Source organism: Ornithorhynchus anatinus, chromosome 5 (assembly GCF_004115215.2).
Source record: "Ornithorhynchus anatinus isolate Pmale09 chromosome 5, mOrnAna1.pri.v4, whole genome shotgun sequence".
Classification (NCBI taxonomy): Eukaryota; Metazoa; Chordata; class Mammalia; order Monotremata; family Ornithorhynchidae; genus Ornithorhynchus; species Ornithorhynchus anatinus.
The window spans coordinates 12,423,754-12,552,523 of record NC_041732.1 but is presented as its reverse complement, the minus strand read 5'-3'; the positions used below and the strand labels follow the sequence as shown (position 1 = coordinate 12,552,523).

The window sequence follows — 128,770 nt, the reverse complement described above, 5'->3', positions numbered from 1 at the left end:
TGAGGATTGGTTGGGAAACAAGCAGCCCTGGGCTGGGTGAGGATTTGTTGGGAAGCTCCCGGGAATATGGAAGTTCTGAGAAGAGTCCATCTGCCCTTGATAGGCCTATTTTTTTTCCTTGTGGCATTTGTTAAGTGCTTACTATTTGGGGTGGGCACTGTACTAAGCACTGGGGTAGGTGAAAGCAACTCAGGTTGGACACAGTCCATGTCCCACATAAGGCTCGCAGACTTAATCTCCATTTTACAGATGAGGTAACTGAGGCGCCGAGAAGTTAAGTCACTTGCCCAAGGTCACAGAGCAGATAAGTGATGGAGCCCGGAATACAGCCCAGGTCCTTCTAACCTCCAGGCCTATACTCATTCCACTAGCCCATCAAGGTTCTAGGGAACCTCTAGACTGTAAGCTCCTTGTGGGGAGGGAATACACCTACCAACTCTGCTATATTTCACTCTCACAAGTGCTTATTACAGTGCTATGCACATAGTAAGTGCTCAATAAATACGACTGATTGAATCCTGTATGATGCCACTAGAGGCAGGAGATGGAGAGTAGGGTAGTTTGAAGAAGGGAAGAATTCCCATTGATTTTAAATTCTGCCATCTCTTTTGGATAGCACTTGAGGGAGGTGGAAAATGTCCATTCCATCAATCAGTGATATTTATCGAGCGCTTACTGTGTACAGAGCACAGTAGTAAGCATCTGATCAGTCAACCAATCAATAACACTTATTGAGCATTAACTAAGTGCAGAGCATTGTACCTGAGGCTTGTCGGAGTACAAGTTTGGGAGAGTCCACCATCCCTGATCCCTCCCTCTGCCTGGAAATCCATCTCTCCTTTCTGTCACCCTTGCCCTTGGATTTGTACCCTTTAATAATAATAATAATAATGTTGGTATTCGTTAAGCGCTTACTATGTGCTATGTGCCGAGCACTGTTCTAAGCTGGGGGAGATATAGGATAATCAGGTTGTCCCACGTGAGGCTCACAGTTAATCCCCATTTTACAGATGAGGTAACACATCTGCACAGAGAAGTGAAGTGATTGCCCACAGTCACACAGCTGGCAAGTGGCAGAGCTGGGGGTCGAACCCATGACCTCTGACTCCAAAGCCCAGGCTCTTTCCACTAAGCCATGCTGCTTCCCCCCATCCTCAGTTCCACAGCATTTATGCCCACTTCCATAATTTATTTTAATGTCTGTCTCCCCTTCTAAATTCCTTGCAAGCAGGGAACATGTCTACCAACTTTGTTATATCATACTCTCCCAAGTACTTAATACAGTGCTCTGAACCCAGTAAGCACTCAATAGATACCATTGATCGATTGATCTCTGTATGACCACAGAGAGGTCATCCTACCTCCTCCAAACCACGTTTGTCCCTCCCCTCCAACAGCTGAGCAGGGCCTGGCAGTCGGGGCTCCAGGCCAAGGTGGGTTGCGGTGGGCCCGGCCAGCTGCCACTCTGATTTTTCTTCCTCTTCCTGGCGAGCAACAGGAAGCCCTTGTGCTCTGATGGCTTGTTTGCTGCTGCTGCTGCTGCTGCAGCTGCAGAGCCCCCAGGGAGATCCAATGTCCTGGGCCTGTGGAGATGCTAATGGGGTCACTTTGCAGACTTTGCATAAGCAGGCAGCAGAGGCCATGTCACACTCCTCCTGCCACATCCGGGACCGCGGGCTGCCTGATAGGCCTATTCAGAGGTGCTGGGATAGGGTTGCTGCAGTCAGGAGAAGAAGGAGGGAGACCCTGTTGGAAGGTGGCTGAAGAAGTGCGCTCTGAAACAGGGCAGCTCTTCTTCCCCCACTTTGGCCATGTGTCCTTAGGTGTCTTCATGTGCACCCCCAAGTCCAACCTGGCCCCACTGTCTTATCCCACCCCTCCACCCCATACTCATTGAGATTTTCCAAGTGCTTGATGAACTCCGAAAATAAGAACTGCCAGGCTCAGCTCAATTGACTGAATGATTTGACCTCCTGGGTGCTGGGGACCAGTTGGGAAGATTGAGGATGAGGAGGCAGAGGAGGAGGGGGAGGATGAGGATGAAGAGGGGAGGGAGAGAGGAGAAGGATGAGGATGAGGAGGGCAGGGAGGCAGACTGGCAAAGATCCTCAGTCCCCAACGCTACCTGCCCTGATATTTACAAGAGACAGGAACAGCTGTTCCCTGGGCCTCTGGAGACTGCTTAAAGGGACACACTGACAAGGTCGATTACCCCCAAGATTTGACCTCCCTTTCCCCGGGCTTTTGAGCTGCGACGATTTAACTGAGGGAGGGTGGAGGAGTGGGGAGGAAATGATGAATGAGACATTTAAATTTCTCATCGAAATGCAAGGCCAAACTCATCTTGAAGAGGAGCAGTGGCTTTCAGAAGCACCTTGGCACAGCGGCGGAGGGGCTGGGTCCTGAATCAGGATGGGAGGGGGGCTTGGCTAGGGCTGGAGCCCCTGGCTCCGATCTGCCTGCAAAGCCCGGGTAATTGTTTCTGGGTGTTTTTTGTTTTCCAAATAAACACGCCAGTGCTCTTTCCACAGGAAAAAAGAAAATCAATGTCAACGATGAGGTGACTGGTGACAGCCACCAGACACTGGCAAAGCTTTATTGATCTGGTAGACCCTATCCGTGGGGGACCACCTGCCTGCTGGAATGACCACCCTGCCCAGGTCATCTGGTGGGGTGACTAGGGCCTGCCTCCCCGATGGAACTACCACTCTGTTCAGAATACCTGTTGGGACAACAGAGCTTACTTGCCTTCTGGAAGTGCTACTACAAATAATAATAGCAGTATTTTTTTAGTACTTACTATGTACCAGGCACTGTTCTAAGCACTGGGGTAGATACAAGATAATCGGGTTGGACACAGCCCCCGTCCCACAAAGGGCTCACCATCTTAATCCCCATTTTACAGATGAGGAAAGTGAGACATTGAGAAGTGAAGTGACTTGCCCAAGGTCACACAGCAGACAAGTGGCAGAGCTGGGATTAGAACTCAGGTTCCTCTTGAATAGTCCCCCCAGCCCCCACCACCTTCCTGCTTTTCTTTTTCTTTCCCCACCCATTCATTCCCCCTCTCCTTTGCCTTTCCCTGAGGGCCAACCTTTCTCTGGACCTTTCCTAAACCACCACCCCTGCTTACCCTTCTTGAGACCCCATTCTTCTTTTCTTTGGTATTTGTTGAGTATTTACTATGTGCCAAACACTGCATTAAGCGCTGGGATAATCAGGTTGGACATTGTCCATGTCCCACATGGGATTCACAGTTTTAATCCCCATTTTACAGCTGAGGAAAGTGAGGCTAGGAGAAGTTAATTTACTGGCTGAAGGTTACACAACAGACAAATGGAGGAGTCAGAATTAGCACCCAGGTCATCTGACTCCCAAACCTGAGCTCTTTCCACCAAGCCATACTGCCTCTCCTTCCCTATCTTGAGGTCCCATCCTTTCCTGAGGCTCTGCCACCTCTTCTACTCCATCTTGAAGCCCCACGCTTCTCCTGCTCCTTTCTGAGGCTCCACCTCTCTCCCACCCTTTCCTGAGGCCCTGGCCTCATGCAAGTTTCATTCAGTCATTCAAACATATTTATTGGGCACTTACTGTGTGCTGTGCACTGTACTAAACACTTGGGAAAGTACAGTGGCTCAGTGGAAAGAGCCCGGGCTTGGGAGTCAGAGGTCATGGGTTCGAATCCCAGATCTGCCACTTGGCAGCTGTGTGACTGTGGGCAAGTCACTTAACTTCTCTGTGCCTCAGTTCCCTCATCTGGAAAATGGGGATTAACTGTGAGCCTCCCTTGGGACAACCTGATTACCCTGTATCTACCCCAGCACTTAGAACAGTGGTCTGCAAATAGTAAGCGCTTAACAAATACCAACATTATTATTATTATTACAGTACAACAGTAAACAGTGACATTCCCTGCCCACAGTGAGCTTACAGTCTAGTGGAGTTCCCACTTCTCTCCCTCCTCTTCTTGAGAGCAGCATGGCTTAGTGGATAGAGCACAGGCCTGGGAATCAGAAGGTCATGAGTTCTAATCCCTGCTCCACCACTTGTCTGCTATGTGACCTTGGGCAAGGCACTTAACTTCTCTGTGCCTCAGTTACCTCATCTGTAAAATGGGGATTGAGACTGTGAATCCCACGTGGGACAGGGATTGTGTCCAACCTGATTTCCTTGTATCCACCCCAGCTCTTAGTACAGTTCCTGACATAGAAAGTGCTTAACCAATATCATAATTATTGTTATTTTTTGAGGTCCTGCCCCTCTCCCCTCCCCTTCATGAAGACCCCCTCATTCTTCCTGAGGCCCTACCCTCTTCCCTCTTCCTGAAGCCCCCATTCTTACCCTCCCACCACATCTTCCTTTCCCACCTTCAACCTCCAAAGGAGCCTAGGGCTGGGAGCCAGAGCTGACTGGCCACTTGCCAATTCCTCAGCTTCCTGATTGGCAGATGGATGGAAGCTTCCCAACCAGTTCTGGGTCAATCAATAAGGATGGAGAAAAATAATCCTAACAGAAATATGAATGGGTTTGAAGACAGCCCAAGGCCAAGGAAAGTAGCCCATAGGCGGAGAAGAGCAGGAGGGGAGGGGAGGGAAAGGGAAGGAAGGAGAGAAAAAGGGAGGAAGAAGAAGAGAAGCGGAAGGAGAAAGGGAGGGATTTGTCTTGTTGGACCCGAGAAGAGGCACAGCTTAGTGGAAAGAACATGGGCTTGGGAGTCAGAGGTCATGGGTTCTAATCCTAGCTCGACCACTTGTCAACTGTGTGACTTTGGGCAAGTCACTTAACTTCTCTGTGCCTCAGTTACCTCATCTGTAAAATGGGGATTAAGTCTGAGCCCCACGTGGGACAACCCGATAACTTCGTATCTACCCCAGCACTTAGAAGAGTGCTTGGCACAGAGTAAGCACCTAACAAATATTATCATTATTACTATTAATAATAATAATAATTCCTCTCGAGGTCGCACCTGAAGAGTTTCTAGTGCTCTACCAGTCTCAACTACAGGAGAGAGAGTCAAGCAGAGGCATACCCATCCCATTTCCAGCTTAGTCAGTGACCAGTGAGTGGCAGGCAATCTGCTACAAGTCAAAACTCAACTGTGCAGGGCAGCAGTGGCACAGAACAGAGTTGAGGGCAAAAGGAGGCGATGGTAAACCGCTTCTGTATTTTTACCATGAAAACTCTATGGATCCATTACCAGAATGATTGTAGATGGAGGTGCGGCGTTCTGGGAGAGATGTGTTCATGGCGTCGCTAAGGGTGGGACACCACTCGAAAGCATAAAACATCAACAACAAGGAAACAGTCACCTTAAGGATCTCAATCTCATTCTCTCTGGCTACATTTTCAGCTCCCTCAGCACAGGGATTGTTTCTGCTTACTTTCTCAAGCGCTCCATAGGTGCTCTGGAAACATCAGTTGAAGCTGGTTCCAAACCCAGTGGGATGAGCAGCACTCCTCTCTTCCTAAGCTCAACTCCTCCCTGTACCCTGTTCTCATCTTTTCTATTTTTCTGCCCTCACTCACTATGATGCAGGGCCTGGAATGCTCTTCTTCCCTTAACTGCCAGACTTCAGCTCTTCCCTTCTTCAAAGCCCTACTAATCAATCAATCAGTGGTACTTGTTGAGTGTTTTCACTATGCAGAGCATTTTACTAAGCACTTGAGAGAATATCATGCAACAGAGTTGATAGAGACCTGTTCTCTGCTCACAGTGAACTCCTAAGAACCCCTTTCTTCCAACAAGTCTTCCCCTAGTCATCTCCTTGTGGGGAGAGATCAAGTCTTCTAACTCTATTGTATCATCCTCTCCTAAGCGCTTAGTACAGTGCTCTGCCCATAGTAAGTGCTCAGAAAGCCCCATTGATTGATTAATTAGCAGTTTCAACCCTTCATCCATCTCTTCCATTTGTGCATTTTTAAAATTTGTTCATGTCCATTTTCAGCCCCTGTGAATATATGCATTTTTGATATTTCTGTCTCCCCACTTAGACTCTAAGTTCCCTTTGGTCAGAGAAAATTTCTGTGATTCTATATGTTTAGTACAGGGCTCTTCTAATGTCTACCTTCTCACTGTACCTCGATCTCATCTATCTCACCATTGACCTCTCGGCCATGTCCTGCCTCTGGCCCGGAATGCCCTCCTTCTTCATATCTGACAGACAATTACTCTCCTCACCTTCAAAGCCTTATTGAAGGCACAATTGCTCCAAGAGGCCTTCTGTTAATTGTGGCATTTGTTAGGAGCTTACTATGTTCCAGGCATTGTACTAAGTGCTGGGGCAGATACAAGCATATTGGGTTGATCGCAGTCCCTATCCTACATGGAGCTCACAGTCTTCCCTGACTAGGCCCTCAATTCTTCTTCTCCCATTCCCTTCTGTGTTGCCCTTACTTGTTCCCTTAATTCATTACCCCCACCCCTTTGCCCCCAGTCCCACAGCACTTATGCATGTATCTGTAATTTTATTTATTTATACTAATGTCAGTCTCTCCCTCTAGACCGTGAGCTCGTTTTAGGCAGGGAATATGTCTGTCGTATTGTATTATTCATTCATTCATTCATTCAATTGTATTTATTGAGCGCTTACTGTGTGCAGGGCACTGTACTAAGCACTTGGAAAGTACAATTCAGCAATTAAGAGAAACAATCCCTGTCCACAGCGGGCTTACAGTCTAGAATGGGGGGGAGACAGACATCAAAACAAGTAAACAAATGTCAGTAGCATCAATATAAATAAATGGAATTATAGGTATATACATACCCAAACAAGTAAACAGGCATTAATATAAAAAAATAGAATTATAGATATGTACATATATCCACAAGTGCTTTGAGGCAGGGAAGGGGATAGAGAAAAGTGAGCGAGTAAGGGCAATGGGGAGGGGAGGGGAAGAGGAGAAAAAGGGGGCCTTACTCTGAGAATGCTCTCTGGGAACATTGTACTCTCCCAAGTGCTTAGTACAATGCTCTGCACACAGTAAGCACTCAATAAATACACCTACTGTCTGACTGGCTGCCTGAAGACAGGGGTGTCCATATGTATGCGAGTCGTATGAACTTTTTATTTATAGCAATGGTGAAATAAGACTGGTAGCTCTTCAAAACCTCGGTTTATTAGCACTAATGAAAATGTTTATTTAAAAAACACAGTTTAATCAACTAAAGTGGGTAGTTACAAGCCTGGTGGTAGGCACTGATCGGTTCCAATCAAGTCAATAAGAATACCGGTGTTTCACAGCAGAGCTAATATGGAGAGCTGTGGGGTGTACTGAGTCAGGGACCTGACTCAATTTTGAATAGGCCCTACTGGGCTAGTAGTTCATGTGGGCTAGCTAATTGGGTAATAAACATTTGGCTAAACATAGGCTGGCAGCATTCTAAATTCAAAGGGACCACATTCGTCCTTCAGGTCTCTCACAGCAGCTAAGTGGTTAGTATGTTGAACATCACTGGTATATTTCAGTGTATTTGGTATGTGCTCGATAAACACTACTAATATTGTTATCGTTACAACTACTGAGCTTAATACATACCACCTCTTTTATTATTATTATTTCTATTATTGTTATTGTTGCTGTTGTTGAATCTTCTCTCCCACCTCAGCTCTGCCAAAAGGGACTCGGTGGTGAGTTTAGAGAGATGTGAGTGTAACGTCTGCACAGAACCCAGCTATTCTGGCCTTCAGTCCCCCCACACCCCACCATGCTCTCAAAAATTGGTGGAAGCAGTGTGGCCTAGTGAAACCAACACAGGCCTCAGAGTCAGAGGGACCTGGGTTCTAATCCTATCTCTGCCACTTCCTTGCTGTGTGACCTGGGTAAAGTCATTTAACAACTTCTCTGTGACTCCTCAGTAAAATGGGGATCACAGTACCTATTCTCCCTCCCCCTTTGACTGTAAGCCCTATGTGGGACAGGGACTGTGTTCAATCTGCAAATATACTCTATTCCAGGATTTAGTACAATGTTGGCAAATAGTAAGTGCTTAGCAATTACCACAATTATAAAATCATTTCAAGGCCAGGCTCCCCGCAGGCATCTTGAAAGGGAAAACAAAGGCAGCAAGTCTCTCTCGCACTCCCAGCATAAATCTTGATTCATCCTGGCCATGGTAGCCTTCTGCGTCATCTGTGCACTAGGATCCGTACCCTTAGGGCACTTCGTGTTCACCCCACCCTCCCTCAATCCCAGAGGACTTATGTACATATCTGTAACTTTTTTATTTATATGAATTAGTCCTCCCCTCTGACTGTACGCTCAATGTTGGCAGGGAACAGGCCTACAATCAATCAATCAATCAATCAATCAATCATCATTATAGAATGCTTACTGTGTGCAGAGCACTTTACTAAATGTTTGGAAGAGTACTATATAATGATTTGTTGACATGTTCCCTGCCCACCAACTCTGTTGTTTTGTACTTTCCCAAGTACAATAAATACCTTTGATTGCTAAAGGGATCACAGTCCCAGGAGTCAGGAAACCTGAGTTCTAATCCCAGCTCTGCCACTTGCCTACTATATTACCTGGGACAAATCACTTAATGTCTCTGTGCCTCAGTTTCCTCATCTGTTCTTCCTCCCCCATAGACTGTGAGGATGGGACTCTATCTAGTCTGATTGTATAGTATCTACCCCAGGACTTAGTACAGTGTTCAGCATGTAGTAACTACTTAACAAATACCACAATGTTATTATTACTATTATTATTCTGCTAATGAGAGCTGGAACCAGATTGGACCTCTTTGGTTTGCTGGAAACCATGGCAAGTTCTGGGCCTGGACTCAAACAATCCATCAGTGGTATATATCAAGTACTTCTGTGTGCAGAGCATTGTACTAAGCACTTGGGAGAGTACAATAAAACAAAGTTGATAGACACATTGCCTGACTACACGGGGTTTAGGGCCTAGGGCCCCTCTCCTCCCCCTCCCTGGCCCCATGGAGAAGCTGGGACCTTTGTAACTAGTCATGGAGAAAGGAAAACAGAAGGCCGTTCACCCGGAGAGCACTTCACCTCACGTTCTCATTGAGTCACCTTCTAGGGGAAGAAGCAGAAGTGTGGGTCTCTCTCCAAAGCTGGAAGGGATAACAATAATGTTGGTATTTGTTAAGCACTTACTATGTGCAGAGCACTGTTCTAAGTGCTGGGGTAGATAGAGGGTAATCAGGTTGTCCCACCTGAGGCTCACAGTTAATCCCCATTTTACAGATGAGGTAACTGAGGCACAGAGAAGTGAAGTGACTTGCCCACACTCACAGAGCTGCCAAGTGGCGTAGCCAGGATTCGAACACATGACCTCTGACTCCCAAGCCTGGGCTCTTTCCACTGAGCCATGCTGGCCAGGGAGACCAAGAGCGGATTCGGTGATGGAGAGTTGGAAGAAGTTAGGACTGTGGGAGCATGAGGAGAGGCATTTTGTTCACTCTCAGAAAGAGCAGAGCCCCCCGCCCTCCTCCACCAGCCAGCTTGGGGCCTGGCTTTGGGAACCGGAGAGCTCTTGGGAGGCTCTTCAGCCAGAAAAGTGTCAGCAGATTGGAGGGGATTCAGAGAAAAGTCAAAAAAAAATAATTGGGAGCTTAGAGAGATTGACTTAAGAAGGAAGAAATGAGAAGAACTTGATCTCCATTGCTTTCCAAACCCTCTCTCCTGGGTGGGGGAGGCAGACGAACCCACATAGGAGATGAGTGAAAGTTCCAGGGAGGATGAGGGAGCTCTGGGGTTTATCTGGGTTGGGAGGGAAGGCAGAGACTGATTCACAGCAGAGATTCACACCACGGCAGAGTACAGATGGTCCTCTGGGGGGGGGTCACGTGGACCCTGGCAGAGCCAGTTAGTCCAGGCTTCCTGCCAGCCAGATCACCGAGGTACCACCAGCCATAAGAGGGAATAGCCGACCCTCACATCTTCATCCCATTCTCCTTCACCTCATTTCCCGGCCCCATTCTCGGTTTTCCAGGAATGGTCCCTGGCTTCTTGCTGCACATCCCTCTCCCCTCCACCCCCACAACTGCACGGGAATCAAACTGTGTCCAATTTCAGGATTGAATCCGACTCCCTACCCAGAGACCAGGCTCCATCTCACTGTGGCTGAAAGAGCCAGATGAAACTGTTTCATAGAGGCCAACTTGAGTGCTAAAGATGTCAAATGTCAGAAAGGATGAACGCACTTGGCTCTGGTTATGCATATGGAATATTTTCACCTCCAGAGTGTGAGGAGGAGAAGGTGTGTGGTGTATGTGAGCTCTTCTTTCCTTCTGATTGGACCAGGAGTCTGCCTGATTGACAGCAGCCACCCAGGGTTGCTGACTGTTTTGATTTGATTCCCAAAACTTCTGGGAGCTCCTCTGCAGAGTTAGGGACAAGGCTGTGAGCTGAAAAAACCTGAAATGCAGATGGCTGCCCTCATAGTGAGCCTCCCAGGAGGGGCCGGAATCTGCCCCAGTGGCTTGATATTTAAAACCATCAGTTTCGGCTGCTTGATACCGGCCCCAATCCACTCCACTCAGCTTCTAAAGGAAAATTCCATTCAAACAAACCCCTTGCCCCCTGAAGAGACAACCACTGTCATGCTGGGCTTCTCTCATCTTCTGCCCACACCCACCCAAACAACCCTCTCCCAGAATCTTCCACCCCTGTCCCTTACCCAAACTACATATCTCCTCCCACACTAGACTGGAAGCTCCTTGTGGGCAGGGAACATGTCTACCAACTCTATTACATTGTACTCTAAGACAGTGCTCTGAACACAGTAGAACTCAATAAGTACCACTGATTAGTTGATTGAGTCCCCACACCCTGAAGTAGAATCCCTTCCTTCACAAGTAATTCCTCATCTTGCATTTGACACCAGCCACTCACTCTACACACGCACACACCACATACACACAACATCCACTAAGCAAAACTCCACTTGCCTCTCTGCCAAGCTGCCTGGCAGCCTGACCAATGAAATTCCATCCCCAAGCTGTTTCCAAGGTGACCAATACACAGCCCCGAAGATGGGCTGTACAAACCTGAAGGAACCAAAAAAAGAAAAAAAAAATGCGGGGAAAAAAAAAGAAAGAAAGGGGGGCAAGGAGCCCAAACAAATAGCTGCAACATTTCCACTTTTCTCGAAAGCCTTTGAATTATTTAAAAGCAGTCCTGAAATGCCAGTTGGAAAAAAAGCACTTCCACACAAATGGCAGGGAAGATGTGGGGAGTTAGGGAGGCAAGAGATGTGTATGTTGACCTCTCCTCAGGGCCCATAAAGCAGTGAGTGTTTTCCTTGAAAAGGGTGTGGGGCAGCAAGGCAGGCTTTGAGGGTCTGCCTCCAGGATTTGCTCCTGAACGAGTCTCCAGGGAGTGAGAGTTACAGACCTTCCTGAAGACAGAGTCTACTGTAGTGGTAAACTAGAGTGGTTGGTTGTCTGGTTTTCCAGTGGACACTCTTGATTTTAGCTCTGTGTTTCCTGTTCTGAACCAATAATTAGTAATAATAATTGTGGTATTTGTTACTATGTGTCAAGCCCTATTCTGTTCACTGGGGAAGATACAGGATGACCAGGTTAGTCCCTGTCCCACAAGAGGCTCCCAGTCTAAATAGGAGGAAGAACAGGTATTGAATCCCCATTTTACAGATGAGATAACTGAGGCACAGAGAAGTTGAATGACTCGCCCAAGGTCACCAAGCAGACTCATGGAGCGGCCATGATTAGAACCACGGTCCTCTGACTCCCAGGTTTGAACTTTTTCCACTAAGTCACCAATTCAGAGCTGTACATTTCTATATTTGGTTTTTTACAGCATTGAGTCTTCTCTGCAGCTCCGACGTGTAGCCTGAGTTGATGATAATAATAATAATAATACCATGAGTTAAATGCTTACTATGTGCAAAGCACTGTGCCATGCTCTGGTGCAGATACAAGGTAATATAGTCGAAGGCAGAAGGAGAGCAAGTATTGACTCTCCAATTTACAGGCAAGCAAACTGAGGACTGGAGATATGAGGTGACTGACCCAAGGTCATACAGCAGGCAAGTGGTGGAGCCGGGAATAGATCTTGGTCTCCTGACTCCTAGCCCTGTGCCACACTATTCACTAGGCCACACTATTTCTCTGGAATTTGAGTTCAAAGGGACCCCGGAGGGGAGGGCACAGACCCTAGAGCTGGTGAGGTGTTTGAGGAATTCTGCCCCACCCCTGGAAACATATTCTACTGTACCACAAAATTAGTGTACTTCCACAAAATGGACTTAAAATGTCATCCTGTGATATTATGTGCCCAATGTCACGCACGCGGCATCCAGTGTGCTTCTTTGTCAGACTCTCTCAAGTGACTTGGGCCTCCACCCGGGGTTTACCCTCCCAGCCCAATCTCCAGAAAGGAGTGCAAAGGCTACTGAGAGTTCTGAGAAAAGGTTGCTTCATTCAGTCATTCAATAGTATTTATTGAGCTCTTACTATGTGCAGAGCACTGTACTGAGCACTTGGAATGTACAATTTGTCAACAGATAGAGACAATCCTTGCCCAGTGACGGGTCACAGTCTAAACAGAGGAGACAGACAGCAAAGCAAAACAGAACAAGACAAAACAAGACAACATCATCAAGATAAATAGAATCAAGGAGATAAACACCTCATTAACAAAATAAATAGGGTAATAAATAATATATACAAATGACCACAGTGCTGAGGGGAGGGGAAGGGGGAAGAGCAGAAGGTGGGAGGAGGGGAGTGGGGGGGGAGCAGAGGGAAAGGGGGGCTCAGTCTGGGAAGGCTAAAGAGAAGCAGCATGGCTCAGTGGAAAGAGCCCGGGCTTGGGAGTCAGAGGTCATGGCTTTGAATCTCGGCTCTGCCACTTGTCAGCTGTGTGTGGGTAAGTCACTTAACTTCTCTGTGCCTCAGTTACCTCATCTGGAAAATGGGGATTAAGACTGTGAGCCTCACGAGGGACAACCTGATGACCCTGCATCTACCCCAGCGCTTAGAACAGTGCTCCGCACATAGTAAGCGCTTAACAAATACCAACATTATTATTATTATGGTCATGCCGTCCACAATGACAGGGAAGTCAGGGAGAAGACAGTGTTTGGGAGGGAAGATAAGGAGCTCAGTTTTAGACATGTTGAGTTTTAGGTGGCGGGCAGACATCCAGGTGGAGACGTTGCGGAGGCAGGAGGAGATATGAGCCTGGAGGGAGGGGGAGAGAACAGGGGAGGAGATGTAGATTTGGGTGTCATCTGCATAGAGATGATAGTTGAAGCCATGGGAGCGAATGAGTTCACCAAGGGAGTGAGTATAGATGGAGAAGAGAAGAGGGACAAGAACTGACCCTTGAGGAACCCCTACAGTTAGTGGATGGGAGGAGGACTAGGAGCCCACGAAGGAAGCTGAGAACGAACGGCCAGAAAGATAAGAGGGGAACCAGGAGAGGATGGAGTCTGTGAAGCCAAGGTGAGATAAAGTGTGGAGGAGAAGGGGTTGGTTGACAGTGTCGAAGGCAGCTGAGCGGTGGAGGAGGATTAGAATAGAGTAGGAGCCATTGGATTTAGCAAGAAGTAGGTCATGGGTGACCTTTGAGAGGGCAGTTTCTTTTGGAGTGGAGGGGACGGAAGCCAGATTGGAGGGAGTCCAGGAGAGAGTTGGAGTTGAGGAATTCAAGGAAGCGAGTGTAGACGACTCGGTCTAGGAGTTTGGAAAGGAAGGCTAGGAGGGAGACGGAATGATAACTGGAAGGGGAAGTGGGGTCGAGAGAGGGTTTTTTTAGGATGGGGGAGACATGGGCATGTTTGAAGGCAGAGGGGAAGAAGCCATTGAAGAATGAGTGGTTAAAGATAGAAGTTAAAGAGGGGAGGGGGGAAGGGGCGATAGTTTTTGTAAGGCTTCCTCCAGAGGGTCTCCTTTGTGTAAGACACAGCTCCTTGTGCCCCTGCTTCTGGATGCTAAGGCCGTTATCATAGGGCTACTGGAAAATGGGGTCCACAGCCCCAGAGGATGCCAGGAGAGCTACTAGAGAGACACGACAGGCCCTGGGCCCATGAGCCCAAGGAATTAGGCAGAACTGAAGGTGAGGGATGTGTCTGCAAGATAGAGGGATAGAGGAGGGGAGCAATGGCCTTGAAGTCAGTGCATTTGGAAAAGCTGGGTGGCTTTATGGAAGGAGCATGGTGTGGCAGCCGGCAGCCAGGAGATCATATGTTCTAATCTGGATTCCTCCATTTGCCAGCTGAATGACCTAGGGCAAGTTATTTAACTTCTCTGGGCCTCAGTTTCCCCCTATGTAAAATGGGGATGAAATACCTGCTCTCCCTTCCCTTTTCGGTGAGCCCCTAATGGCCAGGGATTGGGTCTGATCTGATTATCTTGTATCTATCAAGCACTTGGCACATAGTAAATGCTTAACAAATACCCAAAATGTTTTTTATCATTATTCAGAAAGGTCCAAAGTCCATTCTGGCCTCCCCCAAGCCCAGAGTTTCCCAATTCCTCTGGCCGACGTGCAGGATCATCATCATCATTTTCATCGGTATTTACTGAGTGCTTACAATGTGCAGAGCACATAATAATAATAATTACAGTATTTGTTAAGCACTTACTATGTGTCAAGCACTGTTCTAAGGGCTGAGGTAGATTCAGGGTAATCAAGTTGTCCCAAGTGGGGCTCACACTTTTAATCCCCATTTTACAGATGAGGTACCTGAGGCACAAAGAAGTTAAGTGACTTGCCCAAGTTGACAGGCAGACAAGTGGTGGAGCTGGGATTAGAACCCACGATCTCTGACTCTCAAGCCTGGCCTCTTGCCACTGAGCCATGCTGCTCCACGTTTAACTCCCTCCTCAAACCCCCTGACTCCCACCTCCCCCACTTCTGGCTCCTGATGACCTGGCCAACTATTTTATTGAGAAAATTGAAACCATCTCCCTAAAATCTCCCTTGCCCCTCCCCAGTCCCTCCTCCCTCCTGCCCCTTCTTCAACTCTCTCATCTTTCTCAGTAGTATCAGTATCTCAAAAGAAGGTCTTTTGATTTCTCTCAAAATCCACCCCCTCCACCTGCACATCTAACCCCTATCCCTTCTCACCTTATCAAAACACTTGCCCTCTCCCTTCTTCCCTCCCTAATAGCCATCTTTAACTGTTTACTCTCCAATGGTCTCTTCCCCTCTGCTTTGAAACATTCTCATGCCTCCCTTATCCTAAAAAACCTCCCTTGACCCTCCAGTTGTTGCCATATCTCCCACCTACCATTCTCCAAACTCCTTGAGTGAGTTTTCTACACTTGCTGTCTTAAGTTCCTCTCCTCCAATTCTCTCCTTGACCTCATCCAATCTGGTTTCCATCCCATTCACTCCACTGAATCCACCCTCTCAAAGGTCAAAAATGATCTACTTCTTGTCAAATCCAGTGTCCTCTGTTTCATCCTAATTCTCCTCAACCTCTCAGCTGCCTTCAACACTGTTGACCAACCCTTCTCCTGGAAACATTATCCAACTTGGTTTCGCTGAAACTGTGCTACCATGGTTCTCCTATCTTTGACCTCTCATTCTCAGTCTCCTTGACAGGTTCCTCCTCTGCTTCCCACTCGCTAACTGTGGGTGACCCTCAAGGTTCCCTCCTCTTTTCCATCTACACCCACTACATTAGAGAACTGATTCTCTCCCGTGGCTTAAACTGCCTGCTCTATGCAGAGGATTCCCAAATCTGCATCTCGAGCCCTGATCTCTCTCCCTCTCTGCAGTCTCTCACTTCCTCCTGCCTTCAAGACATTTTTACTTGGATGTTCTGCCATCACCTCAAATTTACCATATCTAAAGCAGGACTTCTTATCACCCCACCCAAACCCTCTCCTCCCCTTGAATTTCCCATCACTGTACTTGACAGCGCCATCCTTCCTGTCTCACGAGCCCTTTACTTTGGCGTTATTCTTGACTCTTCTGTCTCATTCAAACCACCACTAAATTCTATCTGTTTGACCCTCACAGCATCACTAAAATCTGCCCTTTCCTCTCCATCTAAATTGCTACCAAATTAATCAAGCACTTATCCTACCCTGTCTTGATTACTATATCAGCCTCCTTGCTGACCACCCTGCTTCTTGTCTCTCTCCATCCAGTCCATACTTTACGCTGCTACCCAGAACATTTTTCTACAAAAACGTTCAGTCCATGTTTCACCACTCCTCAAGAACCTCTAGTGGTTGCCCATCCACCTCCATTTCAAACAGAAACTCCTTACAATTGATTTTAAAGCACTCAATCACCTTGCCCCTTTCCATGTCACCTCGCGACACTCCTACTACAACCCAGCCCACATACTTCTCTCTTCTAATGCCAACCTCTCACTGTAACTCAACCTCATCGATCATGCTGGTGACCTCTAGCCCATGTCCTGACTCTAACCTGGAACACCTTCTCTTTCATATTGGACAATTACTCTCCCCACCTTCAAAGGCTTATAGAAGACACATGGCTACCAAGAAGCTTTACCTGACTAAACTTTCCTTTCCTCTTCTCCCATGCCCTTTTGCGGCACCTTGACTTTTTCCTTTTATTCACCCCTCCTCCCAGCCCCACGGTACTTATGTACATATCTTCAATTTCATTTATTTATATTTTTGTCTGCTTCCCCTTCTAAGCTGTAAGCTCATTGTGAGCAGGGAATTCATTCCTTCATTCATTCCTTCAATCGTAGTTATTGAGCACTTACTGTGTGTAGAGCACTGTACTAAGTACTTGGAAAGTACATTTCAGCAACAAATAGAGACAATCCCTACCCAACAATGGGCTCACAATCTAGAAGAGGGAGACAGACAACAAAACAAAACAAAACAAGTAGACCAGCATCAATACCATCATAATAGAGAAATAGAATCATATGTGTCTGTTTTATCATTATATTGTCCTCTCACAGGTACTTAATATAGTGCTCTGTACACTGTAAGTGCTCAATAAATATAATTGAGTGACTGTATTGACTAACTGACATAACATTGCATTAAGTTACAGATACATTTCCCACCACAATGAGCTTACAATCTAGAGTGGGTTCTGCTGTGTGCACTTTTCCTCTCTCAACTGTGGACTAAGGGTCCAGTCTCTGGGCTCCCAGAACCTGCCCTGGGAAGGGGGCATTGGGCAGCCTATACACTCAATTAACCAGTGTAATTTACTGAGCACCTACTTAGAGTAGAGCGCTGAACTATATGCTGATGAGAGAACAATGGAAGCCAGAACAGGTTCCCTGCCCTCAGGGAGCTTTCAATCTAAAAATCCCGCTATTTCCCCCTTCTTGAGGAGTCCAGACACTTACTGGAGACTGTCTTTTCACCTGAGATATAACTTCAGCAGCGGCTGAGCCAGGCCCTGAGGTAAAGCTGGGACTGGGGACTGAGGTTTTGGGATTTTTGTCTTCCCCAAACCCCTGGGAGAACCAGCTGCTCTCTGCCAGCTCTGCATTCTGTCCAGATATTTCCAGTAAATAAACATTGACGCTTTCGATATCATGTTAATTTCACAGGCTGCTGCTCTGCTGACAGTTTTCACACTCTGCTATCGTGTCTTGTCAGTTTTATTCTCTCAGACTTACGCCAACTTGCCAGCTCCGATGTATATATGCATATATATATGCACACATATATATAAACAAATGACTCAGAAAACCCCAGAGAAGTGATAGACAACATATAGGGATTTGGCCTCTGGGGTCTCCCTTACTCCATATTTCTGCCGAGTGGCAGATCTCCCCTCTGGTCAGCCTGTAGCAGGTTGGGGAGACTCTCTCTTCCCTGGAAGTCTTTTGGGGTCTTTGGCTGTCAGTCATCACCAAGCATCCAGTTAAGTCCCCTTCCTGGCCCATGTGACTATCAGATTTCCAGGGAACCAGAACAGTGGGCCATGTCATCTGCAGCCTTCTCTGGTCTCCATAGCAACTGCTGCCCCCCTTCCCTCGGGATGCCATTCTCCTCTCCTGAATGTCATTGCTGCCGGGCCCTGCCTCACCTGGCCCCATTCAGGCAGAGAGTTCCCCTAACAAACTCCCTTTTCAACCAAAATGGCTCTCAGGTCAGTGAGCTGGTGATTCAGCCAACAGAGATGTGGATGCCAGACACCCAGACAACCTTGATGATGCGGGTACTACCTTTTAAAAAAAATGATATTTGTTAAGCATTTATTATTAATCAATCATATTTATTGAGCACTTTTTATATTTACTAAGCTCTAGGAGCCCCTCTCAGGGTCACACATGGAGAGTTTCCAGTACTCTACCAGTCTCGACTATGGGAGGAAGAGTAAAGCAAAGTCCTATCCATTCCATTTGTAGCTTGGGCAGTGTCTACCGAGTGGAAGGTAATCTGCTACAAGTCAAAACTCACCTGTACTGGGCAGCAGCAGCATGGGGGAGAGTTGAGGGTGGAGACTCAAGTTTACTGTGCAGGAGGAGGCAGTGGTAAACCATTTCAGGATTTTTACCAAGAACACTCTACCAGCATGATTGCATGTGGAGATGGGCTGTTCTAGGAGAGATGTGTCCATGGCATCGACAGCAAAAGACAGTACAACAACAAGCGCTTGGGAGAGTTCAGTCCAACAGAGTCGATAGAAACGTTCCCTGCCCCCTATGAGCTTAGAGTCTAGTGGACTGCCAGGCACTTTACTAAGAGCTGGGTTAGATACAAGCTAATCAGGTTAGACACAGTTCATATCCGCTATGGGGCTTACAGTCTTAATCCCCATTTTACAGATGAGGTAATTGAGGCACATTGAAGTGAAGGGACTTGCCCGAGGTCACAAAGCAGAGAGGTGGCCAAGTCCTGATTAGAACCCAGTTCATCTGACTCTCAGGCCCATGTTTTATTCCCTAGGCCATGTTGCTTCTATCTTGGGCTTACTGGTCATGCGCATAACCTGGTTCCTCTTTCTGTAATTTCTTTTATGGCACGACCATCCTTCCCGTCTCTCAGGCCCACAATCTCGGTGTCATCCTTGACTCGTCTCTCTCGTTCACCCCACACATCCTATCCGTTACCGAGACCTGCCAGTTTCACCTTTACAATATCGCCAAGATCCGCCCAAACGGCTACCTTACTATTACGGGCTCTCGTTATATCCCGGCTAGACTACTGTGTCAGCCTTCTCTCTGATCTCCCTTCCTCCTCTCTCGCCCTGCTCCAGTCTATTCTTCACTCCGCTGCCCGGCTCATCATCCTGCAGAAATGATCTGGGCATGTCACTCCCCTTCTTAAACAACTCCAGTGGTTGCCTATCGACCTCCGCTCCAAACAAAAACTCCTCACTCTAGGCTTCAAGGCTCTACGTCACCTTGCCCCTTCCTACCTCTCCTCCCTTCTCTCTTTCTACTGCCCACCCCGCACGCTCCACTCCTCTGCCTCCCACCTCCTCACCGTCCCCCGGTCTCGCCTATCCCGCCGTCGACCCCTGGCCCACGTCCTCCCGCGGTCCCGGAATGCCCTCCCTCCTCACCTCCGCCAAACTGATTCTCTTCCCCTCTTCAAAACCCTACTTAAAACTCACTTCCTCCAAGAGGCCTTCCCAGACTGAGCTCCCCTTCTCCCTCTACTCCCTCTACCACCCCCCCTTCACCTCTCCGCAGCTTAACCCTCTTTTCCCCCCATTTCCCTGCTCCTCCCCCTCTCCCTTCCCATCCCCTCAGCACCGTACTCGTCCGCTCAACTGTATATATTTTCATCACCCTATTTATTTTGTTAATGAAATGTACATCACCTTGATTCTATTTAGTTGCCATTGCTTTTACGAGATATTCTTCCCCTCGACTCTATTTATTGCCATTGTTCTTGTCTGTCCGTCTCCCCCGATTAGACCGTAAGCCCGTCAAACGGTAGGGACTGCCTCTGTTGCCGACTTGTTCATTCCAAGCGCTTAGTACAGTGCTCTGCACATAGTAAGCGCTCAATAAATACTATTGAATGAATGAATGAATTTTAATGTCTGTCTCCCCAGCTAGACTGAAGGCTCTTTGAAAGCAGAGATGTTGCTACCAATTATATTGTATTGTAGTCTCTTAGCACAGTGCTCTGCACACAGTAAGTGCCCAGTAAATATAGTTGATGGATTATTACAATAATGTTCTATATACCATTTTACAGAAGTTTGCCCATATCCAGAGCATTTCTCCAGTGGGATCCTTGACTGCCCAACACACGCTTTGCTCCAGGTTGACTGCGTTTATCTCCCAGATCTCCGCAAACACAGGCACCACTTCCAAGCTGTGAAACTCAGCAATGGGGGCCTAGGTAGAGGGAGGCTGGAGACTGAAAATAAATATACGGTGGACAGGAGACAGACAAGCTGCAAACAGTATTGCCAAGGATAAAACCAGATGACTGACTACCCTAGCAGACAAAGCAATGTACTCCCACTGTGTGACAAACCCTGTACCCACACACGCAAACACTCACACCCTTTACCTCCAACCCAATCCTGCCTGAAAATTAACAATCTAATCCTTCCAGCCACCTTTGTCTGAAACCTCTCCAGTTGATAACCACATCTCAAACTTGCAAACTAGTACAAAAACAACCCAGTCCACCCCTCCTCTGCCAAGATCCTGGCTGGCCTCCTCCTTCTGTGAGAAATCAATCAATCAATCAGTGGTATTTATTGAGTGCTTACTGGGTGCAGGGCACTGCACTCCAGAGAGTAAATTCAGCAGAGTTGGTAGAGACCTCTGTACACAACGAGCTTACAGTTTAGAGGGAGGAGACAGGTATTAATCTAACAAATAATTGATGAAAATGTACATGAGCTGGGAGCACAGCCGAGCCTCTTCCGTCCTGGGATTAGAATCTCTGAAGGAGGTGGAGCTGTTCTCTGGAGGGTCCAGGGATAGGGTTCCATTAGGGCAGTGGATCTGAGAGCAGCAAGCTCTCTTCTCCCAGAGATGAACAAGTGGCCTTGCTTTGTTCTGTGCCTGGGGAAGGAGAAAGCTGTTCACTCCAGGGGTCACTCCAGGGACTCTTGGTTTAGTTTTCTGCTCTCTCCCCTTTGGGCACATTTGATTGACTCTGGGCGCCAGCTCAGATCATCATCCATATTCATCAGGGCAGTGGGCTCAGACACTTGCTGGGCTGGCTGCAGCTCGAGCTGATCTTGGGAGTGGCCAGAACATCCAGTTAAAGCTGGACAGGTCAAGTCCAGTTCCCTCTTCTGACCATTTTCCCTTAGAATCAGCCATCATTTCAGCGCAGACACTTCAGAGGCTCCAAAACTCTGAGAGGCCTCATTTCCTCAGCCAGCCCTCCATCCCAGGGCTCTCCAGGACTGGAAAGAGAGAGCCTGGGGAGAGAGAGCCAGCAGCCTGACACTTCCTCTCTTAGCTTCCTCCCTTCCTCTACTCGCTAGTTCGGCCAACTTCCTGGCCTCTCCCGGCAGAGCCAGGGGATTCTGGGAAGGGTCGCAGAAGCATATGATCTGAAAAGTCTCTCCCATCTTTTGAGCTGCCCCTAAACTCTCCATCTTCTTGACACTGTGCAACTGGAGTCTTCTCGGGCAAGTCACGTAACTTCTCAGTGCCTCAGTTTCCTCATCTGTAAAATGAGGATTAATGCCTGTTCTTCCCCTTTAGACTGCGGGATGGGGTTTATATCTATTCTGAATATCTGGTATCTACTCCATTCATAGGACAGGCCTTGGTACATAATAAATGCTTAATGATGCCATAGTAACTATTTTTAAATTATTATCATTAGTAATAATAATTATAGTAGGATCAGCAATCTCTGAGAGTGCGTCTGGTTTTTTTGGTCACAGAGAGTTTTTTTTCTTTTGAGACAATGCAAGCCTCAGAAGCTTTCACACCTATGAGTTCATTTATCTGTCCAAAAGCAGCAGGGAGGTCAGGAGCGGCAGGGGTTATTCTCAGCATTTTATGGTTGAGGAAGCCCGAAACCCAAAGAGATTAAGGGCCTCGCCTAAGATCACTTAGCAAGGACAGAAACTCAGCTGGGATGAGAACCCATGTCGGGACAATTGCCAAAACTCATTCTTGTCCCAGCCAAGTGGAGTCCAATAAATTGACTCCATGCGTGGAGTCATGCGTAGACCCAATCTGACTCCGCTAAGTGGGAACCCCATTATCTACCCCAATGCTTAGTACAGTGTTTGGCACATCATAAGTGCTTAACAAATACCACAGTTATTATTATCATTACTAAATGGTAGGGTGGATTCAAGGAAATTGTGTTGGACACAGTTCCTGTCCCACATAGGGAACACAGTCTTAATCCCCATTTTACAGATGAGGTATCTGAGGCCCAGAGAAGTGAAATGTCTTGCCTAAGGTCACACAGCAGACAAGTGGCAGAGTTGGGATTAGAATCAAGGTCCTTCTGACTCCCAGGTCCATGCTCTAGCCACTAGGCCATGCTTTTATTGAGGACATACCTGTTGTAATGCACTATACTAGGTGCTTGGGAGGTACAACATAAGGAACCTGTAAACAATCAATTATATTTATTGAGGGCTTACCTTATGCAGAGCACCATACTAAGTTCTTTGGAGAGTACAATATAATAGATTTGGTAGACACATTCCCTGCCCACAAGGAGCTTACAGTTTAGAGGAGGGGTTGACAAAATAATGACAGATATTCCATTCTGGGACTGAATAGGACTCTGTATTCCCTCCCCTCCACACCTCAAACTACAAGACCTTGCTACCTCAAGAGGTGAAGGCCAAAGATGGTGAGAACTGGGGCAGGCTGGTGGGGAGGGGATAGGGCTACTTTCCTAGCAAGTTCTCAAAAGCAGAGTTTTAAACAGTATCCCCTTACTGTGAACACCTCCCAGGTCCCCATGAGTATGAGTGTAGCTTCTGATCCAGGGAACTCAGCAGCCAGAACTGAGGTGCACAGAGGCCGGGAACTGAAAATCAAAACAGAGAACTTTAAAGCTTCCAGTGATGTACAACTTACCAGATTGGAGACCATCCAGCTGAAAACCAGTCTGGTATGAAACCGGATGAATGGCCACCCTCAAGAAGACCTAGAAGTCAGATGGCACCTGGAAGAGTCCTTTGGAGAGGGGAATTATGGCCCAGTGAGTGACATTCAAAACCCTGTCCATCAACAATGAATCTTCCCAAAGAGCAGTCCTGCATCTCCTGATGTGGTTGCATTTCTCCATTGTCCCTCCAGTCAGTGTGGGAACTTTACTAGAAGCCTAGTCTTCCAAAAGTCCATCTCTTCCTAGCAGCCTTTGCTGCTTCTGGATTGCCTGCATAGGAAGTGAACAGCACTGGCCACGTAGACTCAGGAGGAAAACACTGTGCCTCATTCTCTTCTTTCTTGCCATCAACTTCTTGCTCACGTCCTCTCTCCTGACTGGAACTCCCCCCACTCCTTCACATCCCATCTACCAACTCTGTTGTACTATACTTTTCCCAAATGCCTAGTAAGGTTCTAAGCATAAAATAACTTCTCAATAAATACTGTCGATTGATTGATTTAGAAAATACTATCCTCTTCATCTTCAAAGCTCTTCTGAAAACCAAATCTCCTCCGAGGGGCCTTCCCTGATTAAACTCTCAATATCCTCACCCTATTTCCTCTTCTATTGTCACTTCAATACTTCTGGATGACTTAAGAACTTGAATCTCCACCCCTAAATGCAAGGGTATTCACCTCTCCATCCCCAGGTAGCATTTATATACACATCTTTTTTCCTTGGTTGTTCCCCCGTCTGTAATTTATTTTAGCGTTTTCCTTCCTCACTAGACTTTAAGCTCCTCGACTGTAAGCATCATGGTTACTTACTTTGTTGTACTCTCCCAAATGCTTAGTACAGTCCTCTGCCCACAGTAAGTGTTCATTCAGTACTACTAAGTGATTGATTGAACAACAGCATGGGGCGGCTCTCTCTGGGAGTTTTCAGGGAATTCCTTGATCAGCTTTCTGCCCTATGGGGAGAAGGGAATCAGGTTGTGTTTTGGGGGTGTTGGGGCTTTGGAAGTGTAGCTGCTGTCTGTTGTCATTGTTACACTGAATAATTAAAACTCTTTACCCAGGCAAACTCACAATGCTCCTTTTCTCTCAGAGGCTGGCGATGATAAATGTTGTCGTATCCTTGCTCCAATTCTGCCTCTCTCCCCTCCCCCAATGTATTGCCATTTTCAAAATCATTTTATTGTGTGTATTTTTCTTCTTTTAATTACAGCCACACAATTTAGACCAATTTTAATAAATAATAAAAAAGGAAGAGCGTAAAGGCTGCAAATCTAGTTCCTCCTTGTTTTTAGAAAGCTCTTTGAGGCATCACTGTGGCAGAGTGAAGGATGTTTTTATTATTAAGAATAGAGCTGGCTAGGGCTCTGTGATTATTCCTGGCTTGCACCTTATCTTTTTCCCAATATGACTCCTGCTTTAATTGAACCTTTCAGGTCCAGGGGAGACGTATAAAATAATGCCTTCTAAATGGGCACAGTCACTCTCTGGTTCTTTCCCCCTCCCCCACTTCTGGACTTTGTTACAAATTGGTTTTCCCATGGGTGATCTCAGGAGGATACCCAAATCCTGCAGAGTGTAAAGTTCATTGAGGCCAGGGAATGTGTCTACCTAGTCTATTGTAATCTCCCCAAGCATTTAGTACAGAGTTCTGCACACAGCAAATGCTCAATAAATACTATTAATTATTCAATTGACTGGAGTACAAGCCAGTGACTAGAAAAAAGGGGTTAGGCAGAGAGAAGTCAATTCCTGCCTCATCACCTCCTAACACTCTCCCCTGCCCTGTTTTCACTAGTTTACTCACCCATTTTATTCCTTATTTCCTAAACATTTCCAGGATCCTGTGGAATTTCCCCTCCAGCCACAACCAGCTGAATTCCAGCTGAAGAAACATTCTCCAAGGGTCATTACACCTATCTCCCCCCTCTCCCCGCAGACCCCTCCAGGCAGAACTGCAGTGAGGCTGATCTCAAATGGTCAGAAGCAATGTCCTCATGACTTGAGAAGGAAAGCAGAGAGGTAGGGATGAAAAGCAGTGTGGCCTAGTGGAAAGAGTGCTTTCCTGGAAGTCAGAAAACCCAAGTTCTTATCCCAGAACCTCTACTTGACAGGGGTTTGACCTTGAGTAAGCAGCTTGCCTTCTCTGTGCCTCTGTTTCTTCTTCTGTATAATGGAGACTAAATACACGTTCCCGCTCCCTTACAGACCATGACCCCCGTGTGGGACAGTGTCTGTGTATGACCTTATTATTCTCTACTGATCAAAGTGCTTGGCACAGAGTTAGAGCTTAACAAATATCACAGTTACTATTGTATTGTGCTTTCCCAAGCACTTCAAACAGTGCTATACACACAGCAGTGCTCAATAAATGCCAGTGATTGATGCAATGCCTGATGGGGGAGAGGAGACCATACAAAGAGTGTACTAAACCCCTAATGGATCCTTGTTCCAGTCCCACCCCATCTTATTCCCTCCTTAGGGGTCCATGCATTGAGGCTGAATCTCTCCTCCAAATTGGAGCCCAAACGAAGAGAAGCTGAGTCCCTGATCACCACCAAGCCACTGGAAGACTTCGTACCTTATCAAAAAACTTGCCCCCTCCCTTCTTCCCTCCCTAACCGCCATCTTCAACTACTCACACTCCAGTGGCCTCTTCCCTTCTGTTTTCCAGCATGCCCATGTTTCCCCTATCCTAAAAGAAACCCTTCCTCGCAGAAATCTAACAATAACTATGTTTTCTGTTAAATACTTACTGTAAACCAAGCAATATACTAAGTGCTGGGGTAGATATAAGATGATCAGGTCAGACACCATCCTTATCCCACATGGGGCTTATAGTCTGAGCATATGGGAGAACGGGTGTTGAATCCCCATGTCAGAGAAGAGGATCCCGAGGCAAAGAAGCAGCATGGCCTAGTGAAAGGTGCACCAAGTTGGGAGTCAGAGGACCTGGGTTCTAATGCTGGCTCAGCTACCTGTATGCTGTGAGAATTTGGGCAAGTCACTTCATTATCAAATTCAATTCAATTCAGAAATCGATCCTATTCCCCCACAAAGACCTCTGATCTTTTGACCCCACTCAATTTTTCTAAAGACATCGGGCCTCATTTACTCTCCATACCCAAGCTACCTTCCCTTGACCATCAAATTGATGATCTCAACACTGTCCTCTCTACTGAATTTAGTTCACTCTCTCCCCTATCCCTTCACCGGCATCATGCCACTAACTCTTCACAGTCTGTTTCCTTCACTCCGGTGCACAAGCCACTGAGTCCTGCTGGCAGAAATCCAATTATCAGGCTGTCCTCATCCACTTCGAGTTCATCCTTTCATGCATTAGTTCTGCCCTCTCCAATGCCTGGTAACATTATTTCTCCATCCTTATTGACTCCCATGCCTGTTGCCCTCACCAGTTGTTTCAAACATATAAACATATAATTCCCTTCTAAAACCCTCTGTCCCCCCATCTCTTGCCCCAACAACCTGGCCAAGACTTGACTGAGAAATTTGAAAACGTAAGGTGTGATTTCAATAAAATTTCCCCTACTCCATCCCAGTCTCTCCCCACTCCTGCCCCTTCTTCAATTCTCCCATCTTCCTCAGCAGTATCTGTAGAGGACATCTCCTGACTCCTCTTATGATCCACCTCCTCCACCTGTGTCTCCTATCCCTTCACACCTTATCAAAAAACTTGCCCCCTCCTTCCCTCCCTAACTACCATCTTCAACTGTTCACTCTCCCATGGCCTCTTCCTCTCTGCTTTCAGACATGCCCATGTTTCCCCTATCATAGAAGAAGCCCTTCCTCGAACCCATGTCTCCCTCCATCTCACTACTACTTTTCCTCTCCCAACTCCTTGAGCAAGTTTTCTGCACTTGCTGTCTCAACTTCCTCTCCTCCAGTTCTCTCCTTGACCTCCAATCTGGATTCCATCCCCTTCATTCCACAGAAACTTCCCTCTTAAAGGCCACTAGTGATCTCCTTCTTGACAAATCCAACTGCCTCTACTTCATCCTCATCCTCTTCTATCTCTCAGCTGCTTTTGACACTGTAAACCACATCCTTCTCCTGGAAACATTTTCCAATCATTCAATAGTATTCAATAGTATTTATTGAGCGCTTACTATGTGCAGAGCACTGTACTAAGCGCTTGAGATGAACAAGTCGGCAACAGATAGAGACAGTCCCTGACGTTTGACGGGCTTACAGTCTAATCGGGGGAGATGGACAGACAAGAACAATGGCAATAAACAGCGTCAAGGGGAAGAACATCTCATAAAAACAATGGCAACTAAATAGAATCAAGGCGATGTACAATTCATTAACAAAATAAATAGGGTAACGAAAATATATACAGTTGAGCGGACGAGCACAGTGCTGAGGGGATGGGAAGGGAGAGGTGGAGGAGCAGAGGGAAAAGGGGAAAATGAGGCTTTAGCTGCGGAGAGGTAAAGGGGGGATAGCAGAGGGAGTAGAGGGGGAAGAGGAGCTCAGTCTGGGAACGCCTCTTGGAGGAGGTGATTTTTAAGTAGGGTTTTGAAGAGGGAAAGAGAATCAGTTTGGCGGAGGTGAGGAAGGAGGGCGTTCCAGGACCGCGGGAGGATGTGACCCAGGGGTCGACGGCGGGATAGGCGAGACCGAGGGACGGTGAGGAGGTGGGCGGCAGAGGAGCGGAGCGTGCAGGGTGGGCGGTAGAGAGAAGGGAGGAGAGGTAGGAAGGGGCAAGGTGATGGAGATCCTTGAAGCCTAGAGTGAGGAGTTTTTGTTTGGAGCGGAGGTCGATAGGCAACCACTGGAGTTGTTTAAGAAGGGGAGTGACATGCCCAGATCGTTTCTGCAGGAAGATGAGCCGGGCAGCGGAGTGAAGAATAGACTGGAGCGGGGCGAGAGAGGAGGAAGGGAGGTCAGAGAGAAGGCTGACACAGTAGTCTAGCCGGGATATAACGAGAGCCCGTAATAGTAAGGTAGCCATTTGGGTGGAGAGGAAAGGGCGGATCTTGGCGATATTGTAGAGGTGAAACCGGCAGGTCTTGGTAACGGATAGGATGTGTGGGGTGAACGAGAGGGACGAGTCAAGGATGACACCGAGATTGTGGGCCCGAGAGACGGGAAGGATGGTCGTGCCATCCACGGTGATAGAGAAGTCTGGGAGCGGACCGGGTTTGGGAGGGAAGATGAGGAGCTCAGTCTTGCTCATGTTGAGTTTTAGGTGGCGGGCCGACATCCAGGTGGAGACGTCCCGGAGGCAGGAGGAGATGCGAGCCTGAAGGGAGGGGGAGAGGACAGGGGCGGAGATGTAGATCTGCGTGTCATCTGCGTAGAGATGGTAGTCAAAGCCGTGAGAGCGAATGAGTTCACCGAGGGAGTGAGTGTAAATGGAGAACAGAAGAGGGCCAAGAACTGACCCTTGAGGAACTCCAACAGTTAAAGGATGGGAGGGGGAGGAGGCTCCAGTGAAGGAGACCGAGAATGACCGGCCAGAGAGGTAAGAGGAGAACCAGGAGAGGACAGAGTCCGTGAAGCCAAGGTGAGATAAGGTATGGAGGAGGAGGGGATGGTCGACAGTGTCAAAGGCAGCAGAGAGGTCAAGGAGGATCAGAATGGAGTAGGAGCCATTGGATTTGGCAAGAAGGAGGTCATGGGTGACCTTAGAGAGAGCAATCATGACTTCACTGATACCATCCTCTCCTGGTTCTCCTCCTATCTCTCTCACCACTCCTTCTAAGTCTCAATCAATCAATGGTATGGATAAATCAAGGGCCTGGGAGTCAGAAGGACCTGGTTCTAATTCTGGCCCCACTATGTGAACTTGGGCAAGTCACTTAATTCCTCTATGCCTTAATTACCTCATCTGTAAAATGGGGAGTAAGACTGTGAGCCTCATGTGAGACAGGGCTTGTGTCCAACCTGATTAGCTTTTGCCTACCAGTGCTTAGAACAGTGTTTGACACATAGTAAGCACTTAAATACCATCATCATTGTCAAATTTGTTTCAGAGCATCCTCTTCTGCCTCCTACCCTCTGTATGTGGGAGTGTCTCAAGGTTCAGTTGAGAACGCCCTTCTATTTCCCATCTTCTACACCCATTCTCTTAGAGAACTCATTCACTTCTTTGGCTTCAACTACCTCCTCAATGAAGATGATTCCCAAATCTGTGTCTACAGCCCTGATCTCTCTCTCTCTCTCTCTCTCTGCAGTCTTGCATTTCCTGCCATCAAGACATCTCTACTTGGATGTCCTGCTGTCACCTCACACCTAACACATCTAAAGCAGAATTCCTTATCTTACCACACAAACTCTGTCCTTCCCCTGCCTTTCCCATCACTGTAGACAGCACCACCATCCTTCCTGTCTCACAAGTCCATAACCTCTAGGCTTCAAGGCTCTCCATCACCTTGCCCCTTCCTACCTCTCCTCCCTTCTCTCTTTCTACCGCCCACCCCGCACGCTCCGCTCCTCCGCCGCCCACCTCCTCACCGTCCCTCGGTCTCGCCTATCCCGCCGTCGACCCCTGGGTCACGTCCTCCCGCGGTCCTGGAACGCCCTCCCTCCTCACCTCCGCCAAACTGATTCTCTTTCCCTCTTCAAAACCCTACTTAAAAATCACCTCCTCCAAGAGGCGTTCCCAGACTGAGCTCCTCTTTCCCCTCTACTCCCTCTGCCATCCCCCCTTTACCTCTCCGCAGCTAAAGCCTCATTTTCCCCTTTTCCCTCTGCTCCTCCACCTCTCCCTTCCCATCCCCACAGCACTGTACTCGTCTGCTCAACTGTATATATTTTCATTACCCTTTTTATTTTGTTAATGAATTGTACATCGCCTTGATTCTATTTAGTTGCCATTGTTTTTACGAGATGTTCTTCCCCTTGACGCTGTTTATTGCCATTGTTCTTGTCTGTCCGTCTCCACCGATTAGACTGTAAGCCCGTCAAACGGCAGGGACTGTCTCTATCTGTTGCCGACTTGTTCATCCCAAGCGCTTAGTACAGTGCTCTGCACATAGTAAGCGCTCAATAAATACTATTGAATGAATGAATGAATGAACCTCAGAATCATTTATGACTCCTCTTTTTCATTCAACCCATGTACTCAATCCATTACTAAATCCTGTCAGTTCAACCTTCACAAGATGCTAAAAGCAGATGCTAAAAGCAGAGAAGCAGTGTGGCTTAATGGAAAGAGCACAGGCTTGGATGTCAGAGGTTGTGAGTTCTCATCCTTGCTCTGCCACTTGTGAGCTGTGTGACTTTGGACAAGTCTTTGAGCTTTTCTGTGTCTCAGTTCCCAGATCTATAAAATGGGGATTAAGCCCCACATGGGACAACCTGATTACCTTGCATCTATACAAGCGCTTAGAACAGTGCTTGACACATAATAAGCGCTTAACAAATACCGTCATTATTATTATTAATAATAATAAAATCTGCTCTATCCTCTCCATCCAAACAGCAACCATCTTAATCCAATCACTTATCCTATCCCACCTTGATTACTGTATCAGACTTCTTGCTGACTTCCTTGGCTCCTGTCTCTCCCCACTCCAGTCTATACATACTTCACTCTGCTGCCCAGACCATTTTTCTACAAAAACATTCAAGCGATGTTCTCCCACTCCTCAAGAACCTCTAGTGGTTGTCCATGCACCTCTGCATCACACAGAAGCTCCTTACCATCGACTTTAATGCACTCAATCACCTTGGCCCCTCCTTCCTCACCTCACTATTCTCCTACCACAACCCAGCCTGCACACTTTGCTCCTCTAATGCTAACCTTCTCACTCTAATAATAATAATAATAATGTTGGTATTTGTTAAGCGCTTACTATGTGCCGAGCACTGTTCTAAGCGCTGGGGTAGACATAGGGGAATCAGGTTGTCCCACGTGGGGCTCACAGTCTTAATCCCCATTTTACAGATGAGGGAACTGAGACACAGAGAAGTTAAGTGACTTGCCCACAGTCACACAGCCGACAAGTGGCAGAGCTGGGATTCGAACTCATGAGCCCTGACTCCAAAGCCCATGCTCTTTCTACCTCAGTGCCATCTATCTCACAGATAACCTCTTGCCCGCACCCTGCCTCTAGCCTGGAATGCCCTCTTTTCACATCCAACAAACAATTTCTCTCCTCCACTTCAAAGCCTTAGTGAAGGCATAACTTCTCCAAGAGGCCTTCCCAAATTAAGCCCTTTTTTCCTTGCTTTCCACTCTCTTCTGTGTCACCCTGACTTGCTCCCTTTATTCATTCAATCATATTTATTGAGCTCTTACTGCATTCAGAGCACTGAACTAAACACTTGGGAGAGTACAATAAAACAATGAGAAGACACATTCCCTGCCCACAGTGAGCTTACAATCTAGTCCTATTCCTTTAAAACTTACATATTATTCCCCTGTCCTTTACTCAGTCCCCCTCCCAGCCCTATGGCACTTATGAACTTATCTGTAATTTTATTTATTTATTTTAATGTCATCTTCCCCTTCTAGACTGTAAACTCATTGTGTGCAGGTAACATGTCTGTTATACTGTTATTTGGTACCTTCCCAAGCAGTTAGTATGGTACTCTGCACACAGTAAGCACTGAATAAATATGACTGACTGCCTGACTGACTGACTATCAACTATCATCTCTAGGTGGATGATTCCCAAATCTACATCTCCAGTCCTGATCTCTCTCCTTCTCTGCAGACTCATATTTCCTCCTGCCTTCAGGAAATCTCTCCTTGGATGTCACCCTGGAACCTCAAACTGAACATGTTCAAAACAGAACTCTTATCTTCCCACCCAAATCCTGTCTGCCCCCTGACTTTGCCATCACTGTAGACAGCACTACCATCCTCCCTATCTCACAAGTCTGTAAACTTGGCATTTTTCTTGACTCATCTCTCTCATTCAACCCACACATTCAGTCTGCCACCAGATACTGTTGGTTCAACCTTCTCACCATCACTAAAACCCACCCTTTCTTTTCCATCCCAACTGCTGCCACATTAATCCAAGCATTTATCCTATTTCACCTTGATCATTGCATCAGCCTCCTTGCTGACCCTCCTGCCTCCTATCCTCCTATCTCTTCCCACTCCAGTTCATACTTCACCTTGCTGGCCAGATCATTTTTCTACAAAACTCTTTCGTCCATGTTTCCCCACTTCTCAGGAACCTCTAGTAGTTGCCCATCCACCTCTGCCTCAAGCAGAAATTCCTTACCATCGGCTTTAAAGCACTCAATCACCTTGCCCCCTCATACCTTACCTCTCTGATTTCTTACTACAACTTAGCTCTTACATTTTCCTCCTCTATTACCAATCTATTCACTGTACCTCAAACTCATCTATCTTTTCACTGACCTCTTGCCCATGTCCTGCGTCTGGCCTGGAATTCCCACCCTCTTCATATCCAACAGATGATCACTCTCTTCACCTTCAAAATCTTATTAAAGCACATCTCCAAGAGGCCTTTTCTGACTAAGCCCTCATTTCCTCTTCTCCCACTCCCTTCTGCATTGACTTGCACTAGGATTTTCAGCATTTTTTCACCCCTCCCTCAACCCCACAACACTTACGTATATGTCCACATGTATTTATTTGTGTCAATGTCTGTCTTACTCTCTAGGCTGTAAGCCTGTAAGTGGGTAGGGAATGTGTCTATCAACTCTGCTGTATTGACATCTCCTAAGCTCTGCACACAGTAAATGTTCAATTAATCTGATTGATTAATTGATTCACTGGGCCTCAGTTACCTCATCTGTAAAATGGGGATTAAGAATGATCCCCATGTGGGACATGGACTGTGTCCAACCTGATTTTCTTGTATCTACTCTGACACTTAATACAATGACTGTCTTATAGTGAGCACTTCAAAATATCATTAAAATAAAAAGAGAGTGAGAAGAGAAGTGACTTTCTCAAGGTCACACAGGAGGCAAGTGGTGGAGTCAGAATTAGAACTCAGGTCCACTGAAGAGGACTCTATGTTGTTCTCTCCCTGTTCCCACCCAGAGACGCCCTCTTGTGCAGAGATGTGGGGAGAATCTGATTGGTTTCTGACTCCTAGAAGCACAGCCTGGTAGGTGAGGCGGGGGTTGGCACAACTACAAAGCCTTAAAGCATGAGGGCAGAGCCATGACGCCTGAACTCTTGTACGTTACCAAGATTTCTGACCACAGTATGGGGGAAGCAGAACGATCAAAGTTTCTGGAAATAGGTGGATAACTTCCTGAAGAAGGAAGAGGATTTAAATAGGATTTGGAGGGGATGGATGTGGTCTGGTCAATCACTCAGTCGATCATCTTTATTGAGCCCTTACTGTGTGCAGAACACTGAATTAAGCACTAGGGTCAAGAAAAGTGGGAAGGCATTTCAGCCCATTTTACTCTCCCAAGCCACATCTCTTCTCAGTCAACAGAGGTGAGTGGTGAGAGTGTCAATCAATCAATCAATCAATCAATGATATTCACTGATCACTGGACTAGCTTGTAGACGCTATTGGCAAACATGAATAGTGAACTCTTCCATTGCTACTGGGATCTGAGAGACAGCCTTTGCTGACAATGGGATTTCCAGGTAGGGCTAAATTTCTAGCTGCAAGGGTGGATGCCGATACATCAATCTATTAATCAAGTAAAGGTATTTATTGAGCACTTAGTCTGTGCAGAGCACTGAACTAAGCACTTGGGAGAATACAGTAGAGTAAGCAGACATAACCCCTGAACTCAAAGAGTTTACAGTCTAGGGGGAGAGGCAGACACTAAAACAAATTACACATAGGGGAAGCAGCAGAGTAGAAGAATATGGACATGAACTGTCATGGGGATAGGGTTGTAGGGTGAATACTCAGGTGCTTGGGCATCCGGACCCAAGTGTATGGATGACTCATTAAGGAGGGAAGTAGTGTGAGTAGATGAGAAATGACTTAGGGAAGGTTTCTTGGAGGAGATGGGATTTTAGTAGGACTTCAAAGATGGGGAGAGCCGTTGGCTGACAGATATGAAACAGAAGGGAGTTCCAGGCAGGATGAAGGACATGAACAAGAGATCAATGCTGTGAAAGATGATATCAAGTCCCAGTGAGTAGGTTGGTGACAGAGTAGCGAAGTGTGTGGGTTGGGTTTTAGTAGGAGATCAGCAAGGTTGGTGGAGGGAGGGGGGGAGAGAGGTGATTGAGTATCTTAAAGCCAAAGGTAAGGAGTTTCTGCTTAATAGGGAGATGGATGGACTGCCATGATATCTGGAGTAACCTCATCCTGAAACAGATGTGTGCACATATCAACTTCCCTGCCCATCTGTCTTTTGGAGAATCAGGCTCCTCTCTTCTTTTTCTCCAGAGCTGGCTCCAAGCCAGGCTCTCCAAAGAGTAGAATTGACCACTGGAGTCCAGTCAGGACAGGGAAATCAAGCTTTGACTAATTTATAGCAGAGATAGAATTGGCCCATCCACAATTGAGGGTCAGCTATTCCTAGGTTAGACTCATTTAGGCACGAGGTGTGGCTTCCTAAAGGAAGCATTGATCTGGGAATCTGGACACTAAAAAGCATCACATGTGGATAGAGTTGGTCTGAGCGTCAGAAGACCTAGGTTCTAATCCCGGCTCCGCCACTTGCCTGCTGGGTGACCTTGAACAAGTCACTTCACTTCTCTTTGTCTCAGTTCCTTCATCTGTAAAATGAGGGATTCAACGCCCATTTTCCCTCCCCCTTAGACTGTGAGTCCCGTGTGGGACAGGGACTGTGTCTGACCTGATTATCTTGCATTTACCTAGTACAGAGCTTGGCATTTAGTCAGTGCTTCAAAATACCACCATTGTTCTTGCTGTGTATCCTTGGGCAAACCACTTAACCTCTCTGGGCCTGTTTCCTAGATTATAGGCTCTGTTTCTAAAACATGTGGTGAGAGAAAATGAGATTATAGACGGGAAGAGAAAGGGTTTCTCAGAAGAAAAGTGTTCCTTGAAAGGAAGGCAGCATTGATATTGTCTCTTTTGAGCAATCACCTGCCAGGGTCTCAGCAGGAAGCCTGAAGTGGATGCCTTTGTCCTCACCAGCAGGGGTCACCGTGGTCCCAGGGGGTGGCAGGGATCCAGTTGCCCTTCCGGTGGTCTGCTGCCTTTGTGAAGTCTGCGGAACATTCCCAGCGCTCCTTGAGTGCCAGAACTTTCCAGCTCCTAACGTCAAGGAGCAGAAAGAAGTGGGGAAAAAGGAATTGGAATTCCATCAGATGCTAACAGAGGCAGTTCCTCTACTCCCCTGCTCCTTTGTTCCATTCAATCAATATGTAATTAAGCTTAAATCCCAGTTTAACAATTTCCAGGGTTGAAAAGAACGGCCTTGTGCAGGGGGCTTGGAGGGGGGCCTGCTTCACCCACCAGGGCCTCATTGGATCTTCGTTCCCATTCACTCCTGCTGCCAGGGTATGAAGAATTCACAGCCAGTCCCTCTGCTTGCGGGGGGGCGGTGGAGGTTCAAGGTTCCAGAAATTGGGCTTGCCAGGTGGGGAGAAAGCTGGGCCTAGCCACTGTGATTCCCAGGTCAGTGGATGGTAGACCCATGGGCCCATAGGAAGTTTTAACTCCCAGAGAACCAAGCCCTGGTAGGGATCTGGAGAAGCTGGAGAAAGGGAGAAGCCAGAGATGCCCTTCAGACTCAGGCTGAACCCCGAAGAAGTTGACACATAGGCGGCAGTTATGGACAGCCACACTGGAGTGCCACTGATGGCATGCAGTGGGAGGAAGAAGAACCATTGGCCCAAGGACTGCATTGTGGACCCCCAAATCCAGGGAATCCACCTCCTCCTCCCCACTCTCCTACCTCTGACTCCACCCCCATGGATTACCCACTGGGGGCAAGGGTAATCGCTAGGCAGGAGATCCTACTTCAGCCAAGAAGGATCCTAAATCTGGCCTAACCTCTCTTTCTACCAGGCCACCTTGTCTCCTAAGACTTCTTCCTAAGATGTTTTCCTGCATTATGGCACTGGTCTCAGAAGACTCTCATCCTGGACAGTTTTCTCCACAGCAGTAATAGAAAAAAGTAGTGGTAGAAAGCTCACTGTGGGCAGGGAATGTATCCGTTTCTTGTTATATTGCACTCTTCCAAATGCTTAGTTCAGTGTTCTGCACAAAGTAAGAGCTCAATAAATATGATTGAATGAATAGTAGTAGTAGCAGCAGCAGAAATAGCAATGTAGACGTACTACTAGTAATAGTAGTAATATAATAGGACTAGTAGCAGCAGCATCAGTATTAGTAGTGAAGTAATATTTATTCAGTCGTATTTATTTATTGAGCACTTCCTGGGTGCAGAGCCCTATACTAAGCGCTTGGAAAATACAATTCAGCAACAAATAGAGACAATTGCTACCCAACAGTGGGCTCACAGTTTAGAAGAGGGGAGACAGACAACAAAACAAAACAGGTACCACTGTATGTATCATGATGAAATCACTGAATGAGGTGAGTATACAGCTACTAGTCACAGCAGCAGCTGCGGTAGTAGTAATAGTAATAATAATATAGTAGTACTAACAGCAGCATTGGTAGTAGTAGTAGTAACTTAGTAGTCCTAGTAGCAGCAGCAGTAGTAATAGCAGTAGTAATAATAGTAGTACTGGCTCAGTGGAAAGAGCCTGGGTTTGGGAGCCAGAGGTCATGGGTTTGAATCCCGACTCTTCCCCTTGTCAGCTGTATGACTGTGGACAAGTCACTTCACTTCTCTGTGCCTCAATTCCCTCATATGTAAAAGAGGGATGAAGACTGTGAGCCTCACGTGGGACAAACTCATTCCCCTGTATCTACCCCAGCACTTAGAACAGTGCTCTGCACGTAGTAAGCACTTAACAAATACCAACATTATTATTAGTGCTAGTAGCAGCAGTAGTATTAGAAGTAATGTAGTAGTACTTGTAGCAGCTGCAGCAGGAGTATATTAATGTTATAGTACCTTGTGCAGAGTACTATAATAAATGTTTGGGAAAGTACAATATCACAGTAATAATAGTAGTACTAGTAGCAGCGGTAGTATTAGTAAAAATATAGTAGTTCTAGTAACAGCAGTAGCAGTAAAAATAGTAGTACTATTAGCAGCAGTAGTATTAGTAGTAATATAGTAGTACTAGTAGCAGTTGCAGTAGGAGTATAGTAGTGCTATATTACCTTGTGCAGAGTACTATATTAAATATTTGGGAAAGTACAATATAACAGTAATAATAGTAATACTGGTAGCCGCAGTAATATTAGTAGTAATATAGTAGCCCTAGTGGCAGTTACAGTAGTAATAATAAGAGTACTAGTAGCAGCAGTAGTATTAGTAGTAATATAGTAGTCCCAGTTGCAGCTGCAATAGTAATAGTAGTAGAAATAATAGTAGCACTAGCAGCAGCACTAATATTAGTAGTAATATAGTAATCCTGGTAGCAGCTGCAGCAGGAGTGTAGTAGTGTTATATAGCCGTGTGCAGAGTGCTCTACTAAATGTTTGGGAAAGTACAATATAACAGTAATAATAGTACTAGTAGCAGCAGTAATTTAGTAGTCCTAGTAGCAGCTGCAGTATAGTAGAATAGTATTCTTCCCCTTGACTCTATTTATTGCCATTGTTCTTGTCTGCCTGTCTCCCCCGATTAGACTGTAAGCCTGTCAAAGGGCAGGGACTGTCTCTATCTGTTGCCGATTTGTACATTCCAAGCGCTTAGTACAGTGCTCTGCACATAGTAAGTGCTCAATAAATACTATTGAATGAATGAATGAATGAATATAGTAGTGTTAGTAGCAGCAGCAGTACTATAGTAGTACTAGCAACATTACTAGTAGAAGAGGTAGTAATAATAATAACAGTACTAGCAGTAGCAGAAGCAGCAGCAGTAGTAGAAATAGTAGTAGTAATAGCCGAACTACTAGCAGCAGTATAAATCAATCAATCGATGTTATTTATTGCACTCTTACCGTGTGCAGAGTATTGCTCTAAATGTTAGGGAAGTACAATACAGCAGGAATAATAGTAGTACTAGTAGCAGCAGTAGTATTAGTAGTAATATAGTAGTCCTAGTAGCAGCTGCAGTAGGAGTACAGTAGTCCCAGCAGCAGCAGTACTCTAGGAGTAGTAGCAACAGTAGTAGTAGAAGTAGTAGTAATAACGGTACTAGTAGCAGCAGTAGTAGAAATAGTAGTAGTAATAGCAGTATAGTACTAGCAGCAGTATAAATCAAGCACTGTCATTTATTGAATGCTTACAGTGTACAGAGTACTATACTAAATGTTTGGGAAAGTACAATATAACAATAAGAATGGTACTACCTATAGCAGCAGTAGTATTAGTAGTAATATAGTAGTCCTAGTAGCAGGAGCAGCAGTACTCTAGGAATACTAGTACTAGCAACAGTAGTAGTAGAAGTAGTAGTAATAACAGGACTAGTAGTAGCAGAAGCAGCAGCAATAGTAGAAGTAGTAGTAGTAATTACCGAACTACTAGCAGCAGTATAAATCAATCAATCGTTGTTATTTATTGAATGCTTACCATGTGTACTGTGCTAAATGTGTGGGAAAGTATAATATAGTAATAATAGTAGTACTGCAGCAGTAGTATTAGTAGTAATATAGTAGTCCTAGTAGCAGCAGCAGCGGTACTCTAGGAGTACTAGCAACAGTGTGGCTTAGTGGAAAGAGCACGGGCTTTGGAGTCAGAGGTCATGAGTTCGAATCCCAGCTCTTTCACTTGTCAGCTGTGTGACTGTGGGCAGGTCACTTAACTTCTCTGTGCCTCAGTTACCTCATCTGTCAAATGGGGAATAAGACTGTGAGTCCCACGTGGGACAACCTGATTGCCCTGTGTCTACCCTAGCACTTAGAACAGTGCTCTGCACATAGTAAGCGCTTAACAAATACCAACATTATTATTATTAGAAATAGTAGTAATAACAGGACTAGTAGTAGCAGAAGCAGCAGCTTAGTAGAAGTAGTAGTAATAGCCAAACTACTAGCAGCAGTATAAATCAATCGATGTTATTTATTGAATGCTTACCGTGAGCAGAGTGCTTTAGTAAATGTTTGGAAAAGTATAATATAACAGAGTGGGTAGACATGTTCCCTGCCCCAAAGCAGCAGCAGCAGTAGTAATAATTTTAATAATTATGGTATTGCTTAAGCAATTACTACATACCGGGCACTGTACAAAGCGCTGGGGCAGATACAAGCAAATTGGACTGGACACAGTCCCTGTACTACATGGGACTCACAGTCTCAATCTCCATATTACAGATGAGGTAACTGAGGCACAGAGAAGTGAAATGACTTGCCCAAGGACACACAGCAAGTAATAGAGTCAGGATTAGAACCCAGGACCTTGACTCCCACGCCCATGCTCTATCCGCTACACCATGCTGCTTCTCTTATTACTAGTAGTAGTAGTAGAAAGGGTATTGCGTATCTGTTGGGTGTATTACTCAGAAAAGTCCAAGTAATGTTCCCTGCCCATAAAAAGTTTCCACTCATTAATGGGAGAGACAGAAATTCAGATGAATATGGTAGAGAGTAGGAAACAGCAGTATAGAACAGCAGCATGGCCTGATGAAGAGACCATAAGATTGAGAGTCAGAGGACCTGGGCTCCAACACACTTGCTTGCTGGGGGAACTTGGGCAAGTTGCTTCACTTCTCTGAACCTCAGTTTCCTCATCTGTAAAATGAAGATTCACTACCCATTCTTCCCCAATCTAAGGTTCTGAGCTGCACTGTGGGACAGGCACTGGTCCGACCTGCTTCCAATGTATCTACCCCAGTTCTTAGTAGTCTGCTTGGTTCATAGTAAGCCCTTATCAAATGCCACAGTTATCATTAATAGGTTCTGTGGCTTCCCGTATAAGGTTCTCATGATGTCTTCATGTTACGTGGCATAACGTGTAATGTACATAACGTCATGAATGTCTTTTGTTTCTGGCTCAGCGAATGGAAGACTGGTACCTCCGCACCCCATTAGTTTCTCCCCCGGCTCCTACATCTCCCCTTTCCTAATAAGAGCCCAGTTTTCCAGTCTCCCCTTTGACAGGCTGAGGGATAACAAAGGCCAAGTTGGGGCTGGGGGGCTGGGGGGGGGTGCTGGTGGTGGGCTCAGGGGAGGGAGAATGGGGGCCACTTTATTCTCCCAGTCAGACATTCTTCTCTGGCATCCCCAGTTACTCAAGGCTCTCCCTCACAAAATTCCCATCCCCTTTTCTTTCCCCCACAACCTTCCAAAAGGATCCCAGCACTGAATTTGAGAAACCCCAGAATGGGTCCCCACCCAATAACAGGGGCTGAGCTCCCCATCCTGGTCACTAGCCTCCAGCCCCGGGCTTCCTGGAAGGAGTTAGGAAGGGGGATTTTTTTTTCCCCTTGTTAAACGACAATTTAGAGAGATGATTTGAGCCATTTCTCATCTTAAGAGCATCTCGCTGCACTAAATCTGGATTAAAAAAGAAAATAAAGGAGGCCTGCTTTTAATAAGCCCCATCGTGGCAGGGCCGAAGCACACCCAGGCTGATTAAGCATCAAGGAGCCTCTCGCTGCCTTGGGGAAATCTGATTACTGCCTTCTCCTGGGCCCATATTTCCTAAACAAATCGGTGACTCGCAGTCGTGGATGCTGAACATTCAAAGCATTTTCCATAAATATTTTAAACATGCCTGGAGATACAAATCTCCAAGAACGACCGGTTGTGCTGGGGTGGGGGCTGAGTCGGTGTCCGTCAGACTTCCATCTGGACCCTCGAATGGAGGGACGCTCCAGAAGAGAAAGAGAAGACTTGTACTTCTCAGGGTACCAGAGGTCATTTTGTCCATCTCCCCGCTTGTAGGCAAGATCACACCTAAAGCAGACCAGCCTGGTGACTCTATGTGTCCTGCAAGAGAGAGGGGCAACTGGCTTCCCAGAGAGATCTGGGGAGGTAGATTCCAACCTCCTATTCATTCAATCATATTTATTGAGCATTTACTGTGTGTAGAGCACTGTACTAAGTGCTTGGAATGTACAATTTGGCAACAGATAGAGACAATCCCTTCCCAACAATAGGCTCACAGTCTAGTAACTGCTGTGGTGTTTGTTAAGCGCTACTATGGACCTTCACTTCTGTAAGCGCTGGGATAGATATAATATAAGCCTCTCTGCAGAAACTCAGTAAGTAGCAAAATGGGTGGGCATACACTTCTCTTCCTCTTCTGTTCCTCCTTGATTTTGAAAAGTAAAGTGCACGAAAGAAAGGAGTTGGCAGAGAGAAGTATTAATAATAATGATGATGATGATGATGATGATGAAGGTGATAATATTTGTTAAGCATTTCCTATGTGCCAAACACTGGGGTAGATACAGAGAAGCAGATTGGACCCAGTCCCTCTCGCACATAGGGTTCACAGTCAAAGGAAGAAGAATAATAAGTATTTAGCTCCCGTTGAGGAATCTGAGGCCCAGAGAAGTTAAATGACTTACCCAAGGCCACACAGCAAGAAAAGGGCAGACCAGGGATTAGAACCCAGGTCTCTGACGCTTAAACCCATGCTCGTTCCACTAGGTCACGCTGCTTCTCCAAAAGGACAACCTGATGAGCTTGAATCTACTCTGGTGCTTTGTATAATGCTTGTCTCATAGTAAGTATTTAACAGGTACCATCATCATCATCATCATCATCATCACAACCCAGAGAACCATCCAGCCCCTGGATGACTGAATGAACCTTGCCAGGCTGGGCTGGTGTCAGAGTCTGTGACCTGCAGTATAGCTCCTGATTAGAGAAGTCATTTGCCTCTGAACAAACTTAGTTCTCTCCAAACCAAACCTTTGCCCCTGAGTCATTTCTGGTCTATCATCTCCTGCCCAGATTGCACCAACCTCTCCTGATGATTTATGGGCCTGGGCAGTGGCCTTCTTTGGGAGAAAGGGAAGTTCAGAGTAAATTAGAAAGGAAGGACCACAAGCTGATACTGGGGTTGGAAGGAAGACCTTTTAAGGTCCATTTTCAGGCTGGGACTGGCCTGCCAAGCTTGGGTTGGGCCCCAGGACAGCTGGGCCAGTGACTCTAACAGTTTCCAGGTCAGCCTGGCAGACCGCACTTCCTCCCAGAGACTGTGGCTAGAGGTTCAGCTTTTGTGAATTCACCAGGGAAGCTGCCCCCTTCTCCCCATGGGGACCACTTTCTCCAAGGTCTCCAACAACACCCCTCCTTAGCAAATCAACAGACTCTATCTAGATCCCAATACCTCATGGATGCCTCTGACACTATGGCCTGCCCCCTTCTCCCGGAAACACTACCTTACTTTGGCTTCACTGACACTACCCTCTCCTGGTTCTCCTCCTACCTCTCTGGCCGCTCCTTCTCAGTCTCCTCTGTCAGGTTTTCCTCAGCCTCCAACTCTTGAACTCCCTCAAAGCTCACTTCTGGGTTCTTTTCCATTTTTCAATCTACACTCACTCCCTTGGTGAGCTCATCTGCTCCAATGGCTTCAACTACCACCACTATGCAGATAACTCCCAAATCTACATCTCCAGCCCTGTCCTCTCTCCTCTGCAGCCTCACAGCTCCTCTTGCCTCCAGGATGTGTCTTCATGGATATCCCACCGGCACCTCAAGCTCAACATGTTCAAAACTGAAGCCCTCATCTTCCCTCCTAAATCCTCTTCTCTACTAACTTTTCCCATTACACTGGAAAACACCACCATCCTCCCATTCTCTCAATCTCATAACCCTGGTGTTATCCTTGGCTCCAAATTTCCTTTCCACCTAAAAGGCTACCACACTGTTCCAGGCACTTACTGTATCCCACCTTGATTACATCAGCCTCCTCACTGAATTCCTTGCCTCCTATCTCTTCCCTTCTGCACACATCACTCTTCAAAAAAGTTATTATCCATCCAACTTCACATTATATCACACAGAACCTCTTGATAATTGGCTTCAAGGCATTCATTTAGCTTTCTCACTCTTAATTTATCCACTCTCTTCTCCCACTACACTCCAGGTTGCATTTTCCATTCCTCTTGAGCTAACCTACTCACTGGGCCTCATCCTCATCTCTCCCAGTATGGACCTCTTCCTCTCATCCTCCCCATTGCCCAGAACGCCCTCTTTTTTCATATCTGACAATACTCAGGTCTCTCCATCTCCAATCCCCTTCTGAAATCACACCTCCTCCAGGAGGTCTTCCCCCTCTAATTTCTAATCTCTCCACCTCTTATCCCAACTGCCACATGAGCACTTCTGGATCACCCAAGCACAAGCAAGTCACTGTAGAACTGATGTATATACTTTATATACTCTTTGGCTTCCTTCTATATATTACTTTATTGTCAGTCTCGCCGTGTAGATTGTAAGCTCTTTGAGGGCAGGGATCATATTTACCATTCTTATTGTACTTTCCAAGTGCTTTGAATGCTTGGACCACAGTAGACAGTCAATAATTGATGGATGGATTATTGATTTGTTGGTAAGTAATGCAGTCAACTCCTTGTTCCTTCCCAGCTGCCTGCAGACCCAGGCCCTTGGGTTTCCTGTCCCCTTGCTTTCCACCCTAATTTCACTCCCAGTTCCCCCACAACCATCTCCTCCTTCTCTTCCTCCTCCTCCTGCTCTTCCTCCACCTCCTTCTTCTCTGTCACTGCCTTTCATGCCCCTAACCCAACAGGAGTCAGGGTCATTTACATCCCAGAAGACAGGGACCTTTGGAGTCAGAAGTAGTTGGAGCAGCAGCAACAATAACAGTGAGATCCCTAGTGGAAACCAACAGCATTGAGCTGTTAAATATATTAGCTGAAAGGATAGAAATAGACTTCAGGGAAATAATGTTGAGAGAGCAGGGAGACAGGTTTGCAAGTTAGGGGTGCTAAGAAGGGGGCCATGAAAGCTGTGAGAACAGGGGAATGGGGAGGAAGGATAGAGTTGGTTGAGGCCAGCTTACATTACCCTGACAGAAAAATGGTTATGTAGGCAACTTCTGGACTTCCTAAGCACTAGGAGAGGAAAATAAAATTAGAAGACATGATCAACCAATAAGTGAGTGATATTTATTGATTATTTACTGTGTTCAGGGAACTGTACTAAGCACATGGGAGAGTACAGTGCAGATTAGTTGGTAGACACGTTCTCTGTCCACAAGGAGCTTTCAGGATTCCAGGCCTCAAGGAACTTCCAAGTAGTATTTATTAAATGCTTACTGCCTGCAGAGTGCTGGGGAAAAGTATACAAGTGGGAATTAGAGAATTCAAGTACAGCAAAATTTGCGGGTCTGGCAGGTAATTCTTTCAGATGGACTCAGGATAATTAGTTCAGTGCTGCCCTAACTGGAGTGATTGGCTACCTATAGCTTTCTAGGATCTCTGCTGAGGAAGTTGAAGGTCTGGCACACCTGACTTCTCATCCTGACTCTGTTATCAATTCTCCTGAGGGATGTTGGGTTCATCCCATAAGATTGCCTCTTGCCAGGGCTAGCAGGGTCCTCGGGGCGGGGCGAGGGGGTGGGGGAGGGAAGCTGGACAGCTGGGAAGAGCTGCCATGTTGGACGCTGAAGGAGGTGACTCTTTGTGTGGGGCGTAGGGGTGGGCGTTCATTCCATGATGACCCGAGACAAGGATCGGGGGAATAAAAGACAGCCCTAGGGGTTTAACCACAGCAACCAAATTCCCACTTCCTGGGATCTCATCTATCTCGATATCATCTATCTCATCACTGACCTCTCGCCCACATCTTGCCTCTAGTCTGGAATGCCTTCCCTCCTCATATCCGACAGACAATTACTCATCCCTGCTTCAAAGCCTTATTGAAGGCACATCTCCTCCAAGAGGCTTTTCCTAACAGCCCACTTTTCCTCTTCTCTCACTCCCTTAAGTGTTGCCCTGATGTGGTAGAGAGAGCATGGGCCTGGGAGTCAGGAGGTTATAGGTTCTAATTCCAGCTCTGCCACTTGTCTGCTGTGTAGCCTTGGGCAAGTCATTTAGTTCTCTGGGCCTCAGTTACCTCCTCTGTAAAATGAGGATTGATGCTGTGAACCCCATGTGGGACAGTGACTGTGTCCAACCTTATTTGCTTGCATCCACCCCAGCACTTAATACAGTGCCCCGCACATAGTAAGTGCTTAACAAATGCCATAATTATTATTATGTCTGCAATTTATTTATTTATTTATATTAATGTCTGTCTCCCTGCCTCTAGACTTTGTTGTGGGCAGACGATGTGTCTGTTTATTGTTGTATTCTCCCAAGCACTTAGTAAACTACTCTGCACACAGGAAGCACTCAGTAAATATGATTGACTGACTGACTAAGGCCTTCTTGTCAGACCAGGGCTACTCATTAGTAATTAATTAATTTTGGTATTTGTTAAGCACTATGTGCAAAGCATTAGAGTAATGGTACTTGAGTGCTTGCCTTCCACTGAGCACTGGACTAAATGCTGAGGTGCAGACAAAATAAGAGAATTCAGTCCTAGCCCCTAGCCCCTGAATGGGCTTCCAGTCTCAGAGGAGTAGATGCAGGGACAGACATTCACAGACCGGTCTGGGAGGGCACGTGAAAACTAGAATCAGAAGCAGAGGCCAAAGGAGGGTCACCCGACCAGGTCTCTGAGTCTCCTGTAGGGTTCAAAAAGATCCTAAATGGTGGCTCTTGGGCCTGTATGCTCTTTGAAGCCAGTCCCCTATTTATCCTAAAATCCCTATCTGCTTTCCAAGTTCATGAACAAAAGGAAAAGTCAGTCCTTCTGATCTGTGCAGCAACATTAACAAAAAGAGCAGTCCTTGGAAGGGTTGAAGGGGTGGTCCTGAGGATTGTCCCCTACCCGGAGCCAGGCCAGGAGGTCCCTGAAGTAGCAGGGTCCTGGCCCAGATGGGCTCCAGGTACACAAGACCTCTCATCCCTGCTGTCGTTACATCTTTCCCTGTCTGAGATACGTCAACTAGAACCTCGTGGTCCTGCCTCAGGGTCCTGCCCTGAAAGACCAGTTGTCTCTAGCTGAGCTCAGGGTTTCTCAGCCAATAACGACACCCCAGATTCTGGAGGGGCTTCATCTGCACAGCACAAGGCCTGCAGAACTACAGGATTCGTAGTTAGCATTTTACGAACTAATCACGCCCCGCCTCACTGGAGATGGCTAAAAAAAGATTGACCCTAAGAAACCCTCGGTCCCTGTCAGCCCTAGGATTCCATGGCTACCACTGCATCCTGCTAGAAAATTGCACTTGACTCTATGCAGGGAAAGGACCTGAGGAGGGGAAAAAAAGCCAACTCAGTGCTGGTTGCTGAATGGTCACCCAGGCAGGGGAAGACAGAGTATATGCAGACAGAGAGGTTGACAGATGCTTCAGGCTCACGGGTGAAGGGAAGTCCCCAACCATCCTGGGTTCCGTCCAGCCTTGGCTGTGCCACGGGGCACCCAGGACATAGGGAGTATGGCACCAGAAGCCTGGTAACAGAGCTGGGACTTCCACTTTCTCTTCTTGATGATGATGCAGTCTCCTAGCAGGAATGAGGGATGAGACTTGTCCCTGGTGACCTCAAGACTGAGAACCCATGGGGAAGAATTGGTTAATTTGCTGCTGGTCCTCACTAGCGTGGCCTAGTGGATGAAGAACGCATCTGGGAGTCAGAAGGTCCCAAGTTCTAATCCAAGCTCCACCACTTGTCTGCTATCTGACTAAACATTGCTGGGCCACAGTTCCTTCATCTGTAAAATGGGAACAGGAACTGTGTCCAACCTGATTATCTAGTACCTACTGCAGTGCCTGGCACATAGTAAGCACTTAATAAAAACCACAATTGTTATTATTATGCTGCCATCCTGGCCAGCGAGGTGCTCACTGGGTCTGGAGTGCAACAGGGATTAAGCAGGTCGGGGTAAGGCACATTTTGTTCCAGTGGTATTTATTGAATGCTTATGAAGCTCAGATCACCCTTCTAAGCACTTAGGAGAGTCCAATACAACAGAGTTGGCAGACATGTTCCCTGCTAGCAATGAGCTAAGAGTCCAGGGAACTACATGTTGCAAATTACACCCGAGGATTTTTTTTTTAGAGTGCCAAACTAACAGGTTAGTGACCACGATGTGACCTAACACCGGGACCTCACGAGTGGTATCGTTAGTTGCCACTGTGGTCTTCCCACCCGTGTAAGCCACTTTCTATCATTATTATTATTATTATTATTATCAACATTACTAGTATTATTGTTGTTTGCTATTTACTAATTTTCAATTAATTTGTTGTTAATGAATTATCATTTTATAATTTAAGCTTTTACCATGTACTTACACTATGGTAAGTGCTGGGGTAAATATTCAGTCCCCTTCTCAAACAGGGCTCTCTAAGCAGGAGGGAGGAGAGATATTGAATCCCCATTTTACAGAGGAGGAAACTGAGGCCCAGAGAAGTGTTAGCTCGTTGAGGGTAGGGAACATTTCTACCAACTCTGTTGTTTTTTTCTCACTGAAACACTTAGTAAAGTGTTCTGCACACAATTTGACTGATTTATTGATTGAAGCAACTTCCCCAAGGTCACACAACAAGCAAGCAATGGAGCTGGGATTAGAACCCAGGTCTCCTGGCTCCCAGGCCTCTACTCTTTGCAACTACAATTCTTACTGGCTCCACTCTGATGGCTTTTAGGATGTGGTCAGCGGGCCTGTGCCACGTTACATGGTTGGCATCCGAGTCCACCCTGTATTTCCCAAGCAGTCCCTCCTTAGAAGTCCATCAGGTCAGGTGTCAACCGACACATGTCCAGGACTCATTGTCCAGGCTCTGCCCAGAACAAAGTGGCTGCCACTTCTGTAAGAAATCTGTTCTGTTCTCTGAAGATTCCTCACCTAGGACTCTCTGTCAGCGAGGAGTGAGGATGAGCCCACATCTGCCTCAGGGAAAATGGTATGGATCAAAGCCCTTCCCTTCAGAAAATCACAAAGTCACGTCTGTCTGGGAGGGCTCTGGAAAGAGCTGCTGTCAGGCCCAGCTCCCCAGAGTCGCCTCTCTGCCCTTTCTGCCTTTGGACTTGCTGGGCAGTGCGATACTATTTTATTTTCTAGCTTGTCACTCAGGTGGCTGCCTCCTGGCCTTAGGCCGCTCCAACGGTGATTTTGCAGCCTGACAATGGGAGAGGAGGCGTAGACTGGCAGGATATGGGGAGGATGGGGAATTAGTGGGATGGGGGGAGGGACCTTGAAAGTGGGGAGGAGGGAAGAGGAGTAGATCAATCAGTCAGTCAATCAATGGCATTTACTGAGTGCTTACTATTTGCAGAACACTGTACTAAGTGCTTGGGAGAGAATTAGCAATCATGTTCCCCGCCCAATCTGAGTTTACAGACTAGAGGGGGAGACGGGCATAAGCATAAATAAATAATTTATAATATGCAGTTTAAAGATATGTACAGAGGGGAAATGGCAAAAGCAATGTGGCCTAGTGGAAGCATCTCAAGTCAGGGAATTGGGAAATCTGGGTTCTAATCCTATAGGTGGTACACTTGTTGTGGAAAGAGAATGTGTCTATCAACTTTCTTGTATTTGCAATTTCCCAAATGCTTAGTATAGTCCTCTGCACCTAGTAAGTGCTCAAAAAATGACATTGACTGATTGATTAATCCCAGCACAGCTACTTGCCTGTGGTGTGACCTTGGGCAAGTCACTTAATAACAATAACTGTGGCATTTGTTAAGTTCTTACTTTGTGTCAAGCTCTGTATTGAGGATCGGGGTAGGTACAAGACAATCAGGTTGGACACAATCTCATCCCATCCAGGGTTCATAGTCTAAGGGGAAGAGAGGAAAGGTATTTTACCCTCATTTTACAAATGAGGTAACTGTGACAGATAAGTTTTAAGTGATCTACCCAAGGTCACACAGCACCCAAGTGGCTGAGCCAGGATTATAACTCAGTTCCTCTGACTCCCAGGCCCATGTTCCTTCCATTAGGCCATGCAACTTCAAACTCTATCATTCTTCTAACACAATCTCTCTGTGCCTCATCTGTAAAAAATGGGGCTAAATCTCCTGTTCCTCTTGCTTATAATGGGAGTCCTATGTGGAGCAGACACTGTATCCAATCTGCTCATCTTGTATCTATCTCAGTGTTTAATTCTGCGCTTGCTCATAGTAAGTGTTAAACAAATGCCACACTTATCATTATTATTGTTATTATTTTGGAATCAGTCAGTCTTATTTACTGATTGCTCACTGTGTGCAGAAAACTGTACTATGCTTAGGAGAGTTCAATATCACAGAGTTGGGATATTGCCTTCTCACAAGAAGCTTACAATCTAGAGAAGTGGGAAGAGGAAATCGTTTGCAGAGGGATAAATGGAGGGGTTACTGCTGTCTCTCAGACACCTTCAACAAACCCTAAGCTCACATCTATGTCCACGCTATACACTGTAAGTGACCTGTATACTGCAAACTCCTCGTGGGTGAGGATCTTGGGGAAGCAGCTTGGCTCAGTGGAAAAAGCCTGGGCTTTGGAGTCAGAGGTCATGGGTTTGAATCCTGGCTCTGCCACTTGTCAGCTGTGTGACTGTGGGCAAGTCACTTAACTTCTCTGTGCCTCAGTTACCTCATCTGTAAAATGGGGATTAACTGTGAGCCTCACGTGGGACAACCTGATTACCCTGTATCTACCCTAGCACTTAGAACAGTGCTCTGCACATAGTAAGCGCTTAACAAATACCAACATTATTATTATTATCTTGTCAACTAATTCTATTGTTTTCTCCCTAGCACTTAGTACTGTGCTCTGCACATAATAAATGCTCAATAAATACAATTGATTGATTAATAAATCCCACTGTAATTAGGATGGCCCCAGCCGGGAGAGCTCCAGTGGGGCTGCCCTCTCCTCTACGGTGAATCCCTTCATACCCCTCTGCCTCCTCTCTCACTTAGGGGCTCTGAAGCGACTGAGAAAATTGCCTGCAACTTTGATTATTAAGTTCGCCTCCAGCTTTTGAAACCCTTCCCTCCTCTTCTATCTAGAAAAGACATTATCTATCTTCCCCTTTTCCCATCTCTTTGCAGCTTTCAGGAAGACTCAGTAACATCATGGTACAGTGGATGAAACAAAATATGCAAGCAGGACAGAGCGTCGATGCAAGTGTGCATGGGTGTATGGGTGTGTGTGTGTGTGTGTGTGTGTTTTTGTTTAAATGGGCACAAGTGATTATGAAGATGTCTGGTTCAGAATGTTTTGTATATTTGTGGTATTTGTTTTTTCCTTCTTTACATTTTTCTGCATCAGAGACGATCCGTCATTTTTCTTCCCGGTAATGATGTTGACCTGATTAAAATTTTTATTGGATTTTACAAAATAATTTCATACATAACATTCCCTGGAGCCCTGGAGGGAGAAGTAGATGGTGGAGGAGGGGGAGCAGAAATGGAGAGAAGAGTTTATTAAGAGTGAGGTGGAAAGAGAAAACCTTTTTATTTTCCACCAAACTGATTTCAAGATATGGAGGATAGAATTGGGATTCTGCCTTTTCAATACTGTTCTCACAGTAGGCTCAGGTTGTTGTTGTTTATGGTATTCGTTAAATGCTTTCTGTGTGCCAGGTGCTGTACTAAGCACTGAGGTAGATACAAGTTAATCAGGTCGGATAAAGTCCCTGTCCCACCTGAAGCTCATAGTCTTAATCCCCATTTTACAGATGAGGTAATTTAGGCACAGAAAAGTGAAGTGATTTGCCCAAGGTCAACCAGTAGACAAGTGGCAGACTGGGATTAGAACCCAGGTCCTCTGAATCTCAGTTCTGTGCTCTTTCCATTAGGCGACTGCTTCTCTTCTCACTTAACTGGAAGTGAGGAAACTAAGTCTTTATTTCCTACTGTGTCACCTATGCACTTGGATCGGTACTCTCTAATCACTTAATATCCACCCTGCTCTGAGTTCCACCACATTTCTGTACAAATCCATAATTTATTTCAGTGTCTGTCTTCCCCTCTAGACTCCAAATTTTTTGTGGGCAAAGGAACATATCTACCAACTCTTTTCTACTGTTCATTCCTGCGCATAATAAGCACTCAGTAACTACCACTGACTAATGGATTGAAACAGGCCTAGACTTTGTGACTTCTGCTGATGTCTTTTCCCTCTGAAAAGTGGAAGGGACTCTGGGGGAGGGGTCACCGGCAGTAAGATCTCCAGACCTGCTGGAGCCAGGCAGATGCCCTATCTTGCTCATTCCAGCTCTCTGACTAGGCTTGAGGGTTTCCAGTCAGTCACATCTCCTCCGGGAGGCCTTCTCTGATTAATCCTACGTCTTCCCCCCCATTTCCCTTCTTCTGCCACTTCAACACTTCCGCATCACCTAAGCACTTGGGGACTCATCCTGCCTCCCTGGTGCATATAGGTAAAGATCTTAATAATCATCATTATGGTCTTTTTAAAGAGCTTACTATGTGCCTAGTACTGTGATAAATGCTGAGGTAGATATAATCCAACCCAATCAATCGATCGTATTCATTGAGCATTACTGTGTGCAGAACACTGTACTAAGTGCTTGGGAGAGTACAATACAACAGAGTTGGTAGACACGTTCCCTCCTACAGTGAGCTTACAGTCTAGAAGGGGAGACAGAAATTATTATAAATAAATAATTTATAGATATGTTCATAAGTGCCGTGGGGCTAAGGCTGGGATGAATACCAAATGCCCCCAGGGGACAGATCCAATCAATCAATTAATGGTATTTATTGAGGCCTTACTATGTGTAAAATACTGTACTAATCCCTTGGGAGGGTCTGTCTGTTTCCTCCCATCACACTTTAGGCTCTTTGTAGATAGGGATGTTGCCTACTAACTCTATTGTATGTTCCACACAGCCAAACTCAATCAATGGTATTTACTGAGAGCTTACTATGTGCAGAACACTTCATTAAGTGCTTGGAAGAATACAGTACAACACAGCAGACACGTTTCCTGCCCATAAAGAGTTGCTCAGTAAATAATATTAATAGTAATAACAACTGTGGTATTTGTTAAAGTCTTATTATGAGCCAAGAACTGTACTAAGCTCTGAGGGAGTTGCAAAATAATCAAATCGGACACAGTCCCTCTGCTCATAGGGTTCCCAATCTAATTACTATTGATTGATTCATTCATTCAGGACTGAAAAGACCCAAAATAGAGGCCCTCAGGCCTGTTAGGACTTTAAAGATTGTCCCTTCCCCTTTCCTGTCCCCCACTGAGGTCGTTCCCTCACTCAAAAGGAAACATTGGCATCTCTTTGGAAGACCGTGCACTTCCCAGGAGGGAGACAGGTGTGCTCTCCCTGCTAGTCAGGTTGAAAGCCAAAGCTAAAATTTCTCTCTCCCTTCCCTGTGCTTCCCTCCACCCTGCCTGCCCCTTCGTCTTCTCAATCACGCCTACCTTGGGGATCATGAAAGCGAGGTGGGTTTCCCCTTATCCCATGCTATCCAATCAGGGGAACCCCCAACACTCACTACCACTAAACTTGCTTCCTCTACTGTTTGGAGATGTTCTGTGTACAACTTTAATTTATGTCCTTCCTGCAGGAACAGCTCCACATTCATTCAATAGTATTTATTGAGCACTTACTATGTGCAGGGCACTGTACTAAGCGCTTGGAATGTACAAATCGGCAACAGATAGAGACAGTCTCTGCCCATTGACGGGCTTACAGTCTAATTGGGGGAGACAGACAGTCAAAGATGCTCCTCAGGTCCAAACTGGAGCCTTCAAGACTGTCCGCCTTAGACTGGTACTTTGCGGAGAGCAGGATATGAGGCAGGCTCCGAGTTCCCTGCTAATCACTGCTACTTCACCCCTGCCCTTGGTTACATCCTCCATATTTGGGGAGGGAATGTTTGAGGGTCTTTTTTGAGAGCAGGCCCTGTGGTACAGGCACTGGGTCCAATCCAATTGGCACAGAGTTTGGCACATAGTAAGTGCTTATCATTATTATTACTCATAACCTTCCCAAGGAGTTGGTCCAGTTCTGCTGCCTCTTTCTCCTTCCTATCCTCTTAATTTGGTCATTCTTGAAGTCTTGTCTGGACAGATGTCGGGACTTTTCCTGCTTGTGCTTATGCTTACTCTTCTGACCTTCATTTTCTAGTAATAAATCCCCCCAGAGCCATCAGCTCCTTGTCCAGTCCCTCCCCAGGTAACTCCAAACCCACCGCGATCATAGATTGAAATGGAGTGTGGCGCTTGGAGTGTTTTTAGTGTGCCGAGCACTTTGCTAAGCACTAGGATAAATATAAAAGATGCAGATGACATGCAGTGATCCATCCCAGTCCACTTAAGGCTCCCAGGCTAAAGGGGAGGGAAAACTTGGTGACCTGGAGAGTATGCTGACCAGAAGATCAGTCAATCTATTATTGCTACCTATTAAACACTTACTGTGTGCAGAGCACTGTACTAAGCACTTGCGAGAGTACAATACAACAGAGTTGGGTGACACGATCCCTGGCTTACTGCTCCTCCCCCTCTCCCTTGCCATCCCCTCAGCACTGTACTCATCTGCTCAACTGATTAGACCGTAAGCCCGTCAAACGGCAGGGACTGTCTTTATCTGTTGCCGACTTGTTCATTCCAAGCGCTTAGTACAGTGCTCTGCACAAAGTAAGTGCTCAATAAATACTATTGAATGAATGAATGAATAAATGAATGAATGCCCACTGTATGCCCCTCAGGAGAGTGTCATAAGGAACTTTGAGAGCTCCCCCAGCCCCTCTCCTCTGAGGTTTTCAGTTTGGCTTTCCTGATGCTCTGATTTTCTGGCCATCTCCAGAGGAAGCAGGTCAGAAGGCTCTCTCAGGTGAAGGCCACAGGAGTGGGGCCGGGATTTCATTTTCAACCCCCCACCCCAGGTGTCCTGACCACTAGATCTGAGGGGGTACCAGTGGTCCAGCTTTGGTTACACCCTGTTTCTCAGCTGGTCTGTCTGCTGCTCAATCCAGACACAGCACCGAAAGCCCTTATGTCTGCTAGTTCTATTTTTAGGGGTTGGGCCTCCCTACACCTCAGTTCCTGTCCAGTTCCACAGATTGAAAGAGATGTCTGGTTTGAAAGAGACGTGAGAGAGGAGTACAAAGGAGTTTGGGCTAAAAGTGTGTGTGTATGTGTGTGTGTGTATGTGTGTGTGTGTGTTGGGGGTGGGAGTGGGGGTGGGAGGGGTCCCCTGGGAAGAACAGGCAAACTCAGCATAATCCCACAAAACTGTGTGAATGACATCATCATTCTCTGCCTCATGCTCAGCGTAACATATGTGACAACCTGGGTGCCTTGGTGTACAGCACCGAGAAGGCCCACTGGTGACCATCCTGAACCTACTCTTCCTCAGAGTCCATCACTAAATCCTGTTGATTCGACCTTCACAACATTGCTAAAATCCACCCTTTCTTCTCCATCCAAACTGCTATCACATTAATCCAAGCACTTATCCTACCCCAACCTGATAACCGTATTAGCCTCCTTGTTGACCTCCCTGCCTCCCGTCTCTCCTCACTCCAGACCATTCTTCACCCTCCCGACCGGATCATTTTTCTACAAAAACTTTGGGCCATGTTTCTCCACTCCTCAAGAAAATCCAGTGGTTGCCCATCCACCTCCACATCAAAAAGAAACTCTTCACCAGTGGCTTTAAAGCCATTTATCATCTTGCCCCCTCCTATCTCACCGCACAATTCTCCTACTGCAACCCAGCCTGCACACTTGGCTCCTCTAACACTAACCTTCTTAGTGTACCGCGATCTTGCCTATCTCGCCTCCGACCTTTCACGCATGTCCTGCCTCTGGCCTGGAACACCCTCCCTCCTCATATCTGACAATTACTCTCCCCACCATCAAAGCCTTATTGAAGGCACATCTCCTCTAAGAGGTCTTCCTTAACTAAACCCCCCTTTCCTCTTCTCCCACTCCCTTCTGTATAACCCTAACTTGCTCCCTTTATTCATCTCCCCTCCTATCCCTTCTACACTTATGTATATATCTATATTAATTCTGTCTCCCCCTCTAGACTGTAAGCTTGTTGTGGGTAGGGAACATGCCTGTCATATTGTTATACTGTGTTCTTCCAAGCACTTAGTACAGTGCTCGACACACAGTCAATCAATCATATTGAGTGCTTATTGACTGACTGACTGACAGGAAACCCAGGGATAGGAAAAGAAAATCAAGGAAATTTTCCTTTTCCCTGACCTGCCAGTGGCTCCCTTGGTAATCCACCAAGATGAATAGCAGAAGCAATATGGTCTAGTGGATAGAGCAAGGCTTGGGAGCCGGAGGATCTGGGTTCTAATCTCTGTTCTGCCACTTACTGGCTATGGGATCTTGGGCAAATCACTTAACTTCTCTATGCATCAGATACCTCACCTGTAAAATTAGGTTTAAAATTGTGAGCCCCAAGTAGGTCATGGACTATATCCAACCTTATTATCTTGTATCTACCCCAGTGTTCAGTTCAGTGCCTCTCACATATTAAGCACTTAAATACCACCAAAAAATTTATCTGTTCCTCCATTTCCTCAACTGCAAAATGGGGATTCAATACCTGTTCCCCCTCTTACTTAGAGTAGAACAGGGACTCTATCTGGACTGATTAATGCGTATCTACCCAGTACTTGGAACAGTGCTTGACACATAGTAAACACTTAACAAATACCGTGAGGAAAAAAAAAGCCCTTGCAGATTCCAGCACAAGGTTCCAGAACCTCGTGGGTGGAAGTTATTTTAGCCAAGCCAGTGGATATCAAAAATAAAATGAGAAACCAAGGAAGTTGCACCATTTCCAGAGAGTCCGATAAGCCAAGTCAAGTGTAAACAGCCTAGACCCATCCAAATATTTGTTAGGTTGCCAAGTAACCAAGCAAAATGTCCCCATCTAAACAGTATCCGCAGAGATGGGGACTTGAACGGGAATTTAAACAGACATTTACTGGCCAGAATCTGAGCGTCTTCGGGAAGCATCCAAAGGCCCTTTATGCTTTCACCTCAACCGTTAGCGCTCCCCACCCACTCCCTCTTCTCCCTCCCCAATCCTTTCTAATCTGCCGATTTAGAGGCAGGGGAAGCAGGAAATAGGCTCAGCTGATGCCCCATTTGAAATGTAGCCCGTGTCTAAGCTGAGCACATACCAGAGAAGAGAACTAGGACACATGTTTTCTTTATGTGCTATAATGGGGAGCGGACAATTCCCTTGACAGGCCTGATGGGGTGGTGGTGACTTCCACTATTAATAATAATGGCGATGATGATAATAGTAATAATTGTGGCATTTGTTAAGTCTTTAGTATGTCCTTCTATCTCCTCCAAGAGTCCTTCCTTGATTAAGCCCTCTTTCCCCTACTCCTTCTCCCTTCTGTGTCATCTATGCCCTTGGATCTGTACCCTTTGAGCACTTGGTGTTCACCCACCCTCAGCCCCTCAGCACTTATGTACCTATCCATAACTGATTTATTTATATTAATGTCTGTCTCCCCCCCAATACTATAATCTCACTATGGGTTCGGAATGCATCTACCAACTCTGTTATACCCTCCTAAGTACTTAGTACAGTTCTCTGCATGCAATAAGCTTTCAATAAATACCACTGATTGACTGATAGACTGATTGCTAACAACTGTGGTAGATGTGACACAATCAGATTAGGCACCGTCCCTGTCCCACATGGGGCTCACAGGCACAGACACTGTTCTAAACATGGGAGTAGATACAAGATAATAGTAATAACAATAATAATAATATGTGTTTAGCACTTACTATATGTGCTTATTGTGTGCACTGTACTAAGTGCTGGGGTGGATACAAGCAAATCGAGCAGGACACATTCCCTGTCCCATGAGGGGGTCACAGTATCAATCCCCATTTTATAGATGAGGAAACTGAGGCACAGAATTTGCCCAGGGTCACAGAGCAGGCAAGCTGTGGAGCCAGGACCAGAAGCCAGGTTCTTCTGACTCCCAGGCCTATGCTCTACCTACTGGGCCAAGCTGCTTCTCTGGCCTTGCCGACTTCTTGGGGTAAAAGACTGCATAACTTTGGCAGTTTATGCTTTGGCTTAGAACTTCCTAACACCAAACTTCAGTAGGGGCCCCTCCACCTGGAGTGGTGGGGTTTGGTGAACAATTTGCCCCGCTCTCTGATCAGTAGGTCAATCAATCAACAGGAATTCCTGAGCACCTTCTGTGCACAAAACCACGTGTTAAGAGTGTTAGGAGACATGACCCTGTCCTCAAGGAGTTTATAATCTAGTGGGAGGGAGGAGCTCCATGGCGATTTTGCCAATTCCAACCTGCTCCTTCTCATCCTTTGCCCACCTGACCTGCTTGACCAGGATGCTGGGGTTCTTGCAGCTGTGGATCGCCACTCCCCGCACCCCACCCTACCCAAACCTCAAAGCAGAAGTTGCTGGGTCCAAAATGATGGAAGGTAAAAGCTTCCCCTTTCTGCCCCTAGCAGAGCCCAAGAGCAGAAGCAAAGCCAGTTGGAAACAAATCTCCCACTCCCTTCTATATTGCCTGATTTGCTCCTTTTATTCATCGCTCCTCCCAGACCCACGGCACTTATGTACATGTCTGTCTTTCCCTCAGTTTATTGTTATATTGTACACTCCCAACTGCTTAGTACAGTGCTCTGCATACAGTAAGTGCTCAATAAATACGAATGAATGAATGAATGTTTGAATCCCTATTTTACAGATGAGGTAACCCAGGTACAGAGAATTTAAGAGACTTGCTCAAAGTCACATAGTAGATAAGTGGCAGAGTTGGGATGAGAGGACAGGTCCTCTGACTACCATTCCCATGCTCTTTCCATTAGCCCATAAAGGATTCACATCACTCCAGAGCAAAGGGTAGACAAAGATCATTGGGTCCAGCCCCCTGACTCAGGTTTCTCCAGGCAGTGGGAGGCTCTAGGTGATGGCGCCAGCAGAGGGGGTTCATACGACTAGCCTCAGAGCCCCAGGGAACAGGCCCAGTTGCTCCCCTTATTCCTTCATCTCCACATCTGCCTCTCCCATGAGCCCTTTGGAGTCGTCAGTCAGTCAATAATATTTATTGAGTGCTGACTGTGTGCAGAGCACTGTACTAAGGGTTTGGAAGAACACTTAGTTTCCCATGAACCTTTTGGAGTCTCTCCCGGATCCCTTAGTTTAGTGAAAAGAGCACAGGACTGGTTCTCGAGAAGTGCAGATTTGAGTCCTACATCTGTCATTGGCCTGCTGTGTGACCTTAGCCAAGTCAATTAGCTCTCTGAGCCTCAGTGTCCTCATCATAAAATGGGAATGAAATAGTCTGTGAGCCCCAAGTGGAGCCGGCACTGTGGGCAATCACATAACCTTGAATCTACTCTGACGCTTTGTACATTCTTGGCTCAGAGTAAGCGTTTAATAAATGCCACTGTTATCATTATTGTTATCGTTACTATTATTGTTATCTCACCGGGCCGGCCCAAAGAAGGGGAATTTGGGGGGCGGGGGTGGATGGGGCTCCAGAATCTGTCTTCTCTGCCCTGGAAGGAAGGCTGCAGGAGAGTAGCAGATCAGCCCCTCCAACCTCAGTTGGCACCAGAACCAGAGGAGCGAGCCGGGAAAGTGCTGAGTACTCACAACCGGGGAGACGGAAGAGCCCTGACTCAGCAGTTCCAGGGTGTCAGAGTGATGGGGAGTTGATGAGGGATTCTTTTTCTTGTTGTTTGGGGTTTTTTTTTTATAATTGTTATTGCTCTCTTTTTTCTTTTTTAAAGGGCCGGGGTTATTTCCTCACCGGTTGGGTCCTTCTGACCAGCAATCCACTTTATTTCTTCGTTTCTCAATTGAGTCTTCCCCACTTTGGATTTGAATGAGAACCACAGGATTGCATTCTTGTTTCCAACTTTGGAAAAGAAGGCCTGGTGTTTCTCAGGGAGCTGTCTGCCAACCTGCCACCCTCCTGCCTCCCGAGGGGTGGGCATGGGGGCCAATGCAGAGCTAAAGGCCTGGGGGAGACTGCCGGGACCACCAGGCACCTCATACCTTCCTTTCTCTCCTCCCCAGTGGAAGATTGGCTTATGCTTGGCGGGGTTGGCCAATTACCACTCCAACCCTTGTCTCAGTCTCATGGTCTTCATTGAAAAGGATCCCTCAGGTCACCACAGGGGACTCCCCACTCCTCACCCAAGGAATTCAGAGAGCCCCCAGGGGAGATAACATTCCCAAGCCCCCAGAGAGCTTCTCCTCCCTTCTTCATCCTCCCTCCTCCCCTCCCTTCACTTGTAGAAAGATACTAGTAGAAAGGATACACCAATGGACTTTGAGATGGCAGTGTGGCCTAATAGAAAGAGACCAGGATTGACAGTCAGGCAACCCGGCTTCTTGTCCCAGCTCTGCAATTTACCTGCTTGGTGATCTTGGGCCAGTCACTTAATCTCTCCAGCCTCATTTTCTTCAACTGCAAAATGGAGAGAAATCTGCTTCAAGGTATCGAAGGGATAAGATCATGATTCCAGTGTGGGACAGAGACTCAGTGTCTGACTTGATTATCTTGATTTTTAATTCCAAGCCTCAGCTCAATGCTTGACATTGTAAGGGCTTAAGAAACACCATTTCTCTTGGTCCCCTAACTCCTCTTGGTCTAATCTACTAGTCAACCAATCGATGGTATTTACTGAGCGCTTTGTGAGCATTGTACTAAACATTTGGGAGAGGACAATAGGGTTGTAGACTTGACCCCTGCCCTCTAGGCACTTACAGTCTAGTGTTCCAGGTTTCCTGGCCAAGGACCTAATTCCCAGCCAGTTCCCTGGAGGTGCCAACATAACTCTGATGAAAGTCTGAGAGACCCAGAGGACTGTCAGTATGGGAACTAAGTGTCCTCAGCTCTCCACTTTCCCTGGACCCTTTTCAAGGAGAAAAATGACATGGGAGGGAAGAATCTGTATGAAAGGGGGAAAGCAGGGAAAGAACCAAAGGCTATGTGCTTCTCCCACCCTCAGAGGAGCAGCAGATAGCACACTGCAATCAAAAAATCAAGCAATGGTATTTATTGAGCATTTACTGTGTGCAAAGCACTGTACTATGTATCTGGGAAAGTACAATCTATTAGAGTTGGTAGACATAATCCCTTCCCAAAAGGGGTTTACAGTCTTCAGAGGGAGACAGCCATTAAATTAAATTACAGATGAGGGAAGGAGGCAAGTAAAATGATATGCATATTAGTTCTATGGGGCTATGGCGGGTATCAGAATGCTTTAAGGGTGCACAGGCAAGTGCACAGGTGATGAAGAGGGGAGAAAGGGGAGGGGAAATGCATGTAATTATTCTTTTCATTGGAAAAAGACATCTCTGACAGTGAAGGCAATCTCTGATTGCAGGGGTCGAGGAAAAGGCTATTCCGGGATCTGCAGTCCTGCCTGGACACAGTGTGTACCCAAAAGGCTGTACCTTGTCGTATTGGGTGGGGAGAATACGGACAAGCCAGGACTGTGAGTGACGGTGCTCTAAGCCTGCACAGTGAAAATATTGACTTTCTAGCTAATAAAACTGAATTCCGTGTAAGCTACAACTTCGAACTTGGAAGACCTATCGATGTTTCATAAATATTTGAAAGCATCAAATCGATCGTCACCGTGGCCTGAGCAGAGTCAGAAGCTCAGTGGGATTGGACGAGCAGGCTCTACCTGGGGAGTTGGTCTTCCCCCAGAACTCAGAGTGCTTTAGGCTTCCTGGTGAGTGTATGGTGCATCTCTACTAAGGCATGCGGCATGTTGACTAGTTCTATTGTAATAATTAATCAATCGTATTTATTGAGGGCTTACAGTGTGCAGAACATTGTACCAAGCAATTGGGAGAGTGAAATACAATAATTTAATGGGCACATTCCCTGCCCCAAATGAGTGTACAATCTACTGAGGGAGACAGATGTTAAAATAAATGAATAATCACAGATATGTACATAAATGCTGTGGAGTTGGGAGGAGGGATGAATACAGGGAGCAGTCAGGATACTGTAAAAGGAAGTGGGAAAAGAGGAAACGAGGGCTTAGTCAGGGAAGGCCTCTTGGAAGAGTTTATTATCATTATGGTATCTGTTAAATACTTACTATGTACCAAGCACTGTTCTAAGCACTGGGGTAGATACAAAATAATCAGGTCTTCCCACATGGGGCTCATAGTCTTAATCCCCATTTTCCAGATGAAATAACTGAGGCCCAGAGAAGTGAAGTGGTTTGTCCAAGGCCACACAGCAGACAAGTGGCGGAGCCAGGATTAGAACTCACGTCCTCTGAATTCCAAGCCCATGCTCTTTCCACCGAGCCACGTTGCTTCTCTTACCTTCAGTAAAGGTTTGAAGGTGGTGAGAGCAATCATCTGTTGGATATGAAGAAGAAGGGCTTTCCAGGCCAAAAGCAGGGCGTGGGTGACAGATTGGTGGTGAGATAGATGAGACTGAGAAAGTTAGCATTAGAGTAGCAATTTGTGCAGGCTGGGTTGTAGTAGGAGAGCAGCAAGGTGAAGTGGGAGAAGGCAAGGTGATTGAATGCTTTAAAGCCGATGGTGAGGAGTCTCTGTTTGACAACCACAGGAGATTCTTGAGGAGTGGGGAAATATGGACCGAACATTTATGTAGAATAATGATCCAGGCAGCTGGAGTGGGGAAAGGCAAGAGGCAGGGAGTTCAGCAACGAAGCTGATACAGTAATCAAGGCGGGGTTGGATAAATGCTTGGATTAATGTGGTACAAGTTTGAATGGAAAGGAAAGGGCAGATTTTAGTGATGTTGTGAAGGCTGAATCGACAGGATTTAGAGATAGATTGAATATGTGGGTTGAATGAAAGAGAAGAATCAAGGATAATTCCAAGGTTTGGGGCTTGTGAGACAGAAAGGATGGTGGTACTGCCTACAGTGATGGGAAAATCGGGGGAGGACAGGGTTTGGGTGGGAAGATAAGGAGTTCTGTTTGGGACATGTTAAATTTGAGGTGGCGGGGAGGCAAGTAGAGATGCCTTGAAAGCAGGAGGAAATGTGACTGCAGAGAGAGAGAGATCGGGGAGGAGATATAGATTTGGGAAGTATCTTCAAATAGGTGGTAGTTGAAGCCATGGAAGTAAATGAGTTCTCCAAGAGAGTGGGTATAGAAGAAGAATAGAAATTGGCCCCAGCTCTGAGCCTTGAGGGACTCCTACAGTTAAAGGATGGGAGGGAGAGAAGGACCTCTAGAAAGAGACTGAGAATGAGCATCAGAGAGATAGGAGGGGAACAGGATAATAATAATAATGATATTTGTTAAGCTCTTACAATGTGCCAAGTACTGTACTAAGCTCTGGGTTGGATACAAGCAAATTGGGTTGGACACAGTCCCCGTCCCACATGGGGCTCTCAGTCTCAATCCCCATTTTACAGATGAGGTAACTGAGGCACAGAGAAGTAAAGTGATTTGCCCAAGGTCACACAGCAGACAAGTGGTGGAGCCGGGATTAGAACTCTATCCACTAGCTGACGTTGGATAACGCTTCCAGGAAAAGGAAGTGGTTGACAGTGTTGAAGACAGCTGAAAGGTCAAAGAGGATAAGGATGGAGTAGAGTCCATTGGATACGGCAAGAAGGAAATCACTTGTGACCTTTGGGAGGGGGCTTCTGTGGAGTGAAGGGAACGGAAGCTAGATTGGAGGGGGTCAAGGAGAGAGTTGGAGGAGGGGAACTTGAGACAGTGAGTGTAGAAAACCCTGTCAAGGAGTTTGGAGAGGAATGATAGCAAGGAGATGAGTCAATAACTAGAGGGAACTTTGAGTCAAGGGAGGGTTTTTTTAGGATAGGGGAGACTTGGGCATGTTTGAACCCAAGGGGGAAAAATCCACTGGAGAACGAACAGTTGAAGAGGGTGATCAGGGAGGGTAGGAGAGAGGGGGCAATCATTTTGACAAAGTGAGAAAAGATGTGGTCGGATGTGCAGGTGGAGAGGGTCGGATATTTGTTAAAGCACTTTGTATGTGCCAAACCCTATGCTAAGTGCTAAGGTGAACATTACAGTCAAGTTGGACATAGTCCCTGTCCCACAAAGGGCTCACAGTCTAATGGGGAGGGAGAACACATGAGGAAAATGAGGAACAAAGTGAAATGAGTAAGCTCCTTTTGGGCAGAGAATGTGTCTACTAACTCTGTTATATTTTACTCTTCCAAGTGCTTGTTACGGTGCTCCGCAAGCAGTGAACACTCACTAAATATGAATGATAGTCTAAGTTCACGCAACAGGCAAATAGCAGAGCTGGGATTAGAACCCCAGACTCCTGACTCTCAATCCTGTTCTTAAAAGATACATGAGAGCATAAAAGACAGAAACACATAAACATCACCATGGTTTATATTTGCCTCAAACCTCTGGAAGCAAGAGGCTAGACAGATGGGTTTACAAATTCTGCTATATAATACTCTCCCAAGGGCTTAGTACAGTGTTCTGCCCACAGTAAGCACTCAATAAATGCAATTGATTGATTGATTCCTTGAAACCCCATCCAGATCAAGACTTGAATCATTTCACTAAGATAGACAAATGGGCAAAGCGATTCAAAGAGAAGCAGTGTGTCCTGGTGGAAAGAGCACTGGTTTAGGACTCAGGAGACCCAGATTCTAATCCCCAGTTCTGCCACTGACCTACATGTAACCGTAGGCAAGTCAGTCAATCTCTCTGGGAATTGGTCTCCTCATCTGTAAAATGGCATAGGATAAAATTTTGAGCCTAGGATGGGACAGGGAGTGTGTCTGATCCGATTATATTGAATCCAGCCCAGGGGTTGGCATAGAGGAAGCAATTAACTATAACTGCTATTTATTATTTCATTCACTCATTCAATAGTATTTACTGAGGTCTTACTATGTGCAGAGCACTGTACTAAGCTCTTGGAATGTACAAATTGGCAACAGATAGAGACAGTCCCTGCCCATTGACCGGCTTACAGTCTAATCGGGGGAGACGGACAGACAAAAACAATAGCAATAAATAGATTCAGGGGGATGAACATCTCATTAAAACAATAGCAATAAATAGAATCAAGGTGATGTACATCTCATTAACAAAATAAATAGGGTAATGAAAATATATACAACTGAGCGAACGAGCACAGTGTCGAGGGGAGGGAAAAGGAGGGGGGAGGAGCAGAGGGAAAGGGGGGAAAAGAGGGCTTAGCTGAGGGGTGGTGAAGGGGGGTAGAGGGGGAGCAGAGGGAGCAGAGGGAAAAGGGGAAGCTCAGTCTGGGAAGGCCTCTTGGAGGAGGTGAGCTCTAAGTAGGGTTTTGAAGAGGGGAAGAGAATTAGTTTGGCGGAGGTGAGGAGGGAGGGCATTCCAGGACAGCAGAAGGACGTGGGCCAGGGGTCGACGGCGGGATAGGCGAGAATGGTGGATGGTGAGGAGGAGGGCGGCAGAGGAGCAGAGAGTGCGAGGTGGGCAGTAGAGAAAGAGAAGGGAGGAGAGGTAGGAGGGGGCAAGGGGATGGAGAGCCTTGAAGCCTAGAGTGAGAAGTTTTTGTTTTGTGCGGAGGTTTATAGGCAACCACTGGAGGATTTTAGGAAGGAGAGTGACATGCCCAGAGCGTTTCTGCAGGAAGATGAGCCGGGCAGCAGAATAAAGAATAGACTGGAGTGGAGAGAGAGAGGAGGAAGGGAGATCAGAGAGAAGGCTGACACAATAATCCAGCCAGGATATTATGAGAGCCCGTACCAGTAAGATAGCCGTTTGGGTGGAGAGAAAAGGGCAGATCTTGGCGATATTATAAAGGTGAGACTGGCAGGTTTTGGTGATGGATTGGGTATGTGGGGCGAATGAGAGAGCCGAGTCAAGGATGACACCGAGATTGCGGGCCTGAGAGACGGGAAGGATGATCGTGCCATCCACAGTGATAGGGAAGTCAGGAAGAGTACAGGGTTTGGGAGGGAAGATGAGGAGCTCAGTTTTGGCCATGTTGAGTTTTAGGTGGCGGGCAGACATCCAGGTAGAGATGTCCTGGAGGCAGGAGGAGATACGAGCCTGAAGGGAGGGGGAGAGGACAGGGGCAGAGATGTAGATCTGTGTGTCATCTGCATAGAGATGATAGTTGAAGCCGTGAGAGTGAATGAGTTCACCGAGGGAGTGAGTGTATATGGAGAACAGAAGAGGGCCAAGAACTGACCCTTGAGGAACCCAAATAATAATAATAATAATGTTGGTATTTGTTAAGCACTTACTATATGCAGAGCACTGTTCTAAGCACTGGGGTAGATACAGGGTAATCAGGTTGTCCCACGTGAGGCTCACAGTCTGCATCCCCATTTTACAGATGAGGTAACTGAGGCCCAGAGAAGTGAAGTGACTTGCCCAAAGTCACACCGTGGACAGGTGGCAGAGGTGGGATTCGAACCCATGACCTCTGACTCCTAAGCCTGGGCTCTTTCCACTGAGCCATGCTACGATATTATACTCCCCCAAGAATTAGTACAGTGCTCTGCACACAGTAGTGTTCAGTAAACACGATTGATTGATGGATTATCAAAGCTGAAGCTCCAACACTGTGCTTGGAGGAGAGCCAGGAGAAACACTCCATGAACTCCTGGACCCCATCAACCGATCAGTATTGATTGATAGCATTTATTGAGTGCTTACTGTGTGCAGAGCACTGTAGTCAGCACTTGGGAGAGTACAGTAGAGTAGATAGACACAATTCCTACCCTAAAGCAGCATGGCACAGTGGATAGTGCATAGAAGGTCTTGGCTTCTAATCCTGTTCTGCTACTTGTCTGCTGTGCGACCTCAGGTCAGTCACTTCACTTCTCTGGACCTCATTTATCTCATCTGTAAAATGGGGATTGATACTGTGAGCCCCATGTGGGACAGGGACTGTAACCAAACAGATATGCTTGTATCCACCCCACCGCTTAATATAGTACCTGGCACATAGGGCTTAACAAATACCACTATTATTAGTATCATTCAATGATCTTACAGTTGAGCAGTGAGAAATATCTCCTCTCTCTGCAGAAAGAAAGTTTCTCTGTGCCTGTCTGTGAATGACTGGTAGACCAGCAGACACCAGCCTCCAATCCTGGGCAGGAGGCTGAGGAGAAAAGAAGGGCAGCAGGGAGGAGCCAGAAAGCCCTGGGGGAGGTGGGTTGGGAAGGGTTAATAGAAGTGGGTGCCTGTGCTGAAGTTGGTGAAGGACGAACAAACCAGATGGAAGAGAATCACTTACAAGGGGCAGTGGCAGGCCCCGTTAGCCAGCCTTAACGAGGAGACTTGAGTGGCAGACGCCTCCTTGAGCTATATCTCTATCCATCACCATGTCCGGGGACAACTCTTGGCAACCCCAAGAAAAGACCCAATGGATGAATGGCCTGGTGTGAGAGCCAGCACTAGCTGCATTGTTTAGAGAGGAGGACTGACCACAGGGGAGAGAAATACAGGAAGGAATAGGACAGAGAAAGTCCTGGCAGAGTCCTCTGGGCCTCAATTTCCTCACCTGTAAAATAATGTTTGTGGTATCTGTTAAGCACTTACTATGTGCCAAGCACTGTACTAAGCACTAAGGTATATACAAGGTAATCACGACCCCACATGGAGCTCACAGTCTAAGTATGAGGATGAACAGGCATTGAATCCCCATTTTGCAGATGAGGGAACTGAGGTAGAGAAAATAATGATGATGATGATGATGGTATTTGTTAAGCAATGTCAAGCACTGTTCTAAGCACTAGGGTAGATACAGGCTAATCAGGTTGGACATAGTCCATTCCCCACATGGGACTCACAGTCTTTATCCCCATTTTACAGATGAGGCAACTGAGGCACATTGAAGTGAAACAACTTGCCCAAGGTCACACAGCAGACAAATAGCAGAGCTGGGATTAGAACCCAGGTACTTTTGACTCCCAGGCCCATGCTCTGTCCACAAGACCATGAAGTCACTTACCCAAAGTCACACAGCAAACTAGAAATGGAGCTGGGATTAGAACCCAGTCCTTCTGACTCCCAGGCTAGGGCTCTTTCCACTAGGCCATGCTACTTCTCCCACCTCCCTCAAAGTGGTCAAGAGCCAGAGAATCCCTTGCAGGTCACCCTTGGCCATGACCCAGGGATCAAACTGCTCCTCTCCTCTCTTTCTCAATCAGAAGCAGTGAGGCCTAGTGGAAAGAGCCTGGGCTAGGGAATCAGATGATGTAGGTTCTCATCCCAGCTCTGCCACTTAGTAGCAATACTAATAATAATTATGATTAGGGTTCCAGTTAAGTGCTTACTATGTGCCAAGCACTGTTCTAAAAACTGGGGTAGATACAAGTTAATCAGGTTAGGCACAGTCTCTGAGCCACCTGAGACTCACAATCTAAGTAGGAGGAAGTAGGATTTAATCTCCATTTTACAGATGAAGTAACCGAGGCAGAGAGAAGTTAAGTGACTTGCTCACCATCACACAGCAGACAAATGGTGGAGCTGGGATTAGAACCCAGATCCTCTGACTCAGACCCATGGTCTTTCCACTAGGCTATGCTGCTTCTCTAGCCAGTGACTTACCGTGGGCAAGTCACTTATCTTCTCTGGGTCTCAGTTTCCTCACTTGCAAAATAGGGGCTAAATAGCCTTTCCCCTCTAAAGTGGACTGTGTGCCCCATGTGGGACAGGGACTGTGTCCAAGATGATTATCTTGCATCTACCCTAAAGCTTAGTATAGTGCTTGGCACATAGTAAGCCCTTAATGATATTATTATTAGCATTGTTATTATTACTAGCGGGCCAAACAAGAGGAAATGGGTTTAAGAAAGAAATAGGCAAGAGAGAGTGAAATAAGGAAAGGAAGAATGTCTTGTCCAGCAGGACTATAGAGCAGTGGGCAAAAATCATGGGCTAGTGGGTAAAGCAGAGATCTGGGAGTCAGAGGACCCGCCTTCTAATCCCAGCTCAGCCACTTGTCTGCTGAGTGACCACAGGCCAGTTATTTCACTTCTCTGTGCCTAAATTTCCTCCACTACAAAATTACTCCTTGACTGTGAACTCCAAGTGGAAGAGAAATCGTATCCAGACAGATTAACTTGTATCTACCCCAGTGCTTAGAGCAGTGCTCGACAAATAACAGTAGCGGGGGATCGGGGTGCAGGAAGGAGAAGAGGTGGAGGGCTAGGGTGTGAAGAAGAGATGTGAGCCTGGGTGTTGGGGAGGAGAGGCAGGGGGCTGGGTGTGGAAAAGAGGATGGGGAGGTTGGGTATTGGGGAGAAGATTCAGGGGGCTTGGGGTGGAGAAGAGGTGGGAGGCTGGGTGTGGAGAAGACATAGGGTGCTGGGAGTTAGGGAGGAGAGGCTGGGGGCTAGGATGTGGAGAAGAGGCGTGAGGAATGGGTGTTGGGGAAAAGAGGATGGGGCTGGGTGTGGAGAAGGAATGTGGAGGCTGGATGTGGGGAAGAGGAGGTGGGGGGCTGGTTATTGGGGAGAAGAGGCAAGTGGATGGGGTGCTGAGGGGCTGGCATGCACAGGAGCAGGATGAGGTGGGAGAAGAGGTGGAGGGCTCAGGTATAGAGAGGAGATGGGGGCCTGGATACTGGGGAGGAGATGCAGGGGGCTGGGATGGAGAGAAGAGGTTGGGGATTAGGTAGTGGGGAGAAGAGGCAGGGGTGCTAAGGGGTGGGGTGCATGCTACCGGGGCATGGGAGAAGAAAAAATAAGTAAAATAAACGGTGGTATTTGTTAAGCACTTACTATGTGCAAAGCACTGTTCTAAGCGCTGGGGGATACAAGGTGATCAGGTTGTCCCACGCGGGGCTCACAGTTTTAATCCCCATTTTACAGATGAGGTAACTGAGGCACAGAGAAGTTAAGTAACTTGCCCAAAGTCACACAGCTGGCAAGCGTCAGAGCCGGAATTAGAACCCACGACCTCTGACTCCCAAGCCCAGGTTCTTTCCACTGAGCCAAGCTGCTTCTTTAGGCACGTGGGGCTGGGGTGTGGAGAAGAGATGGGGGCCTGGGTGTTGGGGAGATGAGGCAGGGGGCTGGGTATGGAGAACAGTTGGGGGGACTGGATTTTGGGGAGAAGAGGCAGAGGGCTGGGTTGAGGAGAAGAGGTGAGGGAGCTGGGTGTCGGGGAAAAGAGGCAGCGGGCTGGGATGCTGAGAGCTGGGGTGCACAGGTCCGGGGTCCAGGGGGAGAAGAGGCAGGGGGCTGGGGTTCAGGGAGATAAGGTCCAGGGGGCTGAGAGAGCCTAGCCGGGCGTGGAGAGGAAGAGGTACGTAGGGCTGGCAGGGAGGGAATCGGAATGCCTGAGGCGCCTGTTAGGAACAGTTTCCAAGTGGATGTATTTCTTTTCGTGGACGGGGCATATTTATCTGACCGCGTCACTGCTGCCTGAGCCAGTTTGCTTTGGGAGAGATGCAAATAGGACAGGGCAGCTGCTGTGTTTGCAGTGGGAAAATTGGGGGCAGCAGAGGGAGGACAGACAGAGAGAGATGAAGAAACAGAGAGAGAGAAAGAGAGAAATGCAGAGAGAAAAAGGCAGAGGGGGGAAGAGAGAGTCAGGGGGACAGACAGAGAGGAAAGAGATAAAGACAGAAAGACATATAGGGACAGACACAGAGGCCTAGAGATATAGACAGAGAGGAAGAGAGAGCGCTGGAGAAGAGAGAGTCAGAGTCATGGAGACAGAGAAAGAGAGACAGAGAGGGGAGAAGGAGATAGAAAGAAACTCAGAGGGTCATTCATTCATTCATTCAATAGTATTTATTGAGTGCTTACTATGTGCAGAGCACTGTACTAAGCGCTTGGAATGTACAAATCGGTACCAGATAGAGACAGTCCTTGCCCTTTGACGGGCTTACAGTCTAATAGGGGGAGACAGACAGACAAGAACAATAGCAATAAATAGAATCAAGGGGATGAACATCTCATTAAAACAGTAGCAAATAAATAGAATCAAGGTGATGTACATCTCATTAACAAAATAAATAGGGTAATGAAAATATGAGGCAGAGACAGAGAAGAAATAGAGAAAGAAATACAGAGGCATAGAGGCAGAGACAGAAAGATGAAAAGAGAGAGATGGGGAGAGAGGCAGGGAGATAGAGAGTCAGATGCGGAGAGACGGAGAGGAACGAGTGAGAGACAGAAACAGAAAGACAGAGCCATAGAGACAGAGACAAAGAGAGGAAGAGAAAAAACCAGCAGACAGAGACAGGAAGGGCTCCAACCAGAGAGAGGAATGAGGCTGAATAGAATGAGAGCCAGCCCCTTTCTGTGGAGTGGGACCAGGAGGAAGGCCAGGGAGAGTGGCCTTGCCATGGCATAGGCCAAAGGAAATTAAACCGTCAGCTACCCAAGGGCAGGGTTCACACCTATCAACTCTGGTTTTGTACTCTCCCAAGTGCCCAGTATAGAGCTCTGCATACAATGAGCACTCAATAAATACTACTGATGAAACAGGGTTTCAGATATTTTCCGTGAACTCTGTTGTCCTACACAAGGAGACTCTGACCCCCCTTGTTCGTTTGTCAAATGGCCACTGTGGCCAGAGAGTGGTCATTTATGCCATTCAGAGGAGTCAGCAGAGGGGTGAGGGAGGGAAGGAGCCACCAAGGCCACTGTGGGTCTGAAACCTCTCCATTCCCACTTCGAAGAAAGAATGGGCCTCTTTTACAGCGAAGGCCAGATGTAGCCGATTCACTTCCGGGAGTGAGGGGGAAGGTAGGAAGGGAAAACAATGAGGAAGAGGGGAGATGATGATCTCTCTGTACTCACCTCGTGCATGCTTGCGGGCCTCTCCGCACATGCTCAATGGCTAGGCTGATGTGTGGTCACAGCCAGACTGGGCTCCTCACCTCCTTTACCCCTGACCCTACCCCCAACAGGGCAGGAACTGGGCACCTGCGGCAGTGGAGGGGAAGCTCCTCTCCCAGGCCTGGGGACCTCAGGTCTGGGCCTCCGCCGCACTCTGTTGCCGCCTCTCCGCGGAGCTGAGACAGGCAGTGAAGTGGAACAGGGCTGCAATGAAGCACTTGCTGGAAATAGATTTTTGTTCTGCCAGTCCACGGTCTCCCGGAGGCGGGGGTCATTAGCTACGCACCGCTGGCCAGCAGCCGCTCTGTCCCTCCTCGAGGAGATTCCTCCATCCTCCCTCCGCATCACCTGGAGAATTAGAGGGGGTTGGAAATGGCGGGGTTCATTAGGGAACTGTCCTGGTTGGTCCCTCCCAGGTCCCGGGGTCAAATTAGAACGAGAGAGTTCCCTGTCGTGTTCCTGGGAGGACTGGCGTATGTGAGTCACATTGGCTGCGGGGAGCTTTCCTGTTGGAAGGGGAAAAGAGGATTCCTCTTCCAGGAAGCTTTCCTTGATTAACCCTACCTACTTTTTGGCACACTAAAACGTTCTTGTCTCACTCCACTCCTCATCTCATTTCTGTGAACAATAGCATTGCTATTTAGGATTCAGATATATGTTAACATTGTGATTGCCTGCTTTACCTCCCATCTTAGATTGTAAGCTCTTAAGAGGTAGGGATCAGATCTATTCTGTACCATGGATCCTGAGGGAGTAGTGCAATGCTATATATACACCTTGTGGACTCAATATAGCCTTGCTGACTGGATTAATGGATGTATGGATGGATGATGGTGGATGATGGATGGATGGATAGATGGGTGATTGTGTAGATGGATGGATGGATGATGGATGAATGATGGGTGAGTTCTGGGGGAGGGGGTGATGAAAGGATGGATGGGTGGGTGGGCAGGTGGATGGATGGGTGGGTGGGTGAGTGAGTGGATAGATGGATGGATGCATGGGTGAATGGATAGACTGACATGGATGGATGGATAGATGGATGGGTGGACTGATGAATGGATGGTTGGATGGACATGGGTGGGTGGCTGGCTGGCTGGCTGGCTGGCTGGCTGGCTGGCTGGATGGATGGATGGATGGATGGATGGTGGCCTGGTCCAAAGCCAATAGTAACCGAGGGTCATGGTCAATGTTTTCATAGCTCAAGTTCTTCCTGAGGAGGGAAATGGCTCATTTTATTTCCCCCAGGAGAAACCTCAAGGCTTCCCTATCTCTAACTGCACAGACATTCTTTTTCAGCCCTCCAGATGCCATCACCCCCAATCACTCTGGAGCCACAGTGAAATGACTAGTGAGGTCTGGATGGACTTCTGGGCCCCGAGACCCTACCTTTCCCCACCTCCTTGCATACTCACTCTCCCAGGTCTCCAGGATGAGGGGAGGGGCCAGGGGACTCAGCTTCCCCTTCCTCTGGGACCACCCCAGACTCCTCATGATGGAGGGAGGGTGTGGAGGGGGAGGCAGGTGGTGGCACCCTCCCTTTGCCTCAGGTTGAGACCTCTTGTCTTGCCTTGCTGAGGTGGCTGATCTCTCTTCACTCCGGAGCAATCTACTGACTTTAAGGCATTGACTTTAATCCATCAATTAGCTCAATCAATCAGCTCTCTCCCCACTAACTATCCTTGTATCACTTCTGCTACGACCCACCCTGCACACTTTGTCTCTCTCACTGTCGACCCCTGACTCCCATCCTCCCTCTTTCTTGGAACTCCCTCCCTCTTCATAGCCAACAGATCACAGAGCTCCCCATCTTCAAAGTCCTACTAAAATCACATCTCCTCCATAAATCCTTCGCAGACTAATCTCTCACCTCCCCACTCTTTTTCTCTTTCCTTCTGCATCACCTAGGCACTTGGGTCTTTACTTACTAAACACTTGGGTACCCCGCCTATCCCCATCACCAATGCACCTTAAGTCCATAGCCTAAAACTCAGTTTCCTACCCTACTTAGAATCTATTTTAATGACTGTCTCCCCTTCTGGATTGTAATCTTCTTGAGGGCTTGGACTAAGCACTTTATTGTATTCTCTCTAGTTCATTCAATAGTATTTACTGAGCACTTACTATGTGAAGAGCACTGTACTTAGCACTTGGAATGTGCAATTCGGCAACAGATAGAGACAATCCCTGCCCACTGAAGGACCTCCAGTCTAATCAGGGGAGACAGACGGACAAAAACAAGACAACTTAATCACGATAAGTAGAATCAAGGGGATGCACACCTCATTAACAAAACAAATAGGGTAATAAAAATATATACAAATGAACACAGTGCTGGTGTCCTGCCTACTGTGAACATCCAGTGAATATCGTGTCCTGCCTAAGGTGAACATTCAGTAAATACCAGGGTTGGATTGATTGATTGATGACTAACTTTAGTTGCAATATCCACCTCTTTTCTTTGTTTAGACTCAGGGGCCATAAAAGATCAGCTGATTCCCTTATCCACAGATACCTTAATTTCTCACCGTTTCACCATTTTTCACCATTTCCATCCCAAAAGACCTGACCCCTTTCCTTTTGGGCTCTAAGGCCCCTAACTTTGAAGTGCATTTGGACTACCCAGGGGATAGCTGGACATTTGCCCAGAGGCTGCAAGGTGAATGGTCCATTTTGCCTGAGCCAGGGAGGACTGGGCTACGGTGGGGGGACCGACAATCTTGGCAATTCCCAATCCCGCATACAATCAATCCATCATTCTGTCAATCAGTGATATTTATTAGTAATAACAATAACTGTGATTTTTGTTAAGAGTTTACTATGTGCCAGACACTGTACTAAGTGCTGGGGTGGATACAACCAAATTCGGTTGGTCACAGTCTCTGTCCCACATGGTGCTCACAGTTTCAATCTCCATTCTACAGATGAGGTAACTGAGGCCCAGAGAAGTGAAGTGACTTTCCCAAGGTCACACAGCAAACCAGGATAGGGGGAGGAACTGGGATTAGAAACCATGATTTTCTGACTCCCAGGCCCATGTTCTGTCCACTATGCCATGCTGATTCTCTTTATTTATTGAGCACTTACTGTCCATAGAATATTGGCAGCAACTGTGGTAACAGTTACTGTGGTCTAGGTTGTGACCCCGGATGCTCAGCCATGAGGAGTCTGTAATTCTGCACCTCAATTTACATCCCCCTACTGATTTTTGTTTTTATTTTTGCGTTGTCCAGCACTTAGGATAGTGCTTGGCACACAGTAAGTGCTTAACAAATACCATCATCATCATCATCTCTCCTTAGGCATCTGGGGCCAGCCCCTCTCCCCCTTTTCGTTTTTAGATTGGAACCCCCCTGAGAAGCAGGAACTGTGTCTAATTCCCTCCCAGCATGCAGTACAGTGCTCTGACACAGTAAGCGTTTAATAAATACTATTGATATCACTACCACTATTAAGCACTTTGAGGGAACAATTTAGCACTGAACTAAGCACTTGGAAAGTACAATTCAGCAAAAAGTAGAGACAATTCCTGCCCACGATGGGCTCACAGTCTAGAAGGGGGGAGGCAGGCATCAAAACAAATAAAAAGGCATCAATAGCATCAATATAAATAGAAATATAGATACATACACATCATTAACATAAATAAATAGAATTATAAATATGTACATATACACAAGTGTTGTGGCGGGGGTGGAAGGGGGTAGAACAAAGGGAGCGACTCGGGATGATGGGGAGGGGAGGAGGAGCAGAGCAAAAGCGGGGCTTAATCTGGGAAGGCCTCCTGGAGGAGGTGAGCCTTCAGTAGGGCTTTGAAGTGTGGATGTGTGATTGTTTGGAGGATTTGAAGAGGGAGAGCATTCCAGACCAAAGGTAGGACTTGGGCCAGGGGTCGACGGCGGGACAGGTGAGAACGAGGCACAGTGAGAAGTTGAGCAGCACCAGAGGAGCGGAGTGTGCGGGCTGGGCTGGAGAAGGAGAAAAGGGAGGTGAGGTAAGAAGGGGCAAGGTGATAGAGAGCTTTGAAGCCAAGAGGAGGAGTTTTTGCTTGATATAGAGGTTGATAGAAGAGAGGAGACATCAGCCAAGGCAACAGCCATTATAGCTGGAACAAAAGTGACCAACAGCTCCCTAGAGCCGAAAGAGGGGACGTGTGGAGTGGAGCAGATTTGTATTCATGTGGACTTTTATTTCAGGCCTTGTTTATTTCTCCTTAAAGTGCCGCGATGCCAAGAATCCTCACCAAATTAGCTGCGAGTATGTAATTTTACAGCTATTACCCGAGTGTTTCTGTGACTTGAGTTATAAAGAGGAAATATAAACAAACAGACGGCAAAGGAGCTCTAAAATGACAGTTTTTTGGGTTTGTTTGTTTAGCTTTCTCTTTTCTTTTCTTTTTTTTTTTAGGGATGAATTATGCTTCTCTCTTTTCTCCAAAGTATGAGTGGGATGAAGGATGAGTGACAAGAAAGGCTGTCAGGGGCTAGCGGCCGGTAAGGATGTAGAAACCATCTGAAGGAGAGCTCACGGAGTAATTTCAGAGCTGCAGCTGAGAGAAGGTAGTGGCGGAGAGAGACGAAGAGGAGATCTTCAAGATCAATCGTAATTTTATCTGGCCTATTCAAGTTTTCATTCCCTTTTATCCCAAACTCCCAGATAAAAATCTGTGCTTCAGAACGGGGCAGGGAAGATAGCGGCTTTATTATATTCTTCCAAAAGAGCCCACAGAGACCCCAGCTATACCCTTTATGACATCCCTGTGACGTTCCCTTGCCTCCTCTTCTTTTTTAATATTTCTCCCCCTCTTCAGAAGTGAACAACAGGCACCAAACTAATTAGGTGGTATTTCAGATCTATGTTGGGTTAATGGCACCAGATCATGTGTGACATTTCCTTTTTGTTCATCTATTATTCTTGCTTATTGTTATCTCGGCGGCTCTGAATGCCGTCCCGGGGATTTTCAAGGTGCTTCCGCCTCCCTCTCCCTGTCGCTCGTCCCTCTCCTCTCCCGGCTCCGCTCTGCTTCTCCATCTCTCGGGACGAATCAGTGGAATATTAAGCAGGGAGCCACAGGGGATGCTCTTGCTGGGGACAGTAACAGATTTGGGTGGGGAGGTGGGCCAGGGCAATAGGGAGACAGTATTAGGGTGGGCGCTGACTGCTCTGGACCGAGCCAGACAAGGAGGGGAGGGCAAATCCCAAGGTGGGCAGCAGAAGGAGAGCACTTGAGGCAGCGGGTCAGGAGTGCCCAGTCATAAGAACCCCCAAGCTCGGCAGCAGGGCCACAGACAAACCCCAATGAATCAATAATATTTATTGAGTGCTGACTCTGTGCAGAGCTAAGCATCTGGGAGAGTACAATACAAGAATTGGTAGACACGCTCCCTGGCCACAAGGAGCTCACAGTCTAGAGGGTGAGACAGACATGAATATAAACAATTTACATATATGAACATAAGTGTCACGGGGCTGAGGGTGGGATGAAAAAAAGATAAAAGGACATACGTCCTTTGATACCAAGGTCAAAAGGCTTGTGCCTGGATGGAATCACTGCTAAAATGAATGCAAGTCAATGGCTAAACAATCTCCTTCCACTCCACTTAATACAGAAATACACAACTGACAGTGTAAGAAGAATATGTACTATTATAATGATGGTATTCATTAAGTACTTACTATCAATTAGTGGTATTTATTAAAAGCTTACTGTGAGCAGAGCATGTACTAAAACACTTGCCACAGTACAATACCAAAGAGTAGGTATAGACAGTCCCTGCCCAAGAGGAGCTTACAGACTAAGCTTACTATATCACCCAACCTCCTGTCTCTCCCTACATCAGTCTGTACTTCACTCTGCTGCCTGGATTATCTTTCTACAGAAACACTCTGGGCATGTCACCCCCCTCCTCAAAAATCTCCAGTGATTGCTTATCAACTTTTGTATGAAGCAAAAACTCCTCACTATTGACTTCAAAGCTCTCCATCACCTTGCCTCCTCCTACCTCACCTCCCTTCTCTCTTTCTCCAGCCCAGCCCGCACACTCTGCTCCTCTGCCACTAACGTTCTCACTGTGCCTAGTTCTCACCTGTCTCACCGTTGACCCCTGGCCCACGTCCTAACTCTGGCCTGGAATGCCCTCCCTCCTCACATCTGCCAAGCTAGCTCTCTTCTCCTCTTCAAAGCCCTACTGAGAGCTCACCTCCTCCAGGAGGCCTTCCCAGACTGAGCCCCCCTTTTCCTCCGTTCCTCCTCCCCTCCCCATCACCCCTATTCCCTCCCTCTGCTCTATCCCTTCCCTGCCCCACAGCACTTCTGGATATTTGTACATATTTATTATTCTATTTATTTTATTTATGATGTTAATATATCTATAATTCTATTTATCTATTTTGATGCTACTGATGCCTGTCTACTTGTTTTGTTTTGTTGTCTGTCTCCCCCTTCTAGACTGTTGGGTAGGAATTGTCTCTATCTGTTGCCGAAAAGTGTACTTTCCAAGAGCTTAGTACAGTGCTCTGCGCATAGTAAGCGCTCAATAAATAAGATTGAATGAATGAATGAATGTGCAGAGTACTGCACTAGGGAAGCAGCATGGTCTAGCGGATAAAGCACGGGTCTGAGAGTCAGAAGGACCTGGATTCTAATCCTGCCTCTGCCACAGGGTAAAACTGGAGTTGGGGGGAGGGAGGCAGGGGGAAATGTGTGTGTGTGTGTGTGTGTGTGTAAGTTATTGTCCAATCTGCTCTGGCATCCTCAGCCACATTTGCACAAGTCAATTAACATGGAACTGGAGCAGAGGTGCACTCCATTCTGAGTGTAAGAGCCTGCCAGTGAACTTTCTGTGGGCAGGGAAAGTGTCTGTTTATTGTTATATTGTACTCTCCAAAGTGCTTAGCACAGTAAATGCTCAATAAATACGATTGAATCAAATTGAATTGTCTGCTCTGTGACCCTCTCCCTCTAAACTGTAAACTCGTAGGCAGGGAATGTGTCTGTTATATTGTTCTCTCCCAAGTGCTTAGTTCTGTGCTCTGCACACAGTAAACACTCAATAAATACAATTGAATGAATGAATAAATGAATATATGAATGAACTTTGATCAAGTCACTTAACTTCTCTGTGCCTCAGTTCAAAAACTTCTCTGTGCCCCATCTTTAAAATGGGGATTAATACTTCGAGCCCTATGTGGGACAGGGATTGTGCTCAAACTAATTAGTTTGTATCTATCCCAGAGCTTAGAAGAGTGCTTGACACAGTAAGTACTTTACAGATACCCTAGCTAAGTGCTTGGGAGAGTACAATAGAGTTGATAGACGTGATCACTACCATCGAGGAGCTTACAGTCTAGTGGAATCTGGTTCTTTCCAGTTCTCGTACCCTCCTGAAATCCCTGCTTTGCTCTTTGTGCCAAATGCTCCAAATGACTAAAATGATTACAACCCAGTACCGACGTGCCAACGTGTTGCCATAGCACCATGGCCCGGTAGACGGTACCCTCAGTTCATTCATTTTTTTCAATCGTATTTATTGAGCACTTTCTGTGTTCAGACCACTGTAGTAAGTACTTGGAAAGTACGAATGGGTAACAGAGACAATCCCTACCCAACAACGGGCTCACAGTCTAGAAGGGGGAGACAGACAGCAAAACAAAATAAGTAGGCAGTTGCCAGTGCAGCTTTCTTTGCCCATGATAGCCAGGGAATTTTCCATGGTTCCTGCTGTCCAGATACAGGACAGTCAGGTCAGACACAGTCCCTATCCCACATGGGACCCACATTCTAAGGGGAGGAAGAACAGCTATCAAATCCTCAATTTACAGATGAGGAAACTGAGGCCCAGAGAAGTGAAGTGACCCACACAAGGTCACCCAGCAGGCAATGGTGGTGGAGGAGCAAGGAGCCCTACTGCTCACAGACTAGAGCTTCGGCCCTGGATGATCACAAGTGGCCTATGGTATTCCCCATGGGGAGCAGGATGGTGTCAACGTGGGACGGGAGCCTAAGGGCGGCCTGGTACCTGCTCTGAATTTCCCAGGGAGAATGCTCCTCGGGTCCTAGCTGGGGCCTGCTTCCTAACCCGGCAGTCCTTTGGGAACCATAATTCCAGGCTTCCTCCACCTTCCGGACCCGAGCCTTGGTGCTGTGTCTGCCAGCACCAATAGCAGCTGCCGACTAGCAGCAGTGGGGAGGATTGGGGGCAGCTGCACTGAAAGTGTCACCTTGCTACTCTCCTACTACGATCCAGCCCACACGGTTCATATCTCTAATGCTAACCTTCTCACTGTGCCTCGATCCCATCTATCTCTCAGCGACCTCTCACCCACATTCTGCCTCTGGCCTTGAAGTTCCTCCCTCCTCAGATCTGACAGACAATTACTCTCCCCCATTTCAAAACCTTATTAAAGGCACATCTACTCCAAGAGACCTTCTCTGGCTAAGCCCTCCGTTCCTCTTTCTCTACTAACTGCATCGCCCTGACTGGCTCCCTTTATTCATCCCCGATTCCAGCCCTGCAGCTCCTATGTACATATCTGTAATTTATTTCTTTATATTAATGTATATCTCCCTCTCTAGACTGTTAGCTCATTGTGGGCAGGGAATATGTCGGTTTATGGTTATATTGTACTCTTCCAAGCACTTAGTACAGCGTTCTGTACACAGTAAGCACTCAATAAATACAACTGACTGAATTGACTGACTGTCTGCAAATCAAGGATAGTTCCAACCCAGCATGTGGTCTTTTCCTGGCACTTCTCACCCCAGAAGCCCAGCAGGCCGGAAGCTTCTGGGCTGGGAGACAGAGGAATGGAAAGAAAGAGTCCTATTACACAGATGGTGCAGTAACACTGGAGAAGCAGCATGGCTTTAAAGAAAGAACAAAGGCTCAGGAGTCAGAGAACCTGGGTTCTAATCCTGACTCTGCAATTTGCCTGCCTTATAACCTGGGAAAAGTCTTTGTGCCTCAGTTTTCTCAATTGTAAAATGGGAATTCAATACCCTCCTATTTAGACTGTGAGCCCCATGTGGGACAGGGACTGTGTATAACCTGATGATCTTGTATCTACCTCAGCTCTTAGAATGGGGTTGACACATAATGAGCACCTAACAGATACTATTAAAAAAATAGAAGAGGGAGGATTGCCCAAGGTCACTCAGAAGGTCAGAGTTCCGGGCTGAGATCGGACCCTGAGCTTCTGCCCCTTCCCATTCCTCATCCCCTGCTCTGCAATCCCCACCTCCAACTACAGCTCCCTTCTTTCCTGGAAGGCAGAAGGCAAAAAACATCTGACCTATCTGGAATTGCTAGCTAGAAAGTTTGTCCTTGAAAAATTTTTAAAGACTCTGTGCTACAGCCCAAGGACTGAACCAGATGACCTCCAGAGTCTTCTTCCAGCTTGACCTCCTCCCAGGGCTGGTTCCACCAGCTGGGGTGAGGTCAACTGAGCCCCAGCCCCCTGGCTTATGGAGTAGGGAGCACAGGCTCAATCTTTATGAACTGGGTCAAGATGGTTATATTAGACTATTCTCCTCCTGCCAAGGCATCTCGAGACTTCATCCATCTCTAGTCCTAGTTTTGAAGGGGTTGAGAAATGTGGGGTTCCATAGAACTGCAGAGCCCTGATCTCTCTCTCAGTGTGCTAACATTTCAAGGGGAAAGATGGACAAGTCTAGATAAGCCACTTTTGCTTCCCCAGAAAGTGTTAAGAATCACCTTCCTCCTTAGGACTTGCATTTCATAGTGGTAGTAATAATTATAGCAATAATAATAAAAAAGGCATTTTTAAGCATTAATATATGCCAAGCACTGTGCTAATCACTGGGGTAGAATCAAGATAATCAGGCCAGATACAGTCCTTGTCTTGCATGGGGGTCACAGCCCAGGTATTGAATCCCCAGTTTACAGAGGAAGAACCGGGTACAGAGCAGTTAAGTGACTTGCAGGTATGTGGGAGAGCCTGGATTAGAACGCAGTTCTCCTGAGGTCCCCATCTTATGTTCATGCTGGGAATGATGAGACCTCACTGATAGCATCAACCCCTTTAGATTTCCGGAGACACCCCCACAAACTTGGCAAAAATCTCCCACAGCAAAAGCCGGCTGTCTTGCAGGAACAGCAGGAAGCCAAAGCCCTTGTTCTATTTCTGACTCCTGGCCGGGGATGTCTTGGGTGGCAATGAGAATCTGGCCCTGGTATTCACACTTTGTTCAGAGTTGGATTTTGCCAGTGGTCATCTGTGCTCCTGACTGTCATAGCCTCAACCCTGAAAGTGACCTCCAGGCACTCCAAACTTTCACTGTGGAGGGGCATTATTAAAATAACTAGACACCCATCCTTGGCAGGACAGTCCCAAGACCAACCAAATAATGGTTTCTGCCATATTTCCCAACAAAAATATCCCACTTTCATGAGAGCAGCCCTTAGTTGGCCCTGCACACAGCAATGTAAATGAACATTAAAACCCCTCTGAGCCTCTCTCTGCACATGCCGGAAAGCAGGGATTGTGAGGGGCCTGGAGAGTTGCCATTGTGTAGGCTGACACAGATCCCACTGTCAGGCAGGCAGGTCACGGGGGGGCCACTGTGTGAGGCTGTAGGGGGACAATGGAGGCAGGGGGTGCACTCCTCAAAATTGTCCCCCTTTCAGGCCCTGTCCTGTTCAGAGAAAGAACAAGGAGGTAAGAAGAGGCAGGGCCAAAACTCAAGGTAAGTGGAGAAGCAGCATGGTCTAGGGGATAGAGTATGGGCCTGGAAGTCAGAAGGATCTGAGTTCTAATCCTGGCTCCACCACTTGCCTGCTGTGTGACCTTGGGTAAGTCACTTAACTTTCTCTGTGCCTCAGTTACTTCATCTGTAAAATGGGGATTAAGATTGTGAGCCACATGTGGGGCAGAGACTGGATCCAACCTGACTCGTTTATATCCACCCCAGCACTTAGAATGGTGTCTGACACATAGTAAGCACTTAACAAATACCACAATTATTATTATGGAGATGGGGATGGGGTGAGGCTGAACTGAAAAAAAGCAAGGGCTTACTCAAGCCCACTTACACTTGCCCACTCAAATCCACCCACACTGACCCACTCAAACCCAACCACTCTGACCCACTCAAGCCCACCCACATTGACCCACTCAAACCCACACGCACTTACATACACACACGCTCACTGATCCAGACAACCCACCCTCCCTGAAGCAGGCAATTCCATTCACTCTGAGCCAGGTTTGACCACCAGAAAATCTGGTCACTTTAGGTTTCATGAGATTTCCCCCAGGCCAGCTCTGTAGCCCAGCCCAACCCCATTCCTTCTCTTTTTGCCTCCCAGATATTTGTGGAAATTTTCACGTGGGAGAGAGGGAGAGCAGAATGTCAACTGGCCCCAGCAGCACCCATCCCAGAAGAAGCCCCATCTGACATGGTGGCCTAGGGGTCCCCTAAACTGCTCCCCAGACTAACCATCCAAGCTGAGAGGTGGCTAAGGAATGCTACTGGGCTTCCAGCCCTCTGCTCCGCAGGAAATAGCCCCTCAGATTGACGAAGCCTGACAATCCACCCTTCCCACTCCAAGAACTGCCGACCAGAAAGCCAAGGAGCTGAGCGGTACCTTAAGGCCACCCCCAGAACCAACACGAAGTCTGAGATAAAAACACTAGTAATGGCAATAACTAGTAACCAAGCCCCATGCTAAACACTGGGGCCAGATATAGGTCATTAGGTCAGATATAGACCCTGCCCTAAGCGGGGCTCCCAACCTCTTAGGGTGGAGGGTGTTCCAGCCACCCTGGATTCCGCCCCTTGATCCCCAGATCCCGGGCATGAGGAAGTCTATCTCGGGCCTCTGTGGGGGCTCAGCTCTGGGGACTAATGGCCGTTTGTAATCTCCTCCTCGCTAGTGTGACTGCAGAGGCTATAAATACACGCACGGACCAGAAACGTGAGCATTTTTCCAAATCACTCAGGAAGCAACCAGCTTCCCGGGCCCAGGCCCTGAGCCTGAGACTTTGTTCCTAAAACTTGGGGGTCTTGACCCAGGCCCCTCCCTCCCACAAGGGGCGAGGCCCCCGTCTTGTGTCCAGCGGCCAGGATGGAGGTGAATGATGGTTTGGAGGAGGGGGTAGATTGCAGGGAAGCTTAAGCAGAGAGTTATCTGGCTGGCAAGGGGACGCTCGTAAAATTTGCCCTTCCGTGGTGTGAACCGTCTGCCGAGTGAGTCATCTCCTCTTGGATGATTTAACACAGCCGCTGGCACCTCCCCAGCACCCTCCCTGGGGCCGGTTGGGATTAGAAGAAGAATCTACCAGCCCCTAGACTCACAGCCCACTCAGGAAATGCCCTGCCTCCTCCTCATCTTGCCCCATCCCCAGACTCTTCCCTTAGCCCAACCTCTGGCTATCTCTGCCCCTGGCTGGAGACAGAAGGCAGAGGGTGTCAAGCCCCTAAGGGGAGACGTGGGGCAAGGGGTGACAGATCCTTTGGGAGAGACCTGGGTCAGGTGGTGTCAGAACCCTGGGGGGAGACCTGGGGCTGGGGGTGTCAGAACCCTCGTGGGGAAGCAAAGGGCATGGGTGGGGGGATGTCAGACCCCTCAGGGGAGGTAGAAGGCAGGAAGTGCCAGTCTCCTGGGGGAAGACTTGGGGCAGGGGGTATCAGACCCCTTGGAGAGGCAGAGGGCAGGGAATATCAGACTCCTTAGGGGAAACCTAGAGCAGAGAGTGTCAGACCCCTGGAGGGAGGCATGAGACAAGGTGCCTCTGGTGGCTTCTCTCTTCTCCTCCGATCCCCACTCCACAGGGCTTCGGGCCTGAAGCAGGCCCCTGTGTGAGTGGCATCCGGGAGTGTTATCTCTCCTCACAGCTCTTAATCTCTTCATGACATCGGCCGCCCTTTCTAACAGCTATTGATTTTTGAACTACCCTTTGCTGCGACTCTTCAAATCCATTTGGTCTAAATTACTAAACACCACTGCCCCCCGGCCAAAACATGAGAAAAATAAAAAACAAGTCTCCAATCTGGGTCATAATTGCCCTGCCTCCAGGGCTCTCCTGGCCCCTCCCTGTCAATCTAAATCTCCTCCCACCCACAGGTACATTTGCCCTCCTCCTGCTCCTACCCCCTTCTCCCTACTTTTCCCCATCTCCCCTCTCCTTCACTATCCTCCTGCTCTTCCCCCCTCCACCCTAACCTCCTCCTATGCCCCTCTTCCTCCCCACCTTCCTTCTGCTCCCCTCTTCCTCCCTCTTTTCCTTTGCACCTACTCTTCCTCCTCCACCTTCTTCCTCCCCACTTCCACCCACTCCTCCCCACCTCACCAGCTCTTCTGGTATCCTGAGCCCTGCATCAGCAGCTCCTTCACTGCTCCCTCAGTGACTCCCTGGACCAGGCCTGTCCTGGAGCAGCCTCTCCATTCCACTCACCCCTGGGGCTCTACAGGCACCCGCCCCACCCAGAGCTCTGCTCCCCCCTGACTCAGCTGGATCGACACCCTTCTATCCTCTCTGGGAGACCTGGACCACCGGCTCTCTGCCCCACCTTGGCCCCTGGGCGGGTGAGCCCCATGACCCCATCCTGGCTTGCTTTCACCTCTCTCTTCCAGGAGAGGGGCTGCCCAGTTAACAAGGGCCAGGGGAGGCCTCTGTCTCCAATCCTTCTGGGTCCAGGCTTCAGGCAAGCAGTATGGCCTTGTGGTTAGAGCATGGGCCTGGGAGTCAGAATGACCTTCATTCTAATCTGAGCTCCACCATGTGTCTACTGAATGACCTGGGGTCACTTAGCTTCTCTGTGCCTCAGTTATCTCATCTGTAAAATAGGGATTAAGATTGTGAGCCCTATGTGGGACAAGGACTGTGTCTACCCTGATTAATGTGTATCTAGCTCAGGGCTTAGGTCAGTTCCTGGCACATAGTAAGCACTTAACACATACCACAGAAAAAAGTGTGTGGCATAGAAGCCCCCTCTATGCGAGTCAAGGTTGGGACTCACCACACCATCCTTAGAGCCAGACTCTGACCTCTCCCATCCTAGGCCTCTGAACAGGCCTCCACCAGGGCTGAAGAAAGACCCAAAAAGGTGTCTCTCTCACCTTTTTCCATTTTGAAGTCTGCCCCCTCCTAGGCTCCTCCCTGCCGCCTTCTCTTCCCCAAGCTCCAAATGCAGAGTTGACATTTATGGCAAACATCTCTTTCTGGGTGTCTCTTTGGTCAGTCCCTCGCTCCCTTGGCTGAGACAGGCAAGCCATAAACCTTCTTTCCCTTTGGCAAAGGCTGAATTCCAGACAAGTTTCCTCCGTGGCCACCCAGGGAGGAATAAAATAAAAAATAAAAAAAAAAGCGACTAATAAGACAGACGACAACCCAAGAAAAGGTTAGACCGCTGCCGGTAATTTATTCAAGCCATGGCATTCTCTCCAGATTAATATATTTTAATTTATTTCTGTTTTTCTGAGTACGCCCCGTGTCCACTGGACGCTAACTCTAGACCTCTCTGGTCCCATGTGTGCCCAAATGAAATAGTGGATGTGATTGTTTAGGATTATGTTAAAATCCATGATAGATCACAATGATGCATTCTGTGAGTGTGGCATAAAAATGACTAATAAGCTCTGGCCAAACATTTAAATGTATTCATCCTGCATTAGTGCAAAATGAATATTAATACGCTGGAAAATGGCTCATGTGATGAGGTTTTCATGTTGTATTAGTGCAGATGCTTCAGTCAGGATCATTTCCAGACAGGGCTAGGATCCTAAGGAGGAGCTTGTACACATACCAAGTTGGGGGGAAGGGGAGGCGGACTTGGTGGAGGAAGAAGGAAGGGACAAGGACAGGACTGGAAACTCCAGAAGAGGAGCACAGGGAAGAGGAGAGGAAGAAAAAAGGGAAAAAGAGAAGGATGAAGAGAAGGAGAAGGAGGAGAAGGAGGAGGAGGAGGAGGAAGGAGGGGAGGAGAAAGAGAAGGAGGAAGAGGAGGAAAAGATGGAAGGGAAGGAGGAGCCAAGGAGGAGGAGCAGGCCTAGTGGAGTGAGTATGGACCCGGGAGTCAGAAGGACTTGGTTTCTAATCCCAACTTTGCCAATTGCTTGATGTGCATCCTTGGGCTAGTCACTTAATTTCTCTGCACCTCAATTCACCTGTTCTCCCACCTACTTAGACTGTGAGACCCATGAGGGACAGGAACAGTGTCAGAACTTGTACTTACCCCAGAACTTAAAATAGTGCTTGACACATAGTAAGCACTTAACAAATACAATTAAAAAAGAGAGAAGAAGGGAAAGAAGGGAACAAGGCAGATGGAAGAGAAGGGAAGAAGAGGAGGAGGAAGAGAAGGAGGAGAGGGAGAGAGGGAGAGAGAGCAGGAGAAAGAGAGGAGGATGAGAAGGAGTGAAAGAAAAGGAGGAGGAAGAGGAAGAAGGAGCAGGCAGAAGAGGTAGGATCATCAAGAGGACAGGGCCCTGAGGCCCACTTCTGGACCAGGCAAAGGATCCAGGGGCCAAAGTTGAGGGCAGGCAACCCAGGAATTAGGCTTTGGAGATCGATCAAACAATTGATCAATTGGGGGTATTTACTGAGCACTTGCTGTGTGACCTTGGGACAAAGTGGTTGAGAAAGGACAATGCAACAGAGTTGGCAGACTTGATCCCTGCCACAAGACTAGAGGAGGAGGCAGATAATAAAATTAATCACCCTTCTGTACTTTCACTATAAACGGCATATGTGAATGGCTTGGGGCTGCCACAGATAGCTTGCTTCCTCCCATTAGATTCTAAGCCCTCTGAGGGCAGTGACTATTATCTCTTAAATGATTGTTCCCTTATAAGCCCTCAGTGAAGTGTCCTGCACACAGATGATGCTCAGAAAATACTGCCAAGTGATCGATTCTGGTGCTGGAGAGGGCGTGTTTGCCCAGGATCTCTGCCATCTTTTCTATCCTGCTCCTTTCCTTCTGATTTCCTTCCCTTCCCACTGGTCTCTGATGCTCTTCAGAGTCCAGTCACTAGGGTTCTGCTCCCCAGACAAGAAGAGAGGATGGAGACTGACTTAGGGATGGAAGATGCCTCACTGGGCCTTCCCAGATTCGGCCCTCACTTCCTCTTCCCCCATTCTCTTCTGTGTCACCCTTGTACTTGAATTTACATCCTTTATTCACTCCTCCCTCAGCCCCACCGCACTTACTGACATATCTATAATTTATGTAGTTATCAATCAATCAATCAATCAATGATATTTATTGAGCACTTGTTATGTTCTGGGGGCTGAACTAAGTACTTGGGAGAGCACAGTACTATAGAATCAGCAGACATGTTCCCTGCCCATAATGACCTTGCTGACTAAAGGGACATTTATATTTATGTCTGTCTCCCTCTCTAGACTGATTTCTTGTTAAGGGCAGGGAAGATGTCTATCAACTCTGTTAATAACAATAATAGTAATAATTATGGTATTTATTAAGCACTTACTATGTGCCAGGCACTGTACTAAGCGTTGTGATGGATATGAGCAAGTTGGGTTAGACACGGTCCCTGTCCCCGTGGGGCTCACAGTTTCAATCCCCATTTTACAGATGAAGTAACAGAGGCACAGAAAAATGAAGTGACTGGCCCAAGGTCACACAGCAGACAGGTGGTGGAGCCAGGATTAGAGCCCACGACCTCTTTATTGCCAGGCCCATGCTCTATCCACTATACCATGCTGCTTCCCTACTCTCCCAAGCACTTACTACAGTGCTCTGCATTCAGTAAGCACTCAATAATTATGATTGATTGATTGATTGTTTAACTGGGTAAACACCTGTCCTTGTATGGGACTCTGGCCTACCTGTCACCCTGTTCTGTCCTGTAACCCACTCTTCCCTCTGTGCAGCTCCAGAGAAAGGGCTCTCTCTACCCTGGTCTGGAGCACCATCAGAAACACCTACTTGGAGGCTCTTATCTTGTCTTCTGCCATCAAGTCACCTCCAACCCATAGTGATTCCATGGGCACATCTCTCTCAGAATGTCCCACTTCCATTTGAAATCATTCTGGTAGTGTATCCTTGGAGTTTTCTTGGTAAAAATAAGGAAGTGGTTTACCACTGCCTTCTTCCACCCAGCAAACTTGAGTCTCCACCCTCGACTCTCTTTCATGCCACTGCTGCCCAGCTCAGGTGAGTTTTGACTTGTAGCAGATTGCCTTCCATTTGCTAGCCACTGCTCAGCTAGGAATGGAATGGGTATGCCTCTGCTTGACTCTCCCTCCCATAGCTGAGATTGGTAAAGTACTGGAAACTCTCCAGGTAACATCCTAAGAGGGGTTTTAGAGGCTCAGATCTGGCCAATACCATGGCTAGGCTGCCTGGAGCAACATCCTCCTCTCCCCGCCGCCCACCCTCCCTCACCCCCTTTCTTCACAAAACCATTCCCAACCTGGCCCCGGATAGGAAGCCTTCCCAGAGAGAGTGGATTGGGGGAGGACTATCTGGGTCTAACAAGAGTCTTTTCCATGTGATGGCCACATCGGAAATGGAAAGTAAAAATGGAAACATTGAAAGTAAAACAAATAGCTCGAAGAAACAGTGATCTCATTTCAAACAATTCCCTCCTCCATCAGTGTAGCCCACTTAAGGCAAGTGTGTGGAATTTTTCCCCCCATTCCACAACCCCTCACCCCCACCCCAGGTAACTAATTCTAATCAATCAATCAATCAATTAATAGTATTTACTGAGCCCCTTCTGAGTATTAGGCATGGTCCTAAACTCTCAGGAGACAACAACCATAGCAAGGCATTGATTCCCTGCCATCAGGAAGGTTACAATTTAATAGGAGAGGCAGAACAAAATTATTTACAGATAGTTAAAGCCAGAGGAAGAGCAGGAATAAAACAGATTAAGACACAACAGCTGAATAAATAACTGAATTCATTTATCCTTATACTGATTAATATTTAATTATACATGAATAACTACAACAATACATGAGTACTGAGCATAGGAATAAAGTATACAAGCACTGAGACAGCATAAGGTGTTGGGAATTAATTGGGGAAGGCTTCCTGGAGGAGATAGGGTTTGAGGAGGATTTCAAAGATGGGGAGGGTTGTACTCTGGTGGATTTGATGGGGAGGCCGTTCCAGGCCTGGGGACCAACATGAGTGAGGGCTCAGAGGTGGGAGATTTGAGAACGAAGTACAGTTAAGAAAGCTGGCTTGGCAGGAGCAAAGAATCCAAGCTTTGTGGGGAAGTAGAGGGTGAAGAGAGCCCATATTTATTCCCATTTTCAGAAGTTCTTCGTTTTGTGAAATCTAAATCTTTCTCACTACCTCTCGATGGTTTTCAATCATTTTCAACCTGTGTCACTCCCTGGACTCTGACACCCCTCCACTAAAAAAAGTCATCAGTTTATCTCCCCCTTGTATTCACAATGGTTTATGCAGGGAGTGAGGAGAACGCACTTCTAATCATCCAGTCTCATCAAAGATCACTCAATAGTATTAACTGTGTGCAGAGGACTATACTAAGGGCTTAGAAGACTTAGTAGAAGTAGTTGATCCCTGCCCTCAAGTAGTCTACAGTCTAGCAAGAGAAGTGGGGAGACAGATACTAAAATAAATTACAACTAGCAGGAAGTAAAAGCATAATAATAATCATAATGATTGTGGCATTTGTTAAGTGCTTACTATGTGCCAAGCACTGTTCTAAGCCTTGGGATAGATACAAGGTAATCATATTGGACATGGAGTTCACATGGTGTTCACAGTGGTAATCCCCATTTTACAGATGAGGTAACTGAGACACAGAGAAGTGAAATAACTTGCCCAAGGTCATAGAGCAGACATGTGGCAGACCCGGGATTAGAACCCACAACCTCTGACTCCCAAGCCTGTGCGCTTTCCCTTAGGTCACGCTGCTTCTCTTATACAGATGTTCAGTGCATCAGCGGCATGAAAAATTGAAGTGCCAGTTGGGAAGTTATAAACTGCGTAGATCAGCAATGATCGATTCATGGAATTACTGAATACAGAGCACTACTACGTGCTTGGGAGAGAACCATTCAACAGAGTTGGTAGACACGTTCCCTGCCCACAGTGAACTTTCATTTTAGAGAGGGAGACAAACATAAATATAAATAAATAACTTTTAGCTATGTGCATAAGTGCTGAGGGGCTGAGGTTAAGGCTAGTATCAAATGCCCAAAGGGCACAGATCTAAGTATATTGATAACACAAAAGGGAGAGGGAGCCAGGGTGAAGAGAGCTTCATTGGGGAAGGCCTCTTGAATTAGTTGGGAAAGGTCTCCTAGCGGAGTTGTGAATTCAGAAAGGTCTTGAAGAGGGGAGAGATGTGGCCAGTCAGATATCAAGGGGAGGGAAGTTCAGGCAGGGAGGAGGGGGTGAGCAAGAGGTCAGTAGCAGGAGAAACTAGAACAAGGCACAGTGAGTAGGCTAGCTTGAGAGGAATGAAGAGTGCAAGCTAGGGTGTAGTGTGAGAAGAGAGTAGATAAATAGAAGGGAGAGATCTGATTGGGTGCCTTAAAGCCAGTGGTCAGGACTTACAGAGAGGAATGGGTAACAATTTTAGCAAATAGGGAGAAGAATGCAGAATTAAGCTTTAGAAAAATGATCTGGGCAACAGGATGAAGTAAGGCAGAGTGAAGGCAGAGTGATCTGTGAAGAAGGTACAATAATCAAACTGAAATACGTGTCTGGATCAGTGTGATAGAGGAAGGGGCGGGTCCTGGAGTTTGTATCTACCTAATCAATCAATCAATCAACTAATAAACAGTATTTATTGTGCCCTGTATGAAGAACACTGTACTAAACACTTGGAAGAGTACAATATAACAGAATTGGTTGACAAGTTCCCTTATTTGTTTTTCAGTATTTGTTAAGCTCTTACTATGTACCAGGCACCGTTCGCTGTCCACAAGGAGCTTATGGTCTAGAGGGTGAGACAGGCATTGAACCAAATTATGGATTTGTACATAAGAGCTATGGGGCTGGGGTGGGTGAATAAAAGGTATAGATACAAGTGCAAAGGCAACCCAGAAGGGAAAGGGAGTAGATGAAATGAGGGCCTAGTTGAGGAAGGCCTCTTAAAGGAGATTTAATTTTAATGAGGCTTTGAAGAGGACGAGAGTGATGTTCTGTCAGATATGAATAGGGAAGGGAGTTTCTGGCAAGAGGGAGGACATCAGCAAGGGGTCAGCTTTGAGACAGAAGAGATTGAGGAACAGAGAGTAGGTTGGCATTAGAGGAGCAAAGTGAGTGGGATGGGTTGTAGTAGGGGAGCACTGAGGTAAGGTAGGAGGGGAAAAGGTGATTGAGTGCTTTAAAGCTGTCGGTAAAGAGGTTTTGTTTGATTCAGAGGTGGATGGGCAACCACCAGAGGTTCTTGAAGAGTGGAGAAACATGGACTGAATGGATTTTAAGAAAAATGATCCAGGCAGCAGAATAAAGTATGGACTGGAGTTGGGAGAGACAGGAGGCAGAAAGGTCAGCAAGGAGGCTGATGTAGTAGTCAAGATGAGATAGGATAAATGCTTGAATCAGCAAAGTAGCAATTTGGATGAAGGGGAAAGGGCAGACTTTAGCGATGTTGTGAAGGTTGAACCGACAGGATTTGGTGACAGATCAAATATGCGGTTGGAATGAGAGAAACGAGTCGAGGATAATGCCAAGGTTATGGGCTTGTGAGACTGGGAGGATGGTAGTGCTGTCTATAGTGATGTAAGATTCAGGGGAAGAATATGGGAAGATGAGTTCTGGGAGGATGGTAGTGCTGTCTACAGTGATGTAAGATTCAGGGGAAGAATATGGGAAGATGAGTTCTGTTTTGGAAATATTTAGTTTAAAATGTCAGTGGAACATTCAAGTAGAGCTATCCAGAAGACAGGAGGAATTACGAGACTGCGAAGAAGGAGAAAGATCAAGGCTAAAGATGTAGATTTGGGAATCACCTGCATAAAGATGGTAGTTGAAGCTTTGGGAGCAAATGAGTTCTCCAAGGGAGTGGGTGCAAATGAGATTAGAAGGGAACCCAGCACTGATCCTTGAGGGAGTCCCACAGTTACGGGGTGGAAGGCAGAAGAGGATCACATGAAAGAGACTGAGAATGAGTAGCCAGAGAGATAGGAGGAAAATCTGGAGAGGATGGTGTCGGTGAAGCTTACTATGTGTCAAGAACTGTTCTAAACTCTGGGGTAGATACAATTTAATTAGGTAAGACACAGTCCCTGCCCCATATGGGGGTCACAGCCTAAGTAGGGGGTGGAAATAGGCACTGAATCCCCATTTTACATATGAGGAAATTGAGGCCCAGAGAAGTTGTGACTTGCCCAAAGTCACACAGCTATCAAGTGGCAGAGTATGATTAGAACCCAGATCCTCTGACTTCCAAGCCCATTCTCTTTCCACTGGGCCCCACTGCATCTCATTACAAACATTATCAAGTTACACTGAAAGGATTCAAATAGTGAGTATCCTACCCAATCCCTAAACACTAAATAATGAATCCAACAGGAAAGGTACATACCGATACTCAAATCCTATTCCTAACCTATAGATAGCATTACCGACTTTCCTGTCTCACAAGCCTGAAACCTTGGCATTATCCTTGACTCCTCTCTCTAATTCAACCCACATATTCAATCCATCACTAAATCCTGCCAGTTCGACCTTCACCACATTACTGAAATCCACCCTTTCCTCTCCATTCAAACTGCTCCAGTGTTACTCCAAGCACTTATCCTATCCCACCTTGATTACTGTATTTGCCTCCTTGCTGACCTTTCTGCCTCCTGTCTCTCTTCACTCCAGTCCATACTTCACTCTGCTGCCTGGATCATTTTTCTACAAAACTGCTTGGTCCATGTTTCCCCACTCCTCAAGAACCTCCAGGGGTTGCCCCCCACCTCCGCATCAAACAGAAACTCCTTACCATTGGATCCATCACCTTTCCCCTTTCTACCTTACCTCTTGGCTTTCCTATAAATCCAGCCAGCTCATTTTGCTCCTCAAATGCCAACTTACTCACTGTAATTCAGTCTCATCTATCTCGTCACCAACCTCTCTCCCACCTCCTGCCTCTGACCTGGAACGCCCTCCCTCTTCATATTCGACAGACTATCAGTCTCCCCACCTTCAAAAACCTTACTGAAAGCACATCTCCACCAAGAGGTCTGCCCTGACTAAGATCTCATTTCCTCTTCTACCACTCTCTTCTACACCACTCTTGCACTTGAATTTGAACCCTCCATTCACTCCTCCCTCAGCTCCACAGTACTTATGTACATAAATATAATTTATTTATTTATGTTAATGTCTGTCTCTCCCTCTAGACTGTAGGCCGTTGTGGGCAGGGGACGTGGCTATCAACTCTGTTACGTTGTACTCTCCCAAGTGCTTTATACAGTGCTCTTCATACAGTCACTGCTCAATAAATATTATCGATTGATTGATTGATTGACTGAACCTAATTCTTACCATTAACCTGAATACTCACCTCGGCCCTAAATCTGGCTGGATTCAGAGGAAGGAGAATGGTACAGTTCTTTGGAGATCACATAGAACTGAACTTCCAGTTTTGAGGAGGTTGATTCTTTATCCTTGGTCATGTTGGCTGTGGTGCCTTTAAATTTAAATTTGTCATCATGCAGAGGAGAATAGAGGGCAGATGAGGATGTAGAGAAATCCCTTTCCATCCTCACAACAGCCCATAAGGTTGACATTCTGCCATTCTGGTCCCCTCTGCCAGGCTGTGCCACCGTCCTGAAGGACAGGAACCATAGAAGGATGCCCGGGACCACCCAAGCTCTGTCCATGGACACTTCCAACATGCCCAGTTCTCAGCTCTGCTGCTACCCCGTTTTAATGACATGCTAAGACTGAACTGTGGGGGTGAATTTCCCAGTCCCAATCAACAGATTCCTCCAAAGACGATTTAGCCAAATGCTTTGAATAGGGCTCTTTACACAGTAAGCACACAACTTCACAGCACTTAGGTACACACTTTTAAATCATATTTAAATCATTTATTTATATTAATGTTCATCTCCCTGAAGACTCTAAGCTCACTCTGTCAGCTCAGTTGCACTTTCCCAGGTGCTTAGTACAGTGCTCTACACATAGTAAGTGCTCAATAAATATCATTGTGGAAGATGATGACAATGAGTAAAAGCTATTGATTGATAGTTGATTGAAATTTCAGCCAATGTGTAAAAGCTTAGTTAGCATGTCAATCAATCAGTGGTATTTATTGTGCATTAACTACGCAGAGTACTATTCTAAGTGCTTGAGAGAGTACAGTACAATGGAGTTGGTAGACAAGATTCCTGTACTCAAGAAGCTTACAGTCATGGGTGAGACAGTATTAAAACCCTTTCTCTTTTTCCCTCTATTTCCTTCTCTTTGGGTATCTTTCAAAGTGTAGCTTTTTCATTTTTTCTGTCTTTCCCTCTTAATCTTTTTCTCCCTCTCATTTTCTGTCTCTCCATTTCTCCCCTTCCTGTTTTTTTCTCTTTCTCTTTATCAATTCCACTCCCGCCTCTCTCCATTTCTATTTCTCTCTTTCCCTTTCTGTTTCTCTGTCTGTTCCCCTCTTTCTTCTTTCTCCTTCCTTTCCTGTCTTTATCTTCTGCTCCTTCCATCTCTGTTTCTTCCTACCACCTTGTCTCCTTCTCTGTCTCTGCCTCCCTCTCTGTGTCTGCCCCCCCGCTTTTCTCTCTCACCATTTCATCTCTGGATATAGCTCTGTCTATTCATTCCATCAGCAGGGGATCAGTCTAATTTGCTCTGAGATCGGGGCTGACTTCCTCCCTGCATTTAGCTAGCACCTTCAGAGGACTGCCTTTTCTGCAGTTTTCTGTGAGGAAACATCCCAGCCCTCCCAGCTGGCTGAAGGGAGTGGGCAAGGGGAAGGTGGAGGTCCAGAGACAGGACACAATGCGGCTCAAGGAGCAAGCTGGGACTAGAACCCGGGCGTTCGCGTTCTCCTGTTTCTACCTTGTTGGATGTGCCGATCCAGACCAGACTTGAGGCCAGCTGGAGCTCTCTGATGAGTCACAAACAGGATCTGAGCCAGGCGTTAGATGGAGCTCAGTCAAACTCTCTCTTCCTCGAGTTTGTTGGACTATTTCTCTCAGAGCTAAATGGCCAGGAGACCAGCCTGGACAATTCTTTTCATAAACCCACTGAACAGATAACAAAGCCTGCTGCCTAGAAATTTCCAGTTTGGAGCAGTCCAGGAAATTGGCTGGAGTGTCTTATATGGCAGATAGCCACTGTCCCCATCTTATATTGTACTCTCCCAAGCATTTAGTACAGTCCTCAGTGTTCGATAAATACGAGTAATTGATTGACCAATCTTCAAAGCCCTACTAAAATCATATCTCTTCCAAGAAGTCTTCTGTCAATCAATCAGTGATATTGAGTACTTACTATGCTCAGAGCACTGTACTAAGCACTTGGGAGAGTACAATACAACAGAATTAGCAGACACTTTCTCTGCCTGTAATGAGCTTACAGTCTGGAGGGGGAGACAAACATTAATATAAATAAATAACTTCTCATTTCTCTCACTAATTTCTCATTTCCCTACCCTCTTCACCCTTCCTTCTGTGTCACCTATGAACTTGGGCCTGTACCCCTGAAGCACTTTGGTGCTCACCCCACTCCCATCCCCACAACACTTTTGTACATCTCCTCATACTCTGCTGCTTCCCCTACCTGTAATTTCTTTCAGTGTCTGTCTCCCTCTTCAGACTGTAAGCTCCTTATGGGGAAGGAACATGTCTACCAATTCTTTTGTATTCTCCCAAGTGCTTAGTTCAGTGCTCTGCACACAGTAAGAACTCAGTAAGTACCACTGATTAAGTGACTGAGATGGAGGAGAAATACTTGGCTCTAAGAACTCTGACTCCATTATGGACTGCGCCCTCTGGCCATCCCCATTTCCACCCCTGGAAAGAAGGAGCCGTGGCTTAGGGGAGTGACCTAGTGAAAAGAGCACTGACCTGGAAGTCAGAGGGCCTGGGTTCTATTCCTGCCTCTGCCACTTGTCAGCTGTGTGATCTTGGGCAAGTCATTTGTGTCTCCCTGTACCTCAGTTTCTTCATCTGTAACATGGGGATTCCCTGCCTGTTCTCCCGCCTGCTTAGATTGTGAGCACCATGAGGGAGAGGGATTATGTCAACTTGATTAACTTGTAACTACCACAGTGCTGAGAACAATGCTAAGCACATAATAAGTGCTTAACAAATACCACAGTTATTATTATCCTTATTATTATTGAACAACTGACCATTTGTCCAGGTGTCAGAATGGAGAGCCTGCTGGGCGGGTGGACCAGGAGCTGGAAAGCATCACCTGAGATGTCTGTGTGATCAGATAATGTCAGCCTTTAACCTTGCATTCATTCATTCATTCATTCATTCAATAGTATTTATTGAGTGCTTACTATGTGCAGAGCACTGTACTAAGCGCTTGGAATGTACAAGTCGGCAACAGATACAGTCCCTGCCCTTTGACGGGCTTACAGTCTAATCGGGGGAGACAGGCAGACATGAACAAACCTTCCTCCAATGCAACTCAGAGGCCCCAGCCTGCTCCACTGAGGGACAAGAGAGACTTTAATAAATGGCTAGTTAAGCACTTATTATATGCCAAGCATTGTGATAAGCACTGGGGGAGATAAAGACAATTAGATCAGACACATTCTCTGTCCAACATGAGACTCGCCATCTGGTAAAGGGAAGGCAGAACAGATATTTTAGCCCCATTTTTCAGAATGGCTGAGGAATGGAGATGTGAAATGTCTTGCCCAAGGTCATGCAACAGACAAGTGGCAAAGCTGGGAATAGGTGACCTGACTCCCAGGCCTGTGTTTCTTCTGCTAGGCCACACTGCTATTCGTGGCCTAGAGGCAATGATTTGATTATTCTTTATCTATCCCAGTGATTAATACAGTGCTTGGCATGTAGTAAGCATTTAAAAATACCACAATTACCATTAGGGTAGTAATATATTATGGCAATATTAATAATAATAATAATAATGGTATTTGTTAAGCGCTTCCTATGTGCTAAGCACCGTTCTAAGCACTGGGGTAGACACAAGGTAATCAGGTTGTCCCACTTGGGGCTCACAGTCTTAATCCCCATGAGACAGATGAGGTAACTGAGGCACAGAGAAGTTAAATGACTTGCCCAAAGTCACACAGATGACAGGTGGTGTAGCCAGGATTAGAACCCATGACCTCCGACTCCCAAGCCTGGGCTCTTTCCACTAAGCCACGTTGCTTCTCATATTGCTATATAATTATATAATTATAACAATAATAATAATGATACTTGTTAAACACTTATTGTGTGCTAAGCACTGTACCAAGTGCTAAAGTAGATACAAGATAATTAAATTGGGCACAATCTCTTTTCCAGATGGGGCTCAGAGTTAAAGTAGGATTTAATCTCCATTTTATAGATGAGGAAACTGAGGCCCAGAGAAATTATGTAGCTTGCCCAAGATCAAACAGTAGTCAAGTAGCCTATCCAAGATTAGAACCCAGGTTCTCTGACTACCAGCCCCATGCTCTTTCCACTAGACTTTCCACTCTGCTTATTCGTTGTTACTATATTCATGATGATGCTGATGATGATGACGATGACGATGATGACAAAATATAGCTCATCCCAGGGCCTCCAGAGCCAGAGAAAACAAGCCAACCTTCAGTGTGCAGGTCTTCTGGTGCCCCAATCACCAGGTCAGACCCAGCAGAAATGAATACTTTGCCCCCTTTTAGGGCAGCCATTGAAGGCGCCCAAAAACAGAGGACACAGAGACATACTTGACATCACATAGGTGGGCCGGGCACACAGCATGACACGATGAATGTAACAATAATAATAATAATAATAATGTTGGTATTTGTTAAGTGCTTACTATGTGCCGAGCACTGTTCTAAGCGCTGGGGTAGACACAGGGAAATCAGGTTGTCCCACGTGGGGCTCACAGTCTTAATTCCCATTTTACAGATGAGGGAACTGAGGCACCGAGAAGTTAAGTGACTTGCCCAAAGTCACACAGCTGGCAAGTGGCTGAGCTGTGCCAGATGCACCATTTCAGGGAAGAATGCCAAGTTTTCTAGACATAGACTGTGTTTTCAGGGGGACCCCGGCCCCCAGTTTCTCTGGAGCTTTCGTGTTTGCCACCCAGGTCCCTCTAGATGAGGGCATAGATCAAGGCTGCCGGCCCCGAGGCTGAGGGAGGGCACCTGGTGCCCCAACTTTATCGGACAGGAGACAGCACAGCTGAAAACTGGACAGTTCAGCTTAAAACTGGACTATTCATTTTAAAACTGGACCACTGGTCCCTCTTCCATACTCGTGCTAAAGAGGCAAGGACAGAATCAATGGAGTGAGTTACCTGACACTGACGTTTCTGAGGACCAAGGGGCTTTTAAAACCCATGCTGTCTGATGGAAGACGTTAAATGTTTTTAATAACCTTTTTTAATCAATGCTTTAACCTTGTTCCCATTTTCACAGTATGTGCTTGATAAATACCATTGATGGATTGACTCCATTGATTTTCAAAGAGCCCTTTTTGGTTCTGTAGGGGGTAACTTGGGGTTGGGGGCACGGGCAGTGAATGACCTAAACCTGCCTCAAATGTATCCCTGCATCGCTCAAGATGACCTTTCAGAGGGTAAGCGTGGGAGGGAAAAAAAGAGAAGGAAAAAAGTTTTAAAGCCTAATATCTGCTAGTGGCATTTGAACAGCTGCTGTTGCAGCTGAAAAACAAAACTTCCCCCAAAATGATTGGACGTTTTATTTTTCTCCATCCAAACTCTATATACCCAGTTAATGGCAGAATAATAAAAAAATTATCTGACACAGCATGTGAGAGAGAGGCTTGAATCAGGAGAGAAAGAGAGGATGAAAGGGGAAGGAAAGAAAAGGTTATTATAAATGTGTCAGTCTTGTTTATGGCCCCTTATCAGTGAGGGAGAGAAAGAGAGAAGGAGAGAGAGAGAAATGCCGTTAAGGGGCACTTAAAAACTGTTTGGCAGCTTCACTCAGGAATGTAAATAATCTTTATATTCAGTCGCATTTATATTTTTAAAAATACACAGATGCCACCCACACTGCTAGGTTTTGAGGAACTTACTAAAGTCTGTTAGGGTTTTGTTACCTTTAATTGGGCTTTGTAAGGCAATTAGGGCTTCTTCAAGCAATATTTACCTATAAAGCCCTAACCAAAAATTTTAAAAGATACCCCGGTAAATCTTGGTTTCTGCCCAAAAGAGAATGGCAGCATAAATCTTCCCAGAACACTGACTTTTGGGCTAATCTACTGGATGGGATTCAGCAATTCAAACGTGTATTTAAATTCTCCTCACAGAATCTCGGCACAGGCATTGGCCACCACCTTCCTCTGCCTGCTTCCTCCCCACCAAAATGGATTAATCCCCTATTAGTTTGACCTAATGTCGGGGCAGGAAAGAAGTTAAAGGCACAAGGATGAAAATGACTGGGAGTCCTTCAACAGCCCAGATCACAGATGGTGACCAGGCAGCGGGGCTTATGGGTTATTGCTCCCTCAGGAAGTTCTTTTGGGATTATTTCTTGCCTCTTCTTGGTGGGAGGGGTGGGAAGAGGTTGGCCCTGAATGTTCTATTCACATTAGCATTTTCCAGTGTTTTTAATTCCACCCTCTCTATCCCCAGACTTACGGGAATAGAGTGGGAGGAAGTGAAGGGAGACGAAAATCGAGTAGGACTGGAGAGGTTAAGGGAAGCAGTGTGGCCCAGGGGAAAGAGCTTGGGCCAGGGAGTCAGAGAACCCGAGTATTAATTCCAGCTCCACCACTTGTCTGCCATGAGAACTGGAGGAAATCACTTAAATTCTCTTTGACTCAGCTCCTCCTCGGCAAAATGGGGATTTGATAACTTGTTCGCCCTCCTAAGCAGCATGACTTAGTGGATAGAGCACGGGCCTGGGAGTCAAAAGGTCATGGGTTCTAATCCCAGCTCCACCCCTTGTCTGCTGTGTGACATTGGGCAAGTCACTTTATTTCTCCGTATCTCAGTTACCTCATCTGTAAAATGGGGATTAAGAGTTTGAGTCCCATATGAGACAGGGACAATTGTTCCTAACTTGTATCCACCTCAGTGCTTAGAACAGTGTTTAACACATAATAAGCACTTTAGCAGTACCATTATTATTATGATTATTGCTTGGGCTGTGAGCCCAAGTGTGGGAACTGATTATCTTCTATCTATCTACCCCAACTCTTAGTGCAGTGTTTGACACATAGTACGTGCCTAACAAATATCACTATTATTCTTAGTAGTAGTAGGATTTGGAAGAAGCCCATGGCTCAGAAAGAGTTCGGAAACCCCCAAGAGAGCTGGAGAGGTGAGGAGGTGACATAGAACTCTCACCCTACCACCCGCGTTCAGTCAAGCTGAGCAGGCTGAAACAGGGAGCTCGAGAAGTGATTAGGTACCTGTCCTGCTAAATAAGAAAACCTCCCTCTAGTGAAGGTCTCCACAGATTTTGTTCTGTGGCCTGGTTCTCTACGCCCTTTGTGGCAGAAACCCAGAACCCTCTGCAAACTCTAATCTGGTCATCAGCATGCCTTCTCCCTAGACCCCTTCAGGACTTGTGCTTTCTTTTAGTGCCTGCCACCCAAAGCCCAGAGAAGCTGAGTGACTCTCCCAAAGCCACAGAGCAATATGAACGGGCCCGTGGACTAATTGGACGGCAGAGTAATGTCGCCGACTCCAGGGTGGCCGTCCGTCTCGTGTCTAGAAAGCGGGGTTTCCGGGAAGGACTGCCGTCACTTTCCCGCGTCCAACTGCACACGCTTTAACCTGTCCCCAGTCGCTGAATAAATAGGGAACCCAAAATACCACTTGTTTTATTGAAATAATGCCATGGCTGTGACACCACTCTCCCGGGGCGGAGAACGCAAGGCACCCCGTCTGAGGAAAATCTACATTTAAATGGGTTTAAGTGTAGATTTTTGTGTTCCCTCCAAAGAGCGGGCAAGTCAGCCAGCACGGGGAGGGGGAGGCAGGCAATTGCAAGCGGAATAAATGGCAATTGCGGGTAGAAAACCCTCTGCAATTCATGCATCACACAAATGGTTGTGTATATTAAAGCAATGACGACAAGCACTATTGATTTAGCACAAGTGGCGGGTGTCCCAGGTGCTGAAAACTGAAGGAACGCAGACTGCGCGGGCCAGAGCAACAATACAAAGAATGATAAAAGGATATGAGTGTTTGAAAAGACGCACTGGACGAGCTATAAATTCTAATAATCCATATTTCTCGAAAGCAATAGCTATTGACTCAAAAACAAAAGAGCAGGCGTTCGAATGTAACAAATGTCAGACGGGATAGCAGCTGGAATTCAATTTGCTCCAGTTATATATCAACTTGAAACTTAATGGAATGGCATGTAGTTAAGGTCGCACCCTCACTTAATAGCTATTACCAGTCTAGGGTGGGTTTCGAGCCAGTCTAAAGCTGTGAGTAATTGGCATCACACCGCCTGCCTCTCCTCTAATGAACGGGAGCTTCTGGAAGGGCTTTGGAAGGGGAGAAGCCAAGGAGGAGACGTTCGGAGCCATTGCTGAGGTCGACCAGCTGGCCGTTTGACTCTGGGGGTGACCGGGAGGTCTGGTTGGAGAGGATGTAGAGGTGGGCATCGGAGAGGTTAGGGACCAAACAGGATTCGATAACCTCGGCTAGCTCACTGGAGACGTTCCCCTCCCAGCTCTGCTTCACCTCTCTTGGTTGACTGGTTCAGGCCTGAGAGGAGGAGGATGAAGAGCAAGGGAAAGATGGGGGGAAGAAGGAAAGGAGGAAGTGGAGGAGGGGAAAGATGTGGGGGGAGGAAGCTGCTCAGGACCGTAACATCTAATCCTGCTCCTAAGTGTGCAATATTTATTACTAAATGGGCCATAGGACTGCAGACAGCCAATTAAGGTCATGGTAATTACTCCCCTTCAGTGATTACAAACAGCCCAGGGTAGGGACAGGTTCTCTGCTCAGCTGTTCTCCTGGTTGCTTGCCATCTGTTGTATGAAGGAGTCCTGAGCCCTGACCAGGGTGAGGAGAAAGGATGGTGGGGCAGGGAGGGGAAGAGGGAGAGAAGAAGAGGGACAGAGGGTTTTACGGTTGGGTAAGCACATCCTCCAGACACAAGGACAACCAGTTTTCTCCACCAACCAGAGCTCATTCAATAGTATTTATTCAATAGTATTTATTGAGCGCTTACTATGTGCAGAGCACTGTACTAAGCGCTTGGGATGAACAAGTCGGCAACAGATAGAGACAGTCCCTGCCGTTTGACGGGCTTACAGTCTAATCGGGGACATTTCATTCTTCCTTCTCTAATCCTCCAGGGTGCCTAGTATAATACTGTGCTTGCAGAGGATGCTCCCTACCTACTGCTGATTGGCCGAGCCTCAGTTTCCCCTCCTGTACAAAAGGGACAATAATATAGGCTGATCCCAGCTGGAAAGCAATTACTTTATTCTATCACCAGCGATCCCTTGCTCAGACTCTCCCCACTGCCTGGAACTCCCTCCATAGCAGAACAAAACAACCCTCTCCCATTTTCAAAGCCCCATTGAAATGACATCTTCCTTGACTAATCTCTCATCTCCCTATCCTATCATCCTTCCCACTGCAATCACCCGTGTATTTGAGTCTGTACCCCCCAAAGCACTTAGGTTTTAACTCCTTTCTCCAACCTCTTAGCACTTATGTTCAAGCTTCTGTAGTTGGTTTCTTCTCCTACCTATAATTCATTTTCATGTCTTTCTTCCCCACTGGATTTTTAGCTCCTTCAGGGCAGAGATAATTACTACTAACTCTATAGAGATTGTGAGCCCCACGTAGGACAGGAACTTTGTCCACCCCGATTTGCTTGTATCCACCCTTGGGCTTGGTACAGTGACTGGCACAATGCAAGGGCTCAATAAATATGACTGTTATTATCATTATTATTACTACTATTATACTCTCCCAAGCACTTAGTACAGTGCTCTGCACACAGTGAGTGCTCAGTAAAAACTTTTTTTTTTTGAGTGTCTATCTACTGTGTACAGAGCACTTGGGAGAATACAGTGGATGGAAAAGGAGTCTTGGAAGAATATACTAGCTAATGGCCCAAGCATGACTGCAATGGGAATCTTCCACCTATTTCCACCTATTTCATGAAATCACCATCTTGTCCTCAACCAGCACTGGACCATTCCATCAGAGCACCAGAAAAACAACCATGAGCAGAACTGGAGGGGAAAGGGAGGGGTCGTAGGAGAGAAAAACCTCAAGGCTCTTTACTGGGTCATAAGGATTTGATGCATCGCAGGTACCCCACACTCTCTGGGTTCATCCATGTCAGGCATGGCCTAGCAGTAGCATGCCCTAGTGAAAAGAGTATGGGAGTCAGAAGACCTGGGTTCTAATCTCAGCTCCACCATGTTTCTTTTTTTAATTGCCTACATTTGCCAGGTTCTGTACTAAGTGCTGGGTTAGATGCAAGATAATTGGGTTGAACTCAGTCCCTGGCAGATAGTAAGCACATAGATTCACTAGACTCATAGAATGAATACCCATTTTACAGAGGAGGTAACTGAAGTGACTTGTCTAAAGTCATGCAGCAGACAAGAGGTGAAACTGGGATTAGAACCCAGGTCCTCTGACTCTCAGACCCAGGCTTTTTGCTCTAGACCACACTGTTTCGCATGTGCTTGCTGGGTGACCTTGGGCAAGTCCCTCAATTTCTCTATGCCTCTGTTCCTCAACTGTACAATGGGTATTCATTACCTGTTCTCCCTTCTAGCTAGAGATGGGACAGAGACTGTGTCCTAACATTGATTTGTATCTATCCCAGTGCTTAGGACAGTGCTTGACATATAGTAGGTGCTGAACAAATATCATAATTATCATAATTATTATTACTATTATTATTATTTTGGCCTAGTGAAAAAAGCACAGACCTGGGCTTCAGAGGACTTGGATTCTAATCCTGGCTCTGCCATTGGCCTGCTGTGTCACCTTGGACAATTCACTTCACTTCTCTGTGCCTCAGATGCCTTATCTGTAAAATGGAGATTCAATCCTTGTTCTCCCTCCTACTTAGGCTGTGGTCCCATATGGGATAGGGACTGAGTCCAACCTGATTATCTTGTATCTACTCTCCCACTTACTTCAGTGCTTGGCACACAGTAAGTGCTTAACAAATACTATTATCAGCATCATATGGCATTTGACTTCAGTGCCCATGGGGCTGTGAATGGGCAGGTTTGATTCCAATAAGCGATGCAAAATGACTGATTCCTAGGGCAGAGAAGAGAGACACGAAGCGTCTGTGCCCCGGGATTTCCTGCTGCTGCTACCGTCTGAGGCTGATATGGCCGTTCCCAGCTGGCTCGCCCCCCTTCTGGAATGCCTCCAGAGGAAATAAATGCATCGATAATGAAGAACACACATTCCCATAATTGAGAAGTTGGGCAGTCGCCTGGTCACATCACCTCATGCCTGAGGTCCCCGAGCCCAAGCGAAAGTGTCCCTGTCATCGGTTTTGAACCAATAAATGCTTCAGCCACAGGGCTTCCTGGGTCACAAACCCCCTCCCTTCCCTGTCAGCTCTCCCCACTTGAAGGAAGAGGATTTCCAAAATTCACTCTCAAATTATTTTTAGCTCTGATCATCCATCTCCAGTCTTCATCTGTGTCCTCTGGGTCCAGGGCTGAAGGTCACCATTCTAAATGATCCTGTGGCAGAGGTGAGATGGAAGCTGCCAGAATCCTTTGGGCCAGGAGCAGAAGGAGGAAGAGGGTGGGCTTCAGGAGGAGGAAAGAGAGGGAAAGAGCCCTGGAATACAGCTTGCAAGATTACCTCTGGACTGTTCCATCCTGAAAATTATGGCTGGTACCCGATAGTCTTCCCTAAGCTCACAGATCAGGCCCCAGGCTCTGAATAATAACAGCAATTAATGTTGTGCCAAGCACCGGAGTTGATACGATAAAATCAGAACAACACAATCCCTGTCCCATAGGGGGCTTACGGTCTTAAAGGCATGGGTAAGAGCTATTTAATACACATTTTACAGCTAGAGAACAGGCCTTTTTTGGAATGGTATTTATTAAGTGCTTACTATATGCCAGGCACTGCACTAAGCCCTGGGGTATATACAAGCTAATCAGGTTGGAGCCAAATTGTACTTTCCAAGCACTTAGTACAGTGCTCTGCACACAGTAAGCGCTCAATAAATATGACTGAATGAATGCAGTCCATTTCCCACATAGGTCTCGCAGTCTTAATCCCCATTTTACAGATGACATAACTGAAGCACAGAGAAATTAAGTGACTTGCCCCCAGCCAAACAGAGGACAAGTGGCAGAGCCAGGATTAGAAGCCAGGTCTCCATGATATAAGTCCTGTACCCTTTCCACTAGGCCACGATGCTTCTCAGATTCTTCCCAACCTAAGCACAGTGGCTGGCTGCCATCAGCATTCCAGGATGATGTGTGGATTTCCAATGAACGAGTCGAGGGTAGCTTCACCGGTTGTTTAGTAGTGAACATGGAGGTTGTGAAGGAGGTTCAAGTCTAACAGGCAGAACTTCCCAGGCTGATAAGTTCCTGTCCCCCATGGAGCTATGAGGATGCCTTAGGCCCCAAAAGGGCTGGCCTCCCCACTTTCTACACTGGACCCAGACCCTTCTGTGAACACCCCATAAGCTGATCCAGACCCTGCGCGAAGAATAGGAAATGCCCCACCCTCCAGATTCCACCCCCCAATAAAAAACCTAGACCGTGCCCAGCTGGACCTGACTCCCTAGGGGGTTGAAGCCACCCCGGACCTCAGGATGCTGCCAGAGCCCCCAATGGCCAATTGACTCCCTGTCCACTAGGTTTCTGCCCTCAGAAGAGGCTAAGAGAGTATGCATTCCTTCCACCTGGGTCAGGGAGCTGAGGGAATGCTTGGGGCAGCTAGTAGACCCAATAAAGTGGGCATTTTGTCTTGTCTCTGAAGTGGGAGAAGATGGGGAAGGAGCTTGAAGCTGTGAAGGCAGAATAAATAATCCAAAACCTCAGGTTTAGCAGGGGTAACCCAACCAGGGGTAACCCAACTAGTCCAGAGAAAGCATTCCCAGCTGAATTTGGAAACTGTGAGTGGGACAAGAGAGATACCTCTGGAGCCCACTGATCTGCTAAGCTCTAAATCAGTCAGTCAATCCACCAGTGGTATTTATTGAGCACTTACTAGGGGTAAAACACTGTCCTAAGAACCTGGTAGTGTACGACACAACAGAGTTGGTAGACACATTCCCTACCTACAGTGACCTTACAGGGGGAGACTGACATTAATATAAATAATGTATAACATATAATTTATAGATATACACCTAAGTGCACCTGGGAGAGTACAATATAACAATTGTGCTCTCCCAAGCATTCAGAATAGTGCTCTGCCCTCAGTGGTGCTCAATAAACTTAGAGAAGTAGTGTGGCTCAGTGGAAAGAGCCCGGGCTTGGGAGTCAGAGGTCATGGGTTCGATTCCCAGCTCTGCCACTTGTCAGCTGGGTGACTGTGGGCAAGTCACTTAACTTCTCTGTGCCTCAGTGATCTCATCTGTAAAATGGGGATTAGCTGTGAGCCTCATGTGGGACAACCTGATTGCCCTGTATCTACCCCAGCGCTTAGAACAGTGCTCTGCACATAGTAAGCGCTTAACAAATACCAACATTATGGTTATTATTATAAGCACCACTGATCGATTAATGAAAATCTCCCAGATCAGCCTCGAAGATTTGAGAACCTCAAAACTTCTTCCCTCCCCTTCCCTAAATAGATCTGGGTTTAGTTAGGGTCAAACTATGCCTCTGGTTGGGGTTTGTTGTTGGGTATTTCCTTGGTGCACACAGTAAGGGCTCAAGAAATACTACTGATGGATTATTGGATCAATTTCATTATTCCCCCTTTTCCAGGGAGGAGCTGAGCTGGGGTGGTGAGCAGAGACTCTGTCCTGCCTCTAACCCCAACCTCTAAGACATCAAATAGAATGTCACCAAGCCCTAGAAGCCACAGTCTCGGCACCTCAGGAATTGCCCAGCGGACCAGGTCGAAGCCAGGCCTCGGTTCACATGAACTGCAGAAGAGAGAACCAAGGGCAGCCACTACTTCAAGCCCTCTCTCCACCCTTTCTCTCAATCAATCGGTGGTTTTTGTTGAGTGATGACTATGTGCATAGCACTGTACTGAGCACTTGGGAGAGTACAATACAACAGAATTAGGAGGCACATTCCCAGCCCTTAATGAGCTTCCAGATTAGAGACTGAACTCTGCCTGATAGTCTTTAAAGAGGGTAGCTGTCAGCAAAGATAGGGTTTAGGTGAGGGCTATCCCCCGTCAAAGGGGATAAGGAAAAGGTAGGGTAAGGGCTGATTACACTCCACTGATCCCTGCTGTTCTTAGCCTCATCCCTTTTCCTCCTTTTCCCACTCCTCTTCCTTTCAGTCCTCCAAGGATGGGAGGACTCCAGACCTGCCCCATCTCCACCGATTCCAGAGCTTCCCTTCCCAGGTTCCCGTGAGCACAGGTGCCGCTTCCGAGCCACGGCACTTGGCAGCAAGAGCTAAAACAGAGGGAGGCTGGGTGCTAAGAATCAAAAAACACATCTGCCATGAAAAGTACCCGATGCCAAGGTGTCCATGCTAAGGACAGGGGGCAGACCAGCTCAAAAATGGAAAAATAGTTCCTCTAATAATGTTATTTGTTAAATGCTTGCTTTGAGTCAAAGACCAGCATAGGCACAAGATACAAGGGTTGGACAGAGCCCCTGACCCACACAGGGCTTACAGTCTAAGCAGAAAAGCAAGCAGTTATTTCACTTCTATGTGCCTCAGCTTCCTCATTTGTAAAATGGGGGTTCAGTACTTGTTCTCTTTCCCACTTAGACTGTGAGTCCCATGTGGGACAGGGACCAATTTAATGTGTATCTACTCCAGCATTTAGAACAATATGTGACACAGTAAGTGCTTAACAAATGGAGAAGCGTGTGGCCTACTGGAAAGAACAGGGGCCTGGCTCCACTGGGCAAGTGACTTCACTTCTCAGTGCCTCCAGTTACCTCATCTGTAAAAGGGGAATTCAGACTGTAAGCCCGATATGGAACAGGGACTATGCCCAACCCAGTTATCTTGCATCTACCCTAATGTTTAGTACAGTGCCTGGCTTATAGTAAGTGCTTAACAAATACCATTAAAAATGACTATTATTTTTCAACAGGTATTGAAGCCCCATTTTACAGAGGAGAAAACTGAGGCTCGGAGCACTGAAGTCACATTCAAAAGATCACACAGCAGGCCAGTGACAGAGCCAGGATTAAAACCTAGGGCATGCCTTTTTCCACCAGGCTCCACTTGTCCCCGCTCCATTACTAGTCTCTGTTCCCTCATCCCGCCTCTGTACCAAGCAGGAGTCTCTGCGGCTCTTTGAATCTTCAGAGTCACAGCTTAGCCAACCCAGAGAGGCTGGGTTTCATGTCGACTGCAGGGAGCAGAGGGCAGTCACCCAGAGCTTTGCACAGCAGGTTTGCATAACGTAGCCCAGAATGCTTTGCCCTTCTTCTGAGGCTATTGACAGCCACTCTGACCTGATTACTGTAAGCAAGTGGCTGCAGTTGTACCTCTGTTATAACCCGGCAATACCAGGGGGAATGAATATATTAGTATTTATCATATTAATGCGGATCAAACTGACTATTTGTTCTGACATTTCAATAATAGCTTTTCCCATTTTTTTTTCCAAGCACAAGGTTACTTTTTCTTCCCCCTTAAATAATTCATTATTCCATTCTAACTTACTTTACACTGGCTTTCTCTGCCTTATTTCCTTTAAACCCCCAAATATTATTTGGATGGCCAAAGGTAGGCACGCTGGAAAATGAACAACCCTCTCTCATGCTCTCCTTTCTCTCTTGTCCCAATCTCTTAATCAAAGTGTCAATCTGTCTTTTCCAGGAAGAAGACTGATGGGGGGGGGGGCTTTGAACACTCTGCTTTGATGCTGGATTTAACTTGTGCCAGTAGCAATCTCCAGGGTTGCGGGTTTGCTGTTCTTCAATCGCCCGTGCACCCATCCGGCTTCCCCAACGCCCTCCCAAAGAAGGAGTCTTTGCTTTTTCTGGGAAAGGGATCGTTTTGGGAAGACTCGAGGTGGGAGGTATGTGATTGGTGTTTTCTCTTTCTTAACAGTAACAGTATTGGCAGTGGAAGTAATAGTACTAGTAATGGTAGTAGTAATAGTAGACTGTGAGCCCGTTGTTGGGCAGGGATTGTCTCTATCTGTTGCCCAACTGTACATTCCAAGCACTTAGCACAGTGCTCTGCACAAAGTAAGCGCTCAATAATTACTATTAAATGAATGAATACAAGGTAATCAGGTTGACCCACTTGGGGCTCACAGTCTTAATCCCCATTTTACAGGAGGCAACTGAGGCACTGAGAAGTTAAGTGACTTGCCCAAAGTCATACAGCGGACGAGTGGTGGAGCCGGGATTAGAACCCAAGACCTCTGACTCCCAAGCCCGGGCTCTTTCCACTAAGCCATGCTGCTTCTCAGTAGTGACAGTAGTAGTAGCTAGGTCTTGTGGCATGGAGAAGCAGCATGGCCTATTGGAAAGAGGACAGACCTGGGAGTCAGAGGACTTGGGTTCATTCATTCATTCAACTCAATCGCATTTATTGAGCACTTACTGTGTGCGGAGCACAGTACTAAGCGCTCGGAAAGTACGATTCAGCAACAAATAGACAATCCCTGCCCACACTAGGCTCACAGCCTAGAACAGGGGAGACAGACATCAAAACAAGTAAACGGGTTCTAATCCTAACTCCACCACCTGTCCGCTGTGTGACCCTGGGTGAGTCACTTAACTCCTCTCTGCCTCAGGTGCCTCATCTGTAAAATGGGGATTAAATCTTCCACCCTCTTAGACTGTGAGCCCCATGTGGGACAGGGCTGATTATCTTGTGTCTATCCTAGCACTTAGAATGGTGCATAGTAAGCACTTAACAAATACCATAAAAAATAGCAGTAACAGCATTATATGTGCAGAGCACTGAACTAGGAAATAAACCACTGAGGTAGAGACAGGGTCCTTGAGCCCCAAAGAGTTCACAATTTAAGGATAAGGTGGGTGTGGGTGTTTCATGACAGAACCAAGAAAAAGAGGAGAAAAATATGAGAAACAGGGTGGTCTAGTAGAAAGAGCATGGGCCTGGGGGTCAGAGGACCAGGGTTCATTCATTCATTCAATAGTATTTATTGAGCGCTTACTATGTGCAGAGCACTGTACTAAGCGCTTGGGATGAACAAGTCGGCAACAGTTAGAGACAGTCCCTGCCGTTTGACGGGCTTACAGTCTAATCGGGGGAGATGGACAGACAAGAACAATGGCAATAAATAGAGTCAAGGGGAAGAACATCTCGTAAAAACAATGGCAACTAAATAGAATCAAGGCGATGTACAATTCATTAACAAAATAAATAGGGTAATGACAATATATACAGTTGAGTGGACGAGTACAGTGCTGTTTCTAATCCTAGCTCCACCATTTGTCTTCTGGGTGACCTTGGGCAAATAATTTAACTTCTCTGTGCGTCAGTTACCTCAAAGAGAAAATGAGGATTAAGACAGGAACTTGATGTGGGTTTTGGACTTTGTCCAACCTGATTGTCTTGTAGCAGCCCAGCGCTTAGTACAGTGCCAGTCACATAGTATGCATTTAACAAGTGCCATTTTTAAAGAAGGATGCTGTTAAACATGAAAGGAGCAGCAGGATTTCATTTAATTAACAGTCTCAGAAGTCATGGCTGCTGTTCTAATAGTGACCTTCTCAATGTTCTAAAAGTTGTGACGACCTTACACGGCTGCTGTGTGAGTCCTTCCCAGGCGGGAGCAGAGGCCTTCTATATAATAATAATAATAATGATGATAATAATGGTACTTGTTAAATGCCTATGTGACAGGCTATGTTCTAAGCACTGGTATAAATACAAATTAATCAGGTTGGACAGAGTCCCGTCCCACATGGGCCTCACACTCTTAATCCCCATTTTACAGGTGAGGTAACTGAGGCCCAGAGAAGTTAAGTGACTTGCCCAAGGTCACACAGCAGACATGTGATGGAGCCGGGAATAGAATCCAGGTCCTTTTGACTTCCAGGGCCATACTCTAACCACAGAACCAAGCACTTAGTACACACTGTGCACAGAATAGATTGTCAGTTCCTTGTGGGCAGGTAGTATGTCTACTAACTCTATTCTATCAAATGTTTAGTACAGTGCTCTGCACAGAAGAGATTGTCAGCTCCTAGAGGGCAAGGACTATTACTACTACTACTAATTATTATTATGGTATCTGTTAAGCACTTTCTCTGTGCCAGGCACTGTTCTAAGCGCGGGGGTGAATACACGAGAATTGGTTTGGAGAGAGTCCCTGTCACACGTGGGGCTCACAGTCTCAATCCTCATTTTACAGATGAGGTAACTGAGGTACAGAGAAGTGAAGTGATTTGCCCAAAGTCACACAGGAGACGGGTGACGGAGTCGGGATTAGAATTTATGACCTTCTGACTCCCAGGCCCATGCTCTAACAACTAAGCCATGCTACTTCTCTAACTCTACTAATTCTATTGTAATTAATATTTATTAATTGTTATTGTAGTTAACTCTACTAACTCTATTGTACTCTCTCCAAGCACTCAGTTCAATGATCTGCACACAGTAAGTTCTCAATAAATGCTATTAACTGATTGATTGATTGATTGTCCTTTCTTCCTCTCCACACACCCCTAACCCGCCAACACTGAAAAAAAAAAAGTCTAGCTCTTCTCAAATGTTGGTTTCCCTGAACACTGAATGCATGATAACACACAGAGAAAGGAAGACTTTTTTCCCCTTTACAGAGATTGGAGTGACACACTGAAGAGAAGGAGGGAGGGAGGGGTACTCGCCATTCATCCCCTCCAAACAGCTCCCACTGACTGAAGATTTATTCCACAACATTGATAAGCTCCAGGAGGCTGGCAGAAAACTGGGAGCCAGCTAGTCTGTAAGATGATTATTATTATTATTATATTTGTTAAGCATTTACTATGTGCCAAGGACTCTTCTAAGCCCTGGAGTAGATACAAGTTAATTAGATCAGACATAATCCTTATCCCACATGGGGCTCACAGTCTAAATAAGAGGGAGTGGGCCAGAATTTATCTACCAACTCTGTTTTACTGTACTCTCCCATGCGCTTAGTACACTGTCCTGCCCACGGTAGGTGCTAAATAAATACCACTGATTTTTTGATTGGTTCATAAGCCCTGCCAATAGGTTCTGGGTGTGTATGTATGGGGGACACTTAGGGGACAGTACCTTGTGGACCAAGACCAGAGGTCAGCCCCTCTTAGACTGAAAACTTGTTGTGGGCAGGGAATGTGTCTACCAACTGTTAAAATATTCTCTCCCAAGTGCTTAATACAGTGCTCGGCATACTGTAGGTGCTTAATAAATACGATCAATCGATGGATTGATTGTTGACTACCAGGCTTTAAGGCCACGTGATGCAAGTCTACCAGTATGGGTTTGGCATGCTAGATTCACCTGGGTAAACTGGGTCCTGGCTATAAGGCCCCAGCCGGGGTAAAGGCCCACCCATCCATCTCTGTCTTTCAACCTCAGGGATGATTTCATAATGGTCCCTTCCCTTGGATAGGAAACTGGCCTGAGGCCTGGCATCCTTCATGGTCCCCAGACTCCAGGAACAAGAGGAAGTCACAGTCACCTAGAGTTGGCCCAGAACCATGATTTCCAGCCTTAGTCCAGGTCGGATGGGGGCTGAATTCGCTGGCCTAACTCTGCTTGGGCTGCGCTGGCCCAAGATTTGCAGGCCCCCAGTTGCAGATCCCCTGGGCTGAGACCCTCTGAAATGGGAACATCTGAACCAGGCTGAGCCCAACAGGCTTCCATTTTGTGCCAGCCTGACATGGCCCCACATCTTGGGACCTGTGATCCTGGGCCAGACCCAGCATCACAAGAGGGGAGCCTAGTGGAAAAATCACCAGACTGGTTTCTAATCCTGGATCCCCTCTAGACAAGCTCATTGTGGACAGGGTATGTGTCAGTTTATTGTTGCACTGTACTCTCCCAAGCGCTTAGTACAGTGTTCTGCACAAAGTAAATGCTCAATAAGTACAATTGAATGACTAACTGACTCTGCCACTTATCTGCTGTTTAGCCTTGGACTTGTCCCTTAACTTCTCTCTGTCTCAGCTTTCGCATCTGTAAAAAGGGGATTCAAAACCTGTCATCCCTCCCCCTTAAACTGCGAGCCCCTTGTAGGGAATAAACTGTGTCTGATATGATTGCTCACTGCTTAGCACAGTGCTTGACACATAGTAAGCACTTAACGATTCTAGACTGTAAGCACGAGGTGGTCTGGGAACAGGTCGGCCAACCCAGTTAACAGGATACTCTTCCAAGCGCTTGGTACCACGCTCTGCACACAGAAAGTGCTCAATAAATGCAATTGATTGATTAATTGACTACAATTATTGTTAGTAGCTGGCAGGCATGGGCAGGGGAGAACAGAAAGGGAAGAAGCAGCTGAAGCCTGGGGACAGGATGATGATGATGTTGGTATTTGTTAAGCGCTTACTATGTGCCGAGCACTGTTCTAAGCACCGGGATAGATACAGGGTGATCAGGTTGTCCCATGTGAGGCTCACAGTCTTAATCCCCATTTTACAGATGAGGTAACTGAGGTACCGAGAAGTTAAGTGACTTAGCCAAAGTCACAAAAATGACAGGTGGTGGAGCCGGGATTAGAACCCATGACCTCTGACTCCTAAGCCCATGAGGCTAAGGAGATCACTGTGCAACATCTACCTGCACCTGAGTGCCACTTAAATCCAACTTGGGATACCAGGAGGTAGCGTGGGAGGGTGGAGAGAAGGGCCAGAGGGGGAGGAATGACAAAAACTTGGATCAGGATCTCCCTCTCACCTGCCGCCCCTTCAAGTCACGGCTGAAGGAAGCCCGTTTCTCCCCGTCTCCCCTCAAGGGGCCGTGCTCATGTATCAAGGTTGACTTGTGGCAATTGCATAGGGCAGGAAGGTCCCAGTGACACCGCCCGCTGCTTGCAAAGCCCCGAGCAATGCTTCAAACTAGGGGAGCAGCCCCGACGCTGCCACAAGCTCATCCCAGTATAATCAAATCCTGTCCAACTTGGGCTGACATTCTGCCTTCGGCTAATTCATCATTTCCAGCTGTCTGCAGCGGGGCCCAGCCCATCAGAGAGAATGAATTTTAACTCACAAGACAACTAATTCCAAAGGTTCCAGGAGATATAGAGGGAAAGCTGAAAGTTTAGCTCAAGGCAGCCCGGCTGCCCATGTTCCAACAAAGCCCCAGCCCACAATCCCTCTTCCACCTCAATGGGAGGGGTTTCCACCACAAGGTTCAAGGGTAGTCCTATCCAGTGGAGGGCTTAGCCAGGCAACCTCCAGCTCAATCATTATTATTATTGTAGTATTTGATAAGCACTCACTATGTGTCTGTTAACCACTCAATCTCCAATGGCTCCTTCCCCTCTGCCTTCAAACATGCCCACGTCTCCCCCATCCTAAAAAAACCCGCTCTTGACCCCACTTCCTCCTCCAGTTATCGCCCTATCTCCCTACTACCCTTCCTTTCCAAAATCCTAGAACGAGTCGTCTACAATCGATGCTTAGAATTCCTTAACTCCCATTCTCTCCTAGACCCCCTCCAATCTGGCTTCCGTCCCCTCCACTCTACCGAGACTGCTCTCTCTAAGGTTACCCGTGACCTCCTTCTTGCCAAATCCAATGGCTCCTACTCCATTCTGATCCTCCTTGACCTCTCTTCTGCCTTTGACACTGTCAACCATCCCCTCCTCCTCCATACCTTATCTCACCTTGGCTTCACGGACTCTGTCCTCTCCTGGTTCTCCTCTTACCTCTCTGGCCAGTCATTCTCGGTCTCCTTCGCCGGAGCCTCCTCCCCCTCCCATCCTTTAACTGTTGGAGTTCCTCAAGGGTCAGTTCTTGGCCCTCTTCTGTTCTCCATTTACACTCACTCCCTCGGTGAACTCATTCGCTCTCACGGCTTTGACTACCATCTCTACGCAGATGACACGCAGATCTACAACTCCGCCCCGTCCTCTCCCCCTCCCTTCAGGCTCGCATCTCCTCCTGCCTCCGGGACGTCTCCACCTGGATGTCGGCCCGCCACCTAAAACTCAACATGAGCAAGACTGAGCTCCTCATCTTCCCTCCCAAACCCGGTCCTCTCCCAGACTTCTCTATCACCGTGGATGGCACGACCATCCTTCCCGTCTCTCGGGCCCGCAATCTCGGTGTCATCCTTGACTCGTCCCTCTCGTTCACCCCACACATCCTATCCGTTACCAAGACCTGCTGGTTTCACCTCTACAATATCGCCAAGATCCGCCCTTTCCTCTCCACCCAGACGGCTACCTTACTATTACGGGCTCTCGTTATATCCCGGCTAGACTACTGTGTCAGCCTTCTCTCTGACCTCCCTTCCTCCTCTCTCGCCCCACTCCGGTCTATTCTTCACTCCGCTGCCCGGCTCATCTTCCTGCAGAAACGATCTGGGCATGTCACTCCCCTTCTTAAACAACTCCAGTGGTTGCCTATCGACCTCCGCTCCAAACAAAAACTCCTCACTCTAGGCTTCGAGGCTCTCCATCACCTTGCCCCTTCCTACCTCTCCTCCCTTCTCTCTTTCTACCGCCCACCCCGCACGCTCCGCTCCTCTGCCGCCCACCTCCTCACCGTCCCTCGGTCTCGCCTATCCCTCCGTCGACCCCTGGGTCACGTCCTCCCGCGGTCCTGGAACGCCCTCCCTCCTCACCTCCACCAAACTGATTCTCTTTCCCTCTTCAAAACCCTACTTAAAACTCACCTCCTCCAAGAGGCGTTCCCAGACTGAGCTCCTCTTCTCCCTCTACTCCCTCTGCCACCCCCCCTTTACCTCTCCGCAGCTAAACCCTCTTTTTCCCCTTTTCCCTCTGCTCCTCCACCTCTCCCTTCCCATCCCCACAGCACTGTACTCGTCCGCTCAACTGTATATATTTTCATTACCCTATTTATTTTGTTAATGAATTGTACATCGCCTTGATTCTATTTAGTTGCCATTGTTTTTACGAGATGTTCTTCCCCTTGACGCTGTTTACTGCCATTGTTCTTGTCTGTCCGTCTCCCCCGATTAGACTGTAAGCCCATCAAATGGCAGGGACTGTCTCTATCTGTTGCCGACTTGTTCATCCCAAGCACTTAGTACAGTGCTCTGCACATAGTAAGCGCTCAATAAATACTATTGAATGAATGAATGAATGTGTCAAACACTGTACTAAGTGCCAGGGTAGATAAAGTCAGAAACAGTCCCCATTCCGTACTGGGATCACAGCCTAAAAGAGAAGGAGAAGAGTTGTTTTATGCCCATTTTCAGATGACAAAATTGAGGCCCAGAGAAGTGAAGTGACTTGCCCAAGATCATTCAAGGGGGAGAGGCAGAATTGTTTCCCCTATCCCTATCCTAGGTTATTTTCTGCATCCCCCTGTAGACTGTAAGTTTCTTTTGGGGAGGGCTCACATCTATCAGTTCTGTTGGACTTCTCCAGGCACTTAATATGGTGCTCTGCCCACAGTAAGCTCCCAATAAATACCATGATTGATTAGTTGATTGACATCATCTGTCTCCCAGGCCCATGCTCTTTACACAGACCATGCTGCTTCCCTTCTTACCCAACCTTCCCCTCTAACAGATGCTCCTTTTGGCATTAATTCCCACCTTCCAGCAATAACCTCTTACCACTCACCAAATATCCATTTATTTTGGGATATTTTTTAATGGTATTTGTTAACCACTTACTATGTGCCAGATACAATACTAAGGGTTGGGGTAGATACAAGATAATCAGGTGGGACACAGTCCATATCCCACATGGGGCTCACAGTCTTAATCCCCATTTTTCAGATGCGATTACTGAGACATGGAGAAGTTAAGAAACTTGCCCAAGGTCGCACAGTGGACAAGTGGAGGAGATTGGATTAGAACCCAGGTCTTCTGACGTCAAGTCCATGCTCTTTCCACTAAGCCATGCTGCTTCTCATATTTACATAGCTACATTTTCTTTACTCACTCACTGCCTGTGTGTCTTAATCATTTGGAGCTATGCTCCTTTCGCTGATGTATTTTTCAAGTGTTCCCAGCTTGTGCTCCAAGTTAAGGTGAGTCCTTTTGCTTCTCTTGTGTGTTTCCTAGTGGCTAGTCCAGTGCTCTGCACACGGTTGGCGCTCAGTAAAGACCAGTGATGGCTGTGGACTGCAGTGGCTTCTGATGCCTTGACTTCCTCTTCACTCAGCCATTTCTCTGCACTTCTGTATGCTGCATTTCATGAAATGAGGCTGCATTTCAGGGACCCTGGGATTTAGGGGGTGAAGAACAGGAATCTCTTGGGTTTGGGGGTCTCAATGGAACGAAGATCATCTGAGCGGTCTCCTCCTATCATTCACTTTCAGCCTTGGTTCCTCCAACTAGAAGATGGGAAAAAGTCCTCGTGTGCAATAGGAGAGGGGCCCGGGACGATGACAGGGAGGGGGACAGAGCTGGAGCTTTAGGAAGGGTTTGGAGCTCCTTTGGCAAAGTACTCCACACTGGGAAGATACAGAGACAGTTGGTCCACCAGGCGATGCTACTCTATAAATGTCAGGAGTTTTAACGAAAAATATTTCCTCAACCTGGAATCAGGTTCCCGACAACAGCTTAAAGGAGGGAAAAAAACACAAAAAAACCCGTCTCTTCACCTCCAGCTAGATTTCTCTGTGCATTTGGGGAGAGACAGGCTGCTTGGAAACAGCTTTTATTCCTCTGTTTGTTCTGGAGGAGAAGGGTTGGGGGAGGTGGGAGGGAGGAGGGTGGGGAGAGGAGGAAGAGAGGAGAAAGAGGAGGAAGAGGAGGAAGAAGAAAAAAGAGGAGAAGAAAGAGGAGGAAGAGGAAGAAGAGAAAGAGGAAAACAAAGAGAAGGAAGGGAAAGAGGAAAAAGATGAGGAGAAGAAGGAGAAAGAAAAGGAAGAAGAGGAGGAGAAAGAAGAGAAAGAGGAGAAGGAAGAGGAGGGCCCCCTTACTGGGCCACAGCTACTGCTGTCTCACCAGAGGAAGGTGATTCCTGGGGGCTTTCAGTTGCAGGCTGCACTTCCACAGTTAACCCTCCCCAGCCACCCGGCACCCACTCGGTCTTTGTTCAGCTCCCATCTTGATGATGGTGGGAGTGGGGAAGGGTAGGAGGGGGAGGAGAGAAAAGGGGTGGAGCTACAAGAGGAGGTGGGAGGCTGTCATAGCCAGGGTAGTGAGTCTTCAAATCCATCCACTTGGCAAGTGAACAGGGCAGTTGCTTAGCATCGCCAGTCTGAATCGGTCAGTCAGCCAGTGGTATTTATTGAGAACTTTCTGTGTACTAAGGGCTTGGGAAAAGGCATTACAAAAGAGTTGGTAGATGCAATTCTTGCCCTCAATGATTTTACATATGACAGGGGAGATTGTCATGACAATAAATTACAGCTAAGGGAAATGGGAGAGAGTAAGGCCCTTTATATAAATGCTTTGTGGCTGAGGCGACTAACCATCCCAACATGCCTTGTACCACTCCGGGGAGAAGGAAAGAAGCAGCTTCAGTGCTTGGCCTCCACAAAACATAGAATCTTGGGAAATCTGTAGCAGCTGCTTCCGAGGCTAGGTCTCAGACTCTGAGCTATGAGGAGCCTGAAGTTCTGCTCCTGTAGCCACAGAACCCTATGACTTCTTTGTGTTTATTTTGTGTGAAGGTACAGAACCCTCAGACATGGCCCTTGGGGAGTTTGCGTTGCATACCCAAGGACAATGACCAGGGGGTCTTCTCTGCATCCCCATTATCAGATCACAGGGGTGACTCTCAGGGTAGGAGGGTCACTGAGGCCAGGCACACGGATTGATGTTGCAGAGGGGGCAGAGTCACAGCAGCCAATTGGCACGGGTCCTTGCTGCCAGTTCCAAATCCCAAAGAGATGAGATTTCAGCACTTTTCTGTGTCCCAACTCTTCCTTCCCCTCCATATCTCAGTCCTTCCTTCCCCTCTGCCCACCATCTCTCCGAAGCCATGCCCTGAGGCAGTCGCCTCTCTTGCTTCCCATCCACAGACTGCCCTGCTTCCCACCCATTCTTCTCCTGTGCTCCTCGTCCCCCACCCCTCTCTGCCTGGCTACAAACCCCAGAGGCAGTGGGGAAAGCGGTTACCTTGGATGCAGGAGGCCGGGCCCACCAGTGACTAACTGTGCAACCTTACACAAATCCCATCACCTCCCTGGACCTCAGTTTCTCCAGCTGCAAAATGGGAAGGATCATATCTTCTGACTCAGGAGAGCCGGGAGGGCAGACAAAATCAAGACATGACCGTGCTTTGAGCAATGAGGAAGTGATTTGTTCAAGCCATCCCGTTTCACATTCTGGAATATCTCCCCACCAGCCTGGCCTGGGCCAAGATGGAGACATCGGGAGGAGAGGGGAGCTGTGTCTGCCAAGAGCAGCTCTACCCAGCCATCGCTGATCCTGAAAATGTCTCTCTAGGGCTCTGAGAGGCCTCCGAAGGTGACACCCCTTCCTTCAGTCCCAACTTTACTGCCTCATACATATCCAATGAGGCAACATGCATATGTAAATGAATGCAGAAACCTCATCCCCACCCCCCAAAAAAGAAAAAAATAAAGGAACAATCCCTCTCCTCACAACCAGGGGCATTAATTATTTGTAATGACGGACAGTCAATTCCCTCAAGCGTTCTCATAATTATTAAAGCTAATGGATTCCTTGCGTCTCTCCTTGTAGAGAAGATTTAATTGGAAATTGCATAAAAATGCAGGGGCCGGGAATGGTTTCCAGAAGCCAAACATGGGGCCCAAGAGAGTATCTTGCCAATCAGCTCTGTAATGGCCATTGGCTATCAAGGTCTTGCTGGACTGGGTCCTTCCCCCGGACCCTGATGTCCACCGCTTCCTGCAGCCAAAGCAGGGAAGAGTGAAACCAGAGGGGTTGAGAGGGAGGCAGTCAGGAGAATGGCTGTGGATGGAGGGGAAGTAGGATGGGCTGAGTAGGTGAAAGCAGACGGGATCTGAGGAGGGACTCTTCCTGGCTGGCCAGATCCACATAACTTGAAAAATATCCTGGCCTCGAAAAATAACATGTTCTCTTGTCTGGCTCTCTGTGGCACGTCTGTGCCCTCTGAGCACCTTTGGATTAGAGCGGACAGTGAACCTGCTCAAAAATATGGAACATATTTTACCTCTAGACTGTAAGCTCCTCGCAGGCAGGGAATGTGTCTCTGTGGCATTATACTCCCCCAAGTGCTGAGTATTCATTCATTCATTCATTCATTCATTCACTCAATTGTATTTATTAAGCACTTAATGTGTTTAGAACACTGTAATAAGTGCTTGGGAAAGTACGATACAACAATAAACGGACATATTCCCTGTCCACAGTTAGCTTAAAGTCTAGAGGCTGGGTAGACAGACAAGAATACAAATAAATAAATTACAGATATGTACATATGTGCTATGGTGACTGGTTAGAGGGGAAGACCAAAGGGAGCAAGTAAGGTGATGCAGAGGGAAAAGGAGGGACTTAATCTGTGAAGGCCTCTTGGAGGAGATCGGCCTTCAATAAAGCTTTCAAATGGGGGAGAGTAATCATCTGTCTGATTTGAGGAGGGAGGGCATTCCAGGTCAGAGGCACATGGTCCAGGGGTTGGTGCTGAGACAGGCAAGACTGAGGCACAGAGAGAAGGTTAGTACTTGAGGAACAAAGTGTGCATGCTAGGTTGAAGAAAGAGAGCAGCAAGGTGAGGTACAAGGGAACAAAGTGATGGAGTGCTTTAAAGCTAATGGTGAGGAGTTTTTGTTTGATCCGGTATCCACTGGAGTTTTTTGAGGAGTGGGGAGACATGTTCCATATGTTTTTGAAGAAAAATGATCTGGGCAGCAGAGTGAAATATGGACTGGAGTGGAGAGAGACAGGAGGCTGGGAAGTCAACAAGGAGGCTGATGGAGTAATCCAGGTGGGACAAGGTGAATGATCGTATTAATAATGATAATGATGATGATATTTATTAACATGATAGCAGTTTGGATGAAGAGGGAAGGGTGGATTTTAGTGATATTGTGAATCTGGGACCGACAAGATTTAGGGATGGATTGAATATTTGGGTTGAATGAGAAAGAAGAATCAAGGATAATCCCAAGGTTATGGGCTTGTGAGACAGGAAGGATGGTGGTGCTGTCTATAGTGATGGGGAAGTCAGGGGGAGGACAGGGTTTGGTTAGCAAGATAAGGAGATCAGTTTTGGACATGTTAAGCTTGGGGTGACGGGAGGACATCTAAGCAGAGATGTCTGGAAGGCAGGGGGAAATGCAAGACTGCAGAGAGAGAGAGAGAGAGAGAGAGAGAGAGAGATGGGTTGGAGATATAGATGTAGTACAGTGCTCCACACAGAGTAAGCACTCAATAAATAGCATTAACTGATTGAGCACCAAAACACATGTGCCAGGCAGTGACAGGAAGAATGATCAAACAATGGTATTTATTGGGTGCTTATTGTGCTCAGGTCATTGTACTAAACTGTTGGTAGAGTAAAAGACTTGGAAGATGCCATCTCTGCTCACAAGGAGATTACAATCTTGAACCTATGTTGTGACCCTCGGTGGTATAGGTTCAGCTTCCAGGGCATGCTCCATGATGCTGGACATACGGATGCGGATGCTGATGAAAGAGTGGAGATGGAGGAGGCGATGGTGAAGATGATGATATAATTATAGCAATGACTGTGATGATGATAATAATAATATTGGTATTTGTTAAGCGCTTACTATGTGCAGAGCACTGTTCTAAGCGCTGGGGTAGGCACAGGATAATCAGGTTGTCCCATGCGAGGCTCACAATCTTCATCCCCATTTTACAGATGAGGTAACTGAGGCACAGAGAAGTGAAGTGACTTGCCCACAGTCACACAGTTGACGAGTGACAGAGACGGAATTCGAACCCAAGACCTCTGACTACCAAGTCCGGGCTCTTTCCATTGAGCTACGCTGCTTCCCGATGACAATGATGACAATGATGATGAGGATGATGATGATGTGACGACGACGGTGATGATGAAAATTCCTGGAAGGGGAAGTGGCTCAAACCACAGAACCCTACTTAGTGGAAATGGCTCGGGCCTGGGAGTCAGAGGACCTGGGTTCTAATCCTGGCTCTGCCAATTGTCTGCTATGTGACCTTGGGCAAGTCACTTCACTTCTCTGGGCCTCAGTTTCCTCATCTATAAAATGGAGATTTAACACCTGTTCTCGCTTCCCTTTAGACTGGAAGCCCTATGTGGGATAGGACCTGTGCCTGACCTGATCAGCTTGAATCTTCCTCAACACTTAATACAGCACTTGGCATACAGTAAACAATTAACAAACACCATTACCATCATCATCAACTGGTGCCCAACTATTACTACAATCAAGACAGAAAGCTATAGTTAAGGCTGGGCATTGCTACTTCCTTGAAACCCTTGAGTATGGTTGGAAACAATGTCTCCCGTGATCCCCACACTGTCTGTCAATCTCCCAAAGGACATCTTGATTCTGTTTCCTACTTCTTTGTTGAGGCATGCATCACTTAGAGATAGTGCACTGACGAGATAAGTGAATTGGATGACAGCATTCGGCTCTGGGTTGCAGATGGAAATCTGCAGATGCGTGTGAAGAGTCTGGCTGGTGCAGGCTGGCTCGTGGTCTAGGATTACTCCGCTCATATAATCAGTCCTTGGCACTTGAGCAATCTGCGGGAAGCATGTCAGAGTCATCTGCAGACTTCCCAGTGAATGCAAGAAACACAAACAGTACTATAACTGCTAACCTGTGTACTGTAGCTCGATCTCATCTATCTCGCCAGCGACCTCTCTCCCACATCCTACCTCTGGCCTTGAATGCCTTCCCTCCTCATAACAGGTAGATAACTGCTCTCCCCCACTTCAAATCCTTACTGAAGGCATGTCTTCTCCAAGAAGCCTTCCCTGATTAAGCCCTCCTCACCTTTTCTCCTACTCCTTTCTGCTCCACTTTTACTTGATCCTTCATGCATCCTCTCCACAGTACATATGTATAAATCTGTTTTTCCATTCAATCAGTCAATCAATGGTATTTACTGAGGACCTGCTGTGAGTAGAGAGCCATACTAAACATGTGGGAGAATAGAATACAACAGAGTTGGTAAACACATTCCCTTCCCACAACAAACTTTCAGTCTAGACATTATCCACCAGCTCAGCTCTTATGTATTCCCAGCTACCTCGAGGCACTTCTGTACATTTTGACTGACATATTCTACTATGTAAACACCTACTTACCCACATAACTATCCCTCCGTTCTGTTCTTTCCATTATCTGCAAGTTACTTTGTGTGGTCACCCTTGTTAGAATGTTAGCTCCTTGAGGGCGGGATTCGTCTCTTCTATGTGTATTGTATTCTCCTAAGTGCTTCCTACAAGGATCTGCAGGCTCAAGGCACTCAATAAATACTATACTAAATTATATTACATAAATAAATACTACTGCTAGCACATTTCTGGCAATGGTGAGCATTTTCTGCAGTCAGCTCATATTTTTTTTTCAAAGAGGGTGATTATGGTGGGGTTTTTGAAGCTTGGGCTCATTTTCTTAGTACTCCATATGTTGGAAAAAAATCCAAGAAGGCAAATATGCTGAAAGATTCCTTCTTGCTTGTAGATTTCCTCAAGAATGCCATCTTTACCAGGAGCTTGACTATTATTCATGGATTTGACTGCACAGTGATTTCCCCTATTAATTAATCAAGCAGTTGTATCTATTGAGCACCTATTGAGCACCTACTGAGCATGTACTAAGCTCTCGGGAGAGTACATTAAAAGCATCTGCTAGTCTCCACTCTACATATTCATATGTATTTATTTATACTAATGTCTGCCTCCCCCTCTAGACTGTAAGCTCCTTGTGGGCAGGGAATGTGTCTACAACTCTGTTATATCTGTTGTTTGATAAGCAGCGTGACTCAACTGAAAGAGTCCAGGCTTGGGAGTCAGAGGTCATGGGCTCTAATCCCAGCTTCAACACTTGTCTGCTGTGTGACCTTGGGTAAGTCCCTTAACTTCTCTGTGTCTCAGTTCCCTCATCTGGAAAATGGGGATTAAGAACGTGAGCCCCATGTGGGACAACCTGATTACCTTGTATCTATCCCAGTATTTAGAGCAGTGCTTAGCACATAGTGAGCACTTAACGAATACTATCATTATCATACATTCTCAAACATTCAGTGCAGTGCTCTGCACACAGAAAACACGGAGCAAGTCAGGGCAATGCAGAAGGGAGTGGGAGAAGAGGAAAGAAGGGCTTAGTCAGGGAAGGCCTCTTGGAGGAGATGTGCTGTGAAGACTTTGAAGCAGGAGAAAGTAATTGTCTGTCAGATTTGAGAGGAAAGGTGTTCCAGGCCAGAGACAGGACGTGGGTGAGGGGTCGGTGGCAAGATAGACAAGATCGATGCAAAGTGAGAAGGTAAGTATTAGAGAAATGAAGTGTGCGGGTTGGGTGATAATAGGAGAGTAGCAAGGTGAGGTGGGGGGGCAAGGTGATTGAGTGCTTTGCCAATGGTGAGGAGTTTTTGTCTATGGTGAGGTGGATGGGCGACCAATGGAGTTATTTGAAGAGTGGGGACACGTGTCCTGAACGTTTTTGTGGAAAAATGGTCTGGGCAGCAGAGTGAGGTATGGACTGGAGTAGTGAGAGACCAGGAGGCTGGGAGGTTAGTATGAAGCTCGTTCTCTATACTGTAAGCTTGTGTGGGCAGTGAACGTGTCTACCAACTCTGTTGTATTAAACTCTCCCCCGCATTTAGTACAGTGCTCTGCATACAGAAGCACCCAATAAATAAATAGAATATATTTTCTATGTACTCAATTAAGTACTTAGGTACTTACCAAACCCTGCACTCCCACAGCTCTTTGTGCATACCTTTATACTTGGTGGCTTCCCCTACATGTAATTTATTTTAATATCTGTCTCCCCTGCTAGACCGTAAGTTCCTCGAGGGCAAGGATGTGGTCTACTTTTCCCATTGTACTCTCCATGCCCTTAATACAGTGCTCTGCCCAGAGAAAGTGCTCAATAAATGCCATTGACCGATTGACTGTGACAAATAAAATAAAATGCTCCCTAGAGAATTGTGTCTAGAGGACAGAGTTTCAGTTCCTCATGGCTCATGTAGGAATGTCCAGATTCACATAAGCCCCAGCGGTCATAATAGCCATAGTGGTTTTGAGTCTGAGCTTTTCCCTTCCAATAGCTTTGTCAGCTGTGTGGTGGGTAGCATCTGGGAGATGCACATATTTGCTGTTCAAGAAGCAGCATTGCATAGTGGATTGTGCCTGCTGGTCAGAGGACATGGATTGTAATATCGGCTCCACCACTTTTCTGCGGTGTGACATTAGGCCAGACATTTAACTGCTCTGGACCTCGGTTGCCTCATCTGTAAAATGGAGAGCAAATCGTCCTCCTTCCAAACTAGACTATGAGTCACATGTGGGACAGAGGCTGTGTCCAATCTGATTATCTTGTGTCTACTTCAGCACTTAGTACAGTCCCTGGCATATAGTAAGTGCTTAATGAGTACCATAATTTTTTATTAGCTGAGTTCCTTAATAATAATAGTGGTTTGTTAAGTGCTTACTATGTATCAGGCACTCTTCTAAGCACCGGGGTAGATACAAGATAATAGAATTAGACATAGTCCCTGTGCCACATAGGACTCACAGTCTTAATTCCCATTTTAGAAATAAGGGAACTGAGGAACAGAGAAGTTAAGTGACTTGCCCAAGGTCACAGAACACAAGTGGGAGAGCCAGGATTAGAACCCAGGTCCTTCTGACTCCCAGGCCCATGGTCTATCCACTAGGCCATGCTGCTGAGCTACTGAGCTGTCATTCAAGAGATTCTTACACAACAATTTGCCACCTCCCTGGCTTTAAAATGGATCACTTTTTAAAGTCACCTGGAAGTTGGCCCACATGTAACTGTTGGACAGACAATGGTTTGGATGCTTGGTTAGTTTCAGTAGGTGGACTGGAAGCATGAGTTCGAGTTCTCTGCCTCTTGGCTGGCTCATTACAATAATAACTGTGGTACTTACTTTACTATGTGCCAAGCACTGTGATAGATGCAAGGTAATAAGGTCAGAAACAGTTTCTGTCCTACAACCTAATTATGAAGGAGAAGAGATGTTTAGTCCCCATTTTACAGATGAGGAAACTATGGTACAAAGAAGTAAAGTAACTTGATCAAGATCACACAGCAGGAAAGTGGCGGAGCAGGGATTAGAATCCGTGCCCTCTAACTCCCAGACCTGTGTTCTTTCTGCTAAAATGAGCTGCTTATCAATAACAACCTCCTAACTCCTAAGCACCCAATGCAGTGCTCTACAGTACCAAGTTAAAACTATCCCTTATCCTATCTCGCCTTGATTACTGTATCAGATTCCTTGCTGACCTCCCAGCCTCCTGCCTCTCCCCACTCCAGTCCATACTTCACTCTGCTCCCCAGATCGTTTTTCTACAGAAACGTTCAGGACATGTTTCCCCACTCCTCAAGAAACTCCAGTGGTTGCCCATTCACCTGTTTATCAAACAAAAACTCCTCACCATTGCCTTCAAAGCCAATCACCTTGCCCCCTACTACCTCACCTTGCTGCTCTCCTACTACATCCCAGCCCTCACACTTTGTTCCTCTAATGCTAACCTTCTCACTGTGCCTCCATCTCATCTATTGAGTCTCCGACCCCTCAACCACATCCTGTCTCTAGACTGGAAGCCTTCCCTCCTCAAATCCGACAGACAATTCCTCTCCTCCCTCTCGAAGCCTTTATTGAAGGCACATCTCCAAGAGATCTTCCCTGACTAAGCCCTTCTTTTCTCTTCTCCCACTCCCTTCTGCATCTCACTGACTTGCTCCCTGTATTCATCCCCCCTCCCCACCCCAAAACATTTGTGTACCTATCTGTAATTTATTTATTTATATTAATGTCTGTCTCCCCCTCGAGACTGTAGCTCATGTGCAGGGAATGTGCTTGCTTATTGTTGTGCCATACTCTTCCAAGCACTTAGCACAGTGTTCTGCACACAGTAAGTACTAAAAGAGTACAATAAATGAATGAATGAATGAATAACACCACTGATGCTGATACAATTGATGAGTTGGAAATCAGGCAACGTTCAGGCCCCTTGGTTTGCTTTTTTGGTGGCAGTCCCTCTGTTAGATGATGTGAGAACCAATGAGAGGCCACTGTTTAGACCCGGAATGTTCCCATGATATTCCAAAGTTGGCTGAGCATGACTCACAGGATGGCAACTGACCTGGACCACATTAACTGTGACCCTCCCTGGGAAATAAATTCCCAGAGGTCATAGGTGCAATCAGGTGTCCAGACCAGATGGAGGCTGGTGAGGACCACTGCAGCTTTCAGACCTGAGAGGTCACCTGGGATGCGATCTGGGCTACTTCCTCTGGGGAGACCCGACGGCTGGCCATTAATAGCTCTGGGACCAGTGGTCCAGGCCAGACACTAAAATGCATTATGTATAAGGAGATACAGAGATTAGATATGGTTATGGGGCTTTTTCCAACACCTCAAGCTCATAGAATTCAAAAGTCTGTATGAATTCTAAATATTATTGTTCTCTTTTGATTCCCATATAGTTTATTATTGTAAAGGCCCCTGGTGCTTCAGATAGCTGAGCTAGAAAATTGGATTCAGCTTCTTTGGAAACTGAATTCAGTACTAATCTGAGCTCTTCTGGAGAAAGAAATGAAGTCAAGGCCACGTGCTGACTGAATGGGTGGACGTGGAGAGAAGTCCGCTCCGGTGGGGTGGAGGGAGTGGGAGTCGGGTCGGGTCTTGGGGGCCCCAATCTTGTCTTGGGGCAGAGAAGGTGGAGGCATCCTATAAATATCCTGGTAAACACAGAGAGCTGGATGTTGAAATAATAATAAATTTATTGAGCACCCACTGGATGCCATGTCCTTTACTAAGTACTTGGATGACTCCTTTTTTTTGAATAGTACTATTTTGTTGTTTCTTTTTCAGTGGTAATTGTTATGTGCTTATTAAGTGCCAGGCACTGAACTAAGACCTGGGTGGATACAAACAGTCAGGTTGGACACAGTCTATGTCCCACATGGGGCTCACAGCTTTAATCCACAAGAGGTAACTGAGGCACAGAGAAGTTAAATGATTTGCCCAAGGTCATACAGCAGACAAGTGGCCAAGCTGGAATTAGAACCCAGGTCCTCTGACTTCCACTAAGCCATGCTGCTTCTCTAAGTGTTAAATGCTTACTAGGTGCTTACTAGGGCAGATGCAAGATAATCAGGTTGGACAAAGTGGCTATCCCATGTGAAGGTCACAGTCTACATCAGAGGGAGGAGGATTTAGTCCCCATTTTACCGATGAGGTAGTAAGACACTTTCCCCTCTCAGGGTCACAACTGGAGAGTTTCCAGTACTCTTTCAGTCTCGGCTACAAGAGGGAGAGTCAAGCAGAGGCCTACCCACTCTATTCTCAGCTTGGCCAGTGGCTAGCGAGTGGAAGACAATCTGCTACAAGTCAAAACCCACCCATTGCTGGGTAGCAGCAGAAAGGGAGAGCATCGAGGGTGGAGACTCAAGTTTACTGCGTGGAAGGCAATGGTAAACCACGTCCATATTTTTACCAAGAACACTCTATGGATGCACTACCAGGGGGCATTGAGAGCGGGGCATTCTGGGAGGGATGTGTCTGTGGTTTCTCTAAGGGTGGGAGACGACTCAAAGGCATTAGATAAGTAAGACACATAAAAGTTAAGTGACTTGTCCAAGGTCATATAGTAGCCAAGTGGCAGACCCAGGTCCTCTGACTCCCAAAACTGTGTTCTTTCTAATAGATC

At 46.8% G+C, this 128,770-nt stretch overlaps 1 long non-coding RNA gene and 2 other non-coding genes across 3 annotated transcripts; 2 read left to right on the top strand and 1 right to left on the bottom strand.

The window, feature by feature from the left end:
* The first annotated feature begins 17,943 nt into the window (after window positions 1-17,943).
* LOC114812270 lies at window positions 17,944-75,551 on the top strand. The gene is made up of 2 exons (XR_003759930.1): window positions 17,944-18,113; window positions 75,067-75,551. It is a non-coding gene; the product is annotated as an uncharacterized LOC114812270 (long non-coding RNA).
* A 12,258-nt stretch (window positions 75,552-87,809) lies between these two features.
* Window positions 87,810-87,946, bottom strand: LOC114812747. Its single transcript, XR_003760397.1, has one exon. It is a non-coding gene; the product is annotated as a small nucleolar RNA SNORA7 (small nucleolar RNA).
* Window positions 87,947-128,314: 40,368 nt separating this feature from the next.
* Window positions 128,315-128,452, top strand: LOC114812521. The gene has a single exon (XR_003760172.1). It is a non-coding gene; the product is annotated as a small nucleolar RNA SNORA7 (small nucleolar RNA).
* Window positions 128,453-128,770: the final 318 nt, after the last annotated feature.